This window comes from Nelusetta ayraudi, unplaced genomic scaffold (genome assembly GCF_046127955.1).
Source record: "Nelusetta ayraudi isolate G7.1 ecotype Tasmania unplaced genomic scaffold, CSIRO-AGI_Nayr_v1 ptg000005l, whole genome shotgun sequence".
In the NCBI taxonomy this organism is placed as follows: domain Eukaryota; kingdom Metazoa; phylum Chordata; class Actinopteri; order Tetraodontiformes; family Monacanthidae; genus Nelusetta; species Nelusetta ayraudi.
The window spans coordinates 9,347,529-9,491,707 of NW_027466055.1; the positions used below are offsets into that span (position 1 = coordinate 9,347,529).

Sequence of the window (144,179 nt, forward strand, 5' to 3'; positions counted from 1 at the left end):
ACGCGGCTCAGGGAAAAACAAAGATGGCCGCGCCGCACGTTTTTTTGCGCCAATCCCGGCCGAGGCAGGCGGCAGATGTCGGGCCGTTGGTGTCGCGGCGCCAGTGAATCTGGGATCGCGGCATGTGGACGGTATTCAGCGTGAACTGGCATCGAACTGGTCAATGTGTTGTTACGAGGATCGACATAAAGTGGCACATTTTAACGACCGGGGAAAGCTGTGTTTTGCAGCGGCTGGGGAGGAAATGAAAAAAAAAAAAAAAAATACAAACAGATCTGCAGCCCTGGGACGGGCTCCAAACAAAAAGCAGCACATTGGATTTTAATCGCTGCAAATTAAGTCTGATGAGAGGAAATTTTGCCGTAAAGTTTACACAGTAAACGCCCCTTTTGAGCCGGCTAGAAAATTGCAATTTTCTGCGTTCAAGTTTATTTGCGTCGTGGCTCTTTCTGGGACGGCAGCTTATTTCCACGTTAAGAAAGTGCCAATCGAACCACTGTGAGATCTGACGCTACCTCTGACAACCAGACTGCCAGAGTTGGCCACTTTCATCCACGGCACAAGCAAAGCAGAAGGCCTTGTCGGAGCTTCTGGGGGGCAAAAAAAAAAAGTTTATAAATTACAGGCTTCTATTTTTACCACAGTCTTTGAAAACTTAGGCAGTGTTTTAATAGCTTGACTTATGTTCCTTTCCCCTACAATAGGGGGATGAAAGGTCTGGTACTGCAGCTTTACCTTAAAGAAGCATGAATCAATGAGCTTGAATAAATCACACTAATAATAAGGGTATTTAAGGATTCTGTTTCCTGGCATTTTTCTTTTCTAAATTTCACGCTATTTTTTTATTACAATTATTATTTTTTGATACAAGAGAGAGCTTCATCTGTCTGAAGTCACAAGGACACTTAAAGCCTTGTGCACTTGAATGCATTGTAAAGCGTTAAAATGCAATTAAGCACTGAGTCTACAGAGCTGTATAAAGCTCAAGCTAATGCAGCATTTGAACAGCGATTGAACAAGGGAAAGGGCCTCACTGGGTAGCCAGATGCAAAGAAAAGTTCACATCTCGCTAGAATGGCTGAGTTTTTAACAGTGCAGATGCAAAGACATGGCAACGGAGCGACTCCTCTGCCAAAAGGGGGTCTCTGTTCTTCAGATGACCACGATGTTTCCTGCTGCACTACTTTGGCTGAATTTGGATTTTAAATCAGACAGCACTTATACGGACACACAGCTGCTAGACAGGGGAAGGAAAAAAAAAAAAATCAAAGGGATCCATCGCTGACCCCAATTTTCCAGGGCTACTTCATAATTCAGTTTGATCTGAATACATTTTTCTAGCCTCCATGGCCAACCCCACTGATTTGCCGGAGAATCACACTCGGCGCTAATGAGAAGTGGAAGACTGGAAGCTCCTTCAGTGGCCCAGCTGCAGAGAAGAGGGCATGCAGGCTATTTCTTTATGCTAATTCGCCTTTAAACATATGATGCACATCAGGGGGGGAAACTCATTTTATTTCCGTATCAGGTGCAAACACACAATTAATGAAGCTTTGTTTGAAAGCTTTGCAAGGCCCTCGGCGAGTGAGTATTCTACAAAATGGGACGCTACCTTTGAAAAAAATATTTTTACTTCATGTTATTTACCCTGGAAATGCACTCCTACATCTTTATCTGCAGGGAGAAGGAGAGGCAGCACGTGTCTTCATCTCTCTGCCAGGCCGTTAGGTACACAAGAGAGTCTGGCTTGTGCACATCAGTGCTGCTGCGTCTTGTGTGTGATAGTAACAAAGCTTGTGCATGTCCGCAGCACCCAACTACACCTGCAATAGTTACATTAGTTTTCATTCCACCAAAAAATTTCAAAGATTTATACGGAGACGAGAAGAACTGGGGCACAGAGGGAGTGAACTGAGTGAGCGGTGCTGTGCAGGAGAAGGTGGCTGGGCTGAGGAAAAGCCTTCAGTGCAAACAAATAGAAATTACCTCCAAGTCAGGGTGACGCGTGTCAATACAGATGCTGGAAACATACAGTCTTTTTCTCAACTTTAGAATTTGTCCCACCACGGTTGACACGCTCAAATTATTCACAACAGCATTGTGTTGCGATGATATGGATTTCCTGCTGCTGCGTAACTAACTACATACAAAAACCTGTTCTATGAAAATACATTTTTCATCAGCGCTGGTTACGTGGCTGACAGACAAGCTAACCTCATCTCATCTGAATGATTTACATCGGCACAGGCCTGAGTCAACCCTCATTTGACTCAAAGCATCGGACTGGTTATTGGATTCAGTTATTCAAGGCCTTGAACTAATGAGCAGATGATGCATTTTAACTCCACGAGAAGAGCGAGTTTTCCATTCATTAGACTTTAATGGGTTCCTCTGGCAGAACCCTGCTGTTTGCCGTCGACGTATCCTGATGAGTTATTTTGACGAGGACCAGAATAGCCTGTAAAACACATGTCGAGCCGGGACCCCAGTCAAGGACCTGATAAGACGAGTGTCTTTGATGCGGAATTCTGCCGTCAGAGACATGCAGGGCGACTTGATTTGAATTTCAATCAATAATTTCATCCAACCTCTGACGGATGTGCTGCATGTCAATTGAGTGTTTTTTTTGTAATCTCATTTACTTACGATAATTTACAACAATTCTTCATATCATTCATCTTGATTAACTCTGCTTGATGACTTTTGAAGGGGCAGAAGAGAACTTGGACGTCCTCCCGCAGGTCAGGGTCTCCAGCAGCTCCCCATGGCCCCTAAATCAGTTTTTGTACCCTCTACTGAAGGGCAGCAAGGTTAAGCAGGTTCAACAGAGCAAATAAATAATGAATTCAATGAGGGTAATTAAGAAAGCACATCAGTGGGGCAGCACAGGACCTCACGGCCCCACTCAAAGCCCCGGGCTGAAAAGCCCATATGCAAGCTTTTTTTTCACTTTGAAGTTGGAAAAGAAAAAAAAAGAAAAAAAGCAGTATGACTCCAGTCACAGGTCAACAATTTCAAAAATAATAATAATGATAAACTGAATACATTCCCTGATCAGGAAAGTTGCGTAGCTTGCCGTCATTTATCACCATTAAATCTCTCTCAACAATCCAACACAGCAATTTGTCGATATGGACGGAAGGTATTGTAAATACCAGTCAAATAAAGCTTAATAGTCCTCCCACGGGTCCTTGCTATTGATCTGCTTGGAGAAACATGCCGCCAGCAACACACCAAAAGGAGAGATTATCCCAAAATAACAATGCCGAATGCATAATTGCTGCATGCGTCTCAGCGAGGTTCAGTCAGCTCCACTCCAGTAATTGATCCCTGAGTATCCAGCAACCCCCCCGAACACCACTATCGATTGGAAAACGCTGCATATATGTACCTGACCTTTGCATGAGGCGGTAGTTATTCTAACTTTAAGGCTTTTAACACAAAGCTGCGCACACCATCCTTCAAAGTTGGCCAACTTGTTACCATTTAACCCGTGACCTGTTTCAGAATGCGATGAAACAAAAATGCACAGCTTTCTGTTTTTAAAGTACGAGATGAAAATAATGCCTGAGCTTTTGAAAAAAGGCCACTTAATGAAATCAAAAAAAATAATCATTTTTTGAATTTCACAGTTTATCACAAAGACCAGGGAACACTATAAAATTAAATTAAATTGTCTAAATAAAATATGGAGAGTTGAACAATTATTTAGCGCTCAGTTAGTTATGCACTAAAATGCAAATACCTCTCCCAGGTAAGTGACAAACTGAGCCAACTGTTGGAGAACTACAAAATATTTCACTCATCTTAAGCTGGAAAAACTGCACAGCGTCGCTTCAAACGAAGCCTTCTGGACCAGACTGGCCATGTTACACCAGATGAGTGATGCTGGAAGCGAAGGCTCAACCAACTGTGGACACTGGCGGGAATGCGAGCTGTGCATTAGTGGCCGGAGTCACACCCCACGTTGCAGCCTCGCTTCAGCCCCGCCGGCTGCTGATGCACAGCTGATGATGCGCGCTCTCAGCAGTGGAAGGCCTTTGTTGCAGGCTGGAGTCGCAATTAATCAAATGGCAATTAGACGCGGCTAACTGCTCTCGCTGCCGCTCGCGACCCGCAGGCGGCAGATTAGATCTCGTCTGGCGTACGTGCCGTCCCAGATGTCAACCGCGGCGGAGCCGAGACTCAAAGTGTGTTCTCGCCACATTTATGAATTCACACGCACGCGCGTGGAAGATGTGATTGACGCAACGCATACAGCGCTTACGCACTACACAAGGCACATCCATCTTTAAAAGTTGCCATCTGGAGAAGCTTTATTTTATCGCACTTTTCTCTGTTACAGTAAATGGTCTCGTATAGGACTTGTCAGAGTGTCTTGGATATGGAAAAACAAAAAAACAAAAAAAAAATAGTGGTATATTTGGGGCAAAAGAAAAGAAATTCCACTCTCCACACTTTTATGATTTTTCCATCTTGCACTCACTCAACTTGTCTCCTGATTTATTAGAACTTTGTCACTTCTCTACACAATGTCAGATTCCCTCTCCAATCAGAAAAAATAGCGTCTCAGTTGCACTGCACGGACATTCTCGTACACATTTTGTTTTCTTTGGATTTGGACTGGACTGGAGCCGTTTACAAATGACAGAACCTGTTGTTTACATAATTAATACTCCAACATACACAGGCTGTCACCAGTGCACTCAGTGAAAGTGTATAGGCAGATTTGGTGGTCACGACAGAGAGCACTTCTGAGAAGAGTGGACTTTATTTCCTGGAAATGCATGAGTCACACTGCACGGTGAATGCCTTTCAGGATAAAGAGGCATTTTTTTTGTAAAGCTGAGAGCGTTTCAGATGCAGCTCTGCCAGGTTGGCAGAGTCACGTCGCACAACTGCCACAGATTCAAACATTAGCGACAAGACAAGACAAGACAAGGCACGTAGAGGTGCGCCACACCTTGAAAGGAACCCCGACAGTGAAGGCTGGCGCGCCTTGTGAGATCAACGCTGGTAGCGGCTGCATTAGCGCAATATGGAAATCAGTCCGGAAGCATTTGGAACAGTACCATCACTTGTAGGTCCCCACTGTGGTCCAGGGCGCAGTGCAGTCTGGGTAGTGGTGTGACCTGCTAACTAAGTATGTCACCCGCCCGGCTCTTCTCTGGCTGAACCCAAGAGAGGAAACCAAAGGGAGCATCTGCTGGCAAGACCTCGGCTTTTGTCACTGTGTGTGAACAACTGTTTCTCCAGATATTAGCCCTCTGTGCTAATGGCTCATAATGGCTGTGTTATAATGACATTTTGCCAAAGGATTTGTGGCGGCTCGTACCAGAATGATAAACAAAGATACTTGGGCCACGTCACTTCAAAATAAAAAAAAAAAAGTTGAAACCCTGTGATGCCATTTGCAAAGCAATACAACATTCCATATAGAGTGGCTTCCATTAACTCCTTGTTTTCCCGTCCCCGTCGACAGGAGGCTTCTCTCCTTGGCAGTCAGCGCCAATTTGTGTGAAAGCGTGCAGTCTCACCAGTCAGGTCTGCCGTCCGCTTGCAAGGCAGTCGAGCAGACATGAAAAATGACGGCTCTGCCGGCAGGCGAGTCCCGACCGAGGCCGGTGTGACTTGCAATCTCTCGGGGGACTCCGATGGTGAGGTTTTGGCTCTCAAAAATAAATATATATTTATATATATATATATATAGATATAGATATTAAAAACCTGCCCCAGAGCCACAGTGGTCCAGACAGAATATTTCTACTTAACTGTGCTAAGAGGATTATAGAGGTTGTGTGAAAAGCCACAGCTGAGGTGTGGAGCCTGATCAATTTTTCAGAACCACATAGCCATTTTTTATTGATGCCTAAACTTTATTATTAAAAAAAAAAAACAATGAAATATTTATACATTTTCCTTCTACGGATCCATAAAATCCTTAGCGAGTCGCTGGGAATAAAAAAAATAAAAAAAATAAAAGTGAGCCAACACCGGCACTGCTCGTTCTCTGAGACCTTCACTACCTGTTTATTTATTTATTTATTTATTTATTTATTTATTTCCTTCCCGTAACCATCACCCCAATAACATTGACGTTTTTTCCACTGCAGGTGTGCGAAACACTAATTCCACGACCGGACCGGAGCGTCAAGAGACGGGGCTACGTCCTGATCGTAATTCTGCTGCCTGCTTGTGGCAATAGCACTGTTTTCATCGTAGGTAAGTGTCGGCACGCACGTCGGGTTTTTTTTTTTTTTTACATATTGTGTCACAGTATTGACTCAGCTCGCCGTCAAACCATCAAATCCTCCTGCAGCGGTCGAGAGCGGAGCATGTGGGCAGGAGCCACTCTGTAGAGGGCGCCGCCACCGCCGCGTTGGAAGTGGGCAAACACGCTTTTGTCTCTGCGAGCGCCTCGCCCGCAAGAGGATCTACGTGGATAATTTCATGAGTAAATTGTGATCAGAATTAATTTTGATGGCTTCAACCTCTCTCTCTCTCTCTCTCTCCAGAAGAAAACGCACTGCTGGCCTTCCCTTTGACCTTCATGGTCATGCTCACGCAGATGTAACACGTGACTTTCAGGTGTGCAGGTGTTAAAGCTGCTCGAGTCGGCATCCTGACCTCGATGGTCGCAAATGTAATATCTAAAAACTTGTCGTCTTGATTGTAGAACAGGGTTTTTGATAAAGAACGGAGGAACAGACTCAACACAACTAGTGGGGAGCCATCATGGTTGTGTTGTCACTTCTCCAGTGGATGAGAAACGGCTTCACAAACCTCTCACAACTCCTCACAGTGTAAGGTTGGATTAAAAAAAAACAAAAATTGAATGGTTGCATTTGGCCCAAAAATAAGACGAACGGTAAAATTTGGGGGAAATAGGAAAAGTAACCACGTAAAATGAGATTTGAAGCCAACAGCGTCGACTCTTAGGCAAAGTCTCACTGAATTCCTCCACAATAGGTGGGATTCAAATTTAACTCCCACTGAAATCATTCCTGAAGCGCTTCAAATGACATCTTCCAGTAATATGACAAAGGAAGTGGCGATGGAGACAAAGACGGTGACAAGCTGTTAGAATCAGCCGGATGGGACACTTTGATGGATGATGACTTTTTTCTTTTTCTTTTAAAAGGTACGCCTCCATGTGCATGAAGATGGAACACAGAGATAACAGTTGCCTGATGAGATAATTAATATTTAGATTGAATAGAAAAAAAAAAGTTTCATCAGTTTCTGCTGCAACAAATTTGTGATGCGTGGAAAATTGATTTTTCTTTTTTTCCCCCCCACTTCCCCTTTTCCGGCAATTTCAGTAAAAGAAAATCTCATTTATGCAAGCAGCGTGTTTTGACAGCAGTGATATTCGTCTTTTGAACACTGGCTAAACCAAGCAGACAAAAACAGAATGCACAAATATATGCAAATTGAACACGCAGTGAAATGTTGTGAATAATACAGTCATCACATAATCAGATTAAGTTGGAGAAAACGGTAAAATAACCACAGTCATATAGGTGCAACGATGAATGTCAATTGATGGTTGTTCGATTACATATATTAAAGAAAACGATGCTGTCAGGGCTGCTATTTAGTCATAATTGTCCAAATTTAAAATATCTTACCTAGCAGAACATAATAAATAAATAAATGAATAAAAATTGGTAGATGAGCTCCAAACTATGTTATAAAATAAAAAAAGGTAAGAAGAAAGTATCACGATATTTCGTGATAATTTTCACGTTATTTTGTGAAAGTTTCACGTTACAACGCGATACTGAGCACTGTTTTTTCCTTTCTATGGTGGCAGCAATGCACTTCAGTACCAATCAACGAGAAGAAGGAAACAATGGAATTCCGCATCCCTTCCTGGCACTTATAGCGCTGTGTGTTTTTGGCATTTTTTTTTTTTTTCTAAGAAACCCTTCATTTTAAATTTCCAAACCAGACAAGCTCATCACAGCTCATCAGCTGGAAGAATTCAACATGAGCGGCCCGCGAAAGCACTTCATTTAACGAGCCCATCGAAGGGTAATTAACAGATGGAAAAGAAGCCTGCGGTGTGGCTTCAACAAGGACTGTACATTGAATCGCTGACACTCTCTCGCCAGCTACTTGCAGTTTTTTTCTTGAGAAAAAAAAACCAAAAAAACAAGGAGGATCCCCAGCGGACCGAGCTGGATGCCGGGAGAGCTGCAGCAGCAGTGTCATAAGTGTGGACGGTGCAGGTAAGCGCGGCTGCACCGAGGCTGCACTGAGCGCCAAAGTGCTGAGACAACAGGTTCAAGTGAAGATCCAGGTGTGCAAGTTCTAATGTAAGTGCTCAGCCTTTGGCCTCATTTGATATCATTACAAACAATGCAAATTCTCCAAACACCCTCCCCTCAAATAAAGGGAGGTGGTTGCCGAGAATTCCACAGCACCCCCTACTGACGAGGAGTGTGACAGACCCTAATTAGTTCACCTAACGGATGGATGAATGTAAAAGGTGGATTTTTAGAATCACATGCGGTCGTTTCATCCCCATAACCCAAGTACAGCCGTTGCTCTGTTAGAATTGGATCTTTTTCTGATACAAAGGTTGTTTTTTTTCTTGTTTCCAGACAGACTTGTATCCTCAAGAACAAAATGAAAATCTTCAAGCTGCTATTTTTCACACTTTCTATTTACAAATCAAGAAATTTTGTCTGTTGGTGTCTGGCGCTTGTGGCGTGATTTGTGTTCTGAATCTCACATCCCATCAGCTTCACCTGGACTGCTGTGCCACACACGTATTCAAATGCGTCACAACTTCTTTGACGACAATGAAGAACTAATCTGGGTTTCAAATTTTACAAGTCTGGCATCATCTGGTGGCTACGCGCACCTCTCGTTTTCTTAAGCAGAATATTTCTGTGACGCATCGTTGTGCTGCGTCAATGCCGTTTTCATATATATAATATCATATAAATGATCAGATCAGATAACCGTTTGCATTCCGACTCGGCCAACTTCCAGTATACACGACTGTTTCCCAGCAGCCTTCCCAGGGTGTTCGTGCCCCCCCCTCCCCCAACCCCTCCCACTACCGTCCACCGCTGACTGGAATGAAGTGTGTGTGTGTGTGTGTGTGTGTGTGTGTGTGTGTGTGTGTGTGTGGGGGGGGGGTCTCGATGGCAGGGATCATTACATCACAAAACACCCGCGGGCCATTGTCCTCAGCAACTGCCACCCAGAATTACCGCATTGGCCTCTGCGAGCGAGCGGACAGGTCCTGTGTGCCACACTGCCGACACAAGGAAGGGGGTGGGGTAAAAAAAAAGGCAGCGGGAGGAATCAGCAGACAGACACAAGCGGCGTTTCCGTTGCCCAAAACCTAAACGTCGCAATGAAAAACTGGTAACGGAAATGCCGAAACTTTGAAAAACCTCTTAAATATGGCCAAAAGCTTTTTACGCTCCCATGAGGTGGTTTTTCAGACGTATCAATATCGAGGTATATTGCAAAAGTGTCACGGAAACACTTTTTCACACTTACACGTCGGCGGATGAGACATATGGAGTCACGTGACCAGTTCACTACAAGTGAAAATGCCACGTTTTGTTTGGACGTGAGGAGGAGACGGAATATTTTTTACAAGCAATCAAAGAAAAAAAAAATATAGCGAGCATTCTTGACAGCAAACAAACGTGAAACAAAAGCAAATCTAATTCTCGTAAAGTCTCACAAATCGCAATGGTACTTTGTCGAAATTTTAGAAATAAAACCTAAGTCCAACCAAATTCCTCCATTACATTTCTATTCCAACCCCATTTTACGGCAGCAGGTGACGGCGGTGAAGCGACGCCGCGTCGTCCGGATCAGGAAGTCAGATAAGTAAAGACGAAGAGGGCATGATGGGAAAGAACCCCACATCAGCCCCCGGGGGCCTCAATCACCACCGTCCTCGTGGAAATGCTTGACATTTGTATTTTCTGACCCAGATCATATTTGCTTGAACATCGAAAAAAATAAATAGATAAAAAAAAAAAAAAAAGGAAAATAAAAATCAAAAGGTCGAGTGAGTGTGGAGGCTGTCTCCCTGACCGTCGCCACCTCAGAGCTTTCTGCTGCACCACAGAGGCCTGGCATTTCTGCCGTCGTGCCATTGCAATGAATATCACATAATGGCAAAAAAATAAATAAATAAATAAATAAACTAATAAATAAAAAGAAAAAGAACAACATGAGCCCTTTGAGGTTCAGAGGACGACGAGGCCGCTCCGGATTCATTGCTCACCCGCCAACGTTTGGTCGCTTCGTCTTCCCTCAACCTTTGTGGCTCCGCGGGGGAGCTGCGGCACCATAGACAACCGACTGAGCACGCACGGCTTTCCAACTACGAGTCATTATACTATTTCAATGCCGTTTTGCAAACTGTGACAACAGAATTCAGACTCAGACGGAACCCCGCTGATGCTGATATAAAGAGGAGCAGATGTCCCGACCTCTACATTGAAATAAGCCAGAAATCCGCATGAATTCTTGGGCTCCAGAGCTGAAAGCAAAGTGTGCGAGCAAAAGGGTCGAAATAAAATGAATGTGGCCTCCAAACTGCTTTCCACAGCTATGAACAATCACTTTCAAGTTTTGGTTTTCTTTCACAGAGCAAAATAAATAAATAATTAAAAATGCCACCAATTATGTCTCTCAAAATATTTCCTTATTCTTACACTTTTGCTTTCTGTCTCTGTTTTTATTGTGTGACCGTTAATATGGCATCCCTGCGCTGACATCCCTGCATGTCTTATTTGTTGTGTGATGTGTAAATATGACTGCATTTTTAATTTTAGCGTTATTTATTGGGGACTATGGATGGACTTTAGCGGTAAGCTAACTGCGGTACATTGACATGTTTTAGAGTGCTCAGTATTGTGATGTCCATGAATGTACACTGTCCCGTCTAAATCAACAATAAACTAAACTAAACCAAACTTTTGAGCTAATAATACAAGGATACAAATACAGCCCATAATTTCTGCATTCATTAGCCAGCTAAAGAACTTAAGAGCCCAATATAGGGTACTAAGGTGCCCCTGGAGCAACATGGAAGAGGCTGGTATAGCTTTAATGAGCCACGATTAAAATTTCATCACGTTCGTGACAAGCTCTTTGCATTTCCTCGTGGACAAGGTGTTCCTTGCCGAAGGTAACACGCCAAGCAAAACCTTTCCCAGGACGGAAAGGTTCTAAAAGGACGGTCTCGCACACCAGGTTTACGTCCCAGCTCTGAATTAAGGCAAACAAACACAGCCAGGACTACAAAAACAGGTTTGGCGCAAAATTTGGGGTTCCAAGTAAAGTTCTGTGACGGTCACCGACGCTCACTCTCGCAAGTTGTTGCTGAAGCGGTGACTAACACTCCAAACAGTATTACCATGCACCTTTTTTTCTGTTCGTTTTTTTCCGGTTATAAGTGCACGTTCCGTGCAAGAGCTTGGTTGCGCATGGCTGACTTTTCGTGGAGCCAAATGCAAATTGAAAGGTGAATATATGAGGGCGGGGAGCAACCGCCCACCGCCGCCCCCGTGAATTTGCTGCATACATAAACAGCAGAGGGCAAACAGGAGAGGATAAACAGATCTTTGCTCTCTGCAAACATTAAGACAAACACACAGGCCGACAAACAGAGTTAAACAAATGGCGTATGGCAACAAACAAGTTGGCTAAATAATGTCAAATATGGAGCTCAAGGAAGAAAAAGGGCAGGGAACAAACAAGGACGAGCGTCAGTGGCCAGACAACATGGCTTGATATTTTTTTTTATTCTTTCCCCTCCCTGCACTACAGATGCAAATGAGCGGGCCTCTTCTAAATGCATAAATGCAGGATTTATTTATTTATTTATTTATTTTGGAGGGGGATGAAATTGAAGAATGCCTGAAGGAGACAAGAAAACTTCTAATAAAGAGAAGAGCTGCTGGAAAGACATTGGGTAAGGCAGTGGGTCATTTTTCAATCCCAGTTTGTTTGTTTTTTGTTTTTCATTTCTAAAGTTTTCCCAACTTCTCTTTGGGATATTGTATTGAAAAATGTAGTTTTGAAGCCCTTTGTGATGTCACAATTGGTATTGCTGAACTCCACCTGGTTGGTTGCAACATGCATAAGCAGTGCTGGCTCCGCCCTCTAAAAACACCTGGTTTTCATCATGTAAAAGATGAAAAAAGCATCCAATTTATCAGAAATCTGAAAGCTGGTATTAGAAATACCAATAGAAATTGGTATTAATTGGTAATATGGGTTACTTAAATTGAAATGGGGACCTCAAGGCTTTCCGAGAAATCTTAGCAAACAGCTGCAACTGTCTGCCAGCCACAGAACTCAAAGGCGGAGTAACTGACGGGATAAAATCGACATTGTATGAAAAGGTTTTTTTTTTTTCCTTTTTGCCAGTAATTGTTGAAACTTGACCTGAGTTCATATTTATAGCCAAAGCATGAGGGGGTGGGGGGGATCAATGCGGCTCAATGCTGCTTTCATTTGTAAACCCTCCGTGAAGTCCTATCTGTGGAACAATTTGTCGCCGCCACATGCTTCTGCAGCACCTATCAATAAACCATCGGCCGCCGCCCGCCGTGCCGTGTTATGAGGGGCCCATCGTCATGTCTAATCTGTCAAAGGCACCATTGATGGGTTTGTGGTGGTGGTGGTGGTGGTGGTGGGGGGGGGGTGCTCCGTGTTTCCTTACAGTCTGGCCTTTAGGGAGGCGTCCCGCGGCGGATGAGAGAAAAGAAAGCTCTCCCAGCCAAGACTGTATATCATCCCTGCGCACCAGATAAGAGACGCATCGAGTTATTGAGCAAACAGTTTAAGATATAAGCCCGAGCTAAAGGGGCTGAGGGGAGGGCGGGGGTCTTCAGAGGAAGAACAAGACAAGAACAAAATGTGTATTTTTACATTTTTTATTGGCTTCGCGGGCAAAACGTCTGATCTTCTCCCCCCACCCCCCCACCCATGTCTCCGAATCTGGAACCAAAGTCGCTGGAGGAAGTGGCACAAATGCGTGTTTGAATGCGTTGGCGCCAGATCCAGTGCCGCTTCAAAGCTCTTCAGGGTCGTGACGCGGCTTCATTGCGCGACGTGGGGTCACGCAGCCCGCAGGTGCAGACCCCAGACACTGAGAAGTGGAGCCGGCCCCAACCTGCGTTGCTGAGCAAGTCTGCAGAGCCGCTGGGATCAACTCAAATCCTGACTCTGCCCTCTTGTCTTCGATAATAAGCTAATAAAAACAAATCTCCGATGGAAATGAGGCCTTTGCATAGGAAATTGAATTGCTGAGAAATGACGTGATGCAGACCTTTGCAAGCAAAACTTGAGGGAATGAACTTTCATTGTCTGTAGAACTGGGACTGTTCACTGTGTTTTTGTCACTCTATTTTCCACGTCTGCCTTTATTACCAAGCACATGATCCAGAGTCTCTGTGAAGGCAGCACCTCCTGGAAGCAGGTCCTGAAGCAGCCTGGCCAGATTCGGTAAAATGCTTCTCAGTGATGCTCGGAAGCATCAGAGGTGAGAAGTAATGAAGTGCAAAATACTTTGCTCGTGTACTTAAGCCGATTTTTCAGGTATCTGTACTTTATTTGAATATTTATTTTTCTGATAACTTTTTATTTGAACTCCCAACATTTGTACACATATTCATACTTTCTACTCCTTACATTGGAAGCACGTGTTTGTTACTTTTGTGTTTAAATGTCTTGAAAAGCTACAAATTCCGTTTTTTATGTTCTAGCTAAGCATAAAAATGGATCATATTTAAGTGGGAGATTATTTTAGAGGACCTTGGCTTATTGACAAATGTATTGTTTCATCATTTTGAAGAAAATATATACATACATTTTTTCCTTCAGTACAGTTCAGAACCTGTACTTTCTTACTTTTACTTGAGGAAAGGCATTGAATCAGTAGTTTTACTTTCACCAAACTATTTTGTTAACCAAGAATCCATACTTTTCCATACTTTTGCCGCCTCTGGCCAGTTTTAAGACAGCGAGGCCAGTTCTCACAGCTTCAGAGTGAGTTTTCTCACAGTATCAGAAACCCAAGACGCCGCATCATGTGTCACTACTGCAGCTGCTTCTGACAGAGAAAATGTTGCGAGTGGCGCCTAATACACAAGGAAGAGCAGTATTAAAACAGTAGCAGCTCGTGGCAAAATGGAGATACAAGCAGACGTTTAATACAGTTAAAACTGAAGCTGGATGTTTTTCTGCCGGTGTGATGGGAGCATTTTCATCCAGAACAAACGCAAACATTGTGCTGCATAAAGCCGGCGTTTTAGTTCAAGGTCGGTACCCCGCCCCCTCGATCTTTCGCAACGCAACGCAAACATATCAACCAATCAGCAGAGCCACCCATCACGTCCGTCACACGCGGCGACATCGACGACTGACGAGCTCATTATCTGAGGAAAACGGAACGTGGCGAACGTCCTCACCCACATCCGAAAACAGGTTCAGTCCAAACTCTCTCGCCGTCGTTTTGAGTTCGATCAGAGCATACTGACGACACACTCATGCATTTTCAGCTCCCACATTTCGGCCACAAATTTTGTGTCACCGCTGGTGCGACGACCACATCATTTTGCATTTTTGCGTTGTCCGGTCTTTCCGCTCAGGGCTGCACGGCAGCGTTTTATCAGCATGCCGTGCAGCGTCGGTGCACCCCTGTCATCTGTATGTGCTGCACCCTTCCTCTGCAAAGGCTCTCGTGTCCCGTTAACCTTGACAGAATCCAGCGCACACGCTGACAGCCCGCCTGTTTGAACCAAAGCCACAACGACAAATATTTCAATGCTTATTGTTAGCGGTGGGCGACTGTGGTCTCGCTCGCCGCAGCAGGTGAAAACGCGGCGTACATGATAGCATGCAGAAAAAAGAAAGAAAAAAAAGCAGAGGGGGGAGGGGGAGTGATAACAGAGGAAACAAACTGCACTTTAATAGGACGAGGCCAATATTTTTTCCCTGCTTTAATTGTCTCAGAGGAGAAGCGGTGGGGATTTGATGAGCAGGTCGCCTAAAGTAGCACAGGCCGACATGGAAATGCAGCTCCGAGGTGTCGAATTTACATTTGCTTTGCATAAAACTAAACACCATCCATGCTTTTAAGCTAGAACTCCGGCAGTGGCAAATTAAAATGTACTTAGAATGACAGCAAAAGGCAGAAAGAGCCTAAATGTGCACAAAGCCTGCAAAGTAAGAACCCAGGGAAACCACGGTTGAATTTCACCCACAGATCCAACAATGGGAAGAGATGGAAATAAAGTAGGCAAACGTTTAGACAGAACACAGAAAATCTGAGATGTGAGGAGAGAAATAAAAGAAACAGAGGAGACACTTAAAAAAAATCCTTCTGAAGATGAAGAGGGCAGAAGAAAGATGATGCAGTTGCTGGCAGATGGGTTAAAGTGTGATGGAAAGTCACACTTGCCCTTCTCTCCATCCATAAACATGAACCTTGCTGCAGAATTCAGATCAAAGCTCGCTATTTAAGAATCTTCCATACCCTGAATGCAGAGGTTATTTACCTACTAGTAGAAAGCAGTTCAGAGGCCACATTCATTTCTCAGTGACGTGTCAAGGAGCAAAAAGCAGATTGTTCTCAATTAAATGAAACAACTAATAACCCAACAACTTTCTCCTAATATCTGGAAAGGTGTGACCATCCTTCAATCTGTCAATTAGACAACCCATCTATCCATTTATCTGCCAATCAAACTACTCAACCAGCTGTCAGACCGACCGTCAGCTGAAACTTGGTCACCAGTCTCATTGCTGTTAGCTTCATGTTGGAGTATCGGTACAAAACAAAATAAATAAATAAATAAATATCTCCATTTTGTGTAAATCACCCCGAGATGGACGAGGACACACATATTCTGAAAATGAAGAGACCATTGCAGATGCATTTGTTTTAGAAATCCTTGCACCAATGCAAGCACGGTTACCTCAACTCCTCCTTGGAGGTTTGGAAAATCCCATGCAACATGCACACCTCGCCTTTTGAACTTTTGTCCCAGTTCAGAGGCGAGAGCATTTTCATGCATTGCAAGGAATCTCCATTTCAGCCGTCCGCGGCCGCGCAGCGTGACTCACTGAACCGACGGCTGCGGGGGAAAAAAGGATTATCGTGTCGATATTCAGACCACGAAGGCGAAACCGTGTCGGGTATTCCAGAGCGAGAGAAACAACAGCGACTTGATCCCTCGCGCCGTCGCTCACTTTCCGCAACAGCCGCTTCCTCAAAGAGAAAAAAAAGAAACAAAACTGACATTTTCCGCTGCGTTTTGTGTGGTACTTGAGTGGGAACAGGGAACCCGCCTCATTTAACGGTGAAAACCATTGTGCTATGCTTTTTTTTTCTTTTTCTTTTTTTAACTTGATGAATGCACCCCACGACCAGTTATTCATAAACTGGCCATCATTTGCAAAGAGGACGTCCGCGGACAAGGTGACCGGGGACAGGACGCAACACACGGCGCCGTCACTTGGCTGCAGCTGGAGGGGAATTCAGTCGCGGTGACGTTGAACTAAAAGGCTGCCCTGGTTGCGCTTCATGAAAGCATTATTTACACTGAAGCTTGAGCCATTATGAAGGAGGGAGTCCCTGTTGTTTGGGTGATGTTGTGCAGGGCTGATATATTGACTGCTTGAGAAGAATGCTAAAAGCAGCGACTCCCCGAAGCCAATGAACACAACTTCAAAATAACTTCTTAGACTTCTTCTTAGGTTTTAGCAGAAAATAAACACTTGGACGCTTTTTCAGCACTATTCTGAGGGAATTTTAAGACACAGGCAACCGCACCTTCACCATGCACAATAAAACATCACTTGGCTCCAGGAGAATTAAGTAAATGTGAGAACAGACCTCTTTTGTCTCCAGAGCTCACTTCCTAATGAGGTCTGTCTAATATTCCTGCTGGTTTGCCATTTAATCTTATACACAGATGCGATCAAATCGATTCATCCTGTCGACAGCTTTCTTTAATGACTCACATCTACATGTCATTAGCGCAGTTATCGGTTCCATCTTTGGGGAGCGCCTCTCCATTAGAACCCCCTGTCAGTGATTGTCTCTAGATGCACATTTGGTGAATTGCCAGTTCTTTACAGGTTCTCTGTAGGACGAGAACTTCTTGAGAAAACAAGCACGCAGTTCAGTGTCTAACGACACGGACCCTGATGGAGATTTCACACCAAACGCAAAACTTTCCTACTTTTGCTCCCTCTTCAAAATTGTACTTTGACTCAGTTATTTTTGTCCGCTGCAGTGCACTGCTGTTGGTTGTTCATGATTGTTCCCCGCTTGAATATAATTCCACGGTGCCGCCACTCGCTGTTTTTGAGTGGATTATGGGTTTGTTCTTTTTATGTTAATGTGCGCCGTAATTATGCAACCTGTTTGTCAGTTCCACTATTGAAGATGTAGGGGGCTGAGGATCATGAATCACAGCGAACACGTGCCTACATCTGCTGCAGTCTCGCACTTTTAGGAAAACTGAATCGGCTGATAAGTCCTAATGTCTCAGGCGTTGAAATGAATGCCGCAATCAAAGCCGTCCTATAAATCATCCCCCCCCCCCCCCCATCTCATCAATCCCACGTACGGCGAGCCCATTCGCAGCAATATTCGCTGCTCAGGCGATAAATGAAGAATTAACGACGCAAAACCACATGTGGTTTAGTAAAACACACACACATGCGGCACCACACGCCAGCAACGTTCCAGCGTCGTGTCTGTTTCATGTTGGCATTCCGTGTGTCAAATTAATCTCAGAGTTCTATTTCCCAATGTTTATGCCAAAGGCAGTGTTCATATATATATATATATATATATATATATATATATATATATATATATATATATATATATATGTATATATATATATATATATATATATATATATATATATATATTTATATATATATATATATATATATACATATATATATATATATATATATATATATCATAATAAACTCAGTTGTTGAGTTCAAGTGTTGCATGGAAGAACACTCGTTTTGCAGGTTTGGAACTACACACTCCAGGTATTTTCATTTTGTTTTTCTCCCCCCTCTGCCTGCGTTGTGTGTGTCTGCGTGTGTGTGTGCAAGTGCGCGTGTGTGCGTGTCGTAGATTGCTGTACTGATAGCACGGAGGTCACCGCCATGTCCGGGCTTGGCAGCGGCGGCAGCCAGTGAGGGCCCTCTGCTTACTATTCTCCGCAGCAAGCGGGGAGCAGTGGCCCTTCAGTGCAACTTCACGGTAATCATTTTTACAGCCCTTGCTTAATCAAAATGTCACATCCACTGTAGCAATATAAAGCAGAGTCCTCAGCAAATTAAAAAGGAATTAGGCCGGCAGATGTGGCCTTAATGGCTTAATCATGCCTTTACATTTGTTCCGGTAAAATCGTGGCCACAGATGAATATTGTTGCGACTGTCGCCCGCTACGCCGGCGTCGCCTCGAAAAACCACTTGGAATTAAATTTGGAAGCCATCTGCTCTGGTTAGGTCGTAACTAGACAATGGAGCATATAATGTCGGAGCCGTATAGGTAAACACAGTCATTATGTCTGGCTGAATTACTCTGCACTCAGGTGAGGCCGTCTGCCGCGCTCAGCCGGACGAGCTGGCCGCCGTGCTGTTCTATATATGGCGGAAAGCTTGGTGCGTTGAGGCGTGAAGAAGACTAGCTGAAGTTTAAAAGCAGCATCAGCATGGGGAAGAAAGAAGACTGAAGTGACAACGTGGCTCTCGGTGGTTGTAGAGCTTCGCCCACCAGCTGATCTACTGCAATGTTCATGACATTGCAACGATCTCCGGGGTTTCCAGAAAATGGCACCAAATAGAGAGACTATCCAGCGGGCGGCAGCTGTGTGGAGGACAAATGGCTGGTTGTGGCTGTCAGGGGTCAGAATGGTTCGGACTGGTTGGAGAACATTGAAAGGCAACGGGAAGTCAAATAACCACTGGTTCCATCCCACTCTGCAGAGGCTACAATCCTGGAGCAGTGGATATGCACTCAACAGCTACTTTGCAAAAGGTGCTGTGTACCTAATAAAGCGGCCAGTGGAAGTGCCAGTGATAATTCAAAGCCAAAACCATAAAAAAAAAAACAACACATTTGATTAAAGGGGAAAACCTAATAACTGCATGCTCGGCTTTCCAAAGCCATTAGCTTCACTTCACATGTCCCGCTGGAGAAGCAGCCGCCATGGAGGGGCAGGAAAGTGTCCCTTCATGTAAAACTCCAGTCCTGATTGGACATCTCCGCCTTACCTTCAAAAGCAATAAACTTGAAAAATCTCCTGTTTTTCTTCCCTTTCAGACTCTCTGTGCTTCTGTGCTTGTTTTCTGATGATTTGATTGTTAAATTGGCACAAAGACTTGAGCATAATAATGGACATGGTGTAAACTCGCTGTTAACTGCCAGATCAGTCCAGATCCGCTTATTTTTCTGCCAATTATTTGCCCGTCAAGCAGAACGGCAACGCTGGGAGATCGGAGGGACGTGGGCGGAGGATCTCATCGAGATGGTGACGAAGAGAAAGGTGGTGAAAAATCCAACGGCTAACAAAGGCAACAACTCTACCTTCTACCTGCGTGTCATTTGTAGCATGACGCAAATCAACATTTTCTTTTTCTTTTTTTCTAAAGTAACATTTCATGGGACCAATTCTTGTATCGAGACTGAGGCAGATTAGGCCTCCTCTAATCCTTTGTGCAACATGAAAAGAACGTGTTAGCCAAGGACGAGGTATTTTCAGGTTTTCATCTCCGAAAGGGAAGAAAATTGCCGAGGAAAAATTGCAGCTTTTTAACATTCTGGGAAGTCAACATTGTCCAGCAATGGCCAAAAAAAATATGCTGGTTGTATTTCAGGAGGATGTGATCCTCCTAGTCATGTCTCTCACACGCTCACTCTTTTTTTTTTTTTTTTTTGCATACCAATTAGAAGGAAACATCCATTAGTCACTGCATCCAACACGTCATCGAAGCTCTTATCCATCAGCTGAAAGCTTTAAAAATGGAAACTAGGTTGCACAACCGAGCACCTCAGTTTAAACCTGTCTTTTCTATATTTGAACACCATCAAGGAGGAAAGGACCACCATTCCACCTAAAACATGTTTATCCATCCATCCACAGCCTTTTTAACCCCCCCCCCCGCAAAAGTGTGATCTCGTCAATGAATGTAGGGAGAGACTAAATTAAGGGACCTGATTTGAAGCGCCGCCACTTCACTGATAAGCTGTACCAGTGATCTGTGAGAGCTCTCGGGGTCCGCTGCGTTATGACAATACAGAGGAGCGAGGCAGATGAAAGAGAATAGCCTGGCGAGAGCAGGAATCAGTCGGGCAGAGGGAGAGGAAAAAACAATCTCGAGTCTAATTGTGTTATGCCTCACGGCGGCGGGGGACTTCAGAGGGAGGCACATTTTCCTCCCTGCACGTCGCCCGGCGCCGTCCCTCGCCCAACCTGATGACATTCATTTCCAGCCGGTGCCGGCTCCTTCTGTTCTGCCACGTCTTGCGCGGCGGACACTTTTGTCGAAGAAGTGACGGCGGCGGAAGGAAACCGTGAGTGAAAATGCAAGCGGACGTCATCGGATGACCAGGAACATGCGTCGGTGGCATTTGAGGTCGGGCGTTTTAGCATGTTGACTGGATGTGCTTGACACCTTCCGAGTCATTCTATGTCATCGCTGCCCTTTGGAACGTTTAAAAAAAAAAAAAAAAAAAAATTGTCACTTTGATGCGTTGGACCGTTTGGTCACATCGAGCCGGCGAACTCATTATCCTTTTGTCGACAAAGAAACAAGGTGAGGCTCCAGGAAATCCTATCGTTCATGGCGTAAACTTCTTGGCTCGGCTGTCTTAGCCTTGGATGACAGAAATATGTCTGTGTAGGTTCTCAGTCGTCCAAGTCATTGTAGTGTTTCAGGACTAAAGAAGCTTTTTAGATGAAAAGTAAAATCTTGTTTTAATGATTCCAACCTGACATAATTATAATTTATAAATGTAATTTGTATTATTGGTGCATTGATTGGTATATTATCTGATCAAATATTTTTGTATTTTTGATGGTAGGTTGCAAGAGATACATGGCAGTACTCTGTGTTAAGATCAGTTCTGCTTAGTCAAGGCTGCTAACTCCTTCCTTTAAAAGATGAAGATGAAAAATGCTCCAAAAATGAAAAAAAAAAAAAGCAATAGCTCAAAATGTGGAACTGAAGATTCAAAACATCCAAAGCGGTGGAAAAGTAGTGATGGCACTGCAGAAGTGAGTGTCTTTGTAACTTGAATATCATGATGTTGAAATTTGGGATACATTTTTGTGAGTTCACACATAGTTTTGTTGGACCCACAATTTTTCTTCAAACGGTGTTTAAGAATTTTCCCCCGACAACCTAAAAATGTGTTGATGTTCAGTGATCAGCATGAGCAATGTTGTCTATATTGAAGACGCTCTATGTTGGAAATTAGGCTGTATGAATTGAATGAAGCTAAAGGGCTTTAATTCTGTCATCCAACTGACTAGTAGTTATTGACACAGTGGCACATTGGTGTACACATTAAGGATGCAGCTTGTCTGCTGAAATCTAGTTTCTGCAGCAATGACGGAAACTTTGTGCACGCTGAACACGCTGTCAAAACTCTTTCTTGCATTTGCTGGTTTTTTTTGTTTTTGTTTTTTTCGATGACTACGATGCAACACCTTGACGTCCTGGCAACACTGTGCTCGGTTAGTGTTGTCTCCAGTGTCACCCCCGACCTTCTCTGCCACACTAGCAAACCTCTCTGTAAACTCGCTCGGCCTTTATTTGGGGATATTTTCTGGTCGATGGATGTGAAAGGAGTGAGGATTTTGAGAGAAACGAAAAAAAAAAGAAGAAGAAGTTTTCACCACTGCAGGCAGACGTAAATACGTGTTGACATACCTGCAGGGCTTCCCAATGTCAGACGTCCATATGCTGCTTCAGAGGCAGAGAAGTCCGATCCGCCAGTGTCACTATATTCACGGCTAACTCACTGCAGGGTCTGCGGAGAAAGAAGAAGAAACATAATAAGAGCGGACACTCACAAGAGTGATTCCAAACTGAAGACAGTGGTGCATTCAGGAAACATCAGTTCCAGTCAGCACATTGCATTAAGATCGGAGAAACAATGCCGGGCAGGAGGCGTACACCATCTTCTGTGCCATAGTAACATGCATGCGGGCCTCCCGCATAGCAGCGAAGACATGACTGCATGGGGTGCAATTTATCAAGCTGAGCAATAACGGCGATGACTTTTCAAGACTTTGGGCCAATTCCAATTCCTCCCTTAACTCCTCAATCTCAACCCTCGCCCTTAACCCTCAATCTTTGGCCCTCAATCTTGACCCTCAAAAATAAGGGCTTAGAAATGGGACACCCCTTAAGTGCAGTTACGTCTTCAGACTGTGGGGGGCGGCCTTACGCCAAAGCTACGTCCAGTCTGTCAAGAAGACGACAACGACGAAGAAGAAGGAGAAAAAGAAAAAGACGGCGAAAAAGGAAGAAATCCTCCTTTTGGAATTGGAATTCAGCCTTTTTCTTAAATGTTCTCCACTTGGTGTTAATAGAATAGGTGGGATGGAAGTCGTGCCTCTGGTGGGAGGCAATTAGTTACTCAGATGCTACTGAGAGTTTAGCTGTGTCTCGGTTTCCCGCTGATACACGGGGCAACATTAGCCACATGAGACCATGATGTGATAGTTAAATAAAATAGAAAGAAAGAAAGACAGAAAGAAAAAGATTTAAAGAAAAAAAAAATTGATTAAGTCACAAAAAAACAAAAGCAAATGTGTGTCTTTACTACCAACATGTTGTGCCACCCTGTGTTCACAGCAGTGAGGATGAACATGAGCGTCTCTTGCAATATGCTAAAGCAGCTACAAAGATGATTCCATGCAAATGGATGAACATGGCAGCAATTAGGGACATGCATGCTGTATATCTCTATCTATATCTCTATCTCCCTAGTGAGAACTTCATATATGATGACACTGTCTGATTTGTACCTCCACCCCGCCTTCGAGGACCTTGGCAGACAGATCTAGGGCCATTCTCCGTCACTCACCATACGTCCCTGAGTATTTTCCTTTTATTTTCAAAAACCCCTTATTATCACTCATTATTATTGAGCCAAGTCAATTCATTCAGTTGTACCTGAAAATATTACTTAGATTTACTCATGACTAATGTTTGTTAAAACCAATTTTAGAGCTTTCAAATCTACTCAATTTCTTTTAGTGTAAAAATGTTTCACTTATTTTATGAAGTAATATGCAGTATTACTTTTTTGAGTGCACCTTTAGCAGGAGATGTTTTGGCCGCTTGTGGGCCTCACCTGCAGCCACAAATTAACTGTAACTTCACACCCGAAAGAGCCGTTCTGAAACCCGAACGCGCACGACAGGATGCGTGGGCAGCTCGAGCTCCACGGCGAACAAACGGGCGAGATCTTCCACCCGAGCTTCCCGCGCTGCTATTTTCATCCCACCCACTGTTCAGCCTAATCCGCAGCGGGAGGATTTGAGCGCCGCGCTACCGAGCAATTGTGCCGCAGCAAGAAAGGGGGGAGAAAAAAAATGGGGGGGGACTGAGCGCGGCTTAATTGGAGCACAGACTTAATGAGGGTCTCTCGAGGATTATCATCCGTGGCTTAGACGCAGCCCAGGTAGCGGCGGACACGGTCAAAGGGATCAGCTCACCGCCGCCCAAATTGACGTGACAGTTTCAGAGCTACAACTGCACCGATAGGTTCTTTAACTTTTGAATTAAATAAAAAATAAATAAATAAATAAATAAATGTTTTCTTTTCTTTTATGTAAATCCCCTTGGGAGCGCCGGATAAAGTGAACAGAAATCCAAGGAAATGTGACACAAGACCAACAGCAGGAGGAACATAATGGAGTGTTTATTCAGTAATCTGGCCACACTTGATCTTTGAGCAACCTCACTTGTGGGGAAAAATAAATGAAAAATGTTCTTGCCTATAAATAACTCAATTATCTACAGAATATTATAATGCTGTGACTGCTGTTTTTTCTGCATTGATGCAATCAAGGTTAATTGGAATTACTTGGACCAAAGGGTTTTATAATGGGAAGCAAATGGCTTCAAACCAAGATGCTGCGCAGTATAACAGGATTGTGTGGCTTATGTTAAAAGTACTAACTGTTGATTTGAGGTAAACTTCCAATGCACTGCTAATTGCTGGATATCCATTAGAGGAAACAAAAAATACAAAAAACAAAAACAAAACAAAACATGAAGCCCGGTGTTAAAATGAATTCTTTTGTTTTTTTTTTAAATAAAACGGCAGTAAACTGTTATGATTGGGATTAAAAAAAATAAATGCCTTTGGCCTTTTTGTGGGATTTAGTTGCTTTTGATGCTTGAACAAAGCAGAATTGTTCATGAAATATTGCAACTATTTGGCTATTATTCGGTTTCACTGCATCCACATTTCACTCTCTTGTTCCTCAGAGCAATTTTGCCCTTTTTTTTTTGAGAGACAAAAAAAAACAACAACAACAAAAAACAACAACACGCTGCATTGAACACCCAATGGCGCGGTGGCTGTGCCGGTGGAGCAGGAGGAGAATGGCTACCTCTCGGAGCAGTTTATTTCTGGGAGAAGACCGTCTCCACTTGACAGCCGCAGATCAGATATGACTGACCAAGATAAATGGTCGGGCTCTGAAGTCAGATCAATTCAATCTAGAGACTGTCCTCGGCAGGAACAGAGAGGGCAGACTGTCAACAAGGCTCAGCTCCCTCCAATTCTCACTCAACGTCAATTTGGTCTCTGGGTGGCGCAAGGCGAAGGGAAAAAATAAATAAATAAATAAAGTCGGGACGGCGGACGCGGCAAATTGTCGGAGTGAAATGGGCTTGATTGCCAGATGGTTAGTTTGCCTCGGTTGTCACATGGCAGCCAACGCGAGCTCACATTCACCCTGCTGGATATCTCTCGCTCGCCCTCGCTCTCTCGCTCATGGATTATTTGACATTCTATTGCAGCCGAGTTTCAGGGTCTGAGCTCAGCCACATTCACTCGTCACCAGGCAAGTTCACACCTCGGGCGCCAATTTCCTTATAAGGCAGAGCGGCGGGGGGAGGGGCGTCGGGGGGTGGACAGCGAGCCGGTCGAAACTCTGTGCGTCGGATTCAGCTGATGTCACAACACGGCAAAGGAGGCTTTTAAGAGCTCCGTGGCATTGATCCAAAGCTCAATTAAGTCACATGTTTAACAAGGAGCACTGGCGGCCAATTTTTCGGAGCCACAAGCGCGTGACCGACAACAACTTCCAAGTCACATGTCAACAGCGACTGTGGTGCGGAAACGGCCTTATTTTCTACAGCGCCTTCCAACGACCACGCGTGCAAGCATTCCGAGGGTGAGCTGGAAGGCACCGTTCCAGTCGGTGGCCGGCTACACGTGAGTGGCGGTCAGTCGAAGTCCGAAAGGGTCGAGATCCGTAGTCGGTAATGGGCTGTGTGGTCCGTTGGTGAAAATATTTGTTTCCTTTGGCGGAGGTCAATCAATGAATAGTAAAACAAATAAATAAATGAATCACATTAAAAAAAACAACAATTTTTTCCCTCATTACCAGAGAGCGCCCCCTAGCAGTCAAGGAATTCTGTACAACACTCCTGTCATAGCCTCATTACCTCTGGATTGTCTTAATTTAAGGTGAAATCACAATTTGAGTTAGCGCTTTAGCAGACTATGCTATCAACGTGGAGGAGAGCAGCACACACACGACATGACGTTTGTGTTTGCGTCTAATAAGCTTAATATTACATACTGTATGTCTTCTAAACATATCATTAAAACCAACAACGCAAGCCTGCCGGTGTCTTTATCGCCGCCCGACAGCTAAGATCAAATATAGCATTTTTACTACAAAGACCTCATGTACGGATTCTCTGTTCACACCTCAGAATGTGCACGGTGTGGCGCTGCCAGCCTCTGATCCATTTTTTTTTTTTTTTCTTTTTCTTTTTTTGCCTGGAGTGGCTTTTGAAAAGTATTAGCATCTCTCCCGATCCTGCCTCCCATCTGTCTCTCATCAAAGAGAATACAGAGCAGAACGAGAGTAAAAGAGTATTAGGCGAGATCAGCTGTTTTCACTTCCTCCAGCAGTGGGGAAACATACGATTAAAAAAAACAAACACTATTAGTTCAAAAGGTCAGTAAAATGTCACAAGGAAATCATGCAGCGTACTGGATGAGGGGCTGTATGCATTATTATAGTGGGGAACAACGGCGGGGACGTCAGGAAACTGGCAATCCAGGTTTTTGAATATGATTAAGATCATTTGTACACTCAGTGGCCACTTTATTAGGTCCACCTTTCTCACACTAATTCACTCTCTTGAGGCTGAAGGTGTTGTGCATCCACAGATACTCTTCTTCTTATAACTTGTGGCTGTTCCAACTTCCTGTTACCTTTCTATGGTCCCCAACCAGTCTGACCATCCTGACCTCTGACCCCTGACATCGACAAGGCACAATTTTCTTTCACACATCTGCTGTTCACTGGTTACTCTCTCTGTTCTGGGGCCTAAAACCCTGGAGGGGTCAATTTTCTTCTTCTTTTTTTTTTTTTTTTTTATATTTTCATTTTTATAACTTTGCCTCGTTTACATGACTAAATACGTCAAAATGCTGCAGCGTGATTGGCTGCTTTCAGTGATTTGCGTTCACAAGCAATTGCACATTTCACCTTTTCTAGTGGATGCTGAGTGTCTGTGTATTGCAAATTGGTTCAAAGGCTTTGAATAAAAAAGGGGCAGCGAAGAGAAAAACCACGGTTTGACGAGAGGTTTGTTGCGTCACTGCTCGTGGCGGCACACTGCGGCTGAGTCACACTCCTTCTGTGTGTGGACGTTTGGGGACCCGAATTATGGGGGCAAGTCATGAACAATTTGCATTGGGGACTGTAACGGAGGCCCGAGTGCAGCGGCGGTTCCTGGAAGTTTATCCTCGGTGAGCCGACAGAAACGTTGGACACACTGCCAACATGTGAACCAATTGAATTATCGAGACACAGTGAGTCACTCGTCAGAAAGCGCCTGCGTGATCTCATGGCACAGTTTCCTGCGTCTGGTTCCCTTCAAAGCGGCTTTCTAAAGTGCTTTATACTGCTCCTCCTTGATCGGCTCCGGTCGCACTCTGATGATTTATTGCTGATAACTGTGGCGTGGCCGGACTTGGTGGTTTCATTTAGATAAGGACATTTCTGGAAGCGGCGGGAGATTCGATTTACGAAAAAAAAACTAAACAAAACAATGTAATATAACAATTTGGAGATAATCTGATGATGATCTTAAACATGTTTGAACAGAAGATCTTTTTTGCTTTCAGTTGTGGCTGCACAATTTCAGAAGTTCTTTATTGGTACTGTTGCTTTCAAAGATAAAATAAAACAGGATGATGAAGCGATGCAGCCGCTTATCTTGCACTCTTTCAATTTTTGTTGTGTTTCTGACAGAGTGCAAGCCTCTCAACTGTCCCCATTGTCTCTCGGGCAGGCGGGGGATGATTGTTTTTTACAAGCCTTGCAATTAGCTGAGAGAGGTGGTTTGAAACCGCCGGCTTGAAGCCCATCGCACACTGCCGCACAAGCGAAAAAAGCGAGCGCGGACTCGGCGAGCCCTGATGCGACAGCACAATCCGGAGTAACACTGCACACTTTCTCCTCTACAAGGCTGCGGCTCATAAAATAACAAGGCTGGAGAAAGACTCTCTGAACAAAGAGGAGGGGAATATCTCAAATAATCGACCACAATGACAACAACAACAACAAATAAAAAAAAAATTAAAAAAAGCCAAACACAGCAGCACATGTGCTGTCCTCTGCAGTGTATTGTGTTCACAGCAGCAGCAACAACACTTCTTTGACTGCATAATCCCACCAGCACTCGGCTAAACTGATTAGCCTTCCCATTCTTAACAGTGGGTATCCTGGCCCAATTTGTCCGGCTTGGAAGTGTTAAGCAGAGACACGTCTGCAGCGTTTCCCGGCGCCAAGTGGACATTTGCACGCATGGGGGGGGAGAAGAGAGAGGGAGAGAGAGAGAGAGAGAGAGAGAGAGAGAGAGAAAATATGAAATGGTCGGCAGCCAGGTACCGAGGAGGGATTGCATATGATCAGAAAGGATTTCGTGGAGAAGATTGAGACAAAGAGACTTATGGAAATATAGTGCTGCGTCGTGCTGGATGTCTTAATGTTTCTGAGCCGGAACGACCATGTGAGTGCTGCAGTGGTGGTGGAGGTGGTGGTGGGGTGTATCCATGTAGTCAAATATCAGACGAATTTAGTCAATTTTTGGATAATTTCTGCTGAATTTACTGTGCAGGTTTGCTCGTACTGCATCTACACCGCAGGGCAAAGCACCTGTTTAGCAGTTCTTAACATGACCATGTCGGAGAAGCTCCAGATACACAAGAACTCTGTTTTCAAGAAACAGTTTGTGTCCACCCCGTGACCCTAAATAGGAATAAGCGGGTATAGAAGATGAATGAATTCATGAGTTTGTGTCCATCCGACTCAAACTCTACCAGTAAATCCAGTTACCTCGTAAGTACAACACAATTCTGGGGCCTTTGACCTTCAATAAAAGCAGTTTTGCTCCATAAGAGGAAGAAAAAGACAATGAATTCCCAATTACCTGGAAACCCAATCAGAGCTTTTCAGTAGCTTGTGTTTTAACCATTCAAATAGATGGTTGAGATATAATAGCAGAATGATGGCACAAACAGCAAAGTAAAAAGTGTTTTTTAAAGCAAGGCTTTCACTTTAATTATCAACGTTGCTTTAATAAGCAGTGCCGGTGTGAGCTTGTAGTTCCTCCGGTGACCTCACGACCTCAGCTTCGCTCCAGAAGCTCCAGAGGCAAGCGCCGTGGGCGAGGGGTCGGCGGAGGCATAGCGTGTGGAAATCAGGGGTTCAAACGCACAAAGGCAGTCCTGCTGAAAAATGTGTGATCACGTTTCTCCCATTTACAACGTTGACCGCTGCAAGGCCACTATTCCCTGCTGCTATTTATACCTGGCGCTAGAACACAGAGCTGTGAAGAGGGATTCGGGGGATTTAACTCGGTGGTCGTCCTTCTGAATTCCTGAATGCAAAGCTTGTCTCAGTATCCCCTTTCAACAAACACATGGGTTACAGGAAGTCAGGTCGCTGGCGCCCAGCCTGCCGCACTCTGACCGATTTTCTTTTTTCTTTTTTGAGTAATTGTCAGAATTTTCCATCACTGCCAATATTGCCTTCCTAAAGGAGGAAAAAGAGACCAAAGTAACTGAGAACTAATTCAGCGTGACGGATGACATTTTGCAGGCCGTGTGCATCACTGTGGGTTTGGGACTGCAGTGAGTAATTCTTGATTAAAGGCCTCAACAAAGCTCTTCTAGAACTCTGCCCGTGAGTGGGAGCCATTAACAATTCGGCTAATCAGTTGGATTGAATCATCCATTATCCATCCATTCAGTTTCTATCACCGTGAGCCATAAGCAAACTTTGCACACAAGGCCTGGAGTGTAATCGTCTGCAAAAAATCCACCTGAAACCAGTGTAACCAACATTTTTGAACAATCAACAATTTTTTGTTTTTCAAAATGTTGCAGTATTTTCTGGAATATTCCATTAAATTAACATTTAAAAGGCTTCACCAAAGAAGAGAACAAACATCTTTGTTTCTCACCAGTTCCTTCAACCTGGGAAGAACACTGAAGAAAGTGTGCAGCCATCTTTTGGACCATACAGTGAGGTAATCTGGGCTCATCATCACGTGTCACGGTTGATGGAAAACTGAAGGAAAGCTGCCAAATTAAACCCTTTTGAGTGGACGCGAAGCCGGGCGAAGACTTTGTCTTCGGCACCTGCAAGCTGTCAAACAGGACAGGCCAATCACATGGCGCCAGCTCAAACATTCATCTCGCAGATAAAGATCTTGTCGGCGTTGGCAGAAGTGTCAAGATGTTATCCGCCTCCCCCTTTTAATTAATTTCTTTGTCTTCCTCGGCGACATGCGCGTCTTTGCCCGAGTCACGGCCAGATTCCGCAGATGTCAGACGCTGCCAGGGCGACTCAAAGTTCTTTGTCCTTAAGTCTTGAATTGATTCAGTGTGCTCCGCGGACGAGTCCCGTGCTTCCCGCCTTCCTTCCTGCCAGGTGAAAATCAATTGGCTTATCACCGCACGGCGAACTGAATTTGTGTTTGCCCGTGAAGACGCTTCTTCTGAAAGAGGCCGCTGGAGGTTAGCGTAGCGATAAAAGGAAAACTCAGCTTAGATGCGTTGCTCTGATTTTATGGCGCACACAGGCCTGTGAAGACGGTTCTCAGATTTCCGCCACGTTACCTCTTTTAAAACACGTGTGCCGAGTCTTTCACTGACACTCTGGAAAGTCTCACGTGAGCACATTTTCACTCCAAAGACACTGGAGCAAAGCGAACTGGGTCAAGAAGAGCCATTCAGCAGCGGAGAGATAATATGTTGTAATTACAAGAACACGTGAGCAGCAGACATCACAGCAAGGGGGAGAAAGAAAAGAAAAAAAACTTCACCAAGACAGAAGAACCAATGTGTTACTGTCACACAGCTCTTCCTTCCGGATTGTGACTCATCAACCCAGCCAAACCTTTATGGGTGCACACAAACCTTGTGGAATACTGCAAGTGAACTATCAATGTCACATCTAGTTTGCATCTTGGAAAAAAGAAAACTTTGATGTTGGTGGAAAAAAAAAGGTACATACATACATCAAAATGTGATGAGCCAATACTTGTACTACAATTGGTACTTGTGATTTGAAAAATTCCAGCTTGATTCACATGACTTACTTAAAAATGTTATGCCTTCCCCTTTGGGTTCATATATGCAACTGAAGGGGGTGCCACTGTTTTCGTAGTGTAAGCAATTCATTCCACGAGCGTGAATGATCATTTCATGGCGGCTCTCTGTAAATCAGCACAGACACTGGAAGAAGAGGACTTGCAGCACGATCGATTGTCTGTTTGTTCGTCAAATGGCTTAGATTTAAACAAACGGCATTACTTGGCGCAGTGTTTGTGAAACACGGCTGGCTGTTACCAATGCAGTTATTTATAGTGAGCAGTCAAGTAAATGCACGTCGTCTTATCACAAATAAACTCAAACTAAGGGTGTGACTGGATGTACCAGCAAATACAAGCCTGTGAAGCCTTCAAAACAAAAGGGAAAGCCATAGTGTCCTTTAATTAGTCTATATGGAGATATATGAAACCAAGAAAACATCGCGGACGAGACGTCATCAGCTGTCTGTCAGTACAGCAAAATGTGAATGACTGCCAGCGTGCCTGTAAATCACACTTCCTGGAAGCTAACAAACGGCAAAGGCATGTTGGCTAGCTGTCGGTTTTAGCTCCACATCCAATGTTGGCTCCATGTAAAGCTGAAGATGCTGCCTCCCTCCCTCCGAATCTCCATTTCCATTCTAGACGCATTTAATTGCGCACTTTGCAACAATTTTGGACATAAGTGTAACAAAAATGGAGAGAAAGTCCTTGATTCACGCCCCCCAGACCGCCTTTTTTTTTTTAATTGGGCAAACTATATGAAGTCACAGACTGTGAGACTGCGGAGCCTCTCGGTGCTGGAAGGAAACTCCACTTGGCAAGCGCAATGGTAACAACAGTCGTAAACAACACACCGATTGCATCATGGGACATTTGCATAAAGTCCAGTCTTTTATTGTGCCTGTTAGTATTTATGATAAATGGATGCCATTGATGCATAATGTATGAACAGCTTATGAAACTTTTCCTGCAGAGAACTGGGCATCCTGTGGCGTAAACCCGCCAAAGACACGGCTTGAGGATTTGGAGATTTCAATTCAGACGTCGGGCTGATGGAATCAACATTTTCTTGCATCTGCTCTCATTTCCCCCATTAAAAGATCTCCTGCCTGTTTCACGACTTGCTCTCTTTAATCTTGAGTCAAAAACTTTTTGCCTCTTGTTCATATGAGTTCCCTTTCATTAAACACACCGTAAATGCATTTAGCTCCAGTCTTCCTGCCTTCCTTTATCTCCTCAGTCTGCTGGGCACATCCCTGACAAGGTACTATCAGGACGTGGTAAAGGCTTTTCTTGACAAGAACCTTAAACTGTGGATCGATGTGGGATTGGATCTCTCGGGCACCAAAACAAAAAAGAAAAGAAAGCCACCTGCTAACCTGGCACACATCCAGAAACGCTGCCTTTATGCTCTACCAGTTGTGGAGATTCATTTATTCATTTATTTTGCAACCATCATAGACACTCATGAAATGCAAAAATCCATTTTAGTTTTCAGTATCACTATATGTCGCATCCGTAAATTCAACACTGAAATAATGATTCTTGTCTGCAGTTATTAGTTGCATATCATTCAATTTTCAACGTTTCCATAAATGTTCTAATATTAGATTCTTCAAACTACACGTTAAAAGGTTTGATGGAAAGTGGACTGAGGAACTCCGACACCTGAGGACGAGGACAGACTGAGTCATCCTTCACCTGTCCCTATATATCCATTAACACTGCCAACACACACCATCCACCCTCCATTCATTTGGTTTACTTTGTCAAAATGTGCCTCTTATTTAGTCGGGCATCGGCCAGTGAGAAAAGGCAGCAGGACTGTGACCTTTTCTCCTGCTACTCTCTGAGTGACACGTGGGTGGGGAGGGCTTTAGTCCATCCAAATGAGGAGCCCAATTTATTTCCTGATTTGTCAGTGCTTTACTTTTCTGCCACTCTCATGCCATTTTGGCCGGGGATGCTTTACAGCAAGAAAGTATTGATCGGAACTGGGAGGACTCTAAGCTCTTTTCCATCTATTAGACGCTCGCCAGAGAAGGAAACTAATTTGTGCCGAGGACGACTTAAAGTCTTAGCCTGGGAGGCGTCTATTGTGGACTAGTAATGCAGATGGCTTTGCGAAAAGTTGTTTGTTTTGTTTTATGACAGTAATTCCAATACCAAATTGTTTCTATTTTACGACTCAAAGTTGTATGTGTGTGTATGTGTGTGTATGAGTGTATGTCTTTGTCTGTCTTTCAATGTGGCCGTGCGATGAACTGGCGACTGGTCCAGGGTTTAACCCAGCCTTCGCCCTGAGACAGCTGAGAGAGGCTCCAGCAGACCCCCACGACCCTGAGAGCAGGAGGAAGCGGGTATGGAAGGTGGATGGATTATAATGACTGGTTATACACTAATCTACATGTTGACCCCTTAGTCTAAGTCTAAATCTGCTAAATATTTGATTTGGGGCAATTTGTTCAGAGACAAGTGTTTAAATATGTCCTGTGCGTGCACCCGCTGGGGAACGTCGTCATACAGATTGTACTGACACACGGAAGTTGTGAGACATAAAACTAGTTGGTATGTTCCCTGTAACCCTCGAATTATACTAAATGCAGAACTGTAACAAAATGGCAGAATGCAACTATTCCACTGGTGCTTTGGCCACTGTTAAGAAAATGTTATATGGAGTGAAAGTAGAGGGAACTAATAATACACATTGTTCGTCGGGATGCAACCGTGATGCCACTGTTGCATTACTGTCTACATCGCATAACAATTTCAAACAATCAGGGTTTTTGAGTTATCCGAGTCTCTGAGTCAGTGAGCCAGAGTGTGTGTAAATCCCTGTGCACGCACGAGAACCCGGGGAGCCGTGCTGAAACAAGAAACCGGAGCTGTAGCTTTTCCCAAACGTCTACAACAACCATCAACTTGATTTATTTATACAAAAACCACTTCAGATAGCAGTCACACAATAGCGACTTGTCGTCCGGTCTGTTCTCCTTGGTGAACTAGCCAGCGGCAGCAGGGGCGAGCCGGCGAATGAGTCAATAGGGACGATGAGTGACGAGTGTTGAACGAGTTGGTCGATTGGGACTTGTGCATACAACATAGCGTCTATAAAAAGGAAAAGGAAAATGTTATTCTGCGATATCTGGATGTGTTTTATCGATGGCATTACCCATCAACCCCTTTACTTCTGACAAATGTTTTTGAAAAATAAATTAACTTCCGGCCTCATTGACCTGCGGGGGGCGCCACTTCGTAATGAATGTCAGAAGGTGAAGGGACGAAACAATCCGACATGCCGTCGCTTGTTCCGCTGTCGTAGCCGGAGACATATCGCTTCGGCCTGGCCTTTTGCCCAGCTGACAATCAGACCTCTGCAGAGATCATTAGGTGGTGGTGGTGGGAAGATGAAGAATAATGATGGAACCAATAACGTCCATCCCTTCATTTGGTTGCTTTGACAAGGAGGCGAACGCTCGCAACGGAGTTTGGACCCACTGTAGGCCGTGGAGAAGTGAGTCGAGCCTAATGGGCTGAGAAGAGCTCACCGAGGGACAAAAGTAAATTATGGCCCACCGTGATCAATAGCGGCGTGACTGAAAACCGATACGGCTGCGCTCCAGTTCTCATAACAACAGCAACAACGGGGAACACAGTAGTTCTTCCTCTTTATACAACCTTTGGATTTGAGCTTTTGGCTGCGCTGACTGCATCATTTAGCAGAAATAATCCCGCGGTTAAAAGCAATTTACCACATAAGATGATAAGTTGTGGAGGGGGGAAAAAAAACAGCATGGAGCAGCAGAAAAAGTCCATTACCATGCAACACTCAGGGAACTAAACCAACATTGATGTTGTAATAATCCAAAAACAACTGAAACTTGTGAGGCAGGTGGAATCAGATGGTGTGGGGGAAAAGTATTTTCTTCCAAAAACACCAATTTAAAATCAATTTAATGCAAAATTTAATGCTATGTGTTGCAATTTGAATGATTTGAAATTGTGCAAACCATTATGCTAAATTTGTTCTACTCTCACTTGATTAATTTCTTTTTCTGTCCTTGTTGTTCCTTTCGTGACATCTAGCTCTGCCATGACGACTTTGAAGTCATTATCCAGTTGAGAAGCACAATAATTCCCGGCGTTGGCTCGTTACTGGAGCGTGTTTGTCAGCTAAATTAGCCGTGCTAATTATGACTAATACAGCTGCAGCTGCAATAAAGGGGAAAATCTGTGCAAGAGTCCAACAACTAAACTTTCCAATACATTAATGATTAACTCAGCAGTGTTTGGGTGAACTATAGGGGCAGCGATAGAGAGACCTTCTCGATCGCTCGGGGCTTCAAATGTGAGGATTCAAAGGTTCAAACCTTCGTCAATATTTTAAATCCCCCTCCAGTTAAAAAGAGAAGAAGGAGCTGTTTCCAACATGGAGCTCCAATGTGGAGGATGATGCATGTGAGGCGTCAGACCCAACATTCTGTTCTCCCGTCCATTAATCACAGTGGAAAGTTTGTTTGTGCTTTAGCCCCCCCCTACCAACACACTGTGATTTTAGAACCCCTGCAAGCCTCGACTCTCACTGCGGCCTGAATTGACACTCGGGTGTGACAACAAATGCAAAGTCAGCAGATGATTTAAACTTGACAAAGATCCTCATCCTAACAACTCTCCCTGTGATGGGATAATCAAGGAAAATCTCAATATGTTCACATGTTGGAGTAAATCTTATGTGGAGAGGGTAAAAATGATGAGCAAACAAAGTGCCAAAGATGTAAAACCCAACGTGTGGATTTCAAACTTCAAAAGAAAAAAAAGAAAAAAATGATGGCAGACAGATCAGGAAATGTTCACTCTATACCTCTGGGCACAGCAAAAGGTTCACGGATAAAAATAATCAAACCCACAACATCCATTTGCTTCAGAGCCTGGAGATGCATTCATGTCAACCCTTTTGTTTCCTTACTTCTGAAACATAAAGCTGTCACAGGTTTACAAAACTGCACAATTTCCTTCCTTTATGGATTTTTCCGTCCCGGCATCGAGTTCGCTCGCCTCTCAGACTTGGTCCTGCTGCCATTTTGCAACAATAACTCTTGCCACTTCAATCCCGCCGGATACGCCGCCGCCGCTGGTTGATGGGGGTTTCAGGAAGTGGATTTTAAGGGGGAAAAAATGAAAAAAGAAAATATATAACACACTTCCCAGTGCAATTCAAAATGATGGATGTGATAGCCGGAATTATCCAACCAAATCAACTGGCAGAAAGTTCTTTGCAGGATAAAAGGGCAGAAACGTTCAAAGACTTTTTACGATTAAAAATTTACACAAAGTCTGTTTATTTTAAAATAATCCGATTTTACTGTCAGGCATGTGTAAGCGTACTAGGAATTTGATTCTGGTGTTTCTGTCCCAGACAAGGAACGTGAAGGAAATAGAAAAGATGGAAAATGTATGTACATATATACATTGTTATTCAAAAGTGTAAAAGAAAAAAGAGATACATCAGAACTCCAGCTGGTATTCTGAATTCCCACTAACATTCTTGTGCGCACTGTGTCGCTACACTCATAACAGACATTTGAGATATTGAGGTTTTTGGGCTTGTTGAAACAAGGAAAAGCTCCAACAGTAGCTGGACATCATCATCATCATCATCATCATCATCATTTCAGGCTTTGCTGACCCCACACAGCCAATTTTCCTCTTTCTGAAGCCTTGGCTGTGGCAATATGACCTGGAAAAAAAAAGGTGCCCTGCTGCTGCCGCAGCATCACACAAGCTTCTACTCTTGTGTGATGAACAAATAAGTCGTGGGTTTTGTAATCAGCGCAGATATTCCCCACTAGGGCCACTAAATGAACAACAAAGGCGCGGCTAACAATGCCATTAGCGCCGGATCTTCAAACGCGCTGCCTTGATCTCCAGAATTTAAGGTTAGCCCACACAGGGGCTGATGAAAGCCTTTTTTCCGTCTCACCTCAAAGGGGGAGAACACTCTCTACTCTCTTCCTGGTTCAAAGTTTGAGGTAAAAAAAATAAAAAAAATAAAGTAATAACGAAGAAAAAATAAAAGGGAAACCAATGTGCAACTTTTTCTCCAACAGACGTTTTCCAGAACAATTCCCAGACGGACCAAAATCCGGTAATTGAAAAGTAACGCAGTCCTTCGGATTCGCTGCGAGGGCGTCGCAGAACGAGGCGCCCAAACGTGTCGTTTTAATTGGCCGCCGTTCGCGTGACATGCTCATTAATGTGCATATTGCCTCTCTCTCCCTACTGCCCGTCTCAAAGTCAGAGGAGGTAAACGTCAACAACAATCTCTGGCTGTTGAGGGGTGAGTTCATTAGCCTGTCTGTAAATGGCGGGGGCCGAAAAAAACGGCAATATGATTGAGATGATTTTCAGCTCATTTTTTAAATGTCAGGTGGCTCAGGAGGTTCACACAATTCACGAAAACAGAAAACGCTGCTTTGCTTCTCCATTAATGCGAGACAAAAATACTTTGGGGGGCAATTTTACGGACTTTTTCTACGCTTGCAGGTGTTGTTCATTTGAATTAGTTGCATTTCGGACTGAAAAAGAAAAAAAAAACAACAAAAAAATAAATTTTGCGGTAACCTTTTCTTGGCGAGATTAATTAACAGGCCGAGCGAGCGATCGAGCGAAGGAATAGGCAAGCGTCCGAGCGCGAGACCTCTCCGTGACACCTCATTGTCAAGGCAATGAGCCCATTGTGGTGGAGGCTATCTCTTCACGCCGCGTGCAATCCATCCCTCTTTGTCTCAAAGAAGAAAGCCGCACAATTTTCTGCGGGGTAATTGCTGATAACCGTCTGTCATTTCTTTTAAGAAGGCAAAGCCAGCGACCGCCTTGCCCCCTGAACCACCGGCCTCGTTGACTAATTACCGCCGACCAGCCGGCCCAGTTCTTCCGAATGCTCCGCGAGCGTCTGCAGACGAGCACTTCACTTCTGTTCTCTGGCGCAATCACTCTCAGTCTTCCCACGCTGCTGGCTGAGACCATTACGCTTTCTTTGAAATTCCGCCTCCGTCCGTCCGACCGACCGACCGACCGACCGACTGCCCGCTCGCCCGCCCGCCCGCCGGTCACCGATGAATTTGAATTTCGTGCCGTGAGGGTGGACAACCAGCGCCTTTGCTTAATGTTCAGTTGAAGGGAGTTAAAGAGAAGGTTCACCCAGGGTTGAAATTTCTCCCATTTGCGACTTGCCGCTATGTTGACGGGGGTACTGGTGAGATTCCCTTATCTCACAATCATCACCGTTCTCGAGTGTCTCATATGGACAAATTCCCATTCCAGTGGGAGTTGGCAGCCAGGCTGTAGGGCCTCTGTGGACTTGATAGCACATTTTGACCCAGAGCAAGGCTGTAATCACTACATTTCTTTTGCCAAAAGAGACACTTTGGTTTCCAAAGAAGGTGCCGTGTCCAAGAGGACAATTAAGGAGACGCTAACGAGGAGGCTAAAGTGGATATTCTAGCAGAGAACATGATGCAACCATTTTCAATCAAATTGGAGCGCCAAGTCTTCAAGGTAATTGGATGACACCACACGTATGTGGAATAAATGGGCTAGCATGGGCAAGTCGGAATTATGTTCATCCATGAAACTCATGATTACACGGTTTCCAAAATTCAAATTCAAGCACGGACTGAACCATCACTGTGACATCTGTGTCGCGCTGAGAGCCTTCAGACCAATATTTTTGCACGTGCACCATGCTTTATGCATGACAGGAGGCCATGGGCCGAGCTCAGCTCCACGTTGGGGAGTTTAATCATATCGCTCCATCTGAGGGGTGTGCGCGTGACAGACAATACATCACGCCTCGACATGACGCCTCAAGGTCCAGGGTCCCGCCTTTAAGCCACACGCCCGCAGACTGAGTGGCTGGAGATGAACCTCACCCTCATCCCTCCTCTCATTCCCCGCCTCCCCCACCACACACTCCACCACCAGCACCACCACCTTCCCTGTGGACTGCCACAAAATACCAAAGAGCCCTTATCAGGGGAGAAAACAGAACATCCACTCCAGCCATACATGCAAAAAAGGATTATTTTCACAGTCGGCACACACAGTGTGGCCTGTCAGAGATACTTTTTCTTTCTGTTGTTGTTGTTGTGCAGTCCGGCTGAGGAACCCATCAAAGGCGGTCCACAGCAGCATTCAAATGTGAGGCACCATCGCTCTCTCTCTCTCTCTCTCTCTCTCTCTGCTCTCCATCCATTTCACTCAGTCGCCTGGCCGTTGCTGCAGACAACGGTATTGATTCTTCTTTTTTGTTTCTGTATCTTGCCCGCTCTCGTTTATCTCCACCCAGCACCATTCTGCTCGCTGCTTTCCCTTTTCAAAACGGCATCTTTTATCCACCAGCGCGCACGAGTGCGAGGCTGTCCCGCGTCGTCGCTGGCTTTTGTCTCGCAGGCTGCCTCATTCCTCTCCTTCCCGGGAGTTTGCCGATACCATCTTGTGCCGGTGAAAAGATTTGAATTCTGTTTGTGGGGTTTTTTTTCCCCTCTAAATAATGTTTTTTTTTTAATTATTTCTTGTAGTTTGCACTTTGCAAGTATATCTCCAGCCTTTGTTGCACATAATCCCATGTGGTCATTTTACGGGTCCCAGTTTATGCTAAATTCAATCTAGTAACATTTTCTAGCAATAATCTGCGGACTGCAGTGCCCCCATTTTGAAAATCACTGCACTAAAACATACATTTCTGAAAACGTGCCCTACGTGATGTCACAGAGGGCACTTACACATGTGGTGACAGTCAGTGACAACAGTGCCACGAAGGTTTTGGCACATATTTGACAATGCAATCAGTTCTAGCAGGAGGCTGCAAACAGAGGGCTACCAGTGCCGTGTTTTTACCCCCTGACCATTTAGCGTCAATATAACCCTTCCATCCGAATGAAAAGGGGGAAAAAACTGCTTTTCGAGCGAAGGACCGTGGGCACACCGTCGAGCTGTGCCAGTCAGCTGTGTCAGTCAGCTGTGTCCCAGCATCCCGACAGCGATCCATACAGGATCCGCTCCCTGCAGGCGCTCGGAAAGCTCATTTAAAGACATCAATACTCGGGGAAATGAGACACAGAGCAATGGCCTGAGAGACTGGAGAACTTAGACGGTCGACTGAGATGCCCTTACATCTCACTTATAAGGTGTTTCTGCTCAATGGTGTAGTTCATTGAGGGAACAGCCGTGACTCTTGTTAAAACATCACAGGCGCAGGATGTGGAGCCAGGAGGCAGCAGTGGGGAGTAAGCAAGACAGCCCAGTGCAGCTCAGCCTCGCTGACACCAGGACTGCTTAAAGCTGCAGCGCCGCAAAGCCGAGGTGGAGTTTTGCATAGTAAGGCACTCATTGCATGACCTTTATTTTCCCTTCTACAAACAGGAAACAGCCCCAGGACTTTTTCACGTGATAAACAGCCAGTTGTGTGTAGAGGTGTGGTGTTACTATCTAAGGATCAGGTGGATAAAATAGGGTGTTTTAGGGCGGTATTCTATTTGTTTATTCATTATAAAAAGCATATCATAACATATACATATTTCATTTGAACAAACAGCCAAAGATCTTTTAATAGATGCGCAAAATTAACGATGCCCTCCAAAATAAATCTGTACTTGCATCGTGTTTTTTTCTTCTCTCAAAACCTCTAATTGCATCACAGTTGAGTCATCAGTGTTTCCGTTTGAACTAATCTACATATTTCATCCCTCACTCTTGTTTATGTTTGACTGCTGCATTTCATACATTTTTTACACATCTGACTGTTTGCATTGATTCTAGAGACATTCAGTTTCCACCCAACAAACTCCTGGACTCGGCCAGTTGGGTGTTTTAACACCAGCACTGTTACCGATGCAGAACCGCACACAGAACCAGGACCCTGCTGTTGTTTGACATGTCCGAGCCGATTCACAGCTGATTTCTGCATCAATAAGTTCCCGCTCTGCCCTCTTTGACCCTTGACCCTTGGAATTCATAGATCCATACGTGTTCTGCAACCAGTCTCATGTCATGGGGTTCAGAGGGACCTGTGTGGACCTCCGATCGATTCATGGAGTGCAAGTATGTTGCCATTGACCTCCTTTGCATGTGTGGAAAGTTTCCTCCCCATGAGCCAGCAAACGACTTAGAAAGACTGTCACTGAAATTAAAAGATATGAATATAAATAAATCTGTAAAATATTCAATGCAGGCTTTTTGTAAAAGCCTGGGTTTATGTGTTTGGAATCTGGCTGCTACCCAAAGTCAACTGGGGAAAACGTCGAAATCCAATATTCGAACAAAATCAAACTCTCTTTCAACAGTCTGGTGCACACGGTAATAGCGTGGATGTTCAACAATGTGCTTCAATTAGCTCAAACTCAATAAACTAATATTTACCCCTCCCCACCCCCCTGCCCCCACCCCTCTGTTCCACGTTTGAGTGTATTTTGGAGTGAACGCGGATTAATCCTGGCACTGAATATTCAGATAAACTCCTCGCCTCTCTTCTGCAACACGCTGCCGTCACTCAAATGTCAGCCATCCAGTCCCCGCTGTCAGCTCCCTTTTATAGCCTCGGCGACAAAACATACAAATGCGCCTGGGAGTGTAATTCACATGGCTTTAGAAAGATGAATAGGTTCTCAGAGGGGAGAGAAAAAAACAAAAAAAACAGACAAGTTGCTGGTAAAAAAACGCCGCAGATTAGTCGCGACAAATAGCCGATCCGCTATCCGCCCATTTGTTTCTCATGCAACGAATATTGATGTGGTTTCATAACTGCGCAGGACGGGAGGCTGTTGAATTTCCTCAAGGACGGATGACGTACAATAACGGACGTGCAGGTGAAACGTCTCTCCACTGGGTAATTTTCACCACTGCCCCCCGGAGGACGCATCACCTGCGTTCCACCATAAGTCGTTGCAGTAATGGATAAGAGGGTCTCCGCCGCTCGCCGTTGTCAATATGTGGCTTGGCCGTCCGCGTAATTGCAGTTTATTGGACAGGAAAGTGGCGGAGGGACTCTCCACTTCGTCATTGCCGTCACGAGTTAGCGGCAGGAAACTGACAGCGGCGCCGTCACATGGATAATAGTTTGTCCTTTCTCAGCGGCTCCCCGGTGACAAGGATCGTCAGTAGGACTGAATTCCATGTGAGAACTTGAATTTTACGTGCCAGTTCAACTTATTCCGAGTTATAGTTCCAAGTTACGCTGAAGCGATATGACACAGATGGGACGCTGAACATCGTGTGGTGTGGCGTGCTGAAGAAAAACACACTCTTGACTAATCTTCTTTTCTTAGTCTATACTGCTAAAAAAAAAAGTCTGAGATTATGATTCAGCTGCTCCAGCCTGACCACCATTAGTCATCGGAAGACGCAAATCCCAGAGACCCCCCATGGCGACTGCATGAACACAGTGAGCTGTGCCGAGAGAGACGGTAACATGAGATCATTTCACCACTAGATGTCATAGTTTTGCACAACATGTGCACCCAAAAATAGCGACACTGAGATGATTGAATTAGCAGGGAAAGGACATTCCTCTGAGGATTTCTTCTGCATCTGCTTGAGTAAATACATTTCAGGCCACCATTTTAGCCGATGGATTTGTTAGCGCTAGCATCAAAGAGTGCCCGTTTGCCTGTCTTAATTCTGGCTCTTTCATCTTGCCATCTCCTTTTTTGTCTGCTGCTGCGCAATAAAACCTCTCTTTTTTTTTTTTCTTTCTTTTTTTCCACCGTCTGTCGTCCCTGCTGATCGGCGTGATGCTTTACGCATCTCCCGGGCTAGCACCTCCTCACACGACGATGTGCGCAAACTGTCAGCTACCTCCGGAGAGTCACTGATGCGGAACATTAGACTGCACAGCTGCTGCAGGACACCTGGTGGTGTTGCTGCTGGGAAGTTCTCGTCAAGTGTTGGTAGAGGGAACGGGGGGGAAAGAAAAAAAGAGAAATGAGCCGTCAACTCATCTCAGCGAGTGTGCAGCAGGTGGCAGCGATGCTGGAATGCCAGATTTTAGATGCGTTTTCACACTTTTTAAGGGCGGTTTTTAACGTTTAAATCGTAGGTGCCATAAAACCTTAGACACTGCAAGTAGATCTGCTGCTGCTTCTGAATTCCATGCTGCAAGACTAGCAGTCATGGTTTTCGTTGTACCGTCTTTACTGCAATGCAGACAAAATTAATTGACCTTAATTGACATTAATAAAAGAAAAAGAAAAAAAATACTTGGTACAAAGAAGCACTCACGCTTATGTCTGGTTGTTATTTTTACTAAAGGTTCACAAAAGATGTGAGGAAACTATCTGTGCCCCTTCAGATATGGGCAGAAAAAAATATAAAAGAAAAGGAAGCAGGTTGCATCATGCGTCACCGGACTGCAGGGGCGGTGAAATGAAATGTTGTAGGAAATGTTTGACAAGAACCTCACAGACAGGCTGCAGCTCTGGGCTTTGTAGGGGGATTCTTGGGCGCGTTTGTGATGTGAGTGACATTTAAAGAGAGACTGCCAGTGTTGATTGACTCCCTCCTTTCGAAAGTGGCCGGAATTTTTTTCCCTCAAGCTGCATTAGGACTGCTTTTAATCCAATTTTGCTGTGAAAAGGTGCCCATATGAGCTTTGCACAAAGCTTATAAATAGATCGATGTCAGCAAAGCCAACATAATGGAAGGCGGTGCATCATTACAGCTTCAAAACCCAGATGTAAGGTTTCTCAAAGCCCATTGGATTTAATTTGTGTTTATATCTGGAAAAGAGCCTTTTTTTAAGGGACAGACAGACAGACAGACAGACATATAGATAAATAGATATATAGATGCCTTTGGAAGCCTATCAGATATCTAGATCGCTGGTTGAGCGAGTGAGTAACAGTGCAAGGCTATCCACCATCCCCTCTTGCTTGTAAGGTGGTGCACTGGTTAGCAGTGTCACAGCAGGAGGATTCCGTGTTTGATTCCCACACCCGGTACTTCCCTGGCTGCATTTGAACCGGTTCTCTCCAGGTACTCCAGCTTCCTCCCACAGTCCAGAGAAACAGGCGCACTGGCTAATTGGCAACTCTTAATTGTCTGTAGATGTGCCGCGTGCAGCCAGGGTGCAACCCCACCTTGACCACAATACAGCTGGGGAAGGTTCCAGCACCCCTGTCACCCAAACTGCAGGGGTGATAGAAAGTCTGTGCAAAACTAGCTACACTCCAGCTACCATCTTAACTTGCTGGCATTACCTTCCAGACTGAATCTTGATTGGTTGAACCACTTCTCTAAATTAAATGAGAGCTTTTACAAAGATTTTGAAGATTAGGGGAGTGTTTCCATTCATAACACGTTTAGCCTTAAAAATAAATACACACATTCAAAATGGACAATCGCACTCCCGAGGAAGAAAAGTTTGAATGCCGCTGCAATCCAAACTCTGCTCCACCTGGCACTTTTCGCATCTCCAATCATTTCCTCCGTCGTTGACACATCAGAGCGATGACATGGAGCGCGCCACGGCACAGGTACGCCGGTGGCAAAATAACTTTTGCACCAGACTGGGGCTTTGGCGGCGGACCGTGACAAAACATGAGCGACGAGGCGGCGGGAAGGGTGGACGGCGGTGATACGAGGCCACCGTAGAGAGCGGAGATTGGGATTACAGCCGGGGAGACCGGGGTGTCGCCGCCGGTAATGTGTTTGCTGATTGACGCGCAGTTGTAGAGGCAGTTTTATTTCATGCTTTGTACGTTGACGTGTCCTCGGCTCAACTCCGGTCCAGGACCGTCAATCAACGCAGCGATACGGGCTGCTGTCATTACAGCATTTTTGTTACTGCAATGCAGGTTTCTTTTATGTCGTTTTGCGTTGTACTTTTAATTTGCAATCGGTCCCAGCCGAGGTGCGGCACATGTTCCCATTTTGTGGGAACGGGCAGTGGTCGTATGTTCAGCATAGTTTTATGTTTTCCATAAAACATGTGTTTGAATATCAAGGGATTAAGAGGAGAAAATAATAAACTTTTGACTCTGGCTTGCTTGACTTGTTTTCTGAACGTCACAATGCAGGTCCTGAGCATGAACAATCAATTATACAGGATTCAAAATGAAGAAAAGTACTTCCCCACTGCAGGGCTCCTCACTGCCTGCTTTGAAGTCATGAGAGCAATTAACATATAAAGTACAAAAACAAAAACCTCTCATAAACACACCTGAGTCCATATCACACCTTGTTCAGAGGGGCAGGTAGGCAATGGAAATGGACACTTTTCAAAGTCACATGACACAGCGGCTACAAATTTAAACCATTGTATTTATTTATTTATTTTGCTACATATCATGTATGTGTGTGGATTATTGGTCCTAATCTTTTGCTTTGGTTTTCCATCAGAAGCTACATTGCAGTTAGCTTTGAGTAGAGTCTGTTTATTTGTTGTAATTTATTTATATTTAATAAACATGTTGTCATGTCGTTGAATTAGCAGAGCCGGCCGGCCCAAACAAGGGACTAAACAATTATTTAGTCCCTTGTTTGCTTCTCTCAATTGTGGCAAACATTGTAGAAAACATGTTTCTTCCAGCCCTGCGTTGAACTGGCGACTTGTCCAGGGTGCCACCCTGCCTTCGCCCTAAAACAGCTGGGATAGGCTCCAGTGACCCCCGTGACCCTGAATAGAAATAAGCGGGTATAGAAGATGAATGAATGTTTCTTCCATTTTAAAATGCGGCGCACATTTGCCTCTGTGTGCCAATTTGATGCATTTATTTAATGTTTAATAGATGACTCAGCACTGTCCCTGATTTTTTTTGGATCCCCAAGGAGAAAAAAGATTATCGCAGTTAATCTCTCCTAAGTAAAAAAGTTAAAGTGTATTTTAAATTGACTTTGACAATCTTTCCTCATTCATGGGCTGACTTGCTAACAGGTTTCGTCCTTGTTTTCAGCAAAGCAGATGGCTGATCATTTTATAGCCGTTGACAAAAGGATTTATAGACACAAGATGTCGTAGTTTTGCGCCGCATGTTCACCAAAACAAAGCGGCTGCGTCACGTCCTCAGCAGCCATTGAGCAAACGAGGACCTGGCAGGACTATCGCTGTTTTGTGGACGTTGACAAGCGACAAAATAAGTACATGCAAGTTAGGGAGTGTCCCAATTAGAGTTCACTTTTTAATCACAGCTTTGGCCACCATTGTAGCAGGTTGTGCCATTGCTTGTGCCTCAGAGTCTCTGTTTGTATTCCTTTCAGTATCTTTGCATCACGTTAGTCTGAATGTACATGCTCATTTTTCCCTTTCAGCAGATAGAAAGATGAATGTCGGCACCTCCCCCACCCTCCATCCTGTCACCCACAATCATATTTGTGCATGAGGAATCACAAGCTGCCTGGGAAGATCCCGTTGGCATCGATCACTTTTACGGTCGTCACAATACCCGTAACTGCGGGGCACTAACGGAAACGTCTGCTTCCATCTTGTCAGCCAGCCGACAGCAATCAGGGTTTTACAGGATCCCCATAAACCTCAGGCAATATTCACAGGTCATACTGACCCAGGAACGATGACCAAGGTTGGACTTTACATTCAAACAGAACGATCCTAATCTAATAATCAATGTCGCTCAGGCTGACACCGTTTTATAAAAGGGGAAAAACACACACACACACACACACACACACACACACACACACACACACACACACACGCTGAAGGAACATACATTCCAAAGGTGTCTTGACTCCAACACAGGTTTTGTTGTAAAATGCTGGAATAGTTTGAGTTTCTACCAACAATCATGTTTGTTTTTCTCTTTAACAGAACAATGGACTGGTTCAAGTTTATGTTGTTGGGTTTATAAAAAGTCAAACATTTTAAGAAAACCTTAGTTTAGAGTCATCCAAAACGTGATACCAGTACTTTGTTTGTACTTAATCGGCCCAGAGCAGATTGTGCTGGATTGTAGTTGGGAGCCAAGAGGGGGAAAAAATAGGACTTGACTTTTTAGCAAAAATACATTTAAAAACTGATTGCAGAAGAAAGTCTCTGTTGTATTACTGTGGCAACAACATCTCAGCCTCAACCACCTGCCTTCAATGTTGCAGGGTGAATGAAGGACAAGGCAGCGGCTGCTCCAGACTGAAAACCTTAAAGATGCATCGGGGCTGAAATGCCAATATTCGCACGCTCAAATCTTCTTCTTCTTTTTTTTTTTTTTTTGTCCTCCCGTCTTTTTAAGACGGCAAATTTAAAATGATACGTGGAAGGCAGCGTTAATTTTTAATTTGCAGTGACCGGCGGCAGGAGTTGAAGAAGCTGCGCGAGGAGAGGCGAGCATTCGGCTGACCTATTTTCTTTGGATTCCCACTGTATTGATGCAACCTGCAGTTTTATGAATAAATGCAATCTTGGGGAGGAAGCGCAATACGGCTTGAGCGTGTCACATCTCCCCGCGCGGCGCCAACTGCCTCCCTCCTCTTCAGAATAAATAAAGATAAACAAGAGGGGGAGGAAGGCAGAAAAAAAAAAAAAGATCCAGGGTTTATTCTGGAACTATTGTCTTGGTTGCAAAATCCATTTCCCGCCATGGCAGTCATCAGACGACTGACATTTCCTTGACCCGTCAGCGTGTTCAAGCTAATTGAGAGGCGGAAGACTTACCATGCCGGAAGTGAGGTGATGGCCATGCCTGCTTCCCGCCTGGAGAGCTGATAGGTGCCTACGCAGATTCACTCCTGGAACACACAGCGCAGAGGGAAGAGGTTCGGTAAGTGCACGGCAGGATGACTCATGGCGTTCCAAGGCGGACGTACAGACCGGACTGTCAGCACGTGTCTCAAGCGTGTGTCATGGACTTATTCCTTTTTTCTTTTTTCTTTTTCTTTTAATGCTGTGTACCATCTGTCAATTTGGATCATGAAAACATGGTTCAGGACGAGAGAAACCGTGCATGTCTCCAATAGTGCTTCTTTGTTTCATAGCGCAATTGAATTAAAACTAAATAGTGTTGTAGTTGAGAGAGTGGAATTGGTCCATCAGTACTAGCATGATGGACCCGCTGGTCCAGATTCTCGGGTACCTTCTGCGATGCCTTCTGTCAGAGTGAAGTCTGTGCCTGTATGAACACGAGGCTGCTGAGACGATTGTGATTCAGCACCTGGTGCATTTTCGCAAGCGGTTTTACTGATTGGACACGTCAATCTTGGGTCAGAGGGGCAGAAACAACCCATCAGAAAATGTTTCTGACGGGTGTTGGGCGGGGGGGGGGGCAAAAACTCTCAGGCATGAGGGTGACCGCATGTTTTCGACGTGGTGCCATAACATAACTTGGAGATTCAGCCGCCTTCACTCGCACTGGAGGAAGGAGCAGCTGGTGGGAAGAGCAACCGGCCATGATGTTCAGCTACGCCCACGCCGTCTGTTGGAGGCCACTTTGTTCCAGCTTTATTCTGCTCCGTATCTAAGACACAGACCCGGCATGTGGCGTCCGAGACCTGCTGCTGCTACCGCGGGAATTCAAACCTAGAAAGAAGAGCTTCCAGCTCGCCTGCAGCAGCCGGGCTACGGGCTCCAGTAAGTAGTGCTGTAACGGGTCAGAGATCTCCTCCTGCCAGCTGGGCGCCCAGTTAACGGGTGCTTTTTAAAGTGGGTCGGTGAAGAAGCAGAAGCTACAGCTGTCATTAGTGTCGTCTTCATGCATCGGAAAATCTGAATGCTGGTTGGCCCAGCAGTTTTACAACCTGGATGAATGCAGGTTAAACAAATTGATTGACCCCACTTTCTTTTTTTGCAATGAGATGGTTTGTTAGAAATTGATTAAAAAGAAGAAGAAGCTAAGAGAAAAAGAAGAAGAAGCTAAATAGCTAAATAAATCACAATTAAACATCTAACTCATTTACGGGGCTACTCACTAGATGTCCGACGTCAGTACACCATGGTCTTAGCCTGGTCCGGTCCAAGTCCGAAACCAAGAAAAACACAAAACACAAACACGGGGAGCACTGGAGCTCTGCATCCTGCCTCCCCGCGCGTTTGAGCTGCAGCGGCTTATAAAGGCGCACTGCCAGCTGAGTGCTGATTAAGAGGGCTGGAAGTTTTGGCAGGTGTCCCTCCAATCAGACGGCCAACCGGCTTCCAGTGTCCAACCAGTCAGATGACACTCGGGAGAAAAAGGGAGGCAGGGCCGCTGGGGCCAGCCACACAATTGGGCTGGCAGGAGCCGAACCTGTCCAGTCAAAGCATGTTGATCAGTCAGAGTTCCAGGATTGGTTTGAGGAGGAGTGCAATGGACAGGAAGCCACAAAACCTCTTTCTAAAGTCGGTGAGCAGCAGAGAGAAGCCCTCAGTGCCGTGAGCTTCAGATCTGCCTCAGCCAGTTCACCTGCAAGACCCGAGAGCTTTCAGATGACGTCGAGCGATTTTTAATTCTTAGTAATCATCCAGTCTGTTGAAAAACACGAATATCGAGCCCCTTCGTCAGGTTCACACGTTGCCCGCGAAAGCATAACAAAGTGCCACAAACGCATCAGCGTTAGCGACCCCCGGGATGATTTGCATATCTGTCAACCCTCGCGTATTGAACATTGAGCTTCACTGCAATATTTTTTTCCTTATTTTACATGTGGGTGACACATGGTTGTTTTGTTTTTTTTTTTCCTTCTTCTTTGTTAACCAGTCACGCTCTTGCGCCGCCGCTCTTCTTCCATGCTGCCGCGACGCGATTGCACAGCCAAAACCGACTGTACTTGAAATATTAAAACAGTAGGAGAAACAAAGAAAGATGAATTTACAAAGGGGCTACTTGAAATATGCATTTCGCCCGTTGACGCCTTGTCTTCAAAGTGACTCAGTATCACAAGAACACATGTATATTTATAAAAAAAAAAAGAGAGAGACCGAGGCAACGGATCCTGGTGATGCAGCGCAGAGTTTGCAAGAATAAACCTTCATTGTAATGCGACTGGTGCAACAGTAATTGTTGGTTTGAATTTCCTGAAAGGACGGATCTGCAGGAACGCTTTATGGCAAAATTGGAATTAAAGGCTTATTTCATCAAAATGATAAAATCCATGCTGCTGTCTGCTATTTTATCCGGTAGATTAGCCTAAGAAGGGTTGTAATGGGAAACGCGGCAAGATTCCGCTTTGTGAAATTTTCAATATTAATGCCATCTGTTGGAGGGGGCAAGTCATTTTGGGGAACACTCAACACAAACAGACAAGCAGGCAGAAAAACAACAACAACAAACAACAACGCTTTGGCATTTCAGTCGCGTTGCCTTTTGCCTGATGTTTTCCAGCAGCAGTGCAGAACGGCTTTGAATGCTGTCAACCTGGAGCACCGTAAAATACACACACACACACACACACACACACACACACACAGAAAGAGAACATGTCTGTGAAGCAGCAGCACTCGAGTTCTCTCAGTCAAAAGTTGCCTTCTTTTAACAGGATTGTTAACGACTTCTGCTCAGCCCCTTTTACTTCAGCTTGACGTCTGCAAACAGTGAGCTTAACCCTGAATTGCTGCGATTTCAACGCCGAAAATTCCTGCCCATATAGCTAGCCAACCACCAATAAAAAAAAGAAAGCTTTTTGAAATCCGTCGTAAAATTGCATTCGATTCCAGAAACAGCTTCTTTCAGCTGGTGATGAAACCAGGAAGCAACACCTCTGCTGGTTGGCCTTAAAAAGCCCCAGGAGAAGATGGAGTGGGAACCGCAGGAAGTAACACAAGCTGAGCTGCTTCTAGGGAGACTAGCAGTGCTTTCACGAAGAAACCTGAAGGTGATAAACAGAGGGTTCAGCCAGCCCTCCAAAATCTGCCTTTAGGCTCTGGAGAGAGCTGTGTGACATAAATCTGATTTTTTTTTTTTTTCTGCAAACATTGACTCGGGGTGTCAGGCTGTGTCATGGACGCCAGACAAAGGTAAATGTGAAACTATTTCAGCACTAAATGCAGTCATTTTTTTGCTGCATTTCCCCCAAAACAAACTGGCTCCCTGCAGGATCTCAGCAGCCCTCCAGTGTAGCAGCAGTGAACCTGCACTGAACAAAAAGGATGCTGGACATGTTTGGTGGACAGTGTCAAGTGAGAGCGTGAATACAGTACTGCAGCCTCTGGACATCCACCTCAGTAGTTCTTCTGTAGTTTTCTGAAAAATTTCAGTTTAGGCAACAATTTTAGCGGAGAAAATGGAGTGAAGATGCAGGTTAGACTAGAATAACACCCACAGGAGGCGCTGTAATGCTACATTCTCTATCACATATATCACAATGCTGCAAACTGTACATGATAAAAATGTCTTTTCTTTAAGTCTAATCTCACCTTTAACTCTATTTGGAGTCACACTTTTTGTGTTATGTGTATTTGAGAAGAGTTGGAAGGATGACAAGTGAAAGTACTTCTGCCATTCACTGCATTTCTGCCTTCCTGGCATCAAGGCTTAAAAAATAATGAGATTTCTGGCAAGGTTTAGCCTGCAGACATGACACAGCAGAAATGAGGATGACAGGAAAAGTCAAACATGAATTTTTAAACGTTGAACGGCAACGGCGGTTGTTGTTGTCTGGAGTTGAGCCCTGTGAGAAATTACCCCGGCTAACCTCTTGGGACCGTTTATTCTCTGCGCTTATTCATTTCTTTAATGAGTTCGGGCCGCCATCATTCAGTTCCTTCGTGTCAATGACCACAGGTTGCTGCTGTTGTGTCCTAGAAGAGGATTTGGGTGTAGCGAGGACAAGAGAATGAGGCTAAAGAGACGGAAGCAAGGAGGGATGAAACACCGGTGGGGATGAAATCTTGAGTATGCCAAGGTCAGCAGAACTCTCCCGGTGAAATGAGCTGCTGCCAACACACACACACACACACACACACACACACACACACACACACACACACACACACACACACACACACACACACACACACACACACTGACACACCCACTACATTAGCTCTTCCCTGAAACTAACATGCTGAGAGCTGCTAAATTACTGTTGGTAAAAAACTTGGCACCAGCACAACCAGGGACACTCACACATACTTTTCTCAGCCAAGTTATTTCAAAGTCATTGACTTGAGCAAAAAAAATGGTCAGCCGGTGAATGGATCCCTGAAACTGTTATTACTTCAATCTTACATATCTTAAATATTCAACGTGAAAGTTTATGCTTTTTCATTCCAAAATCAAGCGACAACAGAAAAATAGAGACATTCTATAGATGTCCTGAAAATGTAGGCCTCTGTTTACTGTCCTCCTGCTGGAGATCTATCCACGTGTTTGGAAGATTTTTTTTTACGAATGAGAGGTATCCCCTTTGTGACCTCAGAAATGGCCAGATTTCCAGATCTGTATGTTTTAACACCAAAAAGAGAAGCAAACAAACATTGAATTTCACCTGATTTGGGAGAAAAGTAGAACATCAGTGACACACATCAAAAGTTAACAGCTCAATTAGCCATTAGCCTGTTAGCGCTCTGGTTCCAACGTTCTTCCAGAATATCGCAAATACATTGAAGCACTACAGCAGATTTTACTGCTGTTTTCTGACTTAACACTGAGTGATGTGTTGAGCAGACTGAATTGCTGTGTCATGGCCCAGACTGTCTCCCCGCAGGGGGGCCTCCACCTGACCGCCCCATTTCTGCAGGGATGAAAGATTAAAGGAAGGGGCTGTGTGATATAACTGTATGGCAAATGTAGAAAGACTCTTCATCTTTCCGTCTTCTGTTTATGAAATCACAATGAGACAAAAGCAACGTTCTTTGTTTTCTGCTGCTTGTTGAGCTAGTTATCGGCCTTGAAATATTTATGCTTATTCATAATGAAGGAGTGCACACGCACACTTGGAGGAGGGCGCTTCTCTGACCTGGAGTGCCTTTTGTGATCCCTCCCAGCCTTTTACTCAAAGTTCCTTTGGTCATGCTGCTGTTTAATGTCTTTGTACTTGCATGGAAACGCAAGTTCAGCAAAAAATTCTTATATTGCCATTAAAACGATTAAAAAAAAAAAGAAGAACAAAAATCTGCCTTCCGGTGCTGATGAAGATATATTAAAACTATACAGTATACACTTATTGTGTCCTTGTTCCAGAATGCCGTCATCATACTAATTTCACCGTAGTATCCTGAAGGCAACATGCACTAAATAATTAATAGGCCTGAAAGATGTTTGCCTCCCTGCACACCAGCAGCGACTCCCCGAGGAAGCAGGGGAAGAAGAAGAAGAAGAAAAAAAAAAAAGTAAAATAAAAGGAAACACAAAATAAAAATCCGGCAGCAGCTGCAGAAGCTTTGAAACGGGCGAGCCTCACTTGTAATTAGCGTTGTGTTCTGTCATCCTAAACATTTGCCGCCGAGACAATGCGGTGCGGTTCCATTAATAACAGAACCTCGCAGGCAGAGACATCAAAGGCCCGGTTTCGTCTCAGCTCCGGTTTGCCCAGACAATGCAGATGCAGCCAGGGCCGATTTCAAAGAGAAACACTGACAGTTTCATTATGAGCGTTTATACTGCTGAAATAAGGAAAGTCTTTAAACCTGGAGGCAAGACAGGAATCTAGAGGCAACAAGGGAGGAGTGTGTATAGGAGACCGCATCGGAGATACGATCTGAGACTCCCTGTCTGCTGTTTTAAGAGTCTCAATGTAGACTACTAGACTAAATGGTATTTAAAGGTCTCCACATTAAGCAAAGTTTACTTCATCATTGCTGTCCAACCTTAATGTGTCTCTATTCTGTCAACAATCGGATGAGAAAAGCCACCTTTTTCTTCGACTTCTTTCGGACCGCTCAGTTTTGCAAAAAACAAAAAAGACACATTTTGGGAATCAACACTTTGTGATGTCACCAAGGGCACTGAGTCCTAATCTCACAAGTACGTATACAATGAAAAACCAAAGACGTTATAACCTGACACCTGTGTGAAACTGTGTGATGACACTCTTGGAGCGACACACTTTTCCTTTTCCAACTTCATAGAACTTCAAGAGAGACGTTCACACACGCTAAATGTCACAAGCAGGAGAGATTTACTGCGGGGCCACAACATGAAGACGGGTCACACTGGTGAAGAGCTGATTTAAACACCAAGTCACATCACCGCTGACTGCGAGGCGTTTCATGAGCCAATAGGAAACCTGCCTGCGAACACGGGATTGTAAAGGTGAAGAGACGGAAGAGCAACAACGACAGCAGGAAAAATTGGCAAAGTCATGAAGGAAAATAGCCATAGTTTAATCCCAGGGGAATAAAAGTGAGCTTCATGCTGCACATTGTAACAAGTGTCCACATTAGATCTGGCTCAGTATTTAATAAAGAGAGAGAGAAAAGAACAATTTATATAGAATAGTATTATATTTCAATTATATTTGAGACGTGATTTTATGCTACACAATTATAGGAGATGAAAACCATCACTTTCGAGTGGATCTTTATTTTTGTACATTTTAACCGCTCATAACCACAACTTTAATACCAAAGCCACCAACTCGAGCGACAGTATGGTCAAGTGCGAATGGCGGATGGGGATGTATCAATTCCCTGTTTGCCGTAAACTTTTCTGCAGAAGATTGTTCGGCTCGTGCCGGAACTAATTGAGCTCCTGTCCCCGACCAATCAGCTGCCACCAGCAGCAAAATATCTCATCACGATCCTGCTGTGATAAACAAAGCAAAGAACTCTCGCTTTAATAGGATTCTTCCAGAGAACTTCGGTATGAAACGGGTCAATTTAAGGCCTTCTGCATACACCTCGAGGAAGCCCTGCATCGGAGCTTAGCCTTGTTATTATTTGGAAAAAAAAAAAAGGTAAATAAAACATTTTCAATTTCTAAACGTGGATTTTTACAAAGAAAGATTATTCGAATTACAAAATAAATAATAAAGACCACAAAGGGCCCTGTTTTTTTTCATGTGAACTAATCCTCCTCAGTGCGACATGTTAAAATTCCATAATTAAAAATGAATAACCCGCAAACAAAGCGAGCAAAGATTTTTGAGCGCAGAGAAAATGTCTGAAAACTTCATGAACGGAGCTTTGAGTGGTTTAGTAAAAAAACATTACCTTGACCACAAAGGCACAGAGTGTTTGTGAAATAGATTTTTGAAAAGTGCTTCTAACACTCAGCGAAGGCAAAGTGCGCGCTCCGCCCTGCTTTCCACATTCTTGTCCCGTTCCAAAAAACAGAAGGAAGCCTCGCGCTCCTCGCCTGCAATTCCCCAGACGCAGCAGTGGTACAAATTGAATATCTGCGTAAAGCCTTGTTTGCAAATGAGTTGCGAGTGGGGAGACTGCGGTGACAAGGTGACGAGAGGGCAACAACAAGGTGAAGGCAAAAGCCTGTGACAGGGGTTTAAAGGAGCTGTGGGCCAAATTCAGCCTATCGCGCTTCAGGATTAACAGACGATGATCTAGACAGAACCATCGGCGCCACCTCTGTCAATAAATGACAAAGCTTGTTATTTGCCGGAAACATGATGCAGAGAAAACTCCAAGAGGGGCGTCCTCCGGCTGCAACATTTAGTTTATTCCTGCTTGTTCAGGGGAGGCTTCCACTGCATTTTTTATATTCGTAGTACATCGTGACATACAGTACAAGAGTATACAGTCTTGGAATATATTTAGGTATTGTATAGCGTACATAGATCAGTCTAGGTTTACTTTTAGGTATGAAAAGTGAATATCAAAGATTGTTTAGGTTTGTTTTTTGTCATTTTTGTCATTTTTTGTATTAACAAAAGTCTCTCTAATCTAATCTAATCTAAACCAAAGAGGCTGCTGAGGATGTGCAGGGAGTCGGTTTGTTTTGGTGTTTATTCAGTGCGAAACTCCGACATCTAGTGGCAATAGTACATCACGTACAACCACTTTAGACTGAAAAAAGACTATGAGAGGATTCTGACTAATGACTTTTATAAAAAAAGAAAAATGTCGGTATGCCAGAAATTATAACGACAGACAGACAGACAGACAGATCAATCGATTGATAATCCTCAAATCTTCCTAGACCAGTGGGAAGCAGTTGGACATTTTCTTTTCAGCTGCTCAAGGTTGAATCTGTAAAATAAGTAGTTACATGTAACTTGTATAGATTTTCAAAGGTGTGTATTCTCATTACATTTGTTAAGAGAGGATAATATACAGTATTTCACTCACTTCAGGCGTTTAAATTACAACTTTGGGCCGAGCTAAGAGGCAGTTTTCCCTCCACTGCTGCTGCGGCGCCACAGGTGAGACAAGTGGGAGGAAATGATCGCTTTTACAAAGCGCGCTGCATGGACGGAGAGACGCACAAGTCGAGCAGTCGCTCCAGCCGCTGTTACGATACACAACCGTTCCCTTCGTGTTACTTTGCCAACATGAAGTAATTCCAGCAGCACATTAAAGGGAGGCACACTGCCACTGGTTTAAACTTTTAAAACTTGGCCGGTACACGAGGCCCCCTCATCGACAAGCTCTCACACATAATCTGACCAATTACAAAAAAGAAAAAAAGCGAAAAAAAACAAAAAGCAAAAAATGAGTTCTGCATCAGAAGAGGACATTTTGCACTCGACATTCTGGAACTGTGTTGCGAAATTTGCAAACTTGTTACTGAACATCTCTCAACCAACACCTGGCTGTTGAGAGTGCCAGCACTAATGTGGGAGAGATGTGCCCTTTGTGACATCACATATATGACAGGTGTCAAATATTTTTCCTGGTCCCAGTTGTCTGTCATGACCAAAACTGAAGGAAAGTTTCTCCACCAAAGTGGCTTTCAATACAGAATGAAATGAGCAGCGCCGTACATGCGCTGCACACTTGTGCACCGTCTGATTGGTTAAAGTTCAGCGTTACGTCCAAGAGTTTCAGCGATGCAACTGGAGTCACGCAAACATGACCGACTGGCCAGGAGTCCTTTTTCTGGCCGGTCGTCATGGAAACATGACTCCCTGCCAGTGCCGCCGTGTCTGGACCAGTGTGGAAACAAACGAGTGTTAATGCGAAACGTACAGGCTGAAAAATGAAACAATGTATCATTCTGACACGTTGCGCGCCCTCTGCACTGGTTTGTGTGTGTGTGTGTGTGTGTGTGTGTGTGTGTGAAAACACCCTTTGAGTCCAAGACCAGCAGTTCAGTCCATTTCAGATTTGCTTCATGCGACCTTCAGATTCTCTGCACCGTTGCGATGAACTCTAAACTCGGCCGGGACGCGGACGCAGGGAAACACAGTGCAGCCTGCTCACCTTCGTCCACGCGCACGAGACGCAATCAGTGACGCAAACCTGTTGGCACATCACAGGGCGGGAAACACACCGCAGCGGAAGCTTCCCTTCTGCTCTCCATCTCTGGTGATGTCGTCCAGCAAAGCCGGAACTTTTGAGCATTTCAGTGAATCTGCTTTTTTTTTTTTTTTACTTAACGTATTTACTGAGCAAATAAAACAGCGGCAGTTGAGTGTAATCATGCAGGCCAAGTGAATTATGTGATGACTTTATTTTCAGTCCTGGTCGAGTCAACACTTCAGCCCACGGTGCTCTGGCTGGAGGCGAAATTAGAACCTTTTTTTTTCCTAACTTTTCAAACTCATCTTTCATCAGACCCTTTTTGATTTTTTTTTTATCTCTCTTTGGTCTTTGATACAATATTCATCCATGATGGGCTGCATGTTCTGTCTGTCAGCCAGCAGCTCATCATCTTCACACGCTGCTCCCTGTGTTCACCGCCACCACCACCACCACCACCACCCCGCTGTTGCCACCTGCGCAAGGGGAATTTTAAATGTCACAGCTCCACACTGGAGCATCTTCACACAATGTCCAATTACCGAGCGGAGATCTAAATCACGTCTTCCGCCAACGAAGACGGAAGATTCGTTGTCACACAGCCCTTTAAGAGAGGAAATCCTCCACGTTTAACATTCAAAATGTCTTCCCACATCTGCCCTTCTGTTGAAAGCAAAATTCCATTTTGTAACCTTTAAAAAAAAAAAAGAAAAAAAAAGGAAATAAAAATGGTGTCCAACTAAATAGGTCAAATCAACTGCATTCTCCTTCTAAAAACTGCTGCAGTGTTTCATTAGCATGCTGAAACACTGCTGGCTCAGTGCCAGTTTCGCAAGCGCACCAAACAGCTTCATGTACGTTTTAGGATCGACCTCAGGCCCCTCCCCTTCCTGGTTTGTTCGCTGACCCGAGCCGACCCTGGGCACGGGTCCATGTGTTGATGGCACGGAGGTCGACACGCTGCTTTCTCTAATGCGCCGCGATCACATGTGACTGAATAAAACATGTCCAAAAGTTGTTCCACCCTGATGAACCCCTCCCTCCTTCCCCTCCTTCCCCTCCTTCTCCTCCTCCGCTGCACTTTGAATAATTGCTATTGAGATTCGCGTCCACGTTCCTCATTCTGGATTCTGATGGATGTGTTACGCTCTGGGAGCGAAGAGTTAAAAGAACTTTTAATATGCAAAAAAAGAAAGTTCAAACAGAGGTCTTCTGTCTTTGCGCACGACGGGAGAACGGAGCATCTGCGCGTCGCTAACGGAGAACAATGAGCTCCTCTGTGGCGGGAAGGTCTGCCGTGGCCGGGGGCGATCGACTGGGTTTTTTGCATCTTGACTCAACAAAAGTCGTGGAGGGGGCACCTGGGGAGAGAGCCGAGGCATTCGGCCGGCCGGCAAGACGACAACAGGCCTGCCCTGCAATGATAATATCCCACGGCGTCAATAAGAAGATCAGAATTTGTAGAGGCGGACCTGCTGGCCAGCTGGAGAACTGCAGGGTTGACTCTCTCTTGTCCTCAAAATTAGAGGCTCTCCATCACTGCTGTGTACCACTCCAGTGAAAAACTTTGCATATTCATAATAATAATAATAATGAGAAGAAGAAGAAGAAGAAGAAGAAGAAGAAGAATTCTTCACACGGGATCTTTCAAAGTGCCGGCTTAGTCAGAAGGAAAAATAAAGAGGAAACTGGAGTCCGAGTGGATCCAGACTTGACTCAGCAGTCGACAGTCCGGTGCTGAGATGAACCCGTGAAAAACACGACCGCCGAGCTCTGCGGAGTCTCGCCTGGTTTTCTGCCCAAAGTGAGTCCAAGGGTGCAGCGCTCACATAGAGTTCTGCCACCACCACACACCCCTGCCCCTGCCCCCTGCCCCCCCAAAAAAACACTTTGTGTTTTTATCTGGCTGGGCTTATCTGACCCCGGCGGCGGCAGCTCTGACCACCTGCCCGCAGCCTCGACAGGCCGGTCGTGACCGGTTTCTGGAGATAATACTGGCCCGTCTCTCAGGGCGAGGCTGTCGGGAAAGTTTGCTTCCCCTCACCACACTTGTAAACGATGCAGATTATTATTGTTATTGTTCTCCCCCTGCTCCTCCTCGGCGGTTTGATTTTAATCCAGCTTCACCAGCGTGACTCATTTATAATTTAGACGTCAACAACGGAATATAGGAGATGCTAAGCATCGGCTCCCTCCGATGGCCTCCAGCGCCGAGCGATATTTAACTAAACACACTCCTCCTCCAGTGGGAGGCTTTTTTTTCCTCCCTCCCTCCCCATTTACATATATAAAAATCTCTAGCTCGCTCGCTGCAGAGGTTAATTAAACGGAATAAATAAAAGTTGGACTGATTAGAAAGTGAGGCGTGCGGCGAGCAGCACATTAATATCTCTTGACGTCTCCCCTACCCCGCCCGCGCTGGACTTACTAATGAACGGTTTTCTATAATTTAATACGGCGCATTGTTCGGTATCCAGTGTGAGATGCTACTTTTATCATTGCCACCGCCCGCTCCGGATGCACAGTCAACACATACAGAGGCAGGAAGGATGGGCGGAAATTTGCCTAAACCATTTTTCAGGGTGAGCAGGAGCATCTTTTTCATTTTTTTTCTCCCCTCCCTGTACTTTCTTTCCCCCATACCTTTATGCAGGGAGCCTTATCTCTCTACTGCAGCGCTTTCTTTTTTGTTCTCCCAATGTCATGCCACTATTCATCTCCAGCCTGCTTCTGTTCTGAAACAACAAATCACTGTTTGGGCTCTTTTTGTCTCGGGGACAAGCAAACGTCTGTTTCTTATTCAGGCTCTCAGCCTCCTCCTGCCACAATGTCCTGGCGCGCTCATTGTCTTTGCCTTCGTCTGGCCCTTGTTATGTATGGTAGCCAAAAAAAACAAAACAAAAACAAAAACAAATACAAAAACGAAAAGTTAAAAATAATAATAAACAATAAGGAGGTGCAGGAGCAGGGAAGAGGCGCTGGAGGTGCAGTGTGGCAGTTGCCAGGGGATTACAGAGGAGCCTTGTCAGATGCAGGAAGCCGTCTGTCACCTCAGCCATGCAACCTGATTATCACTTCTATTTGAGGGTAAAGTGATGATTGTGTCCCAGCAGTTCATGGTGATTTGTTTCAGTGGGAAATTATCACTTCCTCCTCTCTCCCTGATGATGTCTCAATACGTCCAAAGTGTGTTGTTTTTTCCCTGATGGACGCCGGTCCAGCACCAACAGCCCATTATTATGACGGCTCATTATTCCATTTTGCCAACCTTCCCCTGCAGTGGAAATGTTTTCAGTCCTTTCAAAAATCCTCTGCATTCCATAACGGGTTGAGAGACCAGAGGAATGCAGACCGGGAAGAAGGACATGGCCAAGACATCAGCATTAGACTGCATTTTCACATGAAAATCGCAGCGCAATGTCTTTGCAGGTGTTGACAAGGCTTTTCCTGAACGCCGCAGTGCACAACAGTGAGCAACATGGAGATGACATACGGCTAATGTTGTCGAGCTGGTCCACTTGTGATACGTGACAATCAGAAAGTTCCAGGGCTAATTGATGGAAGTCATTTTTTTATGTTTCTCCCCAAATCTGAAATACTTTCTCCTCCATCCTTTAACAGTTTTCATCTTGCTGGGAAGAAAGATTTGCAGTCCATACCGGCTCCACCGACCCTCTTGTTCCTTCTGCTCTGTGTCCAGGATTCCTTTCGCAATAACGCTCCAACGAGTCCCGACTGCTCAGACTGGAGGACTGATAATCACTCATTCCTAATGAACCATTAGGCTACCGGCTGGAAATGCCGTCCAGTCCGGCAGCGGGCACTTATTGAGCTGCAGCTCTGTTGCAGAGCTAATTAGATCGGCTCTGTTGTTTCTGCGCTTTTGACGTGTATTAACTGGTTTCAAAGGCCGAAACAAACGGCACCTCCTCTGCTCCGTCCTCGTGTTTGCTTATGACCCCATGCGTGAGGATGCTGTTCAGTGAGCAAAACATCCCCAGTGTGTTCAAAAGAAGACTGTGTATGAGTAGCTTTTCTTCATGATGTAGTTGGCAGAATTTAGGCTCGGTTGAAAAAGAAGTAAGCCCAAATTATACAAGACTATTAATATTCTTTTTTTTTTTAGTTTTCTATGAAACAAAATAGTGTGTACAAATATACTGGTCCTTCATGAAGAACCTGATTATATAAAACCGTGTGTCTCTGGAAATGAACTGTTCCAACTACATCAAATCACGCTCAAAAAAAGCTTCTACCTCGACCACGTCGACTAAAGCCCTTCTAAATGCTGGATAAATGTGATACTCCCTGGTGTAATACTTCCCTGGTGCAATACAATACTGCTCAGGTGTGATTTGTTGCTTTTGTGTCATGCCATTTTGGATGCATCATAGGAGGACCGCTGTTTTTTTTATTTATTTATATATTTATTATTTTATTACTTGTTTTTGCTTTATTCCCTAACGGCACTGAATGTGGGCACTTTTAATTTCGCTGTACAATTCTTTTGAACAATGACAGACAAATCTTCTACTTATACTTCTGGAAGTAAAAAAAGACCATTAAGAAATGTGATTTTAATTTAGACGCTTTGTTTCAAAGTGAATATTAGCTACCGGACAGGTGGGCTTTCTGTTGAATGTGCTTCCAGCTGGAAGAGGAACCTCACGACTCGGCCCGAATCAAACAAGAGACTCTCCCGTGTTAATCTGCCAGCAAAAAAAAACAACAATCAGTGATCAGCGGTGGCGGCGCTCTGTGTGGAGGAGCCACGGCCCCGTAGACACCACGTCGCTGCGCAAGTCGCAGCTCGCCAGGCTGAGCTTTAAGAAAAAAAAAAAAAAGAGCAATTATTCCCGGAGGTGATGCGTGGCAGTCTCAGGTGAGGAACGCAAGCAAGGTAGCGAACCTCAGCGGCAATCCCTTCTGCTCATTAACACCCCGCTTTGCCAGGCAGAAACAGCTGTCAGGCCCGGCTCTGGCAGCTCTCTGGTTTTTAACTGGTTGTATTTTTTTTTTTTCCTCTCTTTTATTAATAGTGCTTCTATTTAGGAGATAATCATTGGCGCCAGAGTTCTGACAGCTGTGCTCCAGGAATAAAGTGCGGACGAAAAGTGCGGCAGGAAAACCAAGGCCTTTTGCTTGTAATTACGGGGAGAGAGAGGAGAGGGAAAAAAAAAAGTTGCTAAGGTCCCAATTTGTCATCCAACGACAGGCGCCTGCAGCGTTTCCCATTATTATTACTTAATAGGTTTTTCATATTAGATTGGTAAATGTGTAAAAAATGTAAAATTATGTTTGCACTTTTCATATTCGATCAGAAAAAAAAGAATCTGAATGTCTTACAAGGCGCTCACGTGTTTAGAAATACATTTTGCCAATGACTGAGCGGCACTGCCGATGATTTTCAGCCATAACGACACAACCTACATATCGTTAGCCTAATAGCCTAGTTGCTCAAGTCATATTTGATCGTATTCGGAAGCAGTTTTTTAGCAAGCACTGTGGTATTTTTTTCAGATATCACAACTTGGCCAAAAAATTACTTAGGCAATTATGCTATTAGGCTAACGATATGTTGGCAGCGGTGCCAAGATGGGGAATTGATGTTGGTGATGTGGATAGCCTGTAGTTTGAAACCCACGACCCTCCGGTCTGAGGGCAGACGGAAGAAAAGCCTGAGACAAAATTCCTGATTTATCCTTTGTACGAAATATTTCTCGAGAGAGAGAGAACAAAGGAAATCCGGGTTTGAACGAAATCAAATCGGCTCCCTAAAAATTTGCGGTCCAAGCCTGTTTCACGATACTTTGTCTCCTGATTATGTAAAAAATGTTTTTGATGTCTCGCCGTCTCGCCTTGTTTGCGTAATCACATCAGCGACGCGGTTGCATCGCTGAGTCTTGTTGCGTTGCGTCGCAAATAAGCTGCTATTCCGGAGAAAAAAAAAAAAAAAAACTGAAACTCCTAATTGCACGACACACACCTGCACTCGTTTACCACCTGGGTCGGCCTCCTTCACCCCGCTCATTAAAAACGCAGCCCTGCCAGAAAGACCATTAAAACCCGGCTGGCTATTATTCATTCTGCTTCCCTTCCTGTCTCTCTTTCCCCCTCCGGCCCAGTTGGTTCGGTCACCGCGCTGCCTTCCCCTGCAGCCACCGCCCCAGATAGATTGAAGGAGCTGCAGTTTTGGATAGGTAAGTAGTTTACAGTTTACAACCCCGCTACCCCGGGAGCGCTGTGACGCGTCCCTCCCGAAGGCCCGCCGCAGCGTCTCCGGCACCGGATGCATTAAAGCAGATTTGCTTTGCGATAAACAGCCGCGGCGTCGCAGCTTAATGCGGACGGCCGGTGAGATGGAAGGAAAGCAATCGCTCGCCCCCTCTCATCATCGCATTTTAAATATCGGCCAAATCAAATTATCATCTTTCTGCCATCACCGTGTAATCGATAGAGGAAATGCTCCGTTTTACCAGCCAGAAATATTCTCCTGTGTCACTCAGCCAAAGTGCCTCCGTTGTTACTTAAAATTAGCCCGGCGAGAGATCCGCTGTTTGTTTTTAATGGCGGGACTGCAGCTTAATTCGTCGGCAGGCGTTCTCGAGCACAGTGTTCAAAGGTCCAAGAGGGGAAGAGACGCATGAAACAAACATGAGGTGCAGCAGAAGCGGACGCCGTCGCGTCGGAATGATCAAGGTCGAGTCTGTTGAAATCCATAACAACCCACAAGGAAAAAAAAAAAACCTGCAGCCGTCTGCCTTCAGTGAACCTGGGCACAAATAGCAGCCAGACGGAGGGTCTGACCGAAATATTGGTCACAGTTGCATCACCGTTGTGCGCTGTCACCGGCTGTCTGTCGGCGTCTGCCTCGGTTAAATCTTAATTTCAGGCCAGGAGCCTTGATTTGACCGATATATTTCAAATCTGTCACCAAGAGAAATAGATTGCATTGCATTCCCAATGTAACATCCACGCTGGGTCCGGGGTTGTCTTGGCACTCAGTCCCAATATAGATTGTTAAATCACTGTCTTTCCAGAAGAGTTTACTTTTAGTTAAACAAACAAAATAACGAAACAAATAGAAAATAAGAATAAATACTGTCAATTTGACTTGACTTCTTTAACTTGCTATGTAAGCGTTTTTGGAAAATCAGCCCTGCTTGATGTCAAAACAAGGCACCAGAAGCTCTCGAAGGATGGTGACCACACCCCTTGTCAGGTCTTGGCTCCGCCCTCTGAGACCACCTAGATTTTGTTTCCTTCCAATCATGTAGAGAGTCCAGCAAAGCATCTTTTTTTGCTGCGACCCAAAAGCCTGTGTTTCTTCTCTGCAGGAGGCTGCAAACAGAGGGCTAAATGTGCTGTTCTGCCAATGCGAGGCTCCCCAAGGGTCTCTCGTCGGAAATGTGTATAAAGCATGTGGATGGTGTGAGCCAGCCACCCCCATTGAACCTCCCCCTAACCCATAGTCCACTAGCGTGCAGCGTAAAGGTTAATATGAAACAGGATGGGAATATAAATGTGAAGTTAACTAATAAATCTTGAGTACATACATTTTTTTAAAAAAGCCACTGGGAGGGGTCAACGCTGGCCAAACACGAGCACCTCCCACCGCAGCCAGAGGATCAGCTTCTTGCTTTAAAGGGTCACACAGACACCCTCAAAGGATCTGGTAGCGTAAGCTCCTGAAGCCCAGTGGCATCATCGCTCGGCGCTCCCCGGCCCTCTGTCACACGACACCACACCTCCCGTGCATCAGCCTCAGCCGTGAGAATCTTTTCTTTTTTTTTCTCTCTCTCGCCCCGAAAGCCAAAAGAGAATAGTTCCCATGTCGCATCATCCACCACAGGTCCAATGAGTAGGCATGACCATTATCTGGATGTTTCTTTTTTTCCTTTATCTTCTCCCCTTCCCTCATTGTCTGCTTACATTTGTAGTAAGAGTGACCCATTCTCGCCGAAAACAAAACAAACGCAGGCACTCAAGGAACTAGAGTTACTGTTTCAGCAGACAAAATAAGAACAAAATCAACCAACAGCTGTCCCAAAGTCTACAGTATGTAGGCCGGGAGAAAGATTGTTTAAAAGCAAAAGGAAAAGGAAGCGCACCGCCGGTTAGCTCATTAGCATCACGGACGTCTGTTGATTAGCACATGCAAATAGGTCATTAAAAACACGTCTTAGCGTCACATTTTCACTGACTGATTCCAATATTTCTGCTCAGAAAAGAGACGCACTGGCAGATATTTGACTCATATCCTATTTGTTCTTACATGTGACGGTGTCCTGGGCCCAGGTGGGTAACATCTGACTTTCCCTGCAAACCGGTTCCTGTTCTAATTTGATTCATGCCACCTCTGAGCAAATGTCGTAAGTGGGTCAGCCGTAAAATACATCCAACAGCGTCAACTGCAACTTACAAAATATACATAACCAGCATCATCAACAGGAGACTACAACAGATGACTTTGCTTTCCAAAGTGAGACGAGCCAACCGTCCACCTCACACATGATTAACGTTTGAAGATTGCGCCATCGACCACTTGGCTGACTTCTGGATCTTTACCACACACAGCGAGGTTCTGGCTTAAATGTGAAAGTTGGTTATATACTACGGCCTCTGTTTTTCCGAGTAAGTAAAGTAGCTATTGGCTGTCCCAACAGTCACGAGATTTGGGCTGGTGACTTTGGCTGTTTAAGAGAGGAATAATGTCTTGAGCAGAGACATAAATATGTTTAATATGTTTAGAAATACAAATGAACTTGCTTCTGAGTTTTTAACATTACTTTATGGTCCACGCAGGAGCCTACAACACGTGACAAGTAAAAGTACCACATAGGTAACCACAACTATTGTAATTGAGAACAAAGTTACCATTTTAAACAGAACGTTTGAAACATTTTTTTCTGAGTTTTTATGCACAATTATTTCCAGACTGGACACAAAGGTATAAACTATGCTCTGACATGCTTAGAGGAAGAGAGGGACTATTGGTGAGGAGGCTAGAAGAACAATACGCTAGATGGGTCTGAATACCCACTTACACTGTCCGGACCTACTCCTTAACTGGACACAGTGAAGGTGAAAGATTGGTGTGAGTCACGGCACGTGACAACTTGCCCGACTGCACTTCTGCGCTCCACCGTGCCTGCGCAAAACAGCGGAAATGTCCCTAAAAAGTGGAACGTTCCTCACACGTCGTGCGCGAGAGCGGGAGCTGCTCTGCATCGCGCCGAGCCGCCGACAGCGGGGCTCAGCGCCTGGATTGCGGCCGCCAAAAGGGCATGTGGCGCGTCAGTGAAAGCCGCGTATCGAGCGGTGACGCCAAAGGGTACCTTGTGCTTTGAGTCAGATACGGCGAGGCAGATGGGAAATCATTGGCATGTAACGACCAGATGCGAGCGGATTGCGAAACTGTCAGGACAGGGGCTCGGCAGAGAATCCATGCCGGTAAGATCACCAGCCTCTTGGATGAAGGTGGAGAAATACAGTCAAAGTCGAGCAAGAGGGGTTGGCGGGACTCCGACCAGGAGGGGATTAGCTCGAAGCCCACACGCATCACACAGAACAACAGGAGTGTGTAATATTTGGATTTTGAGGAAAAAACAGTGACATCAAGTGGTTGTATTTTAGACTGCAGCGATATTTCGCTCACCCTCTCTTTCCTGAGTTTGCCAGTTAACGACGGTGGCCTGCACACACGAACCTGGGTACCTCGTCCACCTTCTTCTTTGTTGGTTTATTTGAGGATGTCAGCGTTACTCCACGTATATTTCTTTTATACAAATATATCTCAGAATGTGGCTAGGTTTCCTATAGCTAGGAAAACCAAATAACGTAAGCTTTTACCAATTATGAATATCATAAAATGGACCTTTAAAGCAAACACACCTGACACTGAGAAATGTTCAATGCTTCCACAAAGCCTGAGAGACAGCAGTCCTAATTGCAAGATCTTGGCAGGAACATGGCAATGCGTGCAGAGGGAAGAAGCAGAAACAGACGCTCCATATGCAATGGGAAAAAATAAGAAGACGAAGAAGAAGAGATGTGTCGAGCAACGCCCGCTGCTCACAAATAGCAGTCACACGTCGCCGCCTGCTCACAGAGATCAACAGTTTGAGGGCAAAAGTAGGATTAACATCACGGGTCTTGATGCCTGCTGCTGATTGCAGCCAGTATCTGACTTTCATTGACTGTCTCTGTTTGTCGGTGACCCAAACCTGACCCATTTCCTCCTGCTAGAACTTTGTTCAGTCATGGATAAACCGGCAGGCTCAGAGAAGATTTGGCTTAGAAAGTTTTGCAAGAGCCAAAGTTCAGTTCAAGCTGTGGCTTTCCACATGGTGCACGGGGGAAGTTGGAGGGGGGTGGATAGGACAAAAGGCTGAAAGAACAAGAACACAAACAGGGGTAAGACCCTAAAAACATGCATTGGTTTTAGAATCCACAATCTTTTCTCTACATCTGCTGATCTCCGGCTATTTGTTTCCGTGCACCTCTGCCGTTGGTGTGCCGCGGCTGCTTTTGTTTGAGCAGTTGACCGCCTCTGAATTTCCCTCAGGATTTAATAAAGCCGCTCCATCTATTCCTTCATCCATCTTGCCGGGGACGTGGACGATGCTGAATAACAAACACACGCAGATGATGTGGACGTGTTCCTCAGCGTTTTGCCGCAAGAATCCCGTCTACCTGATTTCCAATTACATGAATGACAATGATTCTAATCATCATCGCGCTAACATAATAACCCTGGCCTAGATTAGCATCAGAAAAAAAAAAGTCAGTTACATAAAGTTTGTCTTCTGCTATCAAGGCCGAGCCCTGCGTCTCCCAGGTGAGCTCCTCCTCTCGCTGGCAGGCACACAATCTACTGTATCCCGCCGCCGCTGCACAGACAGTGACCTACTTTAAAAGAAAAAAAAAAAAAATCTCACAAACATTCTCACATCTCCTCCTCCTCCTCCTCTTCCTCCTCCAACCCCTCCCTCCATCAAAGCAGGGCACGGGAGCTCGCCTGGGCTCGGTGTCAACAAGAAGTCACTTTCGACATTTCCCAAAAGCCGATAAATGAGCCGGGCGAAGCTCTCAGGCGCGCGCCACAAACGGCGGATTAGCGACTCTTTATCGTGCTTGATCAAGAAAACAACATCGGCGGTGGGGGGGGGGGGGGGGGGGGGGGGGGGCGAGCAGGCGGAACCACGTTGCTCTTTTATCAGCAGGGCCACTCAAAACGTTTTTAATTTCATCCCTCTACGGGCACCCAAGAGTTTCATTTCGGTTCCTGAACGTCAAATAGTTTTTTATTTCCTTCCTTCCTCCTCCTCCTCCTCCTCCTCGTCTCCCCTATTTCAGGAGTTTTCCATGATGCACCTATGTTGAATATTCAATCGGGAACGACTCCGCCGACAGGCCGTAAAGTTGATTTCATTAGTGAGGTGTTGACATTAGACGCCGGCGACAGGAGGAGACGCTTCCCGCCAGCGAATCCTCTGTGACGGGAAGCGGCGCCGTGATTAGCAGCTTGCAATCTGTTGCCCGTCTTCCCGCCGTTCTATAAATTCTTCCCTCGCCGCTGAACGCTGAGGCGAGAGGGAGGAGACTGGGAGACGCACCGCCCTGCCGTGATTTACTTTGGCAAAAACCATCAGAACTCATGCGGTTATGCGCTGAAAGTTATTTTGCTTCCAGAAGACAAGAATGTTTTTTTGAAATTGGGCAAGTTGCGACTTTTGTGCACATTAAAGTGGATTTATTGATTCATTTTATTCATCAATTTAATTAATTTTACGTCCTTTTTAGTTACTGTTTCCTGTTGTTTCATGACTATGACGCAACTTTGCAAACCACTTTGGCTTGCATTTACTCTTTCACTGATGCTCTCTAAATTAACCATTCTTATAATATATTCTTACTCATAATAAGACACAAATGCCAATATTGTTTGAATAGATCAATTGCAAAAAGGTCAAAAACGTAGGAGTCAACATGTTCCAGAGAGATTCCATTCAGCCCGATATGCAAGGCTTCCAAAATTATACAAAAAAAAGGCAAAAAGGAAAGATAGAAATGATGCAAAATGATGCAAACTGATTCAATGTGATTTATTTGAAAAACTATTCGCCTGCTGGCAATTTCCAGCCTCCACTGCTTTTTCTCTCCTAAGTAAAGTGTATCAAACACACTAATGAATCCAACCTGGCCTTTGTTCTGCCCTGCGCCTGCTTGTTTTTCCGCAGGTGTGTTACTAGTTAACCTTTCGCATCCCAGACAGTTAACAGGTACAATACTAAACACTGCCAGCAGGGGGTCGTGAACTTGACTTAAGGGAAAACCAAACCAAAAAAACAAAAACAAAAAACAAAACAAACTGGTTTCTACAAAATAATGTGGTTGTTATTGTCAGGCAACTCTGGTGTAAAATGTATCCAGAGGAGAAAAAATGGAAAGTCGATGCTGCAGCTGCTTTGGAATTATTTTCAACATTCTAAGATTCTGATCTGAGGGAAATGGTGGACAGCTCACTCTCCCTCTCCCTCTCAATCACACACACACACACACACACACCCCCAGTGATTCCTGCCTTATTACGCACACGGAGGTCAGCGCACCTTCCGGACTCGGGCCGGCGTCAGCACACTGGCGGCTCTCCGTCGCCCGCGCGGCAGAGCGGTGATTGCTCGCAGAGCCTCTGATTGGCTGCAGCCGTCCATTAGGCCACTCTCGCTCGGCGGCCGCACATCAAAAGGTGTCATCTGACTGATTCGCCGCGGCACTTCACCGGCGCCGGTGTCCGCCGTCTGGTACGGTTCCCCGAGTCGCCGAACCTTTTGATCTAATTTTAGCGCGAGGGCCTCGCCCGTCGCCTCGCCCTTCACACAAACACTCATTATCCTCGCCGCAGCTGGAGCGCCGGCCAGCGCTGCCAATCGGATGCGCCATCAAGTCTCGCAGCAGACGTGGAGACTGCGCACAGTTGGAGATAAAGAAAAAAAAATTAAACACTTTTTTTTTTTGCCTTCTCTCCCCATTTTTTTTTTTCTTTTTTTTTTTTTTTTGTCTTAATGGTCTTGGGCTGCGAGCCCAGCCATCTGGGGTTTGGAGGGAACAAACCCAGCCAGTGACTGAGCAGGAAAGATAGCTCAGTGTCTGTGATGGACAGCACGTTCCGAGACTGGTCACTCCTCTCCCAGAAGCTGGTTGGCCCGCCGCCGCCCGAGAGTGTTCATAAATGAGGGCCAAAGGCGGTGTAAGAGGAAGAAAACTAAATTGAAGGCAGGGAAGAATATTTCAGTAAAAGGCAAATGATGATGACGCTTAGAAAGAAACATACACACACGTATATATATATATATATATATATATATATATATATATATATATATATATATATATATATACATATATATATATATATATATATATATATAGATATATATATATATATAGATATATAAATATATATATATATGTATATATATATACATATATATATATATATATATATATATATATATATATATATACATATATATATATATATACATATATATATATATATATATATATATATATACATATATATATATATATACATATATATATATATACATATATATATATATATATATATATATATATACATATATATATATATATACATATATATATATACATATATATATATATACATATATATATATATGTATATATTTGAAATCCTTTTTCATTTACCAAAATATATCCATCCATCCATTTTAAATACCGGGTGCCAATATACAATCACAGAAAAATAAAACAATAAAAGACATATTTTGAGATTTGCATTTTATTTTTTTTTTCTTTAAAGGAATTGTGTGATTCTCCGACAAAGCATCGGTTTTAACCAGGAAGCTAAATCACAGCGTGTTAGCAGGAAGGCGTAAACAGAGTTTTTTGCTCCGTTTTGGGATGGGGATAATTAGCCCTGCGAGGCCGCTCCACTGGAGTCCAGGCAGGAAAAAGAGGCAAAGATATGAAAAATGGCTATAATCACTGGCACTAACAGCAGGTCTAACAGCAGCTCAACTGCCTCCCTCCTCCCCTCTGCCCCACCTCCTCCCCTCCCCTCCTCCCCCTCCTGGTCCTTTCACACAAGTTGTCTCCACTTCCTACTGACAGGTTAAACGGCGTGACCTGCTCCATCAGCTGCCTTCACTTGATCAAGTGCTCAGTGATTCTCTGCAGAGGCGCCAGCCGGCCGGACGCAGCATCACGTCTCTTTCCCACCCACCTCCACCTCCTCGTCCTCCTCCTCCTCCTCCTCTTCTTCTTCCTCCTCCGCTGCTCAGCAGCTCGCCGCCCAGCTGCCGCCTTCGCGTCTCATCAAAGTTGTTTTTTTTCTTCTCTTTTCTCTTCCCTCCTTCCTCCTCCCGTCTTCCTTCCCTCCCTCCGCTAACTTTTAAATATTCACGCCGGCGTTCTTTCGACGACGGCTTTACAAACACTCGGAAATAATTGAGTCTCGGAGGGCCGGTGGTAAAAAAAAAAAAAAATGAATCATAATAAAAAAGACGGGAGGAGCGATTGTGATCAAATGTGGCCTTGAGTCGACTGTCTTTGTATCGCCATTGATCCGGGGGGTGTGGATACGCACGAGGAATAAATTATTTCACTATCTCCAGCGGCTCCCATCCCCCACCCACCGTCCATTTTTTTCCATATATTTTATTTCACGTTTCACTTGGAAGCATGTTGAGTCACAAGCAGTAGCAGGATCAGATGGGTGATTCACCGGAAGTCGGAGGACCGCCGGTGGTGCGAGCGACCTACGCCGGGCGAGGAGCAGTAGCCACAACATGGCGGTTGTTGCGGTGCTGCGGCGGCGCTTTCATCTCCTCCAGGAAGCAGTAATTGTGGCGATCAGCCTCGCTGTCTGCAGGGTGCAAAGTAATTGTCGCTAGCAAAGTGCTTTGCAAAAAGAAGAAAGAAAAAAAAACAGACCGACAACAAATAAAAAAAAAAAACTCTCAAGCCATCATGAGCCAATCATATAGGCCCTTGAAAAAAAATCACTTCCTCTTCTCTCCTGCAGGGCGTATTAAAGTAACTCTGATCCACACACGCTGCCTCGTAAATTACCTCATTTGAAAGCGTTTGTGTTGACACACGTGCACGCACAGATTCCAAAAGATAAAACGCGAGGGTCGCGTGCGGATGTTCCAATTATTATTTTTTTAAAGCAACTTTGTTTTCTTTTTTTCCTTTTCCGTCTTCTTCTCGACGCAGATAAACTCGGCGCTTTCCTACGCAAACATGTTGTGCAACCTCCCCGAGGCAGCAATGTAAAATAATCCCATTAATTTCTGTGGAGTGCCTTTGCAGAGAATGTCCTCTTTACATGTACAGAGCGTCTAAATTATTCAAACATCTGTGTGTTTAAGTGTTTACGGATGTGTGCGTGCGTGCCCTGCATTGTGTGGCTATTTGCAGGATTGGCCTGAGGCTCCCACATACTGTACTTCGTCTTAAATAAGTCGCCGCCCCGCGACGTGACAACGTGCGTTACATGCTAAACGTTGGGCTGAGAACGCCGGCAGACGAAAGGCGACAGGAAATAATCGCATTTCCGTCAAAAAAAAATAGTTCCCGCTTTGCTCCCTTATTCATGTTGTGTTCATGTGTCCAGACGTCACTGGAGCCTCGCATGGCTAACTGTGGTCTGCTTTGTTTTGTTATCAAAATGCAAAATTTCTGCATTGACTTGGATCCTATTATACCAATTTTCTGTGCCGTGTTCTCATGTAACCGCTCCACATTGTGGCCGTTATCAGCTATAGACGTCCAGAAAATAGCATATTTAGCCCTCTGTTTGTGGCCTGCTACTTAAATGCTGGCTCTTTTTGCCTTCCTGTTCTAACCGATGTGTTGGCAGTGCCCTCTGACCATTACAAATGAATGGGAAACATTCCTCATTGAAGGTTCAATAAACAGACAAAATCATTTTTCAATACCTCACACATAAAACTCAATGCAGCAGTTCAGGCAACATTCACTGCAAAAACGGCGGGTTCGACCCTGGCCAAAGGCTTGTCAACGTTTTATCACTTCACGCCTCACTGATTAAACAGTCTGTCAACGCCGTAGCTCTTCCCCATCACATTTTTGTTGCTGTTGTTGTTGTTTTACTCTGGCAGAGGCGGCATCCTTGTTGCTACGCCCGCCACGTTCCTTTGCGTTTGCATGACACATCACATAGATCACTTCTTCATCAAATAGCGGGCCCGCTTCCAGGGCCTCTGATCGCTTCCTCCCCCTCTTTAATGGATGAACTCGCAGCTCCTGTAGGTGGAGAATCTTTACTCTTTGTCTGTTCAATCAAGCACGGGGCCACGCTGCCGCCAGACATGCATTCAAATGACTCTCGGGCCGAGCCGCTGCTCTTAGCAGGAACCGATACGCTGCAGCCGGAGCCTCGATAAAATGAAAACATCAATAATTTATTTAATTTTTTTCCCACACTGGCTAGTTAGAAAAACATTCATTGTTGCGTGCGTCGTTGCACAAACCTCACACACACAAGCAAGCGCAACGATTTCCCCGCTGCATCTCCGAGAACCTCGTGTCTGCGCGGCGAAGCACCGGCCCGTGACCAGCACTTGATTCGCACTTGGACAGAGTCGGCCTTCGCCCCTGAGGTTTCTCTCCCCTCTTCAGCCCTCTGTCACGAGAAAAGCCCCGCAGGGCTAAAGGGGTTTTAGCCTAATACGCGCTCATTGATTTGTAATTCTCAGCGAGGGCGTCGGCATCCGCGGCTGGGAATTGAACACGTTGACAACAGCAGCGGCGGCGGTGCGCCTGTGCTCGGAAGTAAAGGTCAGCGTATAAATGCGGAGCCTTAATTCGCGTTCCGTCAAGGTGGAACGGACGCAGGATGCAGTTCCCGCGACGGCTAATGTGGCGGCGAGCCGTTAGCGGAGTTATTTCTGAAGACCTGCGCTCACGACCCTTGTCACGGCAGCCTCCTCACGAGAGAGGTCACGAAAACGTCGCCGGGCTTTTTTTCGTTTAGAACCCATAAGTCACAATGCGACGATGTGCGGATCATCCAATTTTCAATTCGATTCGATTCGATTCAATTCAATGGGGAACATACAGCAGTGAATCAAATGATTTATTTTATCTAAGTATAATCATTATTACTTAATATTGTCCAAAATGAAATGTATCATATGGATTAATATTGTTAATGGTGTCGTGTGTATGACTCGCCGGTTTATCAAAGTGATTTGCTCCTCAAGCTAGCCGAGGTAGCGCAAAACGGACAGGTCTGTGACAAAGAGACCAAAGGGACAGACAGACAGACCAGCTGTGGAAGACACTGATGAAAAAAAAAAAAAAAACTACTCAGAATTGGCCAACTAAAGTAAGAAAATATGAGGCAGCGCTCACTAAGTAAGCTGCAGTAACACAGCAGATCATATTAAACAGATCTGAGTCAAACCTGGAAGCGGATTGGCTGCAGTGGTAGCAGCAGCAGACGACCAAGTGGGTTCCACATCACTGTGAGCAGGAAACTGAGGCCACTGAGGCCACTGAGCTCACCAAGGCTCACCAAGACTGGCCAGGAGAGGAAAACCTTGACTAATGTGAGGAGCCGTGGTTTCCGCCAGTGGACGGTTGGTTCAGGTTCAGGTTGTGTCAGTGGTTCTGGCTGCTGCTGCTGAAAAGGGGCTTTTCTTGGAGTGCATATTATCAAGTCATCATCATTTCAGCGACACAGTCAACCTGAGCATTGTCGTCCAACCCCTTTATGAGCACAGCGTGCTCCTCTTTTGATTTGATTTGCTACTTTCAGCAGGTTAACACGCAGCACAAATCTCCAATCACATTCAGCTGTTTTTTTGTTTTTTTTAATCCTGCTGGAGGTTACTGCCAGTTTTTGCTTGTCACTGTCACTCCAGTGGGAACAGTTTGCTGTAAGAGGCTGTTTTAGACCAACTCAACCTTAGATATTTTATTTATCAAACATAGATATTTGACACTAATCATAATATGTTTATATTGACTGCCAATTAAAAAAAAAAAAACACAAACATTTGCGCTCAAGCTTTTCTTCTTCTTCCACTCCCTTCTTATTTTTGCTACTCAGACAACATTTCTGTTGTCACCAAAAGCTCAAGAAGAGTAAAACAGCAGCAGGCAGAAGATTATGTCTTCTGCCTCCAGAACCTCCATCGCCTCCATGAAAGACTCCAAAATGTCTAGGGCTTCCACTTCACATTAAAACCCCCTGCTTACACAGGGGGAAGCCTGGGAAGAGGAAGAGAGAAGGCTGGGGAGATAAAAAAAAAAAAAAAAAAAGAAAAGAGCGGAGGCGCAGAAAGGAGAGAGTTCTTATCGACTGGCAATGTTCCCTGGCCTGGGAGAAACGGCCTGACAAAGATTCTAATGAGGCTCCCACAAAACCGATGGCTATCTGAGATTAGTCCAATCTAAGAAAAAAGGAAAGAGGCATGTAAAGGATGACAAAGGCCACACGGAATAAAGGAGCCCCTCCTCGCCACTCATTGGCTGCTGTCACAAAAGGCCAGAATGATGAAGAAAATGGGCGTTGAATGGCTTCATGACTCGCAGAATGTTTGAGGAAATTGAGTTACAGTGGCTAAATTTAGCATTGTGTTATGTTGTCGTGCACCCTCATTGAAAGGCCTATTTGCTGTGATATATATATATATATATATATATATATATATATATATATATATATATATATATATATATATATATATATATAATATATATATATATATATATTTATTATTATTATTATTTTTTTTTTTTTTGGGGGGGGGGGGTGGAAAACTAATTCCAGTTATGCCACTCCCAATAAACAAACAAATAAAAAACAGACAAGCAAAGAGAAAACAAACTCCAAGGACCTTCTCCCCTTCAGTCACATGATTGGGAATGACGGATGTGATCCTGCTGGCTCCGATCTCGTCACTACCAGAGGGGTCGCTTGGGGCTGATCATTTACAGCTAAAGCTTCACTTATTGGCTGCTCTGTGTCTGATTGATGACTTCACATAAAGCTTTAATTTAACCTTGGCAGGAGGCAGAATCAGCGTTGTGTCCCGCCCCTGGACAAAGTCGATGGTCCACACCAGAAGTTCAACAGTTCATGGAAGAAACTAACTTCCTCAGGTTTAGCGTCATTGTCATGTGTTCCTACAGGAGAGACTCGGCACTCACAGTTGGCATGAATCGAACATGTTGCATTAAAACCTTGAAGGATATTGCCATAAGCACTCTACTGCACTCAGTCATTATTTAATCTATTGTCAATTTACCCTCGCGATCGGTTCAATCTAACACTACTAAAAGCTAATTCAGAGGAAGGCCACAAATTTTTATTGCGGTTTAGGATCAGTCTGGTGTTGGAGGTTTGAACAAAAGGTCTGCCACAAGGATGTGTGTTTGGACAAACATAGTTTCACTTGCTCTTAACCAGTGAAGAAAGTCGGTTTACTTATCTAACCATGCTACACTATGCAAAAAATAAAATAAATAAATTTTAGAATTTTAGAAATTTTAGAAAAGTTAAGAATGCAAATATTAATTAAAATTGTCAAAAACAATATTCAAACTACTTTGCCAAATTAAAGTCAATCCAAATATAAACCGTTTGATCCGGACTCTGTTTATATATATATTGGGACCCAAGAGACACAGCTTGACGCCGGGCCGCACAAAACCACCCGCAGAGACGAGTTACTTCCTCCCCTCGCAGCGGGGACGCCTCCGCCGCCATCGACCCCCGACAGGCTCGTTAAGGCCGGCAACTCACAAGTAAACTAACAAACTTGTACAAACGTCCAGTCTGTACTTTCATCTCAAGCCCAGAGGAGGCCGTGACCGGTGACCCACACTAATAAGTGCCTGCCCAGCGTCCTGTTGAGAGCCTTTCATGGTCTGGCAGGAGCAGGGAGGTGGGAACTCGTCCAGCGCAGGAGACAGTCGCTCCTGTTGGAGGATCCACAGAGAGCATGGGAGCTTTCCATGTGCTGAAATTCCCACTGTTGTTGGAATGAAAGACATGCGAGTGTTTGGGCCAATTCCAATTCCTCCCTTAACTCCTCAATCTCAACCCGCGCCCTTAACCCTCAATCTTTGGCCCTCAATCTTGGCCCTCAAAAATAAGTGTAAGGGCTTAGAAATGGGACACCCCTTAAGTGCAGTTACGTCTTCAGACTGTGGGGGGCGGCCTTACGCCAAAGCTACGTCCAGTCTGTCAAGAAGAAGACAACGACGAAGGAGAAAAAGAAAAAGACGGCGAAAAAGGAAGAAATCCTCCTTCGCTACACAACGAGGTATACAAGTAATGTGAAGCCGGGACCGCCGGTCCGGTTGACAAACCTTGTAAAGTAAAAAAAAAAATGTTACGCAACAACGATGTCAATAATCCATAAAAAAAGTCTTAAACTAAGACAATACAATGGTTTCCTAATATTTATATCTTTATTAACTAAGAAAATACTTCCATTTGTAGCTCGCTTTTACATCGCGATCTTTTTCGAAGATGTCTTGGCAAAAATACGCAATGCCTTCTGGGTAACCCTTACTGCCAAGGGTGGTGCCGGAGAATCTCAATATTGAGGGCGATACAGCCCTTAAACTCATCGCTCAACTTGACGTTCTTAGAATTGGGACAGCACTTGCCCCTCGCGGGAGCGCGCATTTTTGAGATTGAGGGTTGAGATTGAGGGTTAAGGGAGGAATTGGAATTCACCCTTACTCTGCTCTCTCTGTAAAACTTTGAAAAAAGTGGCTCGGTGGTTGTGAATAAGGACCTAACCTTTCTGGCGACTGGCCGACTGCCTCACAGCGTGAGTGTACATTATGAATCGGGATTGGGGATTATTTGTTCTTCTTGAAACAAGGCTCAGGCATATGGTTAATCCTTGTCAAATATCTGCACGAGAATAACTTGCCCATCACTAGGTCTCATTAATAGAACAGCATTAACAGGCTCTCTCTTTGACGTACGAGACAGTCATCAAGCTGAACCTTTCAGCTCAAAGGGCGAGAGAATAACATTAGATTCCGGATAGATGTGCAAGTGTTGGACGGCCCTATTGAAGCTCTTGAAGGCAAAGCACCATTCTCGTTTGCATAGCGTTCATTTCACAAGACACACACGTCAGCCCGCTCTGCAGTCTCTGCCACTAAACGGCCTATTGATCAGCTAGGTACATAACATAGAAACCTCCCGCATTCCACGGACATGGTGTCCATTCACGAAAGCGCCTTCTGTCAACCACCGAGAGCACACACGCTAGTAAATGGGTGACAAGCGTTCTTCAAAACACTCGTACTACATAGGTGGCGGCCGCGTGACTGGACGCGACATTGTGCGCAGCCACAATGAGCCGCGATCAGCCGAAGAACAGAACTGGAACAGCAACACCGGCACGGTGGGAGGTCGCCTTTCAATCGCGATCATGTGTTTGTACCAAGGACGGATCATCATCCGGATGCGTTCATGTTTTGTGCTGGATATTTTTTGTGCATTGTCTCAAACATATTTATATAATTTTTTATTTTATTTTGGTAGCGGAAGCATGCACATATGTACGTGTGTGAAAAGTGTAAATACACCAACATCAATCAATTTACAATCCATTTAACGATGCGATAAACAAAGATTCTAATTCTAATTCCTCATTCAGTTCGTTTACCACAGTTAAACTCACAATCAAAAATTCACAATCGCCACCCACGTGAAAACAAGTCACCTGTACGGTTGTTAGCATCCCTTCGCCAGTTCAAGGCGGGACGGGCTCGCCCAGTGAAACGCAGCGGGCTACGCGGGAGCTCGGCTCAAGGTTAGAACATCGACGTCTCCCCAGTGGACGGCGCTCCAGGACATTTGAACCCGGCTTTCTCAGAGGACTCGGCCCAAAGACCTTTTCTCCCTTCTTGTTTTATCTCAACTGCCACACACTTCGATCCCCCCCCCCAACACACACACCCTGCCACACACACACACACACAACTTCTTAGCCTGCTAGCTCACCTTTGACCCTCGCTAATGCTCCCTGTCAACACACACACAAAAAAATCCAAACCTTTTTATTTTTTTTTCCCCTTTGGTGGCTACGACAGTCGTTGCCGTCGGCATCTCGCCGGGGAAGGTCACGCTACAAAGTGAAGCGGACATCAAGGTCAGCGTCGATGGAAGCTGTTTTCGTGTATCGGGCCCCAGACAGACACTTCCTGCAGTACTGTATCCCAGAAGGGGCCACACTGCCACCAGCAGTCATTTAGCTCAATACATTCTCAGCAGACAGAAAATCCTTCTTGCTTCCTCTCTCTCTCTCCCTTTATCCACTTTACCCCATTGTGCGTCAGAGACACAGTGGCCGTTTGAGGCAGTTTAATTCGATGTTGCTGTGAAACGTAAATAAATATGTCTTATCGCACCATTGGAGGCACACAATGCGCCAGAGTTGGCGACGCCGCTCAGTGAGATTAATACAGCTGCAGCCGTTCTTCCCCTGGTCTTATGTAAGAGGGTTGCCATTGCTTCTGATAAATAATTAATGAGCTTTATTTTAAAAGAGGACATTCAGTGGAACATTCTTTACTAAGACAGCCGCCGACCCACCACCTTCCCACCCTCCTTTTCCCAACAGCAGACAACTATGATGAGCTAGCGCATTTCTAAAATGACCCAGCTGGTGGAGCATATTGTGAATCGCCTCATCGGGGATTCAAAAGGGGCTGACGGCAGATCAGCCAATTCCGTTTGCAGTGCGGACTCCAGCTGACCAGACCCTATGTTGGAAATGAGCTATTTGCTAGTCGCAACCAGCTGGAGAGAGATTCGCTGCAGATGCATTTGTGCGTGTGTGTGTGTGTGTGTGTGGCCCGAGATGGGCCACTTTATTGTGAAAGATTCGGATGTAAATATTAGCCTGGGAAAATGAAGTGCGCAGTTAAGAGCGACACTACCAAGACACTGTGCAACCACACGGGGGGGAAACTATATGCACATCTTTGAGTGAAATACCTGTGTACACATATGTAAATCACGCATGATTTCATAATATCAAGCGAGGAAAAGGGATCAATAAGTCACACAAACGTAGGTTAGATTCAGAGGACAATGGCAATTCCTGCCTTTGATAATCAATTCCTTGCCCAGAAATAAGCTTCCCTGCTATTGGGCAAGCGCCTTCTTTGCTTTTCTGCAAACGCATTATCTCTAAATTGACGGGAAAGAGGTAAAAAAAAAAAAAAAAAAAAGGAATCCCATATGAATCCAAGCATATTATGCGTTTAGTCTTCGTAGCTGGCAGCATATGAAGGCAGGTACATTATTCTCTATTTGGATATTCTCTGGCCAGGTGTGGAGCCATATGTGTCTTTGTTGCATAGTGGATATTTAGACTGTCTCAACAATTCACTATTGTTCAAAAATGTAAATACACAAATGTCTTACCAACAATAACTGTGGAACCAAATTTGGAGTCAATAGCTGCAAACAATAAGTCCTAGCGTCCCTCCTGGCTGAAAACTAAACTAAACAAAAATGTTTGAACCATTTCAATAACCCTATGACATGTCAACCGTTCCCATGGTTCCCTGCTTGATTGATTGACTAAGTGTTAATGATGATGTTGGGTTCCTCACATATACGAGTCAAATGGGCAGAAATTCCATTTTAGGAACCTCATTCACAAAAGCGCAATGACATTTTAATGACCGAGGCTGAGGCATGATGACCAACCAGCAGCATTTATCTTTTTTTACAGCAGTGTTTACAGGACCAAATCAGTGCAATGCCATCTGGCAAATTGGTCTTACATTAAAAAGGGAATGGTGCATTCCATATACATGCTTTCATGTTGCATCAACAGCTATTAGTTGAGTTTTATATCGGACTTACACGAACAGCTAGCATATTCCCTAGCATAGTGAATACGAGACAAAATTATAATAGAAATTATCATCATTACTTAACCAAAACTTTCCATCATACAATCACACGTTTTGTGAAATGACTCAAAACCCTGACCTTTTTTTTTGCCATCTGGCTGATGAGAACACGCTGTCAACACTGATGAATAATCTTGGTAGACGAAGGACCCCTTCTCTCAGTGCGTTCCGTCAACACGGTGATTCAGTGGATGGATACTATCAGCGAGGAGAGAAGGCCTTGCTTTCATCCTCACTCAAAAAAACACACTCCACTGTGTCTTTAGCTTACACCCTTGCAGACAGGCTTCATGCAGGTAGCCTCCACTCATCAGGCTACACAGAGAAAAAGGGCTACATGCACGTACACAAAACCGCGCTGGATGAAAAACAAAGCCACAGACACAGACCGAGTCTAGTGCCAAAGCCAGATCATCTGAGCCGAATCATTTACCACAATCCAAAAAAAAGTGGGTGGGTAGAGGCAGACCAAGGATTACCAAGTCAGAGATAAGGAAGTACAGGGAGAGAACAGAGGATGTAGCCGTGCTCTCCTTTAACCGCGCTGCTCGATATCAGAGGCGATGCGTCAGTCCTGCCGTGGTTAACACTCAATAAAACATCAAAAGGGATGAAGCTCAGAAGCTCTGGACAAACACACATACACACCCACGCAGACACCAGATACAGTCTGAAAATCCCCCCCTCCCACTCCCCTTTAGTTTTTTCACTCGGCAATTTTTTTTTTTTTTTTTTTTGAAGACATGCGAGCGAGTGCGCCCACGCGCACGCATGCATGCAGGCAGGCGCGTGAGCGGCGGCAGGGTCTGTGGATTCAGTTCATTAGACTAAATGAACACAGCCGGCGAGAGCAGATGAGAGCTTTGCTGTGGCGCTCTCCCGAATGCAAATTGCGACTTCTTCCAAATGGAGCATTTGTGCGCGTGCAGCGGCTCCTTGCGACCGGGGCCGAGGCGCGCGGCCGTCCGAGGCGTCAGCCGGTGTCAGATATATATACCGCGCGCGGGAGCTGTCGTCAACTTCCCATCAGGCTCCACTTCAGCACACACACACACACACACACACACACACACACACACACACACACACACACACACACGTACCTGCGCTGTCGGTATGTAAACCGATAAAATGTGTTCATAATCCGCAAAAACCAACACACACACACACACACACACACACACACACACACACACACACACACACAGAAATGCGTATCTCATGGCCATGGTCATGCCTTGCATGTTACGTGATCAGGAGGGAGTCGTCCTAATCACCTGCTGGGAAGTGTGTGTGTGTGTGTGTGTGTGTGTGTGTGTGTGTGTGTGTGTGGGGGGGGGGTGGGGGGGGGGGGGGAAGAGTTGGACTTTGACTGCATATTAAACCCTTTTGTCATTGCTCTTCAATTCCCCCCCTCACCTAGTCATTAATATTTCAACCCCCTTCCCCGACGAAAGAAAGAAAGGAGAGAGAGAGAGAGAGAGAGAGAGGGGGAAGGACAGAGGAGGAGGATGCACTTGTCTGCTATCGATCAAGAGGGAGGGCAGCGCACCCACCGCTCCTCCCAGGGAGGCACACAGCAATCCGTCTGTGGCGCTCACATCCTCCCGACACTCCCTACCCAGTTTCCATCTGAAAGGGATTCTGGGCATTCAAAGCAGACGCATGAAGGAATCACCGTGCCGCGACTATCCCGTTTGCAGGAGGTGTGGGCGGGGAAAAACAACAACGACGACAACAACAACAAATGGCCAGTGACAGAGAATCTCTCCATCGATCTAAGAAGAAGAGAACTTGTCCAAGCGCGCAAAGTAACGGTGAAGGAATGCGGCGGTGTCGTCGCAACGTCATTTGCGGGGGAGACAATCAGCTCTCTGTCGGCGGTGGGAGGCTGCTGCAGCTGTCTTAAGATGCAGGGCGGCACTGGCCGTACTGTACCCCCCCTCCCCTCCCTCCCTCCAAAAAAAAAAAGAAAAAGAAGAAGAAGAAGCATGAAAAAAAAAAATAATAAAAAAAACACCTTGCAGATCGCCCAGCGGTCCGGAGTCGCAGGCAAACAGCAGCAGCCGCAATTACGGTGCGCACCGGCAGCCTCCCCAGGTGATAACTGCTGTGTGGCCAGCAGCAGAAGGAGCAGATGAACACACACACACACACACACACACACACACACACACACACACACACACGCACGCACGCACGCACGCACAGACACACACGCACAAATATGCAGATACGCACTGACGCATCCCTCTGTCAACAACTGCCATAATGCAACAGCCAGAAATGGTCTATTTCAACCCCACCACCACCACCACCACAAAAGATAAATGAATCCTGATGAAGGCCAGGGATGCTCCTCACACGCCAGCATTTCACCCTCTGCAACTTTATGCTCTAAAACTACCCAATGACACTCCGAGGAGGTGCCTTCCCCCCCACTGTTCACTCTCGTCTCTCCTCCTCCAGACGAAGCTGGGGGTTGGGGGGAAACCTGGAGGGATCCTTGGGTTGAGGCTGCGTCCTTACCTCAGAGTGGCGTCCAGATGGCTGTATAGTCCCGAAAGAAGATAGAAAAAAAAAAAAATACTGTATGAAGCTGGCCGCAGCTCCACGACAAAGAGGGACGAAGGAGCAGAAATTCTCCACGTCACTGGGGATCTGAACCCTTTTTTTTTTCTTTCTCTCTCTCCCTCCTCCACCACCCTACCACCCCATCCCCCCCTCTCTTCTGATAGGAACTTACTTTTGTCGATGGATGGGTAATCCGCTCCCTCTCGACTCGCCCAGTTTTCTTGATATTTTTTTTTATTATAATTGTTCTTGTTTCAGGGTCGCTTTCTTCCCCACCGCCGCTGCTGATATTCCACGGAGGGGGGAAAGGGAAAAGAAAAAGCTGCGTGCGTGCGTGCGTGCGGGTGTGCGTATGGAGAGGAGCAGAATGAGCCGAGGCGCTTGTCAGATCTCTCTGGGCTGGTGCGCTGGAATGAATGCCGCTCGCAGCTCCTCTCCCTCGACCTTTTAGGGAGATAGAATTCAGCCTCCGCCCCCCTCAGCCTCGCCGGCACCACCGACACCACCTCCGGGATGGGAGAGGGACGTAAAAAAAAAACAAAAAAAAACAACGGCAACAAAAAAAAAATATATCAAACTTTCAGACACCCGTGCCAAAGCTGCTGGAGTCTCGCTAGTGCGTTAATTTCCTCGACATCCTCCCCTGGACCCTCCGCTGGGTGGACGGTGGGTGGTGGTGGGGGGTTCGTGCCGTCGTCCGGTGCGATGATGCTCGGCTCCCGAATCCGGTCTCGCCGAATGGATGCTGAGGAAGGAGCGGGATGGGGCGAGCCGCACCGCTCTCCCACTCTCTCTCTCGCTCTCTCTCTTTCACTCTGCCTCTCTCTCTCACTCACTCTGCCTCTCTCTCTCACTCACTCTGCCTCTCTCTCTCGCTCTCGCTCTCCCCTCACTCTCTCACGCCTCGCACATCCACCTCCCTCCCGCCCTCCTCAGTGCCTCTTGCTGCACCTCCCCACCCTTTCGCTCTCTATCTCCTCCTCTTGCTCATTCTCTCTCTCACACACAGACGCGCGCGCGCGCACGCACACACACGTTCCCTCGCTATGGGTTTTGCACAATTACGGCTGTTGCCACCGCCACGCAGCGACGGCAGGCATCAGGCAGGGAAGGATGGAGGGATGGAAGGAAGAGGGGATGGAGGTGCGGCGCTGATACTCGGCGGGAAAACAAATACAGGTGAAGAATAGGCAACGTTAAATCGACATTAAGAAAGGGGAGTAGCCAATCAGGGTGTGATTTGTTTTCTCCTTCCTTCTCTTTTTGTAGCCATGTTATGCAAAATCACTTTTTCAGTGACATATGGCAATATGTTGTGTGTCTAGCTGGTCAGGTCGCCACAGTAATAATAATAATAATAATAATAATAATAATAATAATGATAATAATAATAATAATAACAATAATAATAATAAAGCTCATCATTTGTTTCCTTTGCTTTTTCACACTTTCCAGAAAGTGTGTGCAGAGAGAGAGAGAGAGAGAGAGAGAGAGAGAGAGAGAGAGAGAGAGAGAGAGAGAGAGAGAGAGAGTGTTAACATGCTTTGGGGAGAAGGAGGGACTTCTGTTTTATTTCCGTTCATATTATTTTGTTTCCATTGTTTTTAACTGCTTTAAAGTGACAGTTTAATTGCATGAAACATGCTCTCTAAATAATACTTGATTGGATTTGATTTCATGTGGAAGCTCAATCAAAAGTCAACAGAGGGAGATCTGCAGCGATTTGGGTAGTAATAAATCATCTGAGGCTGCTCCACTGGAGTCTGGGATGAAATTAAAAAATAAAATAGATACAGCTTGCAACTGTTTCATCATCGTGGCCGGGTTACTTAACTTCCCAAATGTCCTTAAATTGTCCCTGGGCAGAGTTGTTTTGAATTGATCACATCGTGATTTGGACAGTTGATTCTGTCCGACCCAGACAGCAGCAGACAGTGAGAAGAGGCGAGACACTGCATGGGAATGATGCACAATGCATTTGTGGGAGCAGCAGCTGTATAATTATATAATTAGCCACCTGAACAAATTACCGGGTTTCTGTTGTCATTGTGTGTACATACACAGTGATTACTACCCGGGAGAGGCACCATTCAAACAATGGGGGGGACCAACAAAAAAAAAAATGATGACAAGAATGACGAGAAAAAAAACTGAGCCAAACATTTCTAGAAAGGATCAGAATCAATGGAATTGCTGACGGAATATTCAAAGCACACTTTGTTCTGTCTTGCAGCCAGCGTTGAATGTCAACAACACGCGCTTGCACTCAAAGACCCACCACGAATAAATAACACAAGTGGTGTCGCTAACGCTGGACTTCACGATCCGCCAGAGCTCGGCTGTTTCCTCTTTCACCCCCAATTACTAATTCACATCCCGCTTCCTAAGCTGCCGATAAGGCCCGGCGGCCGCCAGACCACGAGTACAGCGACAAAGTATTGATCACTTCCACTGTGACGCACCCGGTTTCATTCGAGGCGCGTGAGGATGCGGCGGCGGCGTCCTTGATAAGGTCCTGTTCCTGTTGCTGCTGCCTTGATGGCGGTGCTGCCCTGGCATCTGTTAACTAATTATTCTTAATGTGGCAGTTTCATTTTGATTTTGTATTTTTATGAGGCAGTTGCCTTCTTTTGCTTTGGTTTAAAAAAAAAAAAAAAATGAATGAAAAATGCCTGCGTATTTTGAAGGCTCCCTACTTTGTAAAGTAAGTTATTCACTCAATAAGGTCCAGCCAAGTAATTTTATATTTCACAAACAGAAATGTGAATTGTAATGATAACAATAATGGCTTGGATTTATGTTGCGCTCTTCAACGAGGCACTCCAAGCGCTCACATTTGAGACCATATTTTATTCACTCACACCACATTCAGACTGGTGGCGGTAACTGACGAGTAGTCACAGCTGCCCCTGTAGGGGAGAAAATATCTAGACACAAATAGTAATATCTCCCCAATACGTATTCTGTCGTTCCAGTGTTAAGATGAGGATTTCAAAGTAAAGTACATAATAATTAATTTAATCTGACTCCATTTGATAATAATGACTTTACTTTTATATCTTGATTGAGAGAAAGACTTGATTAACAATTAAGAATATAGACTCAATAATAATTAAATTCTCGTGATCTGACATTAGTCTTCAGTTCAGGGATGGCTTATATACATTAACAAAACTATTCAGTTTGTTCATTAAACATGGAAGAATAGCCTTGATGTCTGGGTTGGAGTATTCAGAGGTTATTGAACATGATACCCAATCTTATCTGTCCAACTCAGAGGTTAAGGGTTTGAATAATGTCCAGTGAAACGTACCATATAACTAAGGTCTTTGGGATTCTGATTAATCCCTATCTTAGTTCAGTAATGGCAGATATGGACAAAGCATTCAGTGACCTTCTTAACATAGAAGAACAGCCCAGACATCTAGGTTGAGATATTATACTCAATCTTTTCTATTCAACTCAGAGGTAAAGAGTACTAGCATTACTCAGATAAATCTACCATATAACTGAAGACTTAATCAACATCTAATGTCAGATTATTATCAACATAGAACAAAAGTCTCAACATGTTGATATTGAAGGGAAATGGATAACATACCAGTTTATTGCGATGTCCAGAGTAAAAATGCAGCAAAAATGTAACAGACCGGTTGTGTAAAAATGATGGTAAGCAAATCAAGAAGTCAAAGAAAAAGAAGAAGGAGAAGAAGGAGAGAGAGAGCGAGGGAGAGAGAGTGAGAGAGAGAGAGAGAGAGAGAGAGAGAGAGAGAGAGAGAGAGAGAGAGAATCAAAAAAGAGAGTGGGTTCCAGAAAAAGAGAGGAAAAAGCGAGCCTTTCAGATTCTTGTTCCTTCCCTTAAATATCCTCCCAGAACAGAGACACTGCTAAAATGCATATTTAAAAGATTCAAATCAGATCTACTCTTCCTACTCGGGAACCTTTTGGTCATCACGGGTTATCTTCCACAGCAACAATAGATCACCAAGACCAACATACCTCTCGCACTGACACTCACAACATTTCAAAGGAAAGTTAGAAACAAAAGGCAGAGACAGTCCCTGAATGCAAATCCAACAAACCCAAGGAGATACCTTTTGGCCCTCGGGGGTTCCTTTCCCGCGACATATAAATCATGTTAGTTAATTACAATAGGTGAGATTAATACAGTTGTAACCCCCGTCTTTGAAGAACTTCCATTGTTAGAGAAAACACTTCTGGATGTGGATTTGACTGTCTTACACCCCGAGCCACTCACATTCATACTAGGCAGTGTCGGTGAAGTGCCTTGCCCAAGCACACATCAACAGAGACTGGGATGGAGAAGGGTTTCAAACTGCCAACCCTCCTAATAGATGTTTAGCCCGGTGTTGACAGCCTCCAGCTAAAATTCTGGATTTTACCTTCCTGCGACTACTGATCTTCCCAGGGACCCTCCACATGCTTGGGGTGGCAACAAAAAACAGTACATCTATAAGGGCGGAGCCAACACTCAACTTGGGGTGTCTGCAATAACCTGGGGGAGTCATACATTTTGTGACATCACAAGGGGCTGGTCGGCAAAACTGTGTATTTAGGTGCAAAAAGAAGTAAAGGATGGACAGGGATGGAGACAAAGATGATTGCCAGGAAAGACTGTCAAAATTAATCTGTGCATTGTGGCAACTTCATATATAATGTATATCAACTTATTAATATACAACATTTTTGTCCCTGCACAGTCATTTTGTATTTCTACAAGCAATATTATAGTTGAAGGACTCGTCAACCTCCATTTCTTGGTACAACTTTATTTTTTGCCAGGCCAGAATACATTGACTGGATTTCTGTCCTTCGCTCATGTGTAGAAGCAAGTAATTAATGTTGTTTTTCACATCGCAATAATAACAATAATAATAATGATGATAATAATACAAAAAAAAAAACATAATCACAAAGCTGCACTCAGTTTTTTTCACAGAGCCTTACAGTAATTGACTTTACTGCTCGGACTGTCGGCCAGAGACTAAAATATGAAGGTCACGCTGCTAGTCGGCGGGTTTGTCAGTGCCTTAGAGGGGAAGGAATTAAGTTTTAAATTCTGTGAAATTATTAAGTCTTTTATTGGTAATCTTTGTTGGCTCGCGCGCAGGGGACTTTAATTTCACAGTAAATTTTCATCCCAAGCTAAAACATGTTTAATGTGGATGTCCAATGACAACGCAGGTACCCAAAATTAATATATATATACATTTTTTTTTTCTTTTCCTCCACCTAATGTCATTACAGGAGGAAACTGGCTGCATTCAACGTTCAACAACCAGCACTGAAATGTTTTGGCTGTTAATTAGACACTAATTAATATCAACATATTACGAATGGCAAAAAAAGAACAACAACAACTAACAAACAGACAAATAAACTCCACCAATCATCTTTAGTGCCAGTGCTCTGAACAGTCTTGCTAAAATAGGCCCCTTCCACTCTCGTGCTCACTCTTTCCTACTCTGTGCTCCAGCTTGCAGATAAGCCTGGGTAAGCCCTCTGGCTGAGACACTAACACGGCCCTTCCTGAATCTCATTATCGATGTAGCACGCTTTCAAAACCCACCGTCCGCACTCATTCCCGTGTTCTGAAATAGACTGGTAGGCAACTCGAGCTCCACACTGGCAGAGCAAAAACAAAAGTGCGAATCATTAAAATAGAAAATACTACAAGTGTGCATTTCATATTCTACTTAGGGCATGTTTTCGTGAAGCAAACAGTGATTAGCAGGCACAGCTCTCACTGAGATGCTGGTGGTTAAACACGGGTAAGAAAATATTGCGTCAGTGAAACTATAGTTTTTGTTTTGTTTTTTCCCTACTGAATACAAAATAATATGTTTATAAACAACTCTTACATGATTAAGAGTTCTTAATATAGTAATAACATTTAAATGTCATTTACACATCATTCATACTGTGCAAACTGTACAAACAGTCGGGTGGAATATGTGTGCGTTTTGCATTTGTGGCTTGTGAAAACCTTGAGAGCAGACACCGCCTCCACCGTGATTAGTCATCAGTTAATAACAGTTGACGACAGAGCAAGGGGAGTAACATCTGAGCCAACTCTCCACGTTTTTCCAGCAGCGGGCCGAGGCGACCTCCCAACCCGCCCGTCAATCACCTGGAGGCTAATTGAGTGCTGTTGACGTTTGTGATTAGCATATATGCACTGGCGTAATCGGCCGTAGCTGCCTGGGCGAGTGCATTTGCTTAACAAACTGAAGTTGTTGAAACAAATGCACAGCGGAGTCAAAGCTCAGAGAGAAAACACAGCTGCTGTGATGGACAAAGTTCACCATAAGGCTGATCATCACGTGAACTACGATCAAGCTTGTCTGTGTCCTTTCACTCAGTCTGGCTGCGGTTCTTCAACGTTAAGACAATACAGTGTGTTTGTTTGTTTGTTTTTCTCTGCTAGTAGGACCCTCTGCTGATATGAGCAACATCTATAGCTCTCTTTATAAGTGACTAATATGATCATATGGATGGTTGTTAAGTGATCTTTAGTGATATAAATACTTTTATGTTTTTCTTATTCCCGCCTTGACTTTCCAATATACCTATATATATACCTATATTTTCCAAAAATTCCAAAAGTTTGAAGAGAAATCATGTAGGAAGGTTCCATTTTCCCATCCACATTTCCAGCACCGTGTATCTCGCACAGTCCAGCTTTACAGGACTGCAAAAGAACATATGAATCATTTCATGATGAATAAGGAAAACGCTCATCATCGATGAAAATCACGTCCTGCTGACTAATGGTGTGCAGTTAGGGTGGGTGCTGATGGCTCTGGTGTCAAACGCGCTCCCCAAGTCCTGATTACTTCGCAGCCATTTCAGACATACACATTGCCGCAGCATGACAGAGCGATCCTTGAATAAACAGGGAATTGTGGCAGAATACTCACGACCGGTCGTTGACGGACTTGAAAACAGCAAATCAATCAGGCGTTCTGTCAGCTGACCACAGCTGGGACTTCAAGTTCTGTCAATCAGGAACTTATCTGACGCTTAATTTAACGCCGTCCAAAGGGAAGGCAAAGTCTTCTTTCCAAAGCAACAGTGATTAATTGCTTGGTCATCTTCCAACCGCTGCACATCTGTCCACAATATTACTGGAAGCGCTTCAGGCGTTCACGCTCCAACATCTCAGGGCGCTTTCACACATTCACCATTCTCCTTTGTTCAAAAACATTGTGCTTTGTGGATTAATTTGCATATTCCCACTGCCATATTCCGGTGCCCTATCTCACAGTACTGCAAAAGGGGGTATAAACAAGCCTTGCATCATGAAGCCCGATCTCGCTTTGCCCTGTGCGGAACAGAACAATGTCTGCAAATTGCGGGGGAGAAAATGTGCAGCGGCAAAAAGTCTTCCAGGTATTTTCACTCACCAAAAATTCATCCTTGACACATTTTACCATTCTCACAAAGCGAAAGTGAAAACGAGGTTTATGACATGAGTCACAGCATAATTCACTCGGCAGATGAATGAAACAGTTCCCAGGAGTTGAAGTTGTTGTGAAAAGAAATGAAACAAATGTGCAAGTAAGTCAGGTAGTGTGGCACAGCAGCATGCAAAAACATCAGACCAAAGTTGTCTATGTTGAGCGGCGATCCTTCCTTCGCTGCCTGTTGCCAGGCGAAACATGTCGAGGCTGTCGCTGAGATTCAACCAACGGCGATCGCGCCCCAGTTACAATGTTACTTTGTAGTGCAGCTGTTCCATTCACATATGTCGGAACCGGCTGAGCTAAAGCAGAAACGACCTCCGGGATCCTGGTGATAGAGCAGCTTTAGATTCAGGGGATTTTACCTGATCTCTGTCTGTGATCAGCTAATCTAAGAGCGCTTTGCATCCACGGCCTCTGACATCCCGGGGCAAACATCATGGCATGACTGCGCAAAACGACATCATCTTGGATTCAGAGGTGGACCTGCTCAGCCACTCGGCTTCTCATTGTGCGTTGCATTATTCTGTCAATCCATCCATCAAATCCATCCGTCCATTCATCCATAAAACACTGTTTATCCATGCTTATCTTGCACTAGAGATGTGGCAGCTTATCCTTGCTGTCTAAGGGTAGAGGTGAGCTATCACTGAACCAGCAGCCACAGAAACAAACAACCATTCACACACACACACACAGACGGACGCACACGCGCATGCATGTCTTTGGACTGTGGAAGGAAAAATGAGATCTGTGGAGAACCCAGAAGACACTGGGAGCAGAACAGACATGAGTCCACAGTGGTTGGGAATTGAACCCAGGAACTGAAAGACAGGTGCCGTCATGACACAATTACACATTTCGACTCTCCGCCCAGCCGCTTTCCTGCTCATTCCCTTTGGAAGTTTCTCCATTTCAACCAGTTGTTCATGGTTTGTCTGGCGGGACTGGTGCCATCGGATTCACTGCAGGCACCACCGCTGCAAATCATTAACGCTTGCGAGCCCCGTAAAATGCCTCCCACCCACTCCGCTTTTAGCCTTGAGGTAAATGAAACGACCTGTCTATGCCTATTGATCAGCTGTGGAATTGAAACCCTGACATGTTAAGCAAGAAGTAATTGCAAGGGGTTTAGGAGTGGGTAGATACCTCATTAGGCCTTGTTAAAGTAACGATCAGTGAGACACCAGGTACAATATGATTCTGATGTCTTGTTTTTTTTTTTAGAGTTACCTCATGTTGTGATAATAAATGTAGACTGTAAAGAGACACCTCTGTCAACACCTCCGACAGGGACTCACATATTTTAACAGGCACAAAGTTGTGCAAGAAAAGGCTGGTGAAGTGAATTTAACCTGTTAAGCGCCAGAGAAATCAAACAGCTGGCAAAAGTGCAAAGAGTTGTAAGGCCCTAGAGAGGGGCCCCAACTGATGTACAGTCATTGGATCCAACTTTGGCAGTGGCACCACTGCCAGCCACTACTTTATTTTATCATTACATGAATCTATTCGTCAACAAACCACAAGACGGCTTGTCGGACTAAATTCCAACAAGCAACCAAAATGCAAAATGTACACTGGAATTACTTATTGAAATAATGTATTTCACCCGGGTTCTGAAACACATAGCCATGCTTCACATTTAACAAGATCAGGTCCGTCAAGAAAAAATATTATTTGTATGATTTTTAGAGAGACAAAAACAGCCCTCTATTCCTTTTCCTCTAATACAAAACAAAGAAGAAAAAAAAAAGGTAATTTAGCCTACGGGGAATAATCTCCTTGACACATAAAGGATAGCATCCCCTACAAAACTGAAATCTCCCATATTAATTCTAAAGCACAGTAAAGTTATGGAAGCACACTGAGAGACATGCCTCTGTCATGCAAATGAAGCTTAATGTTTCTCCTCGACACTGAAAGAGCAGATGAAGCAGAAGTGAATGGGCCTCCGGGCCTCCGCAAAATTTGGGCCACTGATGTGATTCAAGTAGCATCTCCATCAGATTAGCCTGATCTCCGACTTGAGGTTATATAATCATGTTGATTTTTAACGTGCACTCCAGAGCTCTGCAGCTTTTTGCCTGCAGAGTCCGAACATCCTCAACATTTTGGATTTAACCTGTATCACCAACAGAGAGAAGAAATCACAAGTCGTTTAATTTTTCATAGTTATGGATGGATATTTCCTCAATAAAAATCCTACAGGCTGGGATACTGTGGAACATTTCCATCAGTCAACTTCCTTCATCTGTATTTTGCAGTGCACCTTGATGACATGAAGTCATGTGGCATGCGGGTCTTAGCAAATGTTTGTTCTGTGGTCACCTATAGATTGTATTCATGTGGGCCAACACCACAATTCTTTCTGGGATTCCATGTTCAGACAACTGCGCACGGGCTAAAAGTTCTGCTTTCTGGAGTTCTATATAACAGTTTGGATTTTTTGCTTTTTTTGTTTACCTGCTGGTAAGGAGCCGAGAACTGGGAGAATCTAGGAAATGAGTTTGCGGGTCGTGTTGAGGTGCAGATCGATTGGGCCAAGCACACCTCACCCAACACAGCCGCAGAAAAGTGATCCGTCCAGTTTTTGGACACAAACTAGTCTGACGCTTACAAAAACAACACTTTTTAATGACTACACAACAGCATTTGTTGTGGGAAGAATAAAGGAAGATAGAAAAAAGCAACAATGATAGGAGGAGAGAGAGGGACACCGCAGTTCAAAGTTCAGCGGCGATTCCCAAATGCCGGATCAGACTAACAGATGGTGCTGCACTCCAGGTCAGTGGCGTTGGCTTAAGACTCCGGGACATGTGACCTTTGGTCCACAGGGTGACGGCCACCGTTCAGACTGCAGCAGAGATGAAGGAGCAGCACTTCTTTTTCTCTGGGGCAGGTTTCCCAAGGAGAAGAAATGATTGACAGCAACGTCTCTCTTGAAATGAATGACTTCTTATCTTAGATAATGAGAAGGATGCTAATTTAGCTATGAAAAAAGCCAGCTGATTGCTTTGAAGACATGTTTCTGTATTTTATTAATTCCAGCTCTAATTAAGTCTGATAATTTGGATTTTTGTGAAACTTGCACGGCAGCTGGATCGCTCATTTAGACATGAAATATTGTCTGAGCTCCAACCCAAAGCACTCTTTTATCCTTAACTACAACCTGCTACTTTTTGACTGTGACAAAGAAGAAGACAACACAGGGGCTGCTGCTGCTGCTCAAGAAACTTGCGTGGATGCTGAAGTAGCTGCAGGTTCATTAGAACTGGATGGTATTTTCACAGAACTAAAGAGATTTTCTCAGCAGGCTACATCTTTTCTTTCCCTGCCCCCTGAAAATTTGGCTCTGGGTACGTTAATGCTGCTGTAGACAATATAATTTTAGATGTTGTATTTTTTTGTTATGCATGTGTACCAAAACAAACCGGCCCCCTGCACGTCCTCAGCAGCCTCTGGTGTAGCAGCACTAAACCTCCACCCAAGGATAGAACATTACATTACATAGCCATCACCATTTTGTGGACAATGTCAAGTGAAGGAACTTGGTAGTATAAATATTGCACTGACTTTTTTCTGTACCATTAAAGTTTCCCGCTTATTGCAATTTAGGCCCCCAGTTTAACAAGCCATGCTACCATCAGCGCCAAGTGGTGCCCATCCAACTCTAACAGTTGTTCCTGACATGGTATCATGAAGAGGAGGGTTTTTCAATAGCTGGAATGTAGTGATTCACATGACCATGTGGCTTGGACCAGCCAGGAAACAAGGAGCAGGAGACAACACAAAGTGTAACATGGTCCCGAAATAACCCAATGAAATGTGTCGAATCGAGGCAAATCTGACACATTAAAGTGTTGCAGTGCTAAAAAAACAAAAAAAAAACACATTGCAGATGGTTCATTTACTTTGGAGGTCTAATCGACGTGAAAACAAAAGCGAGTCAGTCCATTAATGCAAGCTAACTCACAGATGGTGGAAGTGGCGCATCCTCTTGTGACTGTGACGGGTCTGACGGAAAACCTAAGAGGGATGGATGACCTTTCTTCGAGAATGTGTGTGTGTGTGTGTGTGCGTGCGTGTGTGCGTGTACTGCAGAGAAGAAGAGGACGACGACTTCAGTACACAGTGGAACGAGGACTCTCCATGCTCGGCTTGTGTACACGTCAACTCGCGGCTATTAATTAAATCCTGTTTGCAGCTCTTCAAAACAACGGCTACACAACACCCTGACACATCGCACAGCTAATACGCATGCGGAGCCCGTCGGCGTTCGATGTGCTGCATGCTAAGCATCCAACATGCGCAGTCTTTAAAAGTCATCTGGTCGGTGATGCCTTGGCCCGTCGTCAACATGCCCCCGTGGTGACCCTTGCATTATCCACCTGGCACGGGCTAGAACCCACCCAACTCCCCCCGACTTACTGTATAATAATCTATAATTATCCCCTAAACCTTGAAAGAGGTTGTTTTTACTCTCCAGCGTATGTGAGAGCGCCCAGAGTGCTGTGTAGGGCTGTCAACAAATGCTGAATAAGTGCATTCTGAAGCCCACGGCGCTTTGATGTGCTGGGCTATGTTTCTTTAATCAAGAGTCATTCACGGCGATAATACAGAGGGAGTGGAGGAGAATGAAGCGGTGGTCGTTAAGGATTAAATATCTGAATGGACGAGAAGGCCCACAGGACCGCCCAAGTCCTTAAACACTTCCTGAGCAGACGCACAAAGAGCGTTAACTCAGCTTCACGACAAATAGTGGTTTGTGTGGTCTGCACTATCACAGATATGTAGCCCTAAACCTTTGGTTGAAACAACAATAATCACCTTATTTCCGTCAGTCTGTTATTTAGCGACAGCCTGCTTTTCACACTGTGCCAATGCTGTTGAAAATAATGTTGAAATACAATTATTGAGTAAAGTTCGTAGTTCCGCAGGTATTCAGTAGTCATTAGCTCCACAAACCATTGGGAAATCAAATGTGCAAACTACTCAATCATTCGTATTACATGGCATATTCATCCTGAAGTAATTTTGCTTTTAAAACCAGATACATCAGAGAACAACTGTGCCCGTTAATTTACCTTTACATGTGATAGAGACCAAAGCATGCAGAGGTTTGCAAAGTGGAGTTTATGCAACTTGCTATCTAGTTTGCATGCGAGTACTGGACATATCTACAGGGATGAGGCGCGTGGGCGGGAGGTAAATAAATAAAATGTTTGTTAGCATTTTTAATCCAGGTCCTTGCCAAAACAAATCCTAATCAAGCCTCTCACCGGCAGATGTACCTCACGACGTATCAGTCACTTCCACTCTGAGGGCTTGTGGCGACTTGCTGAGACTCACTTTGGGCCGAGCTGACTCGCGAGTGCATATTAGTGGCGTAACGAACAAAACTGCACGGCAGCTGTTCAAATGCCGTTTCTCATCAGGAAGAGGGAGCTGACTTTGGTGGTTGTTTTTTCAACAAAAAATCTCTCCCTCCCCGAATCGTGTGGACATTAGAGGCCGAGTTTACAAAAACTTAACAGCGCCTAGTGGTAAGAGAGTGGTACTACAACAATGTTTACTTTATTCAATTTTTTTTACCCTGATGCCCTGCTTGATCTCATTTTGTTTCTTATAACCAGCTTTGACATTGAGGTAAACTCATAGGAGGAACAATACGGCCACTTCCTTCCATGTGGACCAGCTCTATAAAGGAGATTTACAGTAGGTGTTTATTAGAGAAGGAACAAAAAACACATATAATGTGAAAGCATTGTGCATTGGATTGTTTTAAAATCCCATTTAATGGCAAAATAGCACCTTTGAAAAGCACACACTCACCCACACACACACACACACACACACACACAGAAAAAGAAAAAAAAAATCAAATGCAAAGACGGCGCGATGGACCCAAACTGCAAATGCCTGGCAACTGTCAACAAAACGCTGCGAGCGAAGATCTCTGCGTAGCGCACCTGCGCGCGGCTGGGAATTTGACATGCAGTTAATTGAGAGCACCAAATAATCAAAGTGGCACAGTGGCAAAGTGTTCTCTGTGACAGAGAGATTTATGAGGGGCAGAATGTGAAAATGTGTCACTTGAACGTGTTGCCATGGAGCAGGAATTGAAAAGAAGAGGAGAAAAAAATAGCAAACACACACACACACACACACACACACACACGCTCATGCACAGCTATAGAAAAAGGAGGTTTTCAATTACACAAGCTTACGGATGCAACTTCCACATACATATTAATGTGAACATCATCTATGTCTTTGGCAGGAGGTGTAGTGTGTAATCTGCGGAGGTGGATTCTGTACGTTGGCTGCGTTCAAGCCATTTTGAATCGTGTCGTTCGGCCAAATGCAAACAGAGGTGTTGCAACACATCCAGTCGTGGATCCAATACAAATTATACTTGTACATATATATATATATATATATATATGTATATATGTATATGTATGTGTATATATATATATATATTTATATATGTATATATATATATATATATATATATATATATATATATATATATATATATATATATATATATATATACATATATATATATATATTTATATATATATATATATGTTTATATATATATATATATATATATATATATATATATATATACATATATATACATACATATATATATATATATATATATATATATATATATATATATATATACATATATATTTCATTCAAAGGGTGCAGCTCACACCTGCACTGTGCCGCGCCGTCTCTCCTTCGTGCATTAAGATGCTGCACGTGCCGCTGCAAACATCATTGCAGCACAGAATGTGATCTGAATGGGATATTGTGGCGGCGGAGATGCATTGTTTTGATATTTACAAGGTACGCAGGAAGGGGTCAAAGTGTTACTATGCGACAATGAAAGAGACACGCTGTGGTGGGGTGGGGTGCTGGGGGTGGGGGGAGGGGCACGCTAGGGATGGGGAGAGTGTCCACAGACTTTGGGCGGCCGGCGTGGGTGCCATAGGGTGCTGGTGGCTATGCATATGAATGAGGTGGGCATGAGCACGCACTCACGCATCCAAAACGCGCATGGGAAAATAATGTTGTCTTTTCTTTTCAAATATACTATGCTCACGCAGCACCTGGACTTGGGAAGCACTTCAAGTAGCAACCACTGAACACCACCAGCATGCTGTGCGTGGAGAGCTAGAGTGTCTCAAGCAGACTGACGATGACAGTGATGAGGTAATAAACCATCAGGCAGGTTTTTCTGCGTGGGCTGGAACAGCTGAAATAGGTTACGGCAACAATTACGCGAGTGGAAAGTGGCGGCGGCGGCCACGCAAATGGCGTCTCCATTATTCCGTTTCTTTTTGCCTTTTGTCCGAGCGGAGCCTAATGAGGGAGCGCTCGCCTCGCCCGCCGGCGCCTTTGTCTTTGATTGCCGTGAGCTGTTGTCTGCCAAAGAACTAAGTGATGAAGACGTAGATCACCAATTAGGGTGATCAAACGTTACCTGCCCTCCTCCCGCCTTCAGCCTTTCCGCGCATTCAGGATGATCTATCGCCGTGCACAAGCGGCTGCCGCCGGGGGTCGTTTGTCAAATTTAGCTTATTCAACGGTCACTAAGCAGGCAATATATAACCGAAGGCGCCAACGCATGTGCAATATCATGTCACAGTCATAAATGTAGTCGTCACCAGATAAAACCAGGTTTCTGGTCGTGTCCAATGGTGCAGAGTCATTGTTATTTTGCCCTCTTTTCACACAAAACCAAAAAGATGCTAAGATTTTAAAAATATGTTACAATATGTACTCGCAGTTGGTAGACATGCAGCCGGTAGTCCTGCCGAAGTGGCGGGCAATGCATTTCACGTCTAAAGAATCAGTGATGTCATACTTTGTCCTTCGTACATTCATGCACCTCATAATACCACCACTGTTGCACCACCAGAGAATCCAAACACTCCAACTAATCAAACAGATTAGTCGACAACAGAAATAATTGTTGGTTGCTGCCCTACGACAAAAGCAAGTTGATATTTGATGTCTCCATGGACACCAACTTGGCGTACATGGAGAGTTCAGTTCGGGGTCACGTTTGAAGAAAAAAGTAAGCATGTCATCAAATCAACTGGATGCTATGATATTTTCAGATCGACTAATTTACAAGTATTTGGCTTTTATAATATGTATGAATATAGCGTATGCCACACTGCGGTTGCGTTACTTTGAATAAAGCTCACCTTCAGCCGTCATTTCATTTGTACGAGGGCCAGCGTGCGGTGATTAGTCAAGGAAGTGTTGGGCTTGGAAAGGAGCCACCGGAGCTGGAGCGAGGACTCGCAAGGCTGATGGGAGCTCAGTCAACGCAAGTTCACTCTCGGCTCTGGAGAGATAAACATAAAAGCAGCATTATAATAAATAATAAATTACAAGATGTACTTCATGTGAGGTCTGTCCTGCTTCATCTGAAATAGACCCAATGAAAAAGATAAAACTTTCAACCTGCTCAGGGAGTTTGGGTGTTTAACAGACAGACGGGATAAAACAGTAACACGTTTTTCAGGCAAATGGAATAAATACACGTGCAGTTCCTTTTCTGTTCATCAAATTCAGCAGATGTGTTATATCACTCCAGACTCTTAACCACAGGAGTCCATTTTAAAAGGGTACAAAATGATTAAAATGCCAACTTATGGTGACAACTCTCCACTCTGCTCTGGTCTGAAAGGACCCTGTGTTGCTCAATGACCCCAAGCACTTTTCCCCAATCACCAGGCCAGCAGGAGATCTCACATCAGGCAAGACTCCGGCTGTGACCCAGTTATGATCCCCAAAGTCACATGAATCTGATGATCCCAACATATGACCAGCCCAACAGGTCATACATCCTTAACCGCATAGAAGAGAGGTAATATGGGCCAGAGAGTCCTGGGTGTCCTTCATAAGGATTTACCCATGTTAAATATTTCATTGAAAAGAAACAAAATTAAAACTCAATAAGGTGTCAGTGAAATCAGCTATTACGAATGTCTTCCGACTACCAGAATGCAAATAAAGGCAGCTTTATCTTCGAGACATCCAAAACATACTTAATGAAAGCAATATCTAAGTGAGAAGAAGCGCCGGCATGCATGTGGAATTGACTGAAAGTCTAATGAAGCCTTTATTTGTGCAACTTCATGTACACAAAGTTTAGGAAAACATTTGATAACTCTTTTCAATAACTTTTGTTCAGTTTAGATGCATATTTACTTGCAAATTAACCATCATTTCATTGTATTTTTTTTTCTTAAGGGTTTAACAGCATATTTTTAGGACTTGTATGTAAAAAGTTTCTTTTTGTTTTGTTATGTTATTCTAATCGAGGTTCTAAGTTCAGGAGCAGCACTGTGGTGCCTTGCAACCAGAAAAGTGCAGGGTTGGTGCCAACGTGGTGCCTTTCTGTTCCCCAGCACTTCTCCAACATCGTCAAATGCAACCAAACACTCCAGAGGCCAAAGCCAAGCGTGTGACCTACCAACTCGTCTTGCATCCTTGGTTGCTGGACTTGTGTGCAGAATATTTGGTCCTGGTCAGCAAATGGTTAACTGGGTCAGTGCACTGATTCCTCCTTCGTGCTTGTACACTGCCCCTCATAATGTCACATTTTTTTTTTTTTCTTTTGAGCACTGAGGCATTTTAACAAGTACTTCTCAAAACTGATGGAGGAGATGTTTGAGTAGATTTATAAAGAAAGAAAAAAGGAGCTGTCCATCAAGAAGCCAGAAAAGGGTTTCAAATAATTCAATTATTCAAATTAAACTGGAGTCACATGAGCTGAATGACCGTTGTGTTAGCCACTGGTGCCCAACAAAATCTGAACTTGTCAAGCTGTAGCTGAATGAATTCGATGAGCAGGCATTATTACCCTGTGTGTTCCCAGATGACACCTCTTTTGCTTAGATGCAAAGTTGGGGGCAACTGAAAATTAAAAAAGAAAAAAAACACACATTTGCATTTGTACGACTATTTGACATGCATGACTGGAGGAGGAGACGATAATGTTCTCAATATCCAGGAGCTCCAAATCACCCATACAGGCCCCGGCGCGACTCATTTAAATGTTGAATATAGATAAAGAAACTGACGCTGAATGTTATCTTTTACCCTCTGATTCGCCAATTGCCGCAAGGCGAGCCGATGTGGGCTCCTAGTAAGTCGGCCCATTGATTTAAAGCCAACATTAGAAGTATTGAGGCTCTGGTTTTTATTAATCTGAAGCCCATGGCTGTCTCTTCTCTCAGTGTGTCCCTTATCTTTAAATCAACCAATTTCCCCCCCGTGATTTTTATTACATGGCACTCAGGCGACTCGCTTCCTTCCTGGCCTCCGTCGCGTCCGCACGTTTCCGAGATCCGAGAGGCTCGGAGGTACTTCAAACAGTGGCTGGATACACCCTGGTAGTTATCACATTTTCTATTTCTATGCACTTCATGCTCTGTTTGATGTTATTCATGAGCTGTAACTGAAAGTAATACAATGGCACAGAGGCCAGGAAATGCCTTTGAATACCAAGTGTGGGCTAGTGTGCAGTGGGATCATATACATATCTGCTCTTAATAATGGCTTTGGAATTAAACACCGCCTAACAGGCACTGCTGAGCACCTCTGTTTTTGTCCGCTTGATGCGTGAGGGGAGGGGGAGTGGCGTTTCCCGGCTACCTGCTTCAACGCCATTAAGATTCAAGTTCAAGAGTTTAATAGTTGTTTTTTTTCTTTTTACACCCACCTCATTATTAAAAACTAATAAAAGGGAATAATACAATTTAAGAATTGGAATCCTTGAAATATCATATCATAGACTTATAGTTTCTGCACAGGGGGTACACTCTGAGGTAAGTGTTGCTCAATCCTGCTGCTGTGCCTTATCAAAGGCACACCAAGTGGTTATAAAAGTTAATTACAGTTGTCACTAAAAGGAGGCTGCGATTGAATTCAAAGCTCAACTCGAGGCACTCAAAAAAATTCCAACTTCTGAATATAATGGCGATGGCCAAGATGCCTCCGCAGTGTCGTCTCTCCTGATGGTAAAGGCTGCAAACTCAAAAGAGTTCCGAGTTCCAAACTGTGCGCTCTTTTATCCCCGAGTGAGGGGAATGCGAAGGCCACAATTGTACAGCACGACTGAGTTCACGGCGCTCTGGCTGTAAGTTGGGGGATGGGTTACAGAAAGCTCTGCCTGCAAACTGCACAGCAGAACAGTAATGTACACACGGGTAGAGCACAAAACAGCATCCACGCCTCGCGACTCGTGAACTGTACGACTTGATTTACAAACTCAGAGCTGCTGACGTCCCTTTGACACACTGACCTAAAAATGAATTTTCTACTACTGGAATGTCTGCTTTCCCAAGCTGGCAGAAAGCAGTGGGATAAGAGGTCTGTGTCAATGCTGCCAAGATGTCAATTGAAGAGATTCATAGATCAGGGTGGTTTTTTTTTTTGCATATAAGGAGATCCAGCAGTTAAACCTACCGTGATGATCTGTTTGTAGTTTTTACCGTCAGCCGTGATCCCAGTTATCCATTTTTTTTGTTCTTTCTGTATGCATGACAAATGATAATCACAATTTGAAAGTCTGCTCGCAGGTACAGACAGTGTGATGACAACATGCGCCAGCTGATTTATGACCCATTGAACGGTGAGAAGGATCTCGTTCCCTGTTGATGCTGCTGCTTGTACCTTCTTTATGTTCGGCCACACTTTTCTTTCCCCATTCCTCATTTTGTACTTTGTACTTGCCACCCCTGTTGCCTTCATTTGTCAAGTGACTGAAGAAATTAACTGGGTCCCCCGATATTGATTTGCGCAGCAAGGTTTGAGAGTCTGCACGGATAACTTTTGGAGACACGGAACACACACACACACACACAGATAAATGCATGATGACAAAAAAAAAAAAAAAAAAATTGCTTTACCTTCTCTCTTACACACACACACACACAAATAATGTCTGTGGTCTTTGCTTTTCAAATGCAGCCGACGTACAGAGTAGAATGCCATCATACGGTTTTGAAACACTGCTTTGAACCCACAGCGTCAACCATACCGCGGGTTGTATAATGCATTTCTCACCAGTGTGTGGGCGGAATAGATTAACCACTATCGCAAGGCGATAGGGGGCCTTTGTCATTTTTCTTTAAAATAAAAAAGACGGCAAAGAGGAAGACTTTAAGGTTTCTCGTCTCATTATTGTGGCGGGCAAAACATTTCTCAAAGCCTGCAGGTATTCCTGCTGTTTGTCGGCACGCGTGCACACCGCATCATGTGCTCCTGACGAGGCAGATAACAAAAAATAGACTCAAAGCCGCGGCCAAGCGTGACTTAAGCTCCCTGTTACCGTCGCCACCTGCCTCTTTTGGCTCTGCGTGCGATTCTTAGGCACCGCGAATGCCCCAAATACAGCCAATTAAACGTTAGTGATGCTGAGAACATGCGGTGGCCAGGACCTGACTGTGTTTTCTGCTTAGTTGCATGGATGTCAGTTTATGGGTGTCTGTGTTTGAAAGTGTAATAGCAGTGTAACGATTTCAGTTACTTTATCAAAGTAATGTAACTGATTACATTTCATTGCATTTCCTTATTTTGAATGAATGTTCTCAAGTGTTTAGACCTGACAGTGTCCAGTCATGCCAGCGGAAGGTCGGCCTGTCTTCCACATGTTATTTTACGTGACCAGCACCAGCAGCTATTTGATAAGTGCTACATACCATCAGTTGTGTCTTGAGGTTTGACAGTATTTTTATTTTGTAATCAAATTATGTAACAATTTTACATGTAAATTGTTACCAAAATATATATATATATATTATACTATTTGTGAGCACTAATAACAGGAGCCGCCCACTTGAGGTCGTGCCGACTTTACGACCTCAAAATTCTGTCCAATGATGTAACTGACCGGGAGCTCCGGACTTGGGGGGGGAATTAAAGAACGCACCCTAAACACTCTGGACTATTTAATCCCTAATTCACCAGGTCACCGTTAACCAGCTTACGCACCCTGATTTGTTTGTCTGAAGCCGCGTGGGGAGCGACGGCCCGCTCGTCACGAGCCCCGGCTCCCTTAATCAGCATTGTGCCAGCCTTGCCGGAATCAAAGTGCAATTTGCCTTAACGCTCCGTGTCGACATCGCGTACAAAGCTGATTATCGCTGGCTGGAGAGCCGTTCTGTCCCGGCACCGCTCACAGTGGACCTCACATCGGCCATGTCGTCCTTTATGACACTGTTGTTGCCGCCATTTATTCCAGTCAAGCGCCCCCCCCCCCACTCCCGCGTCCCACCACACCCCACCCCACCCTCCTTCTCTCTGGCCCGCGCTATAATGAAAATTGAATCCCCACAACAAATGTCCTTAATTATGATTTTGTTTTCTGTCGTGTGATAGGATGAGGCTCCAATAACACTGAATAAGGGATAAGTCAGCCGGGACGCCCACCAGTGCCTGACGCTCCCATTTCGAATCAGAGACGGTCCTCACATCAAAGGTACTCAGAGACGGTCTCTCCGGTCGAAAGCAAACAACAAACACAAACATATGGAGCAGCCAATCACTGGTGTGCAACTCCGATGAGAGGGAGCTTATTTCTAAAGTTAGGAGAAAGGTTTGGAACAGACTCGTAGGCTGGGACATGAAAGCAGCCGCTGCGCTGCCCACCTTTCCTACGACAAAGTTTTGATTACGATATTGAGATTTTAAACGGATCCTGTTCTTATCCAACATTACTTATTATTATTATTATTATTATTATTATTATTATTATTATTATTATTATTATTATTATTATTATTATTTTTTTTTTAAATAGAAATATGCATTAAGATTGAGCTACTTTCACAGTTTGTAGTCAACTGACGTGAAGGTTTGAGCCGATCGCCAGGAAACAAGAGTTCATGTTTGCTCTCAGGCAAGGCCGGTCTATTTTTAGATAATAAAGACACCAGGAAGCAAAACTAGGAAAGCAGTGACAATTTAAATAATCTAACTCAGGTGCACATTCAAATTGTCACCCTGCTGTACCATTGGTGAATAATGTAAGGAGTCACTTTTAGAAGATGGACTGATGGGTGATCAGAACTTGGACAGCCAATCAAAATCATGTCAGTCACGTCACTGACACTCATTCTGGATGACATCAGACTTAGCAGGCAGACTCGCACTATTGTTTTCATGATTTTCTTTTTCTTTTTTTTTTCCCTGCAGCAAAAGTGTTTGCATGACTGTTGGGAGTGTACAGGAGTGTAAAGATTGATATTTTTCAGCAGCGGTCTCTACCAGACTTGTGTAAGGTCCAACAAAGAATCAGTTTTAACAGAAACCTCCAACCTAGAGCATTTATTGATGGGTGTAAACAGAGGGAAAAAAATCTGATGTATCCTGGAGGGTTTTTTTTTTAATCGGTTTTATTCATTGATTTATTTTTTTGTGGAAGGGCAGAAGGGTGCAGCAGCGTAGCAGCGTAGCAGATACCTTCACAGCAACATCCTGCTCCAAAAACAAACACTACCTTGGCTGCACAGATCCAAATCAAACATGACATTGCCTGCTCCTCACACCTGTGTTGTCAAACATGCACACCTTGCAAGATTCTGAAAGTCTGTCTCATGACAGAAACAAAAAAAAAAAATCTGATTTCTAGCCAAGTATTTGCTAATTCTATAGTGAACAAAAAAAAAAGGTCTCCTAAATGTATTTGTAGAGGCACACTCGCACACACACACACACACACACACACACACACACACACACACACACACACACACACACACACACACACAGTCCACTGCTCATCAGTGACAGGCTGTGATGTTCACACACTGGGCAGAGGAGCTGGGAGCCTTCGACAGCATCTAACCTCTTCACGCAGTCCGTTCTTAATGAGGCTTCGTCGGACTGACAGTCCGAAGGAGGTCAGTCTGACGGTGTGCGTGCCGCCATTTATATACAAAAAAAAATAAAAAATGGGGCAAGGTCGGCGCTGCTGCTGCTGAGCACAGTTTCAAGTCAGACCTGGCACATTTTTAATGAATTGTATTTTTTTAACAACTGTAGAGAATATGCGTCATACTACACATTATACTGTGCATTAATCCACGAGGTAGGTGTCGAACACAAACACACCTGGATGAAGCTGCCAAAGCTTTTTTTTTTTTCTTTTTAAACCCGAGCTTGAAACTCATTTATTGTGTCCTCTGATATCCAGCAATGCTGCAACATCTTATACCCGTCTTTATTGCAATTGTTTGCGCCTATGTTGTTTGTAGCTCTTTGGTCACCTTTGGGTTGGGATGTGCCTCATGAATAAACACTGACCTTTTTTTTTTTTTCTTTTTTTTTTGCAGGTGAAAAAGTGATCTCAAAAAACATTGTTGCCTTTCCACTCCATCTCGCTTTTAATAAGCTTGCTCGGCAGAGAGCAGCAGCAGCAGCAGCAGCAGCAGCAGCAGCAGCAGCGGCAGCAGCATCCTTCCCCGGCTCTTCTTTCTATATAAGCAGGATGTCAAAAACAAACACTACCTTGGCTGCATAAATCCAAATCAAACATGACAGTGCCTCTCCGCGGCCCCCACCTCTCGGTCAAAATCCGTGCTCAGTGTGAAGACCTTGGCTCTCTGTGTACGGCCAAGACGACGTCACTCAAGGTCCCTCCAGTTCAGCAGATCAGACCGATGACCCCTGCAGGCTGGATGCATACTCGTCACCCGGAAAGGGTTTTTTTTTTTTTTTTTCGGGCTCAACGACGGACAGAAGCGACCCCCCCCTCCACCCCCCCGACCCGTCATTTTTGTTTATCAGGCTTCCTTTTGCAGGTCCGCGCGTCACAACGGCCTCCTCAGAGAGCCAGTTCTAGTGCCGCTGTGCTTTCTGGGAGGAGCGAGGCATCGCCGACACCTGTCAGACTAAATTACATCAGGATTGCACGTCTACAAACAAACTTGGATGGATGCACTCTTGAAAAGCGGCACGTGATTTTATTTATTTATTTATTTATTTATTTTTCTCAGCATCTGAGACCTGGATAGCACTAATGACCTGTCTGCAAAAGAAGGGCGGCCCAGTCGGGTTCCTCAGCTACCAGCCTCTGACTTTCCGCATGAAGGCAGTGAGATATTTTACCCTGATGTGCCTTTTTTTATGAAAAAAAAAAAAAGAAAGCGTATGACCTTTGTGTGGGGCATCTTCATTTGTTGGCTGTCTTTCAGCGTGTTCTCGGTGAAAGGGCACCTTCTCTTTGACAGAGTTGGAGAGAAAGGCTTCGGCTTACAGTCAGCCGCGAAGCCTCTTAGCTAAATTTCTATCGGCGATTTGACAAATCTCTCACATGGCTCAGTTGCAGTCATGTGATCCAGATGGTGAGCTGAAAATCAGTGGGGGGAGGGCAGGGGGTTGGAGGGGCAGGAAGCGAAGAACGGCGGCTGGAATGGAGGCAAGTGTGTGAGCCAAGGCCTTAGATGGACCTGGACGCGGTAGTTATCAGCAAAAGATTACCAGACATGTTAGACATGTTGGACGGGAAAGCAACACAAAACAGATTTTTCTAGCGAGTTGAGTGGATTGCCTGGCATGGAGGTGCTCTACATCACAAATTACGTCCTGAACCTTTCAACCGACGGCACTCGGACAGCCAGAAGAAAATAAACAGCAAAGTGATAAACACCCCAGGGTTGCAGCAGACCGTGGTACCATTAGCAATGCTGGAAACAAAGAGATTTAAAGCGTTCCGCAAAATACAAATGCTCTTCAACAAACTGCTGGCTTGTGGTGACATCCTAATGTTACATTTGTAAAACTATATTGCCACTTTTGTTCAGTATTTGTTTATATTTTGCAGAATACGCTATGTTAAATAGCTACAGCAGTGGCCTTGTTTTTCACCAAGTGGTCACCGCATGCATGAGCTCCCCCAGACTTGAAACAATTACACCTTTCTTGCCATTGTTCCTATGTAAGCTTTATACATTTCTCGCCTTATTGAGTTACAACTGTGGGAACTCGTAAAGCAACATTTTTTTTTGTCTTTTCCTAATTTTAATCGGTAGGTAGAACCGTTTTTTCCATAAACAGAAAAAATAAATGTGTGCATTTTGGTAATTTTCATCCGTTTGGAATCACTTCCTGACCTGCATGCGCAGTGCAACCACCTGATGTTATCTGAAACCCACCTCCAACACCCGTGCTGAGATTGTCTGATTTCCAGGCCCAAATTCCAGGCTCGTGTTGCAAGTTATCCAAAAATCTCTGTTGAGTTTAACCCTTTGTTTTAACCCTCCTTGGAAAAATACTGGAGTTTCCTGTCAAAACTTTATGACGCTAAAATGGAACTTCCACATTTGGAAGGAGACAAAACATGAGGGATAATATTAACCATCTACTGACTGGGGTCAAAGGTGCCAGTGCCCTTTGTGACGTCACAAACTAAATTATATCCAAGCTGCTTGTTTGAACACAGAATTTCTGAAAAGTGAAAACCAGTGAAAGAAGCTCAGGATCAAGTTTTCACTTTTCAAAGGCCCAGACAGATTTTCAAGAAACATTGGTAAAGTAAATATGCAGAACTGCACCTGTAAGACCAGACGTGTCGCTCGATGGATTCCAATTTTTTCGCCTCCCTGAAAATCCATTGTGCTTTCAGTGAAAACTTCCTTTGCGCTGACCACTGCTCTTGCATCAGACTTTTCCGCTGGCCTGGGCGACCACAGCAGCAGTCTCATATTTTAATATGGCCCCAAACCTGGATGGGGTGATGAAGCTCTTCACTCCACTCCACTCCACTGACTTTCCCAACTGGCACTTAAACTTGCATCACACCACCCCTTTCACATGGTGGCGTTCCAGTCAATCATTAGAGTCTGGGGTTAGACAGAACTCTGCCCTCCCCCACCTCGAACCCGCCAAAAAAGAAACCCTGAAGGAAATAAACCATTCAGGGCTCGGATTTTCAGGGATGGTGCAACACATATAGGACTGGGAAAAGAGAACCAGGGTCACTTGCAGTCGCTGATGCATGGTCATTCACACAACCCGTATAGAACGACTCTTGGCGTCATCCAGTTGGCTGGCGACTGCCGTGCACGTTGTTTGATTAGCACCAGCAGCTACACTTGCAGAGAGCCGTTAAACAAATTATTTTAAGTGATGGTAAAGAAGCCAAAGGCAACAACATTAACGACTGCTATTTTTTTGCAGGAATGTTTAACTATTGTGTTCTCAATAAAATTCATTGACGTTTATCCAGTTTGTATTATGTTTAGTGCATGACTCATTTCAGACTTCTTGTGCGATGCACACACTCTGTGAGCACCACATTACGAAACAAAAAAAATACTCCCCCCCCCCCCCCCCCCCAAAAAAAAAAAAATAAAAAAAAAATAAAATAAAATATTCCCTGTGGATGCGCATCTGCGGATGTTTTTGACAATATTTTTCTTGCATAAGCAGCTCTGGAAGCTGACTGACCTGCTGAGGTGATGTCCGCTGGTAGTTTTCCCTGTGACCTCCTCTCATTAACGCAACTCAGGTCAGCGATTTCAGAACAAAAAGAAACTCCAACGAAAAACTAACACACGCTCACTAGCATGCAGTGATCGCAGATGTGCAATCATTAAAGATGACTGTGACTCTAATCATCTTTAATACAAATATCTTGAAGTGGAGAAGTCGACACGGAGAGGCTGGCAATTGAATTGCCTCTGACTACATATTAAACCTCCAGCCGGCTTATTGATTCGTGCTTTGCTTTGTACAACAAAAAAAGCTCCTGGTTGCCATTTCACATTAGCATAGAGGGCTGTTTTTTGGTGTCCTTTCTTTTCTTTGCCCCCAATCAATGCACTGCAACAGTATGTATGTACGTACAAATGTACAGACGTGGACAAAACTGTTGGTACCATTCCATGAAGGAAAGAAAACCCCACAATGTTTCAGGGAGATAACTTGAAACTCACAAAAAGAAGTATTTGATAAAAAAAAAAAAAAAAAAAAAAAAAACTGTAACTGTAAAAAAACAAAATCATGAAACAAACTAAGCAGGAGAAAAATGTGCACTTAACTTAACTTAATATTTTGTTGCCCACCCTTTTGAGGCAATCAGGCGATTTCTGTAACTCTCAATGAGACTTCTGCACCTGTCGACAGGCACTTTGGCCTCCTGCTTGTGGGCAAACTGCTCCAGTTCTCTCAGATTGGAAGGCTGTCTGCAAGGTAAAAAAAACTCTGGCTTGCTTGTCTTCATCACCTTCTTCTCCATATTTTAAAACGAGCCATGAGAGACTGAAAGTGCCGCACAAAAATAAAGTTTTTTTTTTTTTTTTTTTAAGTAAATAAAAGCTAAAATGTAGGTTGCCGCCGTGTCTCCTGCTCAGCGCAACCCGAGGAAACGGCCGCCACTCTGGAAAGTCTTTGTGCACTGAATGGCTTCCAGACGAGCCGGGCAGAGATTTACTGCTGTGCACAAAGGATGAACTCCTCAGCGGGGGGATGTGAATTGGATGTTCCTCGAGTACCAGAAAACCTGAATTGTAAGAAGTACACAAAATGCTGCTCTCCACCCCTTTTTTTATTCCAGTGTGCTTTGGCTTAACATGTGTTGATGCACAGTCTGCTGTGATTTCCTTGAGTGCCAGCAACAGCAGCAGGGAGAGAAAAAGCCTTTTCTTGGTTACAACGAAAAATAAACGTATCCGCCAAAAGCCTGATACATCTACATATCTCAGGGTTGAGTCACACAGATGTATGTTGGCTGCGTAATAGTTTAAGAAATTGACAGTAAACAAAATACCACAAAGTCAGACGCTCTCGGTTTGATTTGTGTTGAAACTTGGTAAAAAAAATAACAGTAAAAAAAAAGCAAACCAAACATATATATGTATAGTGAACATGTTGGGCATTTATTTTTCAGGACACAATTCAATTCAGTAATTTCAAAAATGTATTTACTGGACATGACAGAAAGTGGGCTAGCAATTGTATTTTTGTGGAATAAATTTGGGTCGCAACTTCATTATAAGGAAAAAAAATGTGTGTCCTGAGACTCCACCAGATAAGAACCGCTGATCTCGACAACTGACATGACGTTGGCTGGATATGCTAAACAGCATGCCTGCACCTGCTACCTGATGTTGACGAGCTTCTTCTTTTTTTCATTTTTTTCTTTTCCCCGGACTTTTTGGGAAAGCTTTTCACACACTCCAAGTGTTTGGAGACCTTTTTTTTTTTTTTTCTTCCCCCTCACACCTGGACCGGCACATGTGGCTAGATCCAGCAGGAAGATTGACAGAAATGTTACGACCGTGCTCTGTCCATGTCAAAGGGGAAAACTAAATAAATAATACATAAATGAATGGATGGTGATACACACCAGCGCCCTCTACACCCACAGCGTTATCTTCGGAGAAAAAAAAAAAAGAAATGCTCCTCAATTTCAGTCATGTAGTAAATGCTTCACAGCAGATCTTTTGTTTCGAGTTCCTGGCAATGGTACGACTCCGCTGTCTCCAGGCTTGATGAGCGACGGTTGCCAGACATCTGCGGGCGCTTCCTCAACGTGACTGCAGTCAACAGGAGTCGAACCGCAGCCAGAACTTTCTTTTGTCTCTGCGTCGACTTTTCTGTTGTTTGTTGTTGCTGTCGCTTCCCCACCTTTTGTCTGAGTTCCCAGTTTGTCATTTCCCATTCCACCTCTCAGGTGCTCACCTTATGCGTCACCTCTCTTCACACCCTTGCTCTTGTCTTTGCGTTCGCTCTGTTTGCCAAGTTGCCCCTTGTGTGACACTAACGCCTGACGGATGCTTCTTGTTTTGTTGACTAAGTCTGTTTTTTCCACTTAACCCAACTCCTCTCCCCTCCAACTTCTCAGTTGTGTTTTCTGCCTCTTTGGTCTAAAACCTTCCACCCTGCAAACTTGCCCTTCAATTTCCATCTTTTCCACCATTCAGTTTGGCTCAAGTCTCTTCTTTGTTAGTTTATGACCAAGGACGACTTCACTGCCGATAAATTAGTCCCTCATTAAATTGTAGAGATCAGAAAAATCAGTAAATTGTACCCTGTTGTTTACACACTACAACAAGGACATTAGCATTACAAATTTTTTATAGATGTAACACTTTTTGGTTTAGTGCTACAAAACAGGCAGTTTTCACTGGCTTAGAGTCCAGAATGCAGTCACGTTTAATGTAGCATTTTTCCAATTTGCTAAAAAAAAAAAAAATCAGTCGGTGACGATAATCACTCCATCAATACCACATGCCAATCACACCAATTTAGCAAAAAGCTATCTGACCACACATACACTATGAAGTATCCTCACAACAAGCAAAACTTTTGATTCCATGTAAAAGCAAAGCCAAAGTTGTTGCAGAGACGGAGCAGAGGAAAGTGCAGACAAGTCACCAAAATGTCTGCAGCTTCAAGTCTCATCTGACCAAGCGAAGGAAATGCAGCAGCTGCCTTCACTGCAGTTTGGCCAGAGGATCGACGCCCTCATCCTGAAGGAATATAGCATTACCGGATCAGCGATCAATAGACGGGCGGGTAGAGAGGTCAGGTCAGGTCTTTCATTTACAAGCTGAGTGGAATTGTGCTCTGGCTCTTGGAAATCATTAACCAAACACACATGTGCTTGCTTTGACTTGACTTCTAAAGATAAAGATCATCGTCCATCTCATCACCACATAATGAGCCTGTGCGACACTTTGGCAATACACCATCAGCAAAGTCCAGCTGAGCATATTTAAGCACATGCATCATCCTTCTGGGGAAAGAAGTAAATATTTGGTCTGGGGAGAAAAAAAAATCTTATTATGGGATTTCAAAAACCCATCTGATCTTATTTGCATAGTCCCTTGGGAAAGCTGCAGTGTGTTTGCCTATGTGTGTTTAAAACTCCTTTAAATATCCACTCCTCATGAAAACCCACACTCCACACACCCTGCAGCCGAGGCCGTCTTCCAGTTATTATTATTATTATTTTTTTTGTTAAAATGTATTAAGACCTGGAAAAAAAAAGAAGAAACATTTGCATAGAAAAGTTGGAAACCCAACAGTTTCTGTGGGATGGCGAGCAGGTAGAAGGGAAGACACTGCACCATTTCACATATGTAGCATTTCTACAAATCATCAAAACATCACAGTGGCTGAAATTTCATGCGCGACCGCCTCCCTCCACCCTGGCATCTCATGACCAGCAGAGTGACTGGTGACAATGCATCAGCTCAGCAAGCAGTAGGTGACTGAGCCAACCAGGAAGTGGGTGGGCCGGTCCGAGGGGCTTTTACGTCTCAGCGAAATGTCAAATTCCCCGCATCAATGAGCAAAACGCCCAGACCCCGGCCAGCACAGCCCGGCTCTGTGAGCCCCAGCATGTGGCTCAAATTACAAGGAAACGCCAAGTCATCCACGAAGACGAGTCCCGCCGAAATCAATCCTCGAGAGGGTGAGGTTCTGCCATAGTTTCTGGACTACGAGGGCGTTCACAGCGTCCCGCTGAAGCGCTGGACTTTAGCTTCTCTGGTAAAACTGGTGGCTTGTTGGACCTTCCACATGTATGGAACGACTGCAAATTAAGATGAGTTGGTTGGCAAAAGCCTGAGTGGAAGCCTGGAGACTGGTTTCAAGGATTTCATCTTTGGCTTTCCGGTTTGTTTTGAAACTGGAAGATTCCATAATTACAATGACTGGTGTTTGAGTGCAGCATGTGACCCAACACCAGCCCACCTGCCGGCTCCTAAACTGTAGCCATGGCCACAAATGTATGGACATATGTATGTATCGACATTAGACCTAATTGGACATTAGGTCCTATTTAGTATCAAAATATTAGTCTATCATGTCCATTATAGTTGGACATTATATCATGTCCATTATATTTGTATAAAATCTATAAAGGGCTACTCATGAAGTGTTTTGGAGTGACAACTTTGCAGCTCATCAGTCTTGTTAGTCTGAATTAGGCTCAACAACAAGCAGGCGTCAGGTTGCTGGCTGCCGACACGGTCGACGCTCCGCAGTTTGCCTGGAGACAGTTTCAGAAGGTGCAACTACACAACTGAGGCACATGGAGAAATCCTGCTGGTTGAAAACCCGCAAAATCATTCTGGGATAAAAGAAAAATATAATTGTTTTTTTTGTGTTGTTGTTATTTTTTGAGAGGGATTATTCTGTGTACTCCGAAGAAATTGACAGATGTATAGATAAAACTGACTGTCCCCCAGTGTCCCTCTTGCCAATATAGTCTAATTACAGCCCACTTCTCTTCAGTCCAACTCATCCTCTTCTGGCTATGATTACTGCGCGAAGGATAGAATCAAAACAACAGCTAATTTGATGCTGCAGCTCGTCTGCTTGCACTGTGAGAACGTCTTTCATTCAACGACGGGGCTTTGTTGCGTCTTTGTTCGCCTCGCGGTTGGCTGTCATCGATTCGCACAGCGAGAGAAAACGGAGCAAAGTCACCGGATTCTCCCCCTATCAGCGCTTCTCTGCCGCTCCGTCACGCCTTATCCGGTAGTGCGCCGCTGTTTGTGTAATGACGCTAATAAATATCAAAGACAAACTCCCTCCCACCACCGTCGCCTGAAAGTTCCAAGTTCCAAGAGGAAAAACACTCTTTCAAAAGAAAACTGTCAGCGATGAAGCAAAAGGCTGTCGGCTTACAAATGAAAAACCTCTTTTCTTTTACTTTGGCAACGTCAAAATTATAGCGACTATAACAATGATAGCCAGCCGGGGAGGAGCTGCTAAAAGATGGCAGCATGTTGCACTGCGCACACCGCCATTTCCTCACATAAAAAGAGCCATAGACACTAAACTTTTTTTCCATAAACAGATGTAAAACAGATTTGAAAGACTATTCTTCATTTATATTTCCTGTACTAAGGAATTGTTTGGTTTGGCCGCACAGTTTTAGTGGACAGCTTAGCGACTCTTTTTTTTTATTTACAGTTCAGAGAGGGGGAAAAAATAGTTTTGAGTGATTTCAGGCTATATATGTCGGTGCAAACCTCCCAAAACAATCTCTCGTGACAGGAGAGAATCCTCTGTGTACAAGACAGGAACTCAAAGTGTTTATGTGCGGCCTTTCAGCACGTTTAAGCTACCTCATACATACATATGTATATATATATATATATATATATATATATATATATATACATATATAATTATTTTTTATTTTTTTTCTCTGTCTCTCTGTCAATATTGGAATTATTGAAGTAACGGGATCCAAATCAACGCGGATCCAAAATTTGTAGTGGCGTATTTCCAAAATCCCTTGGTTATAATTATAATGAGCTTGCTCAACTTGGCGGCTTTGGCGGCCTCTTCTTAAACCCACAAAATCCCCCTGTCTTTCCAAAAAAAAAAAAAGAAGAATGACACAGGGAAAGCAGCTCAGTGATTTAGAGACAAAGACGGGACTTCGCTGGGTCATTTTAGGATTTAAACGATAATGAAGCCCTTCATTACTCCAGAAATTTCATTGGGATTGAGGGTTGGGAGGCAAGATAGCCCTTTAAAAAAAAAATTCATTGGCATGAAACCCTCGGCTGCGAATGGTTTTCAGTCTGGCAGGAAATACATAATTAATGACGCCCATCTAATGACTATTAGCTATGTGAGGCACAAGGCACGGTGGTAGAATGATGATTTTAATGAAATCCATTTCACCGGACAATTATCTGTATATCTTAGAGAGCGGTGGACTGAATGTTTGCGTGGACAGATACAGGAGGACTCCAATCCACATTAAACTCGACGGTCAGCGTGAGTAGCTGCATTTCCATTGCAGTTTTTTGCAAAATAAAAGCGATATTTCTAAAATGTCGACAAAGTACAATTGTTGATTTGTAGGTGTTTCCATTGAAGGGTGTGAAGCGCGTGAGCCGTAACTTTTCGTATAATCTCGTCCCCAAGAGTTACGAGAATCACGGTCGCTTCTGTTTGTTTACATTTGTTTGCTGTCAAGAAGGGTTGTTATATTTTTCTCTTTGATTGCTTGTAAAAAAAAAAAAAATGAAATAAAGAACAAAAAAAGAGCAACATCGAGCAACACCTGTGAAACAGCCTCTTCACACCCTCTGCCTGCCCTGCCGAAGCCCCCTTGACTTTAAACAAAATATTTTGTTCTGCTTTGCGTGTGGTTTTCAGTCAAAGCAGGTTTCAGATTGTTGGCTTGGCACATTGCACACAATCTAAAATGGAGCAGCACACTAAACGCTGCAATTAACTGCGGGAGGAAGGGAGGGAGATGACCAGCTCAAAAATTTAACCATCAATCTGAACTTAAAATTCACCATTCGGCATTACAAACAAAAACAGGAAGGAATCTTCCATCTTAAAAAAAACACAGTCAGACAAACCACATGGACCCATAATCCACCCACTGGCCACACTGGCAGAGACCAAATCCAATTGGCCCCTTTTTAAAAATGACAAACCTGAAGATTCATCCAATGACATTCCAAGCTTGGTTAAAGGCGCCTCAACTTCCTCCACACACCCGTGCGCAACAGTCTGCCCAGTGCATCAGGTTTACTGCGCCGCAGTAGCAGCAGCACCAGCACCGTCAGTGGCCACGTGTCCAATACGAAAGAGACTCAACATCGTGCATCACTTCTTTCTCCTGTGCTTGTTTGCATTCAAGGCATTTTTACGTCTTGCGATTGTTCTATGTTCTATACTGCCTTCATGAATAGGTTTGTTTGTGTGTTATGTTGAGCGCTGTGACCGTGAGACTTGGACCATGACAGAGTGCAGGGACGGAGCAAGGAAACAGGAAACACACAGAACGCAGTCAAGCACTGTCACAGGAGTGAATTATGATAACACGGCTGTTTTGTTTCCAAAGTATTTCTCATCCACTAAATGCTAATAATGAGTATAAAAGTTGGATATTGAAATTGAGACGAGCGGCACCAGTGCTTTCTCTCACACTGTTTTCCTGCTGTTTTAACAGTGACGCCGCCACAAGGAGCGCACGCGGCCTCCTGGCCATCACCCACCGCTGCCTTCGCCATCCTGTCCTGTCAACAGCTCTACTTTGATTACAACGGCCAAATTCACTTCTTTTTTTCTTTTTTTTCCATGTCCACAGATCCAGTCATTAAAACGATTCAGGCAAACAACAGATGGGACGCAGATGGGCGAAGTATTTTATCATTAATGAGGAAAATATTAACTACAGCAGGACTTCACTCGTCGTTCTCGGTTAAGAAAAAAAAAAGTTTTTTTTTTGTGCAGCAGTGAGAGGAAGGTAAGAATCCAGAGTTAATTAATGTCCTGTTTCCCACATTTCCAAACACGCACACATGCACAGACAAGGTAAAAAGTAAATTGTTTTAATTTAAACCCGAGATTCCTCCATCCTGCCAAGTTTATAATTTGTTTTGGTGCTTAAGAGTCCCTGGGAATTTTCTGCCAGGGTGTTACCGCAGGAGTGTGTGTTGTCACTGCATCTGGGTACCAGTGTGAGCTCTGTTTTTTTTTTTTCTTGTGACAGCGACAAGATAAAACCCAAACCACTCAAAAAATAAAGACTATTAACCTCCTGAACCGGCAAAAAAAAACGAAAACAGAAGCTGACAAATGAGATGTAAGATGTTTTTTTTTCCTTTAGTTTTTGTTTCCCTCCCCCGAAGGTCCAAAGGACCTCTAGATGGCTTTGTCATAATTCAGAACAATGTTCTCAAGCCCCAGGAGCTGCTAATAAAAGGTTACATTTACTGAACGTCGGAGCCGTTACCAAGGTTACCGATAAATTTTCAAACTTTGACTGCGTCTATGGGTATAGTAACTTTTTTTTTTTTTTTTTTTTTTTTTTTTTTGCCATGATCTGTGAAGTTATTTAGCGCGATGCCGCAGCGGAGCGCAAATTAGTCTTGAAATGAGGTTCAGCAGGACAAGTCGAGTGCTGAGCTCTTTGTTTTCCAGTTGTTAGCTTAGCCTCCAGGAAGTCGGGGTGGTAGTCGAAATGTGCTGCCTTAGCCAAACCTCCCCTGGCAGACTAGTTTGTCCCAGATCTGCTGATGCAGTCCTCTCACTATTTTTCTTTTTTTTTCTTTTTTTACACAGTACCCACCCCCCTCACCCCCTACCTCCCAGCTATAGGCATTCATTATTCAAACCAAGCCTTTTGAATTTTCATCGCATCCGTCTTTTGCATATGGATTAGACATGCAGCGCCCCCCCCACCCCTCTCTTCCGCCAAAGCAATATCCAAATATTTTCGTATCATTAAATGGGATTTGAGGTGGTTTGGCAGGACAATATCCCAATACACCCCCTCTTAGCGAATAACAGTCTGGGATAAATTGGCTCAGCGTGGCGCCGGGGTTCGCGTCCTCCCAGCCGAGGAGGTCCCGGCTTGGCTGAGGATGCGAGTGGCGACCCCCACAGGGAAACCAAAGCACGGGCAGCCGTCCTTATGGTTTGTCTGTTTCAATTTATTTATTTATTTATTTATTTTCAGCAGAAGTCAGATGGCATGTGTGAATGTCTGTCGCTAAAACTGCAACGCACTTGGCCGTCACTGGCCAGAAAACACGCATCAAAGTGTCCACGTAATCACACGTCACAACAATGAAAGAAAGAGTGAAACTGTAGCGACTGTCTCGGGTTCAGCGAAAGGCCTGGTTTGATTTTGAAATGACTATGACGGCAGCTGGGTTTTATTCTGAAGTGATTCTCAGGAGTTCATTAAAAATCCTATCTGAGGATGTGATAAGTGAAGTGATTAGTCTTGTGGAGGACCCGGGACTTTGTGTGAAGCACCCCACTGGCTCAGCTCTTCCATAATTAATTTTCTCTCTATTTTTTTTTCCCAATCGAGATTAGACATTTTTTCAGTATTTACACAACGGTTACAATGGAGTGAAGTGATAAATCGATAAAGAAATGCTCACAGCCTTTGGCAAAGTAGGCTGCGAGCACATTACAGCAGTTCAATATTTTTTTTATTTCTCCCCAGTTCTGTAAACAGCCGCTCTCACCACCTGCAGCGCTTCTGAGATCTAAAATCTTTTTTTTTTTTTTTCCCCCACTTACAGTTTTTACTTTTCTCAATCATCACCCCGGGGTCAACGATCAGCTCATTTAAATGATTCCAGAAAATCTTCATTGCAGCCTGTAAACACCCCGGCGTGCCTCCTCCATTTCCTCCACAACCTCATCAGCTCCTGCAGCAGCATCGCCGAGCCGCCTCCCTGTTCTCCTGCCTGACCCCACAATAGGAGGCGCCGGCGCTACACAGTTGCCTCCGAGGCGCAGCTACTTCTCGCAACGGCCATTTAATTCGCCAGCAAAGCGTTCCATACCGGCTGAAGGCAACGCGGCAAACACGCACCTGCCGCCGCCCTCAACATCAAGGGGGCCACGGGGGAAAACATAAACAGAGAGTAAAGCCTCCCTCTGGCTGTGTGCTTTTCTGTTCCTCGGAAAGTCAATTAAGCAGCAAATGACCCTTGGAATCTACTGTAATAAGCCAAGCACATGGAATTGCCTTTAATACATCATAATGACGACAGTAATTGGATGGGACGCTTCGCTGCATTTTCTCAAGCACTAAAGATACTTGAGTGACAAAACGGTGAGTGTGAAGGGGGAGAGAGGGGAGTGGGAAAGTTCAGAAAGTGCAGTGGAGCAAATTAACCACCAAGTCAAACTTCCCATTTTCGGTCAACATGGGGACTCGACAGTGAAAGGATTCCAAACCTCTGCAACTCAAGACCTGCTTCCAGACAAGATGGTGCCATTATACAAACTAGCAGCTGAAATGATTCCACGTATTGTTGCGTAACCCAACTGCGATGCGTTCAGAAGACACAATGGCAAAAAGGCTGCATGCAAACAATGGTACAACTGACCCACTTCCAATGTTTGTTTGCTTGGTTTTTTTCTTCACAAGTGGCACAGATCCCGTCTTAGCAGGAACACCGAAGGAGGAGGAAAGTGCACGAAATCAGATGTTGGTCAAATGTTATATTTATGAACAAGAGATAAGCAAACAGTTCAAAAAAAAAAAAAAATTCAAGTCTCAAATTAAATACAGGAAGAGAAAATGTTGGGGATTTTCAGAGCTGAAAGGTTTTACCTCAACATGAGAAGAACTTCTGATTTGACCAGTTAGGGTAACAAACCCACACTTTGGTCCTCGGTGCTTTTCAAATTGACTTTGATTTGTTGATGGATTTAGTTTGGAAAAACAAGATGGCACATGGCTGCAGGATTTTTAATTATTTTTCTTTAAAAACTTCAGTTTATTCTTTCTTTAACTAGTACTAAAAAAAGACTCAAACATTTATCATATTCTCCTCTTGTCGGGGTAAAACAAATTGCATGTAGTTTTAAAAATCTATGAAACTACAACTTGAATTATGCTCCTATTAGTTGAGACACTGGTAACAATGACATCTGTAATTTTAGCACTGAAATTATTTGCGAGCTCCAACACCCTGGGCTAGTAAGGGGAGCTGGGGTAAAGAATGTTAAGACCCTCGGGGAGGATTATGTTCATTGTGTACCTATTATTGTGCACAGGCTCCCATCTCATGCTGAGAGCTGCAGATTGCAGAAACAATACAGTACCTGCGAGGGCCGTCTTCAGCGTGATTATAGCCCTGGCGGTGACGACGGTGTGTGAGAGCCGCGACTGAACCAAAGTGCCTGTAGTTTGCCTCTTACAAAAGGACTCCATGGTAACACAACAATGGCTGCAATTGCATGGCCACTGAGCGCAAAACTGAATTTGTGTTTTGCATATCAAAAAGAGAATCTCAATTATCACAAAAACGGACAAAAAAAAATCTCATCAGGTCTGGTAGAGGTGTCCAATAGTTTTGATTTAGTTTTTGGTTTATTTTCATCTTTATTTCCTTCAGATTTTATTTGAAAGATTGTTTCAAACACACTTTTCTCTTGAATGGAATGGAAGCAAATTTATTGGCAGTGTGTCTCATGGCCCAGATGAGAGACATTTGTTTGAAAATCATCTCGCAATCAACGGTGCTTGGATTGGAGTTTTTCCATCTATCGTTCTTGAACAATTTGTTGACATTGTTAGATTTGAATCTCTGAAGAAACCCAGCAAGAAAAAAATCCATGCAAAAAACAAAAAGAAACGTGGCCTTGAATTAACGCCATGAGTCGTCAGAAAGAGGTGTGATTGAAACAGGAAATGGTAGCCGACTTTGCCGCCTCATCTTGCTTATCGCATTTGTCAAAGGCCCCTTGCCATTGATTTTTGGGAGATAATTATCTGGAGTATGTGCCCAAGGTCGTTCTCTGGGGTTTATTGGAAGTGAGAAAATCCTCGGCTGAAAACTGGCCCCAGCATTACCAATTCATGAACTTATAATGGCGCCAACAATATTATCTTCGCCAGCAAACCTTTCTCTTTCCCATCACAACGCCCCCGCCACCCACAGTTCATTGATTAATCATTCAAACTTAATTTCGAGTGTCTATGTTTACAGATTGAAATGGTGAAATATTGATGTATCTAATGATATTATACCCAGCGTCGAAATGAGATGTTATTAAATGAGAATAAATCATGAACAAAAATAGGCTACTTGCAGCAAAACGGGTAATATTGTTGTTATTAGAGTTAAGTTTACGTTTGCGCTTGGAGTGAAATGTATTGTGTGTAGTTGTGATGTCATTTTTTTCAACTTTGTAAAAAAAAAGAATTGCCAAGAGTAAAAAGGTTTGGAGGTACAAACAAGTTTATAGACGACGCAGACATTTTGTGTGCAACGGAAGAATATGTGGCAACACTAAAAGCATCAAAGAGACGCGCACACAAAAGAGAAAAAGAAAATTTGAAGGCCTGAAATCTTAAGTGTACTCTTTGATGCACCCCTACGCCATCTGTGAAATTGAGATATTACTGTGTATATCTACTTAAAGCACAGAGTCAAAACACACCAGCAGCCCTCGTGAATCACTTTGGCAGCAGACAGGAATCCATTATAATTCACTCGAGCCGTGGAACTCCAGTCACCACCAGCAAAGCAACACACCTTCTGCACCCTCAAACATGACACATCTGACTGTTTGTGGGTTGCATTGCTTTGAAAGTAAAAAAAAATAAATAAATAAAAGTTGGCTAACACACAACTGTTTCCAACAAAGAAATGTCCTTTTTTTTTGCTACTTTTTCTTAAAATATGGAAAAGTAAATCAAGTCATAAAACCAAAATACAGATTGATCACCCAGATTCTTCCCATTCCAGCCATTAAAATAACTTAACAGCATCCCAGTCCTCTGAATGGGATACATTTATCTGCAGTAGCTTTTTTCCCCCTATTTAGTCAAAATGTAAATGTGGCAAATTTGTCATATTCATAGACAGATTTTCTTGTGGTGCTGGTGGAGGGAATCCAAATGAGACATTTGGCAAAGCATTAGACACGGGGTTTTACTCTCAACTATCAATTGTATCCAATTTTCCGTCGCAATAGATTCAGGTGAAAAGAAAGAGAAGAGAAAACAGCTGAACGTTCCAATTACAGCGAGCGGGGGCAATATTTGCAGTGTCACTTCATGGCAAAGGCACTGCAGGCGATGGCAGCTGAGAGGTACTGCTGGTTTACCTGCAGGATTTATGATGTTCTTTACGACCCAGTTGTTGCCAGTTATTCTATTTTATTTTTTACCCGAGGACAACGACAGGGCGTAGATGATTTGAGAGACGAGTTGCCTCCTGCATGTTAAATCCACAGTTCAAAATTTTCAGCGGTGGAAATCAGGGCTTTCAACTGATTCATAATCAACACTGTGGGTAGACCAGGGTTTGTTTGGCCGTTCATCAGGCCAGAGGGCGGAACAGGACACGTGTTTACGGATTGCGGGTGAGATAATGGATTTGTTTCACACCTGCGATCAAGATGCATGCTTTGCGATAGTGTAGCAATCAGATAGTGCTTGACCTCATGAGAGCACAAGCAAGGAAGCGCCGGAAAAACTACAGTCTACACCCTCACACACAAACTCCAGTGAAAGCTGGAAATAGGGAGACGAATGGAAGGAACAAGTGAACAGCGTGTATTTGTAGGCGGCACACATCTTTTTCATGTCTATCTGTATTTGTGGCATTCAGGAAGTGACAACTAGGCCAGCGAAGAAGAAGAAGACCCCAAAATCACCAAGAACTTGGACACATGTTGCTACTACTGTATGTGGTGAGGTGCAATCAGATCCAATGTGATCTAAAAAATAAGAAACATTTTCACGCCAAGTGCCAACTGGGCCGCTGACGTGGCGGCTAGTCTCTGCTCCAACAAGAGGCATATTCTCAACCATCTTTGAAGCCAGATGATCCAGAGCCGCCAATTTATCAAAACTCGGCCATAATCGATAAACGTATTAGGCGGATGGAAACACATTATGGCCATTTTTATTTTTATTTTTTTGCTTTTAGCGGGGTTGGTCGGGGATTATTGCTCGTCGCGGTTCACTCTGTAACAGCCGTGTCGCTCGCTGGTTTGTGTCATTGTGGGAGGCTTAGCGGAATTGCAAACAAACCGATTGCCATGTTAACAGAGGAGGGTGCACGACCCTTGCTTCCAGGGGGATTACTCATTCATACGGTGGGATGTCATTGTAATATTTATCCAAATTAAAAAAAAAAAAAAAAAAGAATGAAGAGTGTCACAAGGCGTGCCATGAAATAAAGATGAGATTTGGTGGCTGTCGTGCAAATTTGATTTGCTCCTTCACGTGTCGTACGCATGGCGATACAGAAGTACACAGATATAATAGAGCCGCTTATCTGTGTGCTGATTTGTAATGGTGTGAGTGCAGGAGGGGACTGCGATGAGAATTGTGTCGCAATATTGACGGTGCCAGACACACAAAATGAAAATAAAAAAAGAATCAAAATCAATTACAAATGGCACTGGCTGTATTTTTTCCCCGTAGGAATTGTAGTCAAACTGTTTGTTTGAATGATCAAAGTCGACGTGAAAACCCCTGTGGAGAAGAAGCTGAAAGAAAATTAATTAACTTGAGGCCAAAACATGACAAAACAACCAAAGAAAGGAGATGATGGGACTCGGCAGCCGAAGTTAATGGCACAATAAATGCTTTTAGCCCGAAACACTGGTGTGCAAACTGGGTTACCTGAAGTTGATGACATTAAAACAGTGCCACCCATTGTGCGTTTCATTTCTCAGACTAACAATTTGTGGGCATAATAAAAATGAGAAGTGGGGGCAGGGCAATAAAATAAAAACCACAACCTGGCAGAGCAGAAGGCAGGAGGATCTGCAGGCGTGTGTATTTTTAAAATGCAAAGGTTCCTAATTTGCAATGCTCCCACAATGTTATTTGGCTGTCTTGCGAGATTGGAAAGCTCATTATTTAAGCCCACCCACTGTCAAAAGGTGATTTTCCACTCAGAATCAAAACAAACATGCACCGTTTTAAAGTGCTTCAATTATGTTGCCTTACACGGCTTTAATTAAATATTAAATTGTCTAACGGTTATCCGGAGGGCATGACCCAAATATTTTCCCTTTTTTTATTTATGTATTTATTTATTTTTTTAACCTCTGACTCAGAGTCGGTCAGCTAAAAACGAGGCTCTGCTACGGAAGCAAGTGGAAGCAAGGCGAGATCATTGCCATCGCTCATTTCCTTTGTTAAAGCCGACAGCAGCGGATACATTCTGGCCATGGAGATGTTTGCAAACGTTTGCGTTGGATTCATTGCCCCTGGATGCATGTGTGTGTGTGTGTGTGTGTGTGTGCGAGCCGCATGTCCGCTGCATGGTCCGCCATCCGTCAACAGCCACCGGCAGTGCAGTGCAGTGCTGGGTGCAGCTCGGCCAGACAGCTGAAGTCAGCGCACCCACCTGGTTCAGTGGTAATTAAAGAACCGATGCATGACTGCTGGATAAAAGATGTAGGTGTGGATGTTGGCGGATCACAAACGAATCCCATCTACGGCGCCAGAACGAGGACTGAACCTGTGATCATGAGTGCCTTTTCATTTTTCGTTCTGCTACCGTGGATAGTACATTGTTTCTCAATAAGTACTGAAATGATTTATAACCTCATTATTGTTGGGTAACTATTGTTTGGAGCAGTATGTAAATTATATTAGATGCTGTTCTCTATCAAGGCGACGTACTTGTGCAAGCACGTGTGGAGTTTGAATGTTGTCTAAAGCTGCATTCCCATTACGCCTAGAATTGCGTAAAACCTAAATATCGAAGAAAAAAAAAACTGGTAATGGAAACACTTCAACTCAGAAAAACCTCTGAAATATGGCTAAAAGGTTTTTGACTCCCTAATGAGGTGGTTTTTGAGATGTATCAATGTAGAGTTGTATCGCAAAAGTGTCATGGAAACGTATTTACACGTCACCGGACGTGACGTGCGGGGTCATGTGACCAGGTCACTTCAAGTGAAAATGGTGCATTTGTGAAAAACTGTAATGAGTGCAGGATCAGAGGTGATAGAATGGATGGTCTTGTATTTGTAGATCTGGAACACAGAAACTGCCATAAGCATGTAGTTTTCATTTTATTTTGAAAATGGAAACTTGATTTGATTTCTGTGCCCGATTTCCTGTCCTGTGCGATCAGCTCTGTGATAAATTGCTACAGCCAAAATAGAAGCCCGGCTCATCTGCCCAAGAGACGACCGGTTGCCGCAGCTGTGATGGAGCTGGCGGAAGCGCGCATGTTTTCACACACATACACACACACACACACACACACACACACACACACACACACACACACTAGAACTAGTGTGTATCAGTTCCAGAGATGCACGGGTGGAATTAAGGGGTCACCGTGTGACCTTCTGCACACATTGGGGCGTGAGCGTAAAATGGTCTGAGGAGGAAAAAAAAACATCGCTCCCGCAGCCAAGATCCTCAAGTGAGAAATCGCCAATCTCCTCTGGGTACAGTTTTGTGGAATTCCTGCACCTGCTGAAGGGGAATCTCACTCCTCGAGTTGAGCTGCTGGTCCTCGGCGTCGAGAGCTGTCAGCCGAGGAGGCTCAGACATCCGATTGAGATGCTTCCCGCGCAATTCCCACAAGGCCTTTCCAGGCATGTTTAACTGTGAGAGGACGCCGCGGTACAGCCAGAACTTGCCGAAGGGATTATGTATCTCACCTACCTCTGGGAGGGCCTTGGGATTCCCCTATGGCGGAGCTTGCAAAGTGTTGGTCTCAGTACAAGATGTCTGCGAATGGCTGGCAGACGTGAGCGACAGTCGTTGTGCTGCTGCAGCAGCCGTCGACAAACGGTCGCAGAATGAGCGCGATAAATCGCAAGGTAAAAAAACACAGAGGCGGTTGCGTTGAGGAGGAGCTAAGAAAGATATTGCCGGAGTTTCACAACGATGGTGCCATTGCTCCTTTACTGCCCAATATCCAATGGATGGCTGTGAAGTCTATTATCTCTAGTCTAATGATGCAGTCTGGGCCCAAAGGAGTTTACAGAAAAATAAACATCGTTGAGTGCAAAGTTTATGGGGAAAGGAAAAACAAAATGGTGTAATATGTGCGCAAAGGTTACTGGTGAATGTCATGTTCACCAATGAAGGCGTAAGAATGACTCGACAGGTCAGGCTTGCCTAATCTTTGCATGCTGCAGCTGCGAACGCGACCCATTTTCCTCTCTGTAAAACTTGCGTCTCTCCACCTCTCATTAACAGCCGTGCCCTTTCATTAACTCTTTTCCTGTCGATTTCCCTCTGAGACTAAAGCAAAGGAAGCATTATATCAAAACAGCTGAGCCATACATTATACCAAGGCAGCCTGCATACAGTACAGCCTTGAGGAAAATTAATATTTTAATAACAGCATTATCAAATGAACACTCTTTCCTTTTAGTTTTTTTTTTTTTTTTTTTCATTTTTATGTTAATCTAGATGCATTTATCAGATGGCGCAGTTGTGCAGATCTTGCGTAATACTAAGACTTGAAAGGTTTTGGCATATTTCATTTTTCAATATTTCTTTCTCCCTCCAACAGCTCTTACAGCAGCCTAACCTTCATTAATTGACACAGTTCTAATTAGAGGAGAAATTGTAATTTTATTATGTATGGTGTGAAAACAGGAAATTCATTCAAACCCTCATCTAAAGTGTCTCAATGAGCTGCATGCAAAATTCAGCTTATTGACTGTAGTAGAAACAAATGTTGCGCTGTATAGAAATAATGGCATACATTCAGTGTTCAATTGGAACGTCTTGGAATTTGGGTTGATGTCGTAAAACTGCAACATCTGGCGAAAAACTTATATTTCATGCAGATGATGTCCTTTCATACATCAACGAAAAAAAAAAGGAAAAAGAAACCAATCGACGCACCATGTAGCCTGACCGGGTGCAATAGATGCAGGAACAGCGGGAGTCCATCCTGCTTAAGCTTGCCTGGGGCTACGACTTTAACACAGTGTATAATAGAATGTGAGGTTGCTGCTTAAGAAATTCACCAGTCACCTGACGACAGACGGAATGTTCCGCAAATCATTGGGATTTGTCCGCCAATGAATCAACTTAAAATGAGTTTTTGAAGGTCGATCTGCCATAACTGGTCAGGTTGTCTTGTGAGGTGATTAATACGGCATTGGGTGGAGGAATGACAGATGGTGGAAACTGCAAGACCAAATATCAGACGACAATTCTTTCACTTTACATTCAGCCCCACTGTTGCTTTAATATAATGCGGATGTTTCTTCTTCTTCTTCTTCTTTCACATCCTTCAAAGCTCTCTACAATAACAGCATGTGCTCCCTTCGCACAAAGGAGGAGAGACACGTGACAGTCAGGGCTCATTCTGTGCAGATGAAGAGTCAAATGACGCACAAAAAGCGATGCACGAAAAAAGCTTTTTATTTATTTCCACAAGGAGGGTGAAAGGAAGATCCTTGGACGACAAAGGCGCTCGATAAGCACATACTATAGGTGGCTACTCAGGCAGTCTGGCAAAGAAAGACAGCTTGGATGCGTGGTCCGTGTCATTGTATCCACACACACACACACACACACACATACGTACACGGACCCACACACAGACTGAAGCTACTGCTGGAAACACTGCTAATGTTGTTTATTAATCAATTCAGTGCAAGAACAAACCAGCACAGCGGCTTTGAATTTCATTCCAGTCCAATTAAAATGGGGGGGGGGGGGGGGAATAAACATTGAGGGACTTGCTTCCCTATGCTGCCCCTTCTTTGTACACTGGCTGTGGTGTAAATAGTTGAGATAGATGGATAGATGGATAGATGGATAGATGGAACAACAGCAGCTACTTATTAAAACTCGCCATCTCCATCCAGGGCCAATTATGCCGCTGCGACATGTCATACAGCGGCGGTTACACAATGTGAATATGAAGCTTTATTAAAGCCTGCACCGACGTCCTACTGACTTCATCACTCGCAGTCAGCCCTTAATTATTTCATGAAAGACCCCCTTTTGTACGATACTGACTATGGATTTTTATTGAGCGTGATTAACATCTGTGGATGCGCCGCCGCTTTTGTCCTGTCTGACAGACAGACAGACAGACAGAGAGACCTTCGCTCCCTTTCAACGCGCGGGGACGCAAACACTCGCGGTTCATGTCGAACACGGAACAAGAAAAGAGTGGGAGCCGCGGGAACATGCGGTTGCCTGGTAGCTAAGCAACCCTAGAGAGCCGCTCCGGAAGACCTTGGGATGTCTCCCGTAATTTTGAAAGCAAGTATTACAGTTTGGAAGCTCGCTGGCACTCTGTCTGTAACAAGAGGAAAAGGTGTCAGACACAAGTTGACGGGATGAGTGCGAGTTTCGGGGGAGCATTAAGAAAGGAATTTTAAATAACCAGATTTGCATTTTTTTTCTATTTTTTTTTTCCTTTTGCTGCTGCTGCTGCAGACTGGAATTCAGAGGCAAAAGAAAAAAGAGACGACGTTTCCTCCTGTGTTCCGTAATCATCAGCGGTTCAAGACACAAACTAATTCCTTGCTGAAGCAATGTTTTATTAATCCTCTTTTGTAACTGTCTCTCCCATGCAAGGATCAAGCCGCACGATGCTGCTGGAAAGCCCGTTGGCGAGCGTGGGTGCCCAGCGTTTTTTGGTTTTTTTTCCTCCTCTCCCCGCATCCGCCACTTCATACATCACCTCTGTTTCATTATTCATGGCTGTTTGGCTGCACAACACGGTCATCTGAACCCCCGTCGGCTCGCCCGATGCATGACTAGGTCGGCACTCGCAGCTCGCCAAGATAAAAGCGTGGCAAAAAAGTGATTCACCTGTGGCAAGAGGAGGCTTTAAGGTGGCCCGCTCACCCACGTGTGATGTGGGTTCAAAGCGAGGCGGAAGGTTTTGTGAAAAATAAATCAAATAATATATAAAATAAATAAAAAGAGGTGGGTGGACACGAGCGGGTGAAAGTGCAAATGGGGGTTTGGGGGTTGGGATATGGAGGGAGGGAGAGGGAGGCTGGGGAAGAGCGGGATGGATGTGGCTGCAGCGGGGGAGTGAGGGAGCAGCAGTGTGGCCACTCAAGTAGAATATTTCCCCAACATCCGTGGCAGGAGAGCCTGTGAGTGGCTTTTTTTTTTGCCCAGCGTGCCTGAGCTGTATCCTGTCAAAAGAAAAGAAGAGGCTCATCGCGGGCGCTAACCTGCTCCCGAAGTAGCACAGATAACGCGGAAATAATCACAATGCTGAGGTTGAGAAAAAAGAAAAGACAAAGAAAAGGCGCCGCTGTTCTCGCGTGCAACAGTTTGCCGACCAGCCAATCGAGTGTTTTGCCGAGACATTCGGAATCTTCCCTTTTCCGCCACCAGGGGGCATGTGTCGGCACGAGTGGATCGCTTAGATTAAAATAGCAAAATCCTGCTCAGCCAACATCGGGAAGTGTTTTCAGTCCGTCATCAAGCAGACCCCCTCAGGGATCGCCACGGGGAATTGATTTGCGTGTGTAGTTTGGTAGTTTAGGTTTCTTTCATCCGATGCTCAGGAGTGATTTGTAACGTCCCCTGCAGACAAACACTTTCTAAATGGAGCAGTAATCACAGTCCACAATTATACATTTAAGTTTATTTAAATTTAGAATGGCGAGGTATAATTATACAACAACATGTATTTATATACATATTTACATTTATACATGTTGTATACTTATGCTTGTCTTTCTATATCTTTATATTTGAATTATTTAATTATATGCACCTATATCTGTATTATGAGATCGAGCTTTGCATTTACTTTGTATTTATCTCACTCTGGCCTGTCTGCCTCGCTGACTACTTCTATCTCCATCTATGTTTATCTTCTATTTCTCTCTCTCTCTACATTTTTTGTATTTCCTTTCTTTTCTAGGTTTCTCCCTACTTGTTGGCCACTTTTGCACCTTGCTAAATCTGGAGGGATCAGTTGGTTTTCTCCTGATTGCACAAAGCATTTTGAGATGGCTTTGGATGTGATTTAGCGCAGTACAGATGGAAGTTGATTGACTGATTGATGGAATGCATTCGCTCCAATAGAAATGCTCGATTGGAACCAGCTGTTCTCTAATAGTCGTTGTCAGCAAAAGAAAAAAAGGAACTCATTTGGAGATGAGGTGATGTTTATGACCTGTTAATCGTTCTCTCTCAACTCAAAGCCCAAAGATCACAATACAACACAATACAACACAACCCCCGGCTGACACAACACAACACCTCTCCTAATTATCATGCATTCAGCAGAGCTTCCAACACAATGAATCATTGTTCTTTTGGTCGCAATTGTTACCTGTGGCACTGGAAACTTTTGGGTCCGGCCGGTGATGATTAATGATTCAAGGCCAGAGAACATAATCACAAACAATACAAAGCTGAGGGGGAGCCATCTTTAATGCAACACCAGAGATGCGGCAGAGGTCAAGAGGCCGTGCAGCCAAATGACGTGAGCGACTTCAAGGCGACGCTTTGCACAGCAAACCGCTGCAACGTGGAGAAACGGGGGACGGGTAATGAAGGCGGCGCGCGGCGCAGGTTTTGAAATATTCACAATGTGTGAATCTACTGATTTGTTCATGAAAATTAACCACCTCCGTTTGGTTGTTTGCATCAAAGCCGGGCGAGGCTTGTGGGACTCGCAGACAGACCGTCGGAACGGGGCATAACAAACATCTCCCCTAATTACGGAATTTCTCAACAATCCAGATTAGCCGCGATGATGCAACAAACCTGCAAGAAAACCTAATTAGACGACTCCTTCTGCGATTATCTCCATTAATCGCCCTCCGACTGATTTGATAACTTGAAATATGTCAGCCGAGTCCCGGCAGAGGGCCGACTCGCTGGCCCAGCTCGCTCGGCTCGCAGTATAAATGCTAACGTCACGCCAGGCTCGGCTATTACGCCGGTATTAATGAATCCTGCTCTGCATGTCTACACGGAGGAAAATCAAGTCGTTCATCTCAGGAATTACCTCTCAGACTCCCGGCGCATCACAACAAATCACCGTGTCTATTTATTTCGGCGAGTTCCAGCAGGAGTTCAGATTCACATCTAGGTCGCGTATCCTATTGATTTGAGTGCAGCGGTAGAATGTTAAAGACTTGGAGGTGTGCAGCACCCAAGGCTTGAGGCAGAGTCGGCCCACTTTGGGAAAAAATATGGAGACAACACGCCAATATCAAGGATGTTCCCTCACTGCATGTGTGTGTGAGTGTGTGCGCGCAAACCAAATGTCTTTTGCATGCTTTTTTTTTTTGTTGTTTCCATATTTCTATTTCTTCCTTCTTTGGTAGACTGTTATGAAGCTCACAATTCTACTGAGACAGAACTGTGTGCTAGAAACATAGCATTTCATAGTTGGCAATATTCAGTGTACGTCAATGTCAAAGTTTCTTAACAAAAAAAATAAATTCCAGAAAACAAGTTATAGAGTAGCGAGTGGTGCATTGTGGGTACTAAAACTGATCTAGTACATAAGGGGAGCTTTCTACCGTATAATAATGTGCAACAGCTGCGAATTATCTCACGCCTCTCGATTCCAACAATTTGCTCGGTGGGGTTGACCAATAGGATCCCCCACATTTTAACAGGCCGAACGGCTGCAGCTCACTAACTAGACTCTGTTGCTTTCGCTGCTAACGCCATCGTGAGCTCGTGTCGATGCGTGACGGGTCCCAGCGCTCAGCCTGTCGCCGGGCCTGCCGAAGTAAACATTCAGTGCAGGCGGTGGCTGACATTTTTTAATAATACATGAGAGTCCGGGCGCTGTTCGCGGGGCTCTGTTTGTCATTCACCTGTGAACATCTGTCACAGCGCCTCCAGTCAAGCAGACAGAGAGAGGCTCAACCGGGATTGATTTGCCAGTCCTATACATGGAGCTGTATGTACAGAAATGTGTTTTCATTGTTCCCGACCCAGACAACAGTATTTCTCCGCTTTCATCATGTTGCTCAATAGAAAGAAGTAGATGCAAAACAAACAACGACGACACATTTCCTAGAGAGATAATGGAAAGCGGAGGCCGTGACTCCCTGTCCAGACAGAGGCTCCTGCAATCCAATGCAATCTTGACTTCTGCATTTCCTCCACGATTCCCTTCGAATGAACCTCTTCCGAAGATTTTTCACAGTGCCGTTCTGAGTACCAACCATGACCACTTACCTGTGAAAACTGGGATTTGAACAAAGTTTTGTCACTGTACAGCTGTTATATCAGAACATGACTAAAAGGGAGGAACTACATAAAAGTCAGCAGGACCACTGAGATTTCGGTTCAGTATTTTTGGAGATCAGTCAGAAAGTTTCTACTGGGAGCTGACAGCTTCTCGGCAGCCTGTTGACTACGTCACGTGTTACCTCCGGCACCTACCAACAGCTTGTGGCTGCTACCCTCATTTGAATTTTTACAGCAAACCTGATGGTACAAGCAGTTTCAAAAATAGTGTTAACAAGGCGTCATTGCAGACACCATAAGTTAGAAAAGAAACCTCAAAAGCACAATTCCCAAAAGTATGTTGCGAACTGACGGGGATTAGCGTCAGTTCGCAACATACTTGTTGCTAACTGACACACACACTAAGGTCCTGTCCACACGTTTTTATGGTGGAAACGGTACAGTATGCAACCGTTACGGCGTTTCGTCCATATGGCAACGGCCTTTTGGGTCCCCAGAAACTTTATTTTTTTTTTGAAAACGGGTCCCAGAGTGGGAAAATCTGACAACGCGGTTTCGTCGTTGTCACGTCGTTGTCACATCGTTGCCATCTGGACAGTGAAAACGGCTTTTCCCTTGTAAAACGATGACTTCATCGCACCATCACTGTCATGTGACCGGAAAAAAAACAAGGCATGCAACGCGGCAGCAGTGGCACAAACAACAACCATGGCGGCGAGCGGAGTTGTCTTTGTATTGCAGACGCTTCAAGATTTGTTGGCAATATTACTACAAAACCTCACATCACCTCAGACGCACTTTTTTTTCTGCTACTCGCCAGTTTTGTTTTCTGTGTGTTTAGTGTGTAGCGGAAATGCCCTCTTTCTAAATCTTGGGTCCGGTGGCTGTGTCAGCGTCTGTTAACAGCGCCACGTTTCGGTGTGGCATACGCATTACATTGTTTTCACCCACCGTTCCGTTTCCGTCTGCCAGCGTGCGGACGCGAGTTTTTTCGACCCTGGGAAAGAAAAAAAAAAAAAAAGGTAACGTTCACGTGTAGGCAGGGCGCTAAGAACCAAGACGCATAATTTAAATGTCAGACGGCAAGCAGCAAGTAACAAAGGCTCTTGATCCAGCTTCTTTAACGTCTAAATACAAACCAACGCAATTATCTTGATGTTGTCTGGGCAATCAATCAGCTGTTATAGGTCCTTTGCCAATGAGGCCGCATGTCATCAAGAGTCAATCAGGGTATCACACGCCGAACAATAATAATCCCCATTCAGACGGCAGAGAGATCGTCTAGAGAGAACAGTTTCTGACTATATGAAAAATACCATCGCCTGTTAAAACCAAAGCAGACAAATATGTAAAGCTATTCTTTTTTTCATTCCAATAAAACCCTTGTTGAACTGAGAGCACCTTTTTGCACCAGGCACAATAGTTTTGCACAGCACGCGGGCACTGCTGCTTCCTCCCCTCATGACTACAAATAGCCTCCCCTGCCTGGACACGCTTGTATCTGCAGGTCCAACGCAGCACATGGCAAGATGCGTCAGGTTGGTTTGCAAATTGCGAATACACTTCAAGACAAATCCATACACCATTTATGCTTTTGATTAATGTTTTTTTTTTTGTTTGTTTTTTTACTTTACAGACATCAACACCCGCCATCTGGCCATCTTTGAGACTCCAACGTCTCCTCTTTACAGTCACATTTTCAATTAAACGTAAGAGTTAACGCTCTTAGACACGGTTCACACACACGCCCAAAGGCTTTGGTTGTACCCATGCCTCCTGGAGATTCAGATTTAAGAACTTTATTTAACCCATTAGGGTAAACCAGTAGGTTTCCAGCCTACCAGTCAGAAGAAAGACAAGGAAAGAACCTCGAACAGAAGGGAAAATGTGTCCTGAACTGAATTGAGCCCGGATTCCACCCAAGGCCACAAGCAGCCAGAGTGACACGTCCAGCACCATTACCCTCAGTGGTGGTAAAACATGACCAGGCTAATAGTGTGGTTAATTGTAAGGCAGATTCTCTCTACTTAAAGCAACATTTCTAACTGAGCAAAAAAGGAAAGAAACACTCAGTTCTCAGAGATAAACATTCAATGCTTAACATCACGTCAGAGACCATTAGAAAGTTAGTGCAGATGCGAGTTGCAATAGCCCGAATGGATGCAATTCCATTTAAACGCACATTCCCGGCGCCCGTTTTCTCCCGTGGAGCTTTTAACCATATGGCCAACGGTGTCACAGCCACTTGTGCACGTTGCAAAAGCCCCCCCCCCCCCTTCCTTTTCTCCGCGTAACATGCACAGTGCGTCGGTGCAACAGTATCGGTATTGACACCTGCTACTGGTAACAGTATCAATACCCGTACTGGTATTGGTATCGGCACCGGATGTGCATCCCTACAAAAAATAAATAAGATATATAAGTCAACAGAGGCCACGGCTGCAGCCAGGCCACAGTTTTTCACCCTGCGTGATGAGAGAGCTACCAGGTGACATCGGTCTGCCAGGCAGCGTGGCTGGTGCTCCCGCAGTTTCACTGAGCCCAGGAACCTGTAATGATGCTGGCGAGAGCCGATGATGATGATGATGATGACGACAATGATAGTGTCTTTGCCACTGGCTCCCTGTGTGTGTGCGTGCGTGATGAATATATCCCGCTCCCCCCAGATGGCTGGCTCTCCTTGAGACGCAGCATGCCGAGCCTCTCAGCCAGCCGGCATGAGGCTTCGCCAACCGGCTCCAACCGCCCCGCCCCTTCCCGCCCGCCACGTCCGTCTCCCGCCGCCAAGGTCACAGTCAGCAGAAAAAAGGAAGACAGAAGCGGGAATGAGTTTAATATCTCCACTGCTGACAGCTGCGGTTTAATTGTTGTACCTGTGAAACAGATACAGCACTTTCAAAGGGGGAAGGAGACGGCGGCTCTATCTTGATGGCTCTCGAGTGAGTTCTGCACATTTTTTTTATACCTTTTGAAACTTTTTAAATATATATATACACATATATATTTTTTTTTACCCCTCAAATGGGGGAACAGTTCCCTATAAATAGATCCCGGCAACTGCAAAGGCCATATCCTCAAAAATCCCCAATTCCCAAAGCCTATATGGGGTATTTAAATAGCTACATGTTGATGACCTGCTGATTAGGTAGCAAGTGGCAATTTTATTGTTACTTTCGCTCACACCAGGCTCTCTTGCACAGTCAGCACTAAAGTGACCCAGTGGATTCGCCGGTGCAGCCGGAGGTGTTAGGGAACTACTTACTCTGTAATCCTCAAATCCGCAGTGAGCATGTGCGGAGAAGTTACATCGGTCTGTGGCTTATTTCAGGATTCAGAAGACAGGCTCTGTTTAATCTTACATTTAAATTTGAAGTCATACTGTGGACAATTAGAGAGCAAGACCTCAAAAATGGGCTCAGTTATTATTTTGTTATAAAAGAAAAAAGTTACATTCAGTGCATTTCATAAAAACCTGTTGGCATTGTGTTAATGGCAATACACAATCACAACTAGTAATACTGAAGGAAGGCAGTGACTGGCACTAATTACTGTCTAAACTGAGGGCAGATTGAATTAACAGCGACGAGTCAAACATTTTAGATGTATAATGAGCAACTACTGTTGGGATTATAAGCAGCGTGTAGAATCCTGGGTAACAGTAGAGGCTAATTAAAGGGCCAACAGCATCTTCAAGCAGCTTTGTATGGGAGTTTTTAAGCAAATCGCACTCGGGCAGAGACTACCAGAGTTATTTGCTTGCAAAACCTTGAAGTATTTATTCTGTTTGACTGCCGCTCAATAAGACGTCTGAGTCTTTCACTTATTTATTCGCTGAGGGCAAGGATGGAAAGGAGCGGCTTCAAAGGTGACCACGTTGGGATTTGTTTACGACGGTTTCAGAACCGCTCACAGCGGAGTAACACTGCCTTTTAATTTCCTCTCTGAAAACGCCAAGTTAGACCGGAGCTGGTGCGTTAAAGTGATATCGGTTTGATTCGGGAATAGGGATGCAAACTATCGATTAACTCATTAATCGTTAGTTGGGTGACCTTATCGATTGATTAACGTCGATTGATTAATTAATTGATAAGCAGCGATTTTCCCTAAATGTCACCCCCTTACTGAGGACTAGTCAATGCCCCTACAGACTCTGAGGCTCCTCCCTGCCAGTTATGGGCCCACTGGGAGGCGACTGTGCACGTTTCTCCAACCTGTGCCCAGTTTAGGTCCCAGGGGCCGAGACCCAGACGCCAGGTAGTTGCCCTCCAAGGCCTGGAAGCAGGAGGTCTTCACCTTCCCTCTTCCCTTCTCCTTTCCAAACTGTAAAGGATGTCATGTGTCAAGTGAAAGTGCTGCACTCAGACTTCTAATTGAACATTATACAAAAATGTTATGGTAATACCCCCCATTAATAGTCAGCGATCTTATGTTCCGTCAGGGCAAGAACTGAACTCAACCACTCGCAGTTCCCACGAGTCTCCCCCCATCACATGACTCAGGGAAAGGCAGAAAAATAATTTCATGTCCAGCGCTTGGTGTATCTTCCGGCTCATTACGTGGGAGGCTGTCACTACCACTATCGCTACAGAGCAAACCTTGGAATCGCTCATCATAAAGGCTCAGGCAAGATGAAGCCACTCGCACACCAAAAGCAGGAGCCCGTGCAATGTCCTTCCTTTTAAAGTCAACAAAGGGGCCCTTTTCTCGTCGCCTCTGTCAAACACTTTCTTTCTCTTTCTCCTGGAGGAGTGATGGCAGCTAATGCCGGTAACCCATGAATGAATAAACTAATAGCCTTGAGCGAAGCAGCCGGCCCATAAAGCAACTCGGAGAGCGCGAGCGCAGAAATGTTCCCATCCTTGAAAATTGTCTGACCTCACAGTGAAACGGCAGGCTGATACATGTCGCTGAGAGCAGAGAGGAGCAGAGTGTCTGCAGGCAACAAAAAAAATTTGAGTAGGATAACATGACAGATTCAGCCGTCATCTCTTTGGCTGATGTTCTTGCGGCCAGGGCCTGGAAACGCAGAGGCAGCTTCGATTGGAGCCGTGCTTTGACCAGCATGAACGCTCCTGTGTGTGAAATTTACTAAGCAAAAAAGCGTACACTGCATATGAATGCGCATATACACATGCTTATGACTCTGTGTAATCACCTTTAAACAGTCACAGTTGCGTTTTTGTTTGCTAAAAATTAGACTTTAATTATTCTGTGCAGTGTAAACGCTCAACAGCAGTTCACTTTTTGCTGTGGCTGTTTGCTCTGAAGATCAAAAGCAAACAAGTGCAAAAAAGAAAAAGTGAAAATGGACGTAACCTCACTTTTTTTTAACGTCTAACATTTGATGTCGTAATCAACAACTGCCCCCCCCCCGCCTATTTTTTTTTAGCCAGTATGACCATTTCAAGACCGACGCCATCTACCGCATTTTCAGTATAAAAATGTTTATTTAATGATGCAGTACTTGTTACCACACAAAGCTATAGACAGGTGCCGTATATAGATGAGATCGGGGCTAGTTTTGACCCTTGATGGCCACCGTACACTGCTCCAGAGACCAGCAGGACTGAAGACGACTGTACGGTCAGTCTCTGGAAGCTGATGGAAGTCAGTCATCCTTCCCTTCAGTGGTAAATCTTGCTAAAACCACATTAGCGCTGTCCGTCACAAGAGAAATCTCACATTTCCCTGTGTTTTCACGACACTTTATTAGGAAACAAGCAGAGGGGCGGCTCAGCACAGCGTTCAATCAGCTGAAAGGAGATGGGGCCGCATTACTCTTTACTCTGGCATCCTTACACTGGTCGACTGCCAGCTCCCACAATTGATTTTTCAAATATGATTGATAACTCTCAGCACTTGTCAAGGCCGCGGCTGCGGGCAATGTTGCAGACCCTTTTGACCGTTTATGAGCCTTACGAGCCAATCGCTCAGCCACCGAGTCTCGCAGGCACGGGCTCCGCTAACGCTGGCTTTGTTCCACCTTCACACTGTTTTCTCCTTCAGAGCGCCGCGAGAAGCTGCGCTGCTGCTGAAGCAGCTTTTTCTTGGCAATTTCCCAACGCTTCTCCACAACAGCGTGGCATAACTGGACTTCCTGACATACTATCACACTTTTGGCATTGAGACACAGAGTGTCTCTGAACAAGACCTCGTCCCAGCCTCAGCCTCAGTTTCACTGTGAAATTGAGCAGCATTAGTGTTGTCACTGACCAAAAATCGGCAGAACCAGAGGTTGTGTCCTAAACATGCGTTATTCTTAGGAGAAAGGGACTGCGTGTCATTGCCAGTAAATTGTAGTTATTCAGGAGTCAAATGTGTTTACATTCCCTGATCAGATTATTGGTGTTGTTCCTTTTCATGTATAACCAAGGAGAGAGTAAAAGAAACGATAAAATAAAGGCGCTTCTCCGATATGAGTTATTGATGTAGCCTTTATTCTACGAGGGAGGGAGTCTCGCCAAAGTGCAGCTTATCTCATTAAAATGAATGTACTGCAGTCACAACGTTTTACAAGCCAGCTTGTAAGAGGAAGAGCCGTGTAAGCTATGAGTTGCATAACAAAAACAGCTGGGACATAACTACAACAACAAGAACCAGTGAGTGCCAAAATTTAAAACAAAATGGGAAGGGGAAACTAATGGACGCTGCCCGTCTTCAATAGAAAGCTTATGTCTCTCTAAAAACCGTTGGAAAAGCCCCTCTAACAACAGCAAAAATTGAGCAGGTGTGACGAATGAAAAAAAAAGAACTTGTTAATAAAAGGACTTCTTTCAAAAGAAAAAAGTCAGTTAACAAATAAAACACCTAAAGCGAAGTATAGCTGATAAGTAGAGGCGCAAATTCAGCGTGAAGCCCTGCTGGCAGAGTTCGCTGTCTCACTTTTATACTCTTCAACTACAGCAGAAGTGCAATTACCAGGCTATCAAGATTCAGTGAAGGCAGGTGTGTCACCAACCCCTACACAGAGAGACCGGAGTGAGGACTCGCAGCTGTTCGCATAGGAACAAGAAAACATGTCGAGCAAATAGCTGTGAATAAAAAGTGTTTTAAATGTGATTAATACCTGGAGACAACTGCACAACGGTTCATACTTCACACTATTTAGAGCCTTGCAAGGCAGTTTCATTTCCTTCAAAATCTGAATTGTTCCTTTTAGGCCAATTGCAGGATGAATCGGGTAGCTTGCTGAAAAAAAGGGAGCAGGATCATGTTGTTGCCACTGCAGTACAAGATCCTTATGAAGTTTATTGAAACCTGGAAAATAATTAAAAGGGCAACAAAAAAAAATACCCATACTGTCCTTTGCCTGACTTTAGTTAAACTCCAAAGGACATGGTGGCTCGCTGGGAGACGCAAACAAGCTTCCACCTCCAGTCAACAAGCTTATTAGAAAAAGGTTGGAGACAAAATCTGATTGGCGTAAAAAACAAAAACAGATTCTTAATTTCATTTTTCTGTTTAAAAATACTGTTTATTTCTTTTTACGTGAAATAATATATCACAGCGTATACTACAGGCTCTACTCTGACCATTATTCTTTTGAGTTGCACATAATGGCCGGCAAAGCAATGTCAGGAGGTCAGGAGAGACATCAAGAAGCTTTTGAAAGAATCATTTCCATTTAGCCTTTATCCATCTATTCCCAGTGAAGGCAGAGGGGCAGAGAGAGAGAGAGAGAGAGAGAGAGAGAGAGAGAGAGAGAGAGAGAGAGAGAGAGAGGGAAAAAAAGACCTGAACTCTTTCAAACCCAGCTGACATTTTTCACTGCAAGAGACCTTTGATATCTAATTGTGATATAGATCATAAATGGTGTGGAGTGCACCCGGGGGTGTGTTTTGTGTGCTGCTGTGGACACTTTAGAGGCGAGGGCTTTTCCCCGCCCCTGTCCTTTTTGTAATGTGCATATCAGAGCTTTGGGGGGGGATTTGGATGATAGTAATCAGTGACATTTGCAGACTTCGTAATGACGAAAAGGTGAGTCCGGACAAAATACGCAACCCAAAAGAGAGAGTGAGAGAGAGCGAGAGAGAATGGAATCAACATACTGTACGTGTGTCTGCAGCCGAGGCTACAGACTGCGGTTCTCTAGGCTTGGTGAAATGAGGTGCTGCTGATGTCCAGCAGAGTTTACGTAAAGGAGTTGTGTTTTAAATGTAGCCCTAATATGAAAAACTGACGAGGTTTTTTTATTTGTTTGTTACTTTGTTTTTTTCATTTGAAGTAGACCACCAACATGAATTGATGACATCTGAGAATGGTCATCAGGGGGCCCCTGGAAGTAACACATCATCCATCGAGGTTCTAAAGACAGCCTGTATGTGCAAACACATAAAATCCACCGTCCCTCTGCACCGTTTGTCCTAAATTTCTTGATTCTTTTTCTTTATTTGTACCTGATCTGTTCTCATTTTTTTGGTCAATGAGTTTTAGTGCTGATTATGATGGATGAAGCTTAGTGACTTATAATGTTAGATATATTATAGACCGGTTTGAGACGATGCTGTACCTTCCAGGTTGTGAACACACCCATTTTTAGAGAAAACGGAAAAGTACAGTCAGTTTCAAAATAAATGATGGAAAATGGAACATGGCAATGTTTATTTATTTACTTATTTATTTTTAAACTATGAACAGGGGCAACCAAACAGTCACGTCAATGAGGTCATCATCACTGTGCAAACTCCGCCGAGCACCAAAGACTGAACTCCATCTTTCACCCCTGCGTGTGGAGTGCGAGCGACCGATCGCGTGCCGTCTGTCGTCTCCTCGCTGTGTGGCCGGCTCGAGTCTCACTTCATCCAATTAATTTCCGTGCGGTTGAACATTAACCTGGAGCGGCCCGACGGCCGGACGGTGCAGCCGCGGCTCTAATCCTGCGCCTCTCTGCGCTCCTCCGGGGTCTGGCCGCCTCTTTCGGGTAAATGGTCAAAAGGTGTCGTGGGTAAGGATTAGAAAAGATGAAAAGAATCTGCGGCAGTTAAGTCAATAGGGGGCTCTCCGCAATGTTGGCATGCATCAGTAGTGCATGTTTTGTTTGTGTTTGTTTTGCCCTTCTGGCAATTAAGAAAAAAGGCCAGTGGGAAAACAGAATGTTGAATCTATTGATCTATTTTTTATTTTTTTTTATTGATCTAATGGCATTGCCTAAGGACCAGGAACCATTTTAAGGAGTCTGCCACCAGTATCGAGTTCCTGCTGTATTGGATTATTGCTTTTGAAGGGAGCTCGTCCTGTCTGGGCAGGCAGCAAACAGCGCTGAAGAATTATCACGTTGTCTTAAAATTGACAAGAGGGACAATGCACACCACTTGTGGGACAGCTGGGGGACGACAAGCTTGGTTTGTGATTTAAACTTTATTTGATGCATATACATCATTTTATCAACTGCGACTATACCTGGAGCAGATGTGGACATTAAATATGCGCAACAGCGACGATCTAAATCCAAGCCAGTCGATGCATAAAAAGAGTAAAGTTGTTTTGTTTGTTTGTTTCTTTTACTGTAGCCCAGGCAACACGTTTTATTTAATTTTGTGTTGTTTCTTACTTTTATCCACTTTTTGATGAGGTTCACCTTGGCCCTGATGACGAGACACTGGCATCACTTTCGAAAAACAAACAAATCAAACCACGTTGGCAGCTGCCAAGTGTTTCTACTGAGGTGTTTATTTTCTGCTTCGGTGCAGATATAAAGATTGGACAGGAGGTGGATAATCTGTCTTGCTCAGGATTTGCTTCTTCTTAAATTATTCTTGTTAATATGTATATATATATATATATATATATATATATATATATATATGACATTAACCAGCGCTGTAGGGTCGATGCAGTTCCAGGGCCCACACAAGCGTTTGATTTCCTCCTATAGACCTCCTACACTGTATTAATAGCCTTTTGATTCAGAATTATATCAAAGGAGATTAAGAAAACACGTATATTTCAGGGTTGCCATGCATAAATGAAGAAGGCACATGGAAGATATTTTAAGGAAGACAAATATACCGACAAATATCCCCTTTATCTTACTGGTATGAGCCTCAATCAGTTAGGACACACAACAATTGCCAGTTTTCAACACAATCTCAGCATGAACTATTTTATGAGATAGATCCAAATCAGCTTGACATCGTGCGTCGGCTGGTGGAGTCCATCGGATGCATGGTACCAGCAAACAGCGGAGCACTTTAAAACCAAGCCAGCAAAAAAGGGTCCCGAGACTTGGCAGAGAACGGGGGAAGAGGTGGTCGCGTCTTTCAAGCTGGAGGAGTTCGGTCAAGTGCGCTTGCTCTGTTATGGCTGCTGCGTGACAGCGACATCAACTCGGCTGCTCCTCGGCGAATCGGCAGCCTCCTACCTCTCAGAAGGAGAGAGGAGGTTGGCAGGCTGCCTGTGTGGCTGATGAGGCGCCATGAGGGGAGTGTGAGAGCGCTCGTGCAGTAGGTCATGGCAAATTTTATCAACCAAAGAAAATAAATAAATAATGTGTTATATGATATAAGATACTTGAAAATGTTTCGATGCCACAATGAAATGTAGATCATTCATTATGCAGAGTTATGAGAGGTGTTTTGTTTTTTTTTAACCTTGGTTTAAACTGTGACGACTTGGGATCACATATTCAATCAGTGCACATACAAACAATGTGGCACAATGGAATGCACGATCTGTGAAGCCTGCTCAAGGTGCTTGGAGGGTGATAAAAAAAAAAAAGAACTTTGCAGAGTAACAGTAACAACCAAAATTAACAGCCAACAGATCCTTTGACAACTCTGTCACTTCCTCTCATTTGTGTGTGTTTTTTTTTAACCTTCATCAATGTTTCGTATGAAGGAAGAACCAGGCTGACTATCTATTGGTGCGCTTGTCACGGTACATTTCAACTTTTAGCGAAATGTAATGTTCATTTTACAATAAGAGAACACATTTTTAAAATTGTTAAAATGACTTAGTCAACAACATTTTTGTGTCATGTTGACAGTCCAGTTCTATTTTTGCCTTTCATAAAACAATTCATTTTAAATCACTATCAGCTACACATCCACTCTACAAATATAGTTGTGTATCATTATGTAATTATTATGTAATTACAACATTCTTATGTAATGACTACATTAAATGGGGCCCAGAGCTTGTCTTAGTGTGAAGCATCACCGTTCCATCAGTATGTAGGTACGAAAACCTTTTTCCCAAAGAGAACCACAGGAGCTGCACACCAGAGATGCAGCAAGTCTTTGGCCCAATTCTCATATGACTCCACTCAGATGGCTGTCCTAGTTTGGCGAAATGCCGCCTTTA

The 144,179-nt window shown here is 44.3% G+C and overlaps 1 long non-coding RNA gene across 1 annotated transcript; it reads right to left on the reverse strand.

The window, feature by feature from the left end:
- Positions 1-21,948: 21,948 nt before the first annotated feature.
- Positions 21,949-84,031, reverse strand: LOC142902103 (uncharacterized). Its single transcript, XR_012929048.1, has 3 exons — positions 83,908-84,031; positions 47,565-47,638; positions 21,949-22,067 (listed from the first exon to the last, which is right to left on the reverse strand). It is a non-coding gene; the product is annotated as an uncharacterized LOC142902103 (long non-coding RNA).
- Between the last annotated feature and the right edge of the window lie 60,148 nt (positions 84,032-144,179).